Below are 129428 nucleotides of genomic sequence, written 5' to 3' on the forward strand. Positions count from 1 at the left end.
AGAAACCCCTTTTGCAATTATGTTAGCACAGCTAAAAACTGTTGTGCTGATTTAAAGAAACAATAAAACTGGCCTTCTTTAGACTAGCTGAGTATCTGGAGCATCAGCATTTGTGGGTTCGATTACAGGCTCAAAATAGCCAGAAACAAAGAACTTTGTTCTGAAACTCGTCAGTCTATTCTTGTTCTGAGAAATGAAGGCTATTCCATGCAACAAATTGCCAAGACACTGAAGATCTCGTACAACGCTGTGTTCTTCTCCCTTCACAGAACAGCACAAACTGGCTCTAACCAGAACAGAAAGAGGAGTGGGAGGCCCCGGTGCACAACTGAGCAATAGGACAAGTACATTAGAGTGTCTAGTTTGAGAAACAGACGTCCTCAACTGGCAGCTTCATTAAATAGTACCCGCAAAACACAAGTCTCAACGTCAACAGTGAAGATGTGACTCCGGGATGCTGGCCTTCTAGGCAGAGTTGCAAAGAAAAAGCCATATCTCAGACTGGCCAATAAAAAGAAAAGATTAAGATTAAGAACACAGACACTGGACAGAGGAAGATTGGAAAAAAGTGTTATGGACAGACAAATCTAAGTTTGAGGTGTTCGGATCACAAAGATGAACATTCGTGAGACGCAGACAAAATGAAAAGATGCTGGAGGAGTGCATGACACCATCTGTCAAGCATGGTGAAGGCAATGTGATGGTCTGGGGGTGCTTTGGTGGTGGTAAAGTGGGAGATTTATACAGGGTAAAAGGGATCTTGAAGAAGGAAGGCTATCACTCCATTTTGCAACGCCATGCCATACACTGTGGACGGCGCTAAATAAGAGCCAATGTCCTCCTACAACAGGACAAAGAGCCAGAGCACAACTCCAAACTATGCAAGAACTATTTAGGGAAGAAGCAGTCAGCTGGTATTCTGTCTATAATGGAGTGGCCAGCACAGACACCGGATCTCAACCCTATTGAGCTGTTGTGGGAGCAGCTTCACCGTATGGTACGTAAGAAGTTCCCATCATGCCAATCTAACTTGTGGGAGGTGCTTCAGGAAGCATGGGGTGAAATCTCTTCAGATTACCTCAACAAATTGACAACTAGAATGCCAAAGGTTTGCAAGGCTGTAATTGCTGCAAATGGAGGATTCTTTGACGAAAGCAAAGTTTGAAGGACACAATTATTATTTAAATAAAAAAGTATTATTTATAACCTTGTCAACATCTTGACTATATTTCTTATTCATTTTGTAACTCATTTCATGTACGTTTTCATGGAAAACAAGGACATTTCTAAATGACCCCAAACTTTTGAACGTTGGGTGTTAGGTTGTTCGCCAGGTCTCCAGAAAAGGATTGATCTATGAATAAAGATAAATTACACTCGTCTTAGATTCAATCTCTTTGTCTGCACAGTTTACCTTTATCTTGTCAGCCCTAAGCAATCCACGTTTTGTTCCAAACAAAATCGATTCAGTTTTTCACAAATGTAGAGACAATTTGTTGTCAGTGAACCAATCTCTAACAAAATGCAATTCCTTCCTCAGTGTCTCCTTTATGTAAGCCATATCCTTCCCTGATACCAGTAAGGCTGAGTCATCAGCATAAAGCAGGAGTTTGCAATTTACTGTATCTGGAATATCATTGACGTATATAACAAATAAGAGAGGCCCTAAAATGTAACCCTGTGGTACTCCACAGGATATTTCTTTGGCCTTTGACAGAACATCACCAACATTACATACGTGTGTTCTGTTGGTCAGATAAGACCTAAACCAATTCACCGCTACATTATTTAGACCCATGCATTTCAGATTCATCAGGAGAAGCTTTCTGCAAGTCTAACATCACCATACCTGTATAGTTCCCCTTTTCACTTCCCTGCTTGATGTGGTCAAAAAGGTGGATAAGGCAAGTATCAAGTATGGAATGAGCTGTTCTAAAGTCAGATTGGAGTTAATAAAGAAGTTTGTGCTCGAGAAGGTATCCCTCAAGTTGATTAAAAACGAATCTCTCAACAACTTAAGGTGCTGAGAATCAACACAGACCTGTAGTTTCCTACATTTGTTTTACTGCTCTTCTTGTGGAGCAGAACCACCCGGGCTGTTTTGAGATCATTGGTGAATTTACAACTACTAATAGAAAGGTTTACAATATGAGTTATTATTTTAGCAGTGACACAAGCACTATCCTTTATGTGTCACAGTCGTGTGTATAGGTGGCAGGGAAGTCAGGCGCAGGAGAATCAAAACTTGGTGGAATGGAGTTTAATAACTTAAAACACATAACTCCAAAACCATGAAATACAATGAAACAAAGTGGGTACGAGGACCCGTCGCGCACCAAAACACGAAAACTGAACATAAAACAATCTCTGACAAAGACATGAGGGGGAAACAGAGGGTTAAATACACAACAGGTAATGAATGGGATTGAAACCAGGTGTGTAGGAAGACAAGACAAAACCAATGGAAAATTAAAAATGGATTAATGATGGCTAGAAGACCGGTGACGTCGACCGCCGAGCACCGCCCGAACAAGGAGTGGCTTCGACTTCGGTAGAAGTCGTGACATTATGACTCTTGCAGAAAGGTTATCCAACCCAGTTGCTTTGTTTGTGTTCATTACGCATAGTAGATTGGAAACTTTGTCCTGTGTTACCACGTACAGCTCAAACAAATCATTTGTGATATATTTGCTATGGTAAAAGTTGTTCATGAAAGACTGCCAATAGTGTCCACAGCAGGTTGGTAACTTCTTAACCAGAGATGAGGCTATAGTGGTAAAAAGAATTGCAACCTTTGCCTGATCATAGCATAAAACATCATCAATATCCAGGGCAATATTACAAGATTTTGCCTTATGGGAAATATTTGAGCCAATGTCCTTTTAACATTTCCCACAGTTTACGAGGCTGATGTAAATTGCTATTAACATCGTCTATGTAATGTTGGGATTTGGCCTTATCCATTTTGTATCTTGCCTGGTTTCTACAGTTAATATAACCATCATAATCTTGTTGTAGATTTGTCCTTTCAAATTTGTCCAAGTAGCGATTCCTTTTCCTGATGAGATCTAAGATTTCGGAAGTGATGCATTTTCCTTGATTCTAATTTGTTTTATCGGAGCCAGAGAGTCGAGTGCAGACTGAAGCATCTCTTTAAAAAGATACCAAGCTTGATCAACATCATCACAGTTTAGTACATAAGACCAATTGATAACGCAATTTATATGCTTAAAAGGTAATGATTAAATAATTCCACCCTGAAACATAACTATTAGTGATTATTAGTTTATGTAGCATGTATAATGAATGTAAAGTACTAAATGTAAGTCCAATAAGGTTCGGTAGAGACATGTGAGGGAGAGAAATGTGTGTGTGTGTGACTAAGAAGATACCGAGAACAATTAAACTGTGTATGACTTGAACTGGCTAGAACTCTGAGAAACTTACGATAGGACAGGGAGTCCTTTCAAGGTTCCTCTAATCTCGGGGGAATGGAACTGCCGGCTTGGTAGTGATAAACAGTGGTGATAACCATGGGGAAGGATACATTCTACCTACTGTTCGTGTGTATGTATGTGCGTAGGACATCTACTTTTTGTGTGGAGGTATGTGCGTAAGTAGGGAGTGAGTTATAAAATGGCATGTCTTTGTATTGTGGACTTTAGAACGTTCTCGTGAATAACCTGTACGAACCTTTTGCATAAGCTGAGTCTTTGCCTAATTATTATTAAACCCAGGGTCTTACAAACCTCGGGAATTGGTCAAAGCCAATTGATTGTTAGTTATTATCATTGGGATTGAAAATTCTCGTGACGCCAATCCAAATGTTCAAGTACCTCTACAAAACATTCCATTGTGTATTGTTGTCAAGACCGTCGTATAAATAATTGGACCAAGGCGCAGCGTGAGTAGAGTTCCACATTTTAATAGTGAAACTTCCAAAACAACAAAGATATAACGATCGTGAACCACGTAGCGCACATAGGCACTCATACAAAACAATATCCCACATAGCAGGTGGGAAAAAGGACACACTAAGTATGCTCCCCAATTAGAGGTAATGATTATCAGCTGCCTCTAATTGGGAACCATACACACCAACATAGAAATATAATACCTAGAAACCCCCCTAGTCACGCCCTGACCTAAAACACCATAGGGTGTGACAATTGTTTAATAGACCGTACCTTCATGTAGTTACTACCTGGCTCAAGTAGAATTTTTGATTTCTTAAAAGTACAGTACAGTAGGTCACCAATATTTAAGACACATGCCTGGCAGACGTTCTCTTGGTCTGATACAATACTCAAATCCAAAGTTGATTTACTGTCAATATACACCCGGGTTGGCTCAACAATCAGTTGTTTCAGTCCAAATAACTGTTTAAAAGTTATACAGGGCATTTACTAGTGTACTTTTCTTGGGTGGTAACTGCACATTTGTATTAAAATTGCCAAGCAGAATACATTCCCTGTCAGCAAATTTGATTCTAGTAAATCATAGAAATTATTCTGTTTAGGAGGCAGATAGTAAACACCAACAAGTATAGGACAACATTAAGGAAGGAGTATATCTACCCATGCAACCTCAAGTCCATCCACTTTCAGTTCTGAACGAGTGTTAAAATGCACGTCATTCCTAGTAAAAACACACACGCCGGCACCGTTTTGGTTTCGGTCAATTCTATGAATGTTATATCCCGGTAGGTCAACCTCATTGTCCTCAATTGACCCATTGAGCCATGTCTAGGTCACAGCAACTACTGTAACCCGAGTGTTAGAAGCGAGGAGTTTAAATTCCTCTAAATTTGTCAGCAGGCTCCATGCGTTCACATGGATGAAGTGAAGTCCTCTCCGATTGAAACAGTCAAACATGTCATTTCCCGTGCCCACTGCTGATACGTCGACTATCTCATCTAGATTGCTCTCATCGACCCTGCGTGTCCAGCAGCCCAATGTTTGGTACTGTGTTTAAACGGAGTACATTGCAAACTTCACAGCTTCATCATATGATAAGGGTTGGATATCTCCACACTTTGTGAACAAAGCAAAATCACAAATATCGCAAAACCAGAAACATAAGCATTTCGCTGCACCTGTGATAACATCTTCAATTCTGTTTGTGCCGGCCAATAAACTGTGATTTCATAAAAACTGTGTCCGGATAGTAAAGCATCTTTGACAGCAGCTACTGGAATGACAGATCGCACCCACTCAGCCACTGAAGGAGGTTCCTCCCATTAACGCTTCACTTTAAAGGCCAACAACACTTATTTCCCCCGCTGTAATACATCTGTGCCACAAGCTCAACTCCCCCTTGGGACAATGTAGTATAAACTTACTTAACATGGCTCAATATTTCCAAAGCCACCCACACAAGCCGTGTGTGGCGTTAGTGTACCCCAGGTAGGGAAATGGAGCTAGGAGCTCTGAATCAGTACAGCTCTATTTACAACCCCTTGAAAACAAACTTTCAAAACCTAATTCCCTTTTGCTCATGCATTACTGTAGAGGTAATGAAAGCCTGGCCTTATGCAGAGGCTTGAATGGATGAGACAGAGGCCTGAGAGCGTGTGCGGTACAAAACAAACAGTTAGCTCTAGCTGCTCTAGCCTTCCTTCCCCCGGCGCGGCCAGGTTTTACGAGGGGACGCAGATTGGAGAAATGTGCTGGTTTGTTGTGAGCGAAATTCGGCCCTATGGATTTAGACTGTTGGAAAACCACAGTCGGACAGAAAACAAGTTTGTCTGGCGAGGGCATGTGTTTGGACAACACTGCATGTTGATTTATCTGCTGCCCAGAATGTGTAATCGAATGTCTAATGGACTCACTGTTCATTTGTGAATTAACACATTCTTACATTTACATCACTGACGCTGGACATATGCTTTCAATTTTAGCTAGTACGAATATATTATTTTTGTTTTTTGGGCAGTGGGGTGGGAATTTTTGTCATCTTGACAAGGATTATATTCTATATCCAGTATCCAGTCCACCAAAGGCCAACGCAAAGCAGCTTAACTCCTACCCTTGGCCCTCTGTTAGGGTATGTTGACAGGGTATGAGAAATCAGTCTAACTTTTAAAAACAGTATTACCAGTCTTGCAATATACTTGTATTTGAATCATGCTGAAAGACCCAATTAGCTTAATGGCAAAACGACAAGACCTATAAAACTACCTGAAACAGAAGGGAAGCAATTGCGCAAGAGAAGGTATTACAGGGTGCTGCAAAGTATGAGGGAAAGTTATCCTTCACATCGATGTTACTGGATTTAGTGGAGCTTGAAGTAAATAGCACAAAGAGGATAAAATGGAATGTACTTGTTAACAAATACGGGAGATTCTAATCTAGGAGGATGATTCATATACAACCTGAAATTAGCTGGATGATTTCACTGTTTGAATCATCTCATGTGCTCTATAAAAGCATACAGTACAGTACACCCAGGCCAACCATGCCTCTATAGACAGACTAACTGTAGCCATAGTACAGTCAGACAGTCAAATCCACGGAACTCCACAGAACTCTGAAACTCCCTGGAATTCCGGAAATTGTCACGTCAGATAACAGACCAAAGTTTGACTCATGATCTTACAAAATGTTTAAGAAGTAGCGACAAGAGATAAACTTTAAGCACCTAAAGCAAATTCTAGCACCACTGCACAATCTTTAACCATTGGACTGATATCAAGATTTTTATCCATTTTGTTGAACATGTCTCCCCTTCCCTTTCTTTAACTGCCATTTATCAACCCTGTCTGTCTAAAACTGTTGACTTGATTTAACATGGCACATAACTTATGAAGAACTAATTTTGTCTGTCTGTCTTTATTAAAGTTGAATGAAGTCTACAGTAACCCAAGGATGGAAATATGACCTCATGGCCTGGTTTAAAAAGCAATGAAGTCATTGTTCACCACAATGGGGATTTTTTCTTAGTTTGAATAATCTGACAAAAATAGTTACCGCATGTTTTCCATGCACCACTCCACTCTTTGAGCACTGCAGTGTCTTTGCCTTTTGATCAGAGACTGAATTATAGCCTGCATGAGTAACCAGGTGAGGGACATCTCTGGTCAAGTGTTAAGTAAGGTACTGACAATTCCTCTGTAATCCAATCAAATCAAAGTTTATTGGACACGTACACAGATGTCACCCGCTCGGGAATAAATCAAGTCTTATTGGATTGAATTTGAAAAAAAGTTCAAACTTGATTAGCTAGAGATATCACTCATCAATCAATGACACTAGGCATACATGAAAAACATGCAGGGGCATCATTTATATAAATATATCCTAAAATGTGCAATGTGCAAAAATTTGCGTTTTATACCATTTTTACTTAACGTGAGAATGTGCTCAACTCCCAGCAAACTTTAGACCATGCGTAGACACATCTGCTAGTGGTTGAAATATTGTATTGCAAGCTGGCAAGGAAGTATTTTGTGCAAATGGGGCATATGGTAGCTTTTTACCATATGCCCCATTTGCACAAAATACTTCCTTGCCAGCTTGCAATATTCATAAAAAACTAAAACAGGAAAAATATTAAGAAGAATGCAGCCATTTGACATTAGTGAGCATCTAAAATAATTTGACACAGGAATCTTTTTCCTATTGATTTTTATAACCATTGCAGAATAAATTATTTACCTTTTCTGGCCGTGATGGGTTCATATTCCCGAAGTACCCATACAACAAATGAATATGCGCATCACTCATTTAATTGGATCTAATAGACTAGTAAATAGATAGGCTATATGTATTTCAAGTTTTGCAATCCCACAGGCAGTGTGGTTTATAATAAACAGTCAAATTTAACTTTTATCCTTTACATTGAATTATGTCTATGTGTAGTGCCTTCGGAAAGTATTCAGACCCCCTTGACTTTTTCCACATTTTGTTACGTTACAGCCTTGTCTAAAATTGATTAAATAGTTTTTTTCCCCTCACCCATCTACACACAATACCCCATAATGACAAATTAAAAAGAGGTTTTTAGAAATTTTTGCAAATGTATTACAAATAAAAAATGGAAATATCACATTTAAATACATTTTCAGACCCTTTACTCAGTACTTTGTTGAAGCACCTTTGGCAGCGACCACAGCATCAAGTCTTATTGGGTATGACACTAGAAGCTTGGCACACCTGTATTTGGGGAGTTTCTCCCATTCTTCTCTGCAGATCCTCTCAAGCTCTGTCAGGTTGGATGGGGTGCGTTGATGCACAGCTATTTTCAGGTCTATACTGAGATGTTCGATCGGATTCAAGTCCGGGCTCTGGCTGGGCCTCTCAAGGACATTCAGGGACTTGTTGGAAGGTGAACCTTCGCCCCAGTTTGAGGACCTGAGCGCTCTGGAGAAGGTTTTCAACAAGGCTCTCTCTGTACTTTGCTCCATTCATCTTTTCCTTCATCCTTACTAGTCTCCCAGTCCCTGGAGCTGAAAAACATCCCCACAGCATGATGCTGCCAACACCATGCTTCACCGTAAGGAATGGTGCCAGGTTTCCTCTAGACATGACGCTTGGCATTCAGGCCAAAGACTTCAAACTTCGTTTCATCAGACCAGAGAATCTTGTTTCCCATGGTCAGAGTCTTTAGGTGCCTTTTGGCAAACTCCAAGAGGGCTGTCATGTGCCTTTTACTGAGGAGTGGCTTCCATCTGGCAACTACCATAAAGGCCTGATTGGTGGAGTGCTGCAGAGATGGTTGCCCTTCTGGAAGTTTCTCCCATCTCCACAGAGGAACTCTCGTGCTCTGTCAGAGTGACCATCAAGCTCCCTGATCAAGGCCCTTCTCCCCCGATTGCTCAGTTTGGCCGGGCGGCCAGCTCTAGGAAGAGCCTCGATGGTTTCAAACTTCTTCCATTTAAGACTGATGGAGGCCACTGTGTTCTTGGGGACCTTCAATGCAGTTGAAATATTTTGGTACCCTTCCCCAGATCTGTGCCTCGACACAATCCTGTCTCGGAGCTCTACGGATAATTCCTTCTACCTCATGGCTTGGTTTTTGCTCTGACATGCACTGTCAACTGTGAGACCTCATATAGGCAGGTGTGTGCCTTTCCAAATCATGTCCAATCAATTGAATTTACCACAGGTGGACTCAAATCAAGTTGTAGAAACATCTCAAGGAAGATCAATGAAAACAGGATGCACCTGATCTCAATTTCGTGTTTCATGGCCAAGGGTCTGAATACTTACTGTATGTAAATAAGGTATTTCTGTTTAAAAATGTTCATACATGTGCTAAAAAAAAAAATATTTAAGTGTTTTCGCTTCAACATTATGGGGTATTGTGTGTAGATTGATCAGGATTTATTTTTATTTAATCAATTTTAAAATAATAATGTAATTTAACAAAATGTGGAAATATATCATGGGGTCTGAATACTTTCTGAAGGCACTTAGTGCCACTGTAAGTACTGTAAATGTAAGTACTCTAAATCCAAGATGGTGTAGCAATCGCACGTCTGTTTTGTTTGTCTTGTCCCGTACCGTGTATATATTGTTTTCTTCGTATATATTTTGTATATATTTTTTATCTCAATTTCCATCTATGGACTGAACATACTCTCCTGCAACCCACCTCACCCAAAGTGATTTGGATCTGCTATGTTTTATACTTTATAACCAAAACCCCCACCAGAAGCTAGTCAGCTAACTAGCTACTAGCTAGTAGTCAGTTAGCCACTGCTAGCGATTATCGCCGTTAACTCGGACATCAGCCAGCCTCAGCCCGGTCAATTCCTGCCAGTCTACACAGCGTGATATCAACCCAGAGCATATTGGACTGCTTTTTCTCTATCACATCTCCGGATTCCTACAGCAAGCTCTGAACCTTTACACAGGATCGTCGCAGCTAGCTAGCTGCTATCCGAGTGGCTACTCCTGGCTAACGTCTCTGTCCCGAAGCAAGCACCAGTTAGCCTCGAGCTAGGCCCATATCCTGGCTATCCGAAGAGATCCATCAGACAATTCCTGGGCATCAATACCTCTTTTGCCAATTGGCCTGGACCCTTTGCTGCCGACACGGAGCCCCACCGATCCATCACGACTGGTCTGCCGACATAACCGTCCGGGGGTTTCAACAGGCTCTTCCGTTGCGACGTTCCCCTGAGGCCCATCTGCTAGCCTGCTAGCCCCGGCCTGCTAGCTGTCTGAATCGCCGTGTCTCCAGCTCGCCTAGCTACTCACTGGACCCTATGGTCACACGTGCCTCTCCCTAATGTCAATATGCCTTGTCTATTGCTGTTTTGGTTAGTGACTTTTGTCTTATTTCACTGTAGAGTCTCCAGCCCTGCTCAATACGCCTTAGCCCTTTTGTTCCACCCCCCACACATGCGGTGACCTTACCTGGCTTAAATGGTGCCTTCAGAGGCAAAACCTCACTCATCGTCACTCAATGCCTAGGTTTACCTCCACTGTACTCACATCCTACCATACCCTTGTCTGTACATTATGCCTTGAATCTATATTCTCGTTCTATCCGAACGCACTAGACGACCAGTTCTTATAGCCTTTAGCCGTACCCTTATCCTACTCCTCCTCTGTTCCTCTGGTGATGTAGAGGTTAACCCAGGCCCTGCAGCCCCCAGCATCACTCCCATTCCCCAGGCGCTCTCATTTGTTGACTTCTGTAACCGTAAAAGCCTTGGTTTCATCCATGTTAACATTAGAAGCCTCCTCCCTAAGTTTGTTTTATTCACTGCTTTAGCACACTCCGCCAACCCGGATGTCCTAGCCGTGTCTGAATCCTGGCTTAGGAAGGCCACAAAAAATCCTGAAATTTCCATCCATAACTATAACATTTTCAGACAAGATAGAACTGCCAAAGGGGGCGGAGTTGCATACTATCAAGGTCTGTGCCCAAACAATTCGAGCTTCTACTTTTAAAAATCCACCTTTCCAGAAACAAGTCTCTCACCGTTGTCGCTTGTTATAGACCCCGTTCAGCCCCCAGCTGTGCCCTGGACACCATATGTGAATTGATCGCCCCCCATCTATCTTCAGAGTTCGTACTTTTAAATGACTTAAACTGGGACATGCTTAACACCCCGGCCATCCTACAATCTAAGCTAGATGCCCTCAATCTCACATAAATTATCAAGGAACCTACCAGGTATAACCCTAAATCCGTAACCATGGGCACCCTCTTAGATTTCATCCTGACAAACTTGCCCTCTAAATACACCTCTGCTATCTTCAACCAGGATCTCAGCGATCACTGCCTCATTGCCTGCGTGTGTAATAGAGGTTGACCGATTAATCGGAATGGCCGATTAATTAGGTCCGATTTCAAGTTTTCATAACAATCGGTAATCTGCATTTTTGGACACCGAATGTGGCCGATTACATTGCACTCCACGAGGAGCCTGCGTGGCAGGCTGACTACTTGTTACGCGAGTGCAGCAAGAAGCCAAGGTAAGTTGCTAGCTAGCATTAAACTTATCTTATAAAAAACAATCAATCTTAACATATGCACTAGTTAACGACACATGGTTGATGATATTACTAGTTTATCTAGCTTGTGCTGCGTTGCATATAATCCATGCGGTGCATGTTAATTAACTTCTTATGGCTGCATCCCGCTACCGGGATCGATATGACAACAGCCAGTGAAAGTGCAGAGCGCCAAATAATTAAAATTCCTCAAACATACATGTCTCTTATATCATTTTAAAGGTAATATTGTTGTTAATCCCACCAAAGTGTCCGATTTCAAATATGCTTTTCAGCGAAAGCCCTACAAACGATTATGTTAGGTCACCACCAAACCACAATAAGCACAGCCATTTTTCCAGCGAAAGATAGCTTTCACAAAAAGCAGAAATAGAGATAAAATGAATCACTAACCTTTGATTATCTTCATCAGATGACACTCATAGGACTTCATGTTACACAATACATGCATGTTCTGTTTGATAAAGTTCATATTTATAACAAAAAATCTGAGTTTACATTGGCGCATTACATTCACTAGTTCCAAAAACATCAAGTGATTTTGCATAGCCACATCGTTTCAACAGAAATACTCATCATAAATGTAGATGATAATACAAGTTATACACATGGAATTATAGATATACCTCTCCTTAATGCAACCGCTGTGTCAGATTTCAAAAAAACTTTACGGAAAAAGCAAATCATGCAATAATCTGAGACGGAGCTCAGAACAATAGCCAAATTAGCCGCCATGTTGGAGTCAACAGAAACCAGAAAATACATGATAAATGTTTCCTTACCTTTGATGAACTTCATCAGAATGCAGTTCTAGGAATCCCAGGTCCACAATAAATGCTTGATTTGTTCGATAATGTCCGGTATTTATGTCCAATTAGCTACTTTGGTTAGAGCGTTTGGTAAACAATTCCAAAGTCACAAAGCGCGTCCACTATAATGTGACGAAATGTCCAAAAGTTCCGTAACATTCAGTAGAAACATGTCAAACGATGTACTGAATCAATCTTTAGAATGTTGTTAACATAAATCTTGAATAACGTTCCAACCGGAGAATTAGATTGACTTCAGATGAGCGGTGGAACGGAGGTCCTCCTCATGTGAACGCGCATGTGAAAGCATGGTCAGCTCGTGGCAGTGGTGACTAATTCCTGTCTCCTTCGGCCCCCCTTCACATTAGAGTCATCAGACAAAGTTCTATTGACTGTTGACATCTAGTGGAAGCCGTAGGAAGTGAAAACTCATCAATATTTCACTGTAATTTCAATGAGAGCTTGGTTGAAAATCTGCCACCTCAGAAAAAATTCAAACAGGAAGTGGAACTTCTCAGGTTTTTGCCTGCCATATGAGTTCTGTTATACTCACAGACATAATTCAAACAGTTTTAGAAACTTCAGAGTGTTTTCTATCCAATACGAATAATAATATGCATATATTAGCAACTGGGACTGAGGAGCAGGCAGTTTACTATGGGCACCTCTGTGCACCTTTCATCCAAGCTACTCAATACTGCCCCTGCAGCCATAATTTCTCATCGAATCACAGCCTACTTCGCCAAACGGGTGATGATTTAACTAGCGCATTCGCAAAAAAAGCACTGTCGTTGCACCAATGTGTACCTAACCATAAACATCAATGCCTTTCTTTAAAATCAATACACAAGTACATATTTTTTAAACCTGCATATTTAGTTAATATTGCCTGCTGACATGAATTTCTTTTAACTAGGGAAATTGTGTCACTTCTCTTGCGTTCCATGCAAGCAGTCAGGGTATATGCAGCAGTTTGGGCCGCCTGGCTCTTTGCGAACTGTGTAAAGACCATTTATTCCTAACAAAGACCGTAATTAATTTGCCAGAATTGTACATACAGTGGGGGGAACAAGTATTTGATACACTGACGATTTTGCAGGTTTTCCTACTTACAAAGCATGTAGAGGTCTGTAATTTTTATCATAGGTACACTTCAACTGTGAGAGACGGAATCTAAAACAAAAATCCAAAAAATCACATTGTATGATTTTTAAGTAATTAATTTGCATTTTATTGCATGACATAAGTATTTGATCACCTACCAACCACCTACCTACCAACCAATTCTGGCTCTCACAGACCTGTTAGTTTTTCTTTAAGAAGCCCTCCTGTTCTCCACTCATTACCTGTATTAACTGCACCTGTTTGAACTCGTTACCTGTATAAAAGACACCTGTCCACACACTCAATCAAACAGACTCCAACCTCTCCGCAATGGCCAAGACCAGAGAGCTGTGTAAGGACATCAGGGATAAAATTGTAGACCTGCACAAGGCTGGGATGGGCTACAGGACAATAGGCATGCAGCTTGGTGAGAAGGCAACAACTGTTGACGCAATTGGGTATGGTTCTCAATCAGGGACAGCTGTCTATCGTTGTCTCTGATTGGGAATCATACTTAGGCAGCCCGTTTTTCCACCTTAGTTGTGGGTAGTTGTCTGTGTTAGTGGACTGTATAGCCCTAGTCAGCTTCACGTTCGTTTTTGTTGATTCTTGTTTTTGTTGGCGACATTTAAAAATAAAGGGAAATGTACGCTCACCACGCTGTACCTTGGTCCGGTCATTTCCACCCTGACGACGCTCTTGACAGAACTACCCACCACAAACGGATCAAGCAGCGTGGTAAGGAGGACTGGACATGGGAGGACATCCTGAATGGGAAAGGATCCTGGACGTGGGAGGAGATCCTGGCGGGAAAGGATCGCCTAACCTGGGAGCAGGTGGAAGTAGCGAGGAAAGCGGAGGCAGCGAGGAAAAGAGCCCAGGATTACACAGGGTCACGGCTGGCACGAAAGACCGGGGGGGCACACAGGGAGTGTGGCAGAGTCAGGATTCAGACCTGAGCCAACTCCCCGTGCTTACCGTAAGGAGCGTGGTACTGGTCAGGCATCGTGTTATGCGGTGGAGCGCACGGTGTCTCCAGTGTGCGTTCACAACCCGGTGCGCTACATTCCAGCTCCCCGCATCGGCCGGGGTAGAGTGGGCATCCAGCCAGGACGGATGGTGCCGGCTCAGCACCATCACTGGAGGCTTCTTGCCATGAATCATCACTGGAGGCTTCTTGCCATGGATCATCACTGGAGGCTTCGTGCCATGGATTATCACTGGAGGCTCCTTGCCATGGATTATCACTGGAGGCTTCGTGCCATGGATTATCACTGGAGGCTTCGTGCCATGGATTATCGCTGGAGGCTTCGTGCCATTGATCATCACTGGAGTGGAGAGACACACAGGAGGTCTGGCTCTGGGAGAAGGCACAGGACTCACCAGGCTGGGGAGACATGCAGGAGGGTTAATGCTTAGCACAGGCACAGAACTCACCAGGCTGGGGAGACATGCAGGAGGCCTTGTCCTTGGCCGAGGCACCGGATGCACTGGACCGTGGAGGCGCAGTGGCGGTCTCGAGCGCAGAGCTAGCACCACTCGTCCTGGCTGGATCCCCCCTGTAGCCCGGCAAGTGCGGGGGAGTTGGAATAGGCCGCACTGGGCTGTGCTGTTGAACTGGGGACACCGTGCGTAGGGCTGGTGCAGTATACCCCGGGCCGAGGAGACGCACAGGAGACCAGATGAGCTGAGCCGGCATCATCCTTCCTGGCTCGATGCCCACTCTAGCCCAGCCGATTCGAGGAGCTGCGATGTAACGCACCGGGCTATTCGTGCGCACTGGGGACACCGTGCGCTTCACCGCATAACACGGTGCCTGCCCAGTCACTCTCTCGCCACGGTAAGCACGGGGAGTTGGCTCAGGTCTCCCACCTGAGTCCGCCAATCTCCCCGTGTGCCCCCCCCCCCAAAATAAATTCTGGGGCTGCCTCTCGTGCACTTTACCTCACGCCAATTCCTCATAGCGTCTCCGCTCCGCTTTTGCTGCCTCCAACTCCTCATAGTGTCGCCGCTCCGCTCTAGCTGCCTCCAGCTCCTTTTTCGGACGGCGATACTCTCCCGGCTGTGCCCATGATCCTTTGCCGTCCAAAATGTCCTCCCATGTCCAGGAGTCCATGTTCCCACGCTGCTTGGTCCTTTGTTGGTGGGTGGTTCTGTAACGCTTGTCGTCTGGAGGAGAAGAAGAGGACCAAGGTGCAGCGTGGTAAGTGTTCATATTCTTTAATTAAATATGCAACACTAAACAAAAAACAACAAACACGACAAACGTACAGTCCTGAAAGGTGAAACAAACACTAAATCGGAAACAACCACCCACCAACACAGGTGGGAACAGGCTACCTAAATATGATTCTCAATCAGAGACAATGATAGACAGCTGCCTCTGATTGAGAACCATATCAGGCCAAACACACAGAAATACAACACAAGGACAAGATAGAACACCAGACATAGAATGCCCACCCAAACTCACGCCCATACCAACCAAAACAGAGACATAAAAAGGATCTCTAAGGTCAGGACGTGACACCTTGAGAATTAGGGATACTGCTCAATGCAAGCAGTTTTTCGGTCTACGGTGTTCACAGATCGATTTAAGTGCAAATGTCGGTTGGAACCAGTAACAGAATTACGCAGGTCTCCTAAACAGAGAACTTTATATCTAAAAAGTTTTAGATGTGGGAATAGATTCCGTTGAACCGCATTTATCTCAAGACCTTGGGGCTATAAGGTTCTATCTGGGCAAAGCATAGTTCTGAGATATTGAATTTGACATCCCATATCGCTGTAACGTAGACGCTGGGAGTCGGGAAGCAAGTGCAGGTGGTGAGTTTAATAATAAACTACACAATACAAGAAACAAGAGTAGAGTACAGACATGAAACATCAATACTGCCTGGGGAATAAACCTAAGTGAGTGCCAAATATAGGGGAGGTAATGAGTGAGGAAATGTAGTCCAGGTGTGCCTCATAATGAGGAGCAGATGCGCGTAATGATGGTTGCCAGGACCGGTGGTTAGTAAACCGGCGAAGTCGAACGCTGGAGAGGGGGACCAGGTGTAGACGTGACAGTAGCCCCCCGATGCGTAGCTCCAGCCGCAGGATGGCGCCAGCCAGAGAGACTGCCCCGAGGGTGAGGAGCGGGCCAGTCCGGGCAGCGAAGGTGGAAATCACAGATGATGTTAGAATCCAGAATGTCCTCCACCGGAACCCAACGCCACTCCTCAGGAACGTACCCCTCCCAATGTACCAGGTACTGGAGCTGACCCCCACGACGTCGGAAGTCCTGGAGGGATCTGACGGCATAGGCTGGACCTCCCTCGACATCCAAGGGGGGCACGGGAAGGAGCCTCCCTGGTGGAGCATACCGGGGGGATTTTGTCCGGGCACATACTGAGCATGAGTGATATAGCATGACACGTCCAGGGCCAAGGTGGGCCACCAGTATTTCTCAGAGATAGAGTGAATAGTGCGAGTGATACCTGTGTGTTCAGTGGTGAGGGATGTGTGCGCCCAGATCAAAAGTCTATCCCTTATCCTCGTGGGAACGTAGATGTGCTCAGAAGGACATGTAGTGGGTCCGTGCTCCCTCCAAGCGCGGGCCTATTCTGAATAGTGTACAGAGCGCCGGCTCATTCCATCCACTGGATGCTGCTACAGTCCGGAAGGTGAGCGCGTCCATCATATTTATGCGGGAGGGACAAACAGGCATCGCTGACCTGGGCAGACTGCTTTATGGACTGGTGTACTGGCTCACTGGGTCGACTGGTGGCAGAGTATCCTCCGCTCGGTGAAGGCAACGCCTCTCGGGTATTTGAGACATTGCAGACTGCGAGGAACCTCTTCCATAGCCTTCCCCAGTTGCGCTAGCAGGTCGTGGTGTTGACGAAGTAGGTTTCCCTGTTCGTCGACCATCTGGGAGATATCCTGATTTCCTGCTGCTCTATTTGTTGAGGAAGTATTCTGTAACCTAGACGCTGGGAGTCGGGAAGCAAGTACAGGTGGTGAGTTTAATATCAAACAAAACATGGAGCAATACAAGAAACAAGAGTGGTGTATGTATATAAAACAACATCAATACTGCCTGGGGAATAAACCTACGTGAGTGCCAGATATAGGGGAGGTGATGAGTCCTCACTCAATGGAGTCCAGGTGTGCCTCATAATGAGGAGCAGGTGCGCGTAATGATTGAAGCCAGGTGCACGTAATGATGGTTGCCAGGACTGGTGGTTAGTAAACCGGTGACGTCGAACGCAGGAGAGGGGGAGCAGGAGTAGACGTGACAATCTCAGAACTGTTGTTTAGTGAATTCTTCATTGATAACCAATTAAGGTCCTCACCGTAAAGGTACCTAAAGTTCAGAGTATCCAAATCCTAAGACATTTGTACATTTTTTAGGGGGGGTTCAAATCGCAGATAGAACCTTATGGCTCTGAAATATCAATCTGGGTTTAGCCATAAGGTTTATCTGGCACAGAATGTTAAAATTATACATTTTTCAATAGAAAAGTACAGACATTTAATGATTAAATTAAGAGAATACCCTTCATTCTTTTTAATAACATCATCAAATATATTAATTCATCACAGATTTGTTAAAGCGATAGTTCCGATAAATGACAAATATACTATATCCCATGGATAGCTAGCAACATTGCTAAAGCTTAGCTCTGGATGAGTAAACTGATATTTTTCTGCACTGCACCACTGCTGTTTGTTTTTCCCATAAAGAGCTTACGTTATGGCCATTCTTCTGAAAATGTGCTGAATAAAGATCTGAGGGATTGAAAAAGAGGACCAGAACCCATGATATGAATAATCAAGGACTTGGGATAAGGTTCTATTGCATAATGTATAGTTTTGACATAATTAATATTTTTCAAGTCCCAGATCTCAGAATTGTTTTGTGATGTCTTCCTCTTTCATGACTCAATAAGTACATCACCTTAAATACAATAATTTTTTTATTAACAACCCAGCATTGTGTGATTGGATTGCAGACAGAACCTTATAGCACCAAGTTAAAATGTGTATGCGTAGATAGTACTTTCAGATAAAAAAAAATTCTCAGAAATTGACTTTTTCAAAAATCTGACATACAGTGAGCTCCAAAAGTATTGGGACAGTGAAATTATACAATGACTATGAGGTTTAAGTGCAGGCTGTCAGCTTTTATTTGAGGGTATTTTCATCCATATCAGTTGAACATTTAGAAATAACTGCACTTTTTGTACATAGTCCCCCCATTTTAGGGTAGCAAAAGTATTGGGACAAATTCACTTATATGTGTATTAACGTTTAGTATTTGGTCCCATATTCCTAGCACGCAATGATTACATCAAGCTTGTGACTACAAACTTGTTGGATGCATTTGCTGTTTGTTTTGGTTGATTATTTTGTGCCCAATATAAATTAATGGTAAATAATGCATTTCTATGGGACTATGTACAAAAAGTTAATGTAATATCTAAACTGTTCACCTGATATGGATGAAAATACCCTCAAATGAAAGCTGACAATCTGCACTTTAACCCCATAATCATTGTATCATTTCAAATCCAAAGTGCTGGAATACAGAGCCAAAACAACAACAACTGTGTCACTGTCCCAATACTTTTGAAGCCACTATATGTTTCACCTAAATGTCAGATAGAATCTTATAGTCACAAGGTCACAATCTATTGCTCAAGATGGATAAGTTATACGGTACCTGAGGAGAAGTTATTTTAGGATCATAATGAGGAAATTATCTTTAAAAGACTGGAGGGCTTGTTGTCTTGAGAAGGAGAACCTTTGTTTGTTATGGGGAAGGTTCTGTCGTGAACTGCTCTCAAGTGTTGTGCTCATCCGGTCTTCCACTTCTCTTTCATAATAACCACCCCCAAGTATTGGGACTGTCACGTTCTGACCTTATTTTCCTTTGTTTTGTCTTTAGTTAGTATGGTCAGGGCGTGAGTTGGGGTGGGCAGTTCTATGTTGTCTGTTTCTATGTGGGGTTTCTAGTTTGGCCTGATATGGTTCTCAATCAGAGGCAGGTGTTTTGTGTTGTTTCTGATTGGGAACCATATTTAGGTAGTCTGTTTTGTATTGTGGGTTGTGGGTTATTGTCTATGTCTATGTGTAAGTTGCCTGTGTCTGCACTTTTCTTATATAGCTTCACGTTCGTTCGTTTTGTTGTTTTTGTAAGTTTGTTTAGTGTTCTTCGTCTTCGTTATAATAAATAGAGAAGATGTATTCAAACCACGCTGCGCTTTGGTCCGATCCTTACTCCTCCTCAGACGAGGAGGATTACGACGAACGTGACAGAGACCTGCCCTGTAGTTAACACAAAATGTGTCAACAGTATATCAAAGCAAAATATTGCCATAGCAACCTCAAATGAGTTACAGCAATATGTATCATATTTATGCTGCCTTTAATATGGCCAAGATCTCCATAAACTAGTGTACAGAATATCTTTTTTTTGCACTGTTTGATTTCTATAATGAGCAGAAGCTTATTGGCCCCTACCCTCCCGTTATTCTCACGTCAGCCCTAATGAGTGTTGTTATTCCTACAAAGGAATTAACAATGAGCTGCACTTTAGCACATGGAAAATGTAGGCTTAAGTTATCAATCAGACAAGTCACTGGTCTAGTAGAGTTCCTGAATCAAGCAGTGGGTTATTAAATCCTTGGTTAAGTACTTTATAACTAGAATACAATACATTTTCTGAACGAAGTAGTCTAGTGAGCGGTGAAAACTGATGCGTTTGGGAGAGAGCTCTGCCAGACAGAACCCTGGTGCCCCGGTCTGTGAGGCTTAGAGCGGGTGGCCTTTCCCTTTCCCCCCTGGCACTGCATGTTAAAACTATACAGAGTCTCCCTCTCCCTGCCTTCCCTTCAGCATCTGTCTCTGTCGGCCAAATGCTGCCTGCCTCGCATGTCCCAGGGTAGGCTGGGGGCTTCATCCCAAACGGCACCTTATTCCCTATATCGTGCACTACATTTAACCAGGACCCATAGGGCTTTATTAAAAAGTAGTGCACTATATAGGGATTACGGTGCCATTTGGGATGCAAACCTGGAGGCTGGAAGGACAAGGCCGCTCAACTCAACAGGGCCTGTATGTGCATTGAAAGTCGTCCATTTAAAATAACCTATGGATAAATAAATACAGAGCTCTAAGTTCACTGTACAGTAATTGGTCAGGAAGCCCATTAGAGGCAAAACTAATTTACAGTAAATGGATCAGCGTGGAGCTGCTGAAGTACACTTGGCTCCCTCTGTGCATTATAACGATTGGAAATTTCAAGTAAAGTCCTGGAGGTTTTTCAATGTGCAAATATTTATTGCGATGTCTCGCAGACGCTGTTTCCTTTTTCTTTGGGAAAGAAAATATGCACTGTTTGAGTGTGTGACTACAGGTTTAGCCAAATAAAGCATTTTACAAATAGAAATATTACAGAAAGTGGTTAGGAATTATGTCATTTTTGATCATACGATCGGTTCTATTATGTTAGTTTTAGTGGGCAGTGAGGTCAGGTTTGAAACTGAGGTTTTATTAATGCAGCCATTTTTATCTCAATATCAAATCATTTCTGGGTAACAATTAAGTACCTTACTGTAATTAACCTCACTGTTTTAACTGAAAATGGTCAAAAAGAAACAAAAATAGCAATTTCTCAAGCTTGGGGAGGGGTAAACTGAAAACTAACTGTTATTGGCAGAGATGTTTGAAACTCTCTTTCTTATTGGTCTATTAACTCATTTGCAGCATGGTGATGTCACCAGGCAGGCCAAAACTCCAGCCCACCAAAAGAGGCTGACATTTTGGCCGGGCTTTTCAAACAGCTCTTACACTAAAATGGCATTATCTCCATTCTTATTTACAATGACGGCCTACTCCGGCCAAACCCGGACAACACTGGGCCAATTGTGCGCCGCCCTATGGGACTCCCAATCACGGTTGGATGTAATACAGCCTGGATTCGAACCAGACACCTCTTGGACTGAGATGCAGTGCCTTAGACCGCTGCGGAACTCGAGAGCCCACAAAAAGGGAGCCTGATAGAGCGGTTTACCCTGACGACCACACACACATACAGACAGTCAAATACTGTGGTTAGGCCTGCCAAGCTTGTTGACCAACTGGCTTAGCGTGTGGTTACATGCTGTACGCAGAGCAGTCATTACCGTATTGAATCTGCTCTTCACATAAGCAAACAAACAAGCTCAATCAGTCATTAACGTGTCAAGCTAGAGGTGTGTGTGAGTGTGTGTGTGTGCGTGTGTGTGTGGTTGTTGGAGTAAACCTCTCTATTAGAATGCCCTTTTGAGTTTTAAGTCCTCAGTAAAACATCAGGAAGGATCTGTGAATTTACTTGAGTCTGTTTTTCTTTTTCTTTCTTTTAACAAATGGTCTCCGTACGCAAAAAGATTGCAGTTAGAGTGCAGTATACACTGTAGTTATTCTGCAAATACTGTGTACAAAATACCACAGTCGACTGCAGTTACTGCACTTCTACTGTAGTTTGAAAACTGCAATATTTTTTTGTAAGGGTTAAGAGTGACTCAATAGTCACCACTTGATATATCAGAAACATCTATATCCGAGGGTATAACATATTTGTTAGCCATAATGTAATGTATGTGTAGCAGTACTAGTGGTTTTAATAATATACTGTAACTGTACAGCAGTAGTAGTAGTGGCAGCAGGTGGTTCAAAACGCAGCCAACGCCATGGCAACACCACAAGCCACAGAACATAAAACAGCACGATAAGTTTTTATGCTGCGCGTAAACTGCCACCACCAGAACCAACACAGCAACCACACGCATGCACGCATGCACACACACACACACACACACACACACACACACACACACACACACACACACACACACACACACACACACACACACACACACACACACACACACACACACACACACAACCACCTCCTCAACCCCCCCATGCCCCCCCCCCCCCCTACCCACCCTTGTCCCTCAGACAATACTGCAGAGCTATCTTTTCTTGGGCACAGGGATGGAGAGAGGGTCTAACTGTGTCTGACTCTGAGCTGTGCTGTGTGTTGTTTGGCAGCGTGGCTGAAGTTTATGGTAATGTTTTGGGTGATTGGTCAGTCGGGTGCAGTGGGGTGGCGGGTGGCAGGCCAGGCTAGGGCAGCCATTGGTGGTGGCAGCGTGGTGACTGTGTGGGGTTTCAGGCTGTGTCCAGCTGGCCTGGGTCCATTCTCTGAGGTCAGGGAAGTGAGATGAGGCAGGCTGCAGGCAGTTAGACCTTGGGCTGCTTGTGGTCAGGGTGGGGGGCAAGAGGGGGCGAGACTGAGGACTGAGCCCCCCTCAACTGTAGACCAGAGCACAGGGCCACTGCAGAGAGGGTACACCCACACACATAGGCACAGATTGCACAAACAAATGCAAGCACACACACAATATGCACACACACACACACACACACACACACAACCATACACCCCCGATGCTCTCCCCTCATAGCCAACATCTGACAAGACAGATACATGCCACAGTGACCATCTCATGATGCTCGGACTCTGGATTTATCACACAGGCATGCAGACACAAATGCAAACTATTTAAAAAGAGGAGGGTTACCGGCTAAGGGAAACTCCTTCCCTGACTTTCAATACAAAGTTCTCTCTGTAAATTCATACTAATAAAATATAATATTTACTGTAACTGTTTATTTTTAGTATTGCGTACATATTACATTTGAAGTTGCCACCCCATGTTATGATGTTTTTCTCCAGTCATTATCATTCCCACCCATCCAGTCCCATTGTCCCTCAGGTTGCCTGCCTGGCAGTCATATAAGTAAGAGAGGAAATAAGGCATAGAGAAAGGTGACAACAGATGTTCCTCCTAGTTCACCTCCCAGCACCACATGGAGTCTAACAATATGACCGGCTTGAGTTTCACCCCTCAAAAATAATATGCTGTGAGGGGCAGTGACTGCTACCAACTGCGAACCCTGTGGTCTAGCCCTGGCATGTTTGGTCTGGCTCTTCTGAATATCATGTTGAGTGCCATTGAAGACCTAGCTAGGATTGATATGTTCTACACTGTAACCCTACATAGTGCACTACTTTTGACCAGGGACCATTCATTAGGTACAGACCACACCACAAGGGGTGAGCGTGATGCTCAAGGTAGGTAGAGGCGTGGTTGTCTGTAAGACGCTGAAGAGATGGTGCTCTTGGTGTAGGGATGTGGTTGTCTGTAGGAAGATGAAGAGCGGGTGTTCTTGGTGTGGGGGTGAAGTTGTCCGTAGGACGTTGAACAGCGGGTGTTCTGGGTGGAGTGGTGTGGTTGTCTAAAGTGCTGGAAGAGCAGGCTGCTCTTGATGTTGGAGTGGCATAGTGATTCAGGTCGCAGAGGAGTGGTCCTGGATGAGTGACGGGATTAGGTGGGGATCTGGACTCTGGGAGTTTGGTGAAGAAGTTCTGTTTAGCACTTCTTAGGGATAGGCGTCCGGTGAAACTGGAGGGCGCGCAATTCAAATAAATAATCATAAAAATTATGGATTTTAAACATTTAGGTACATATAAGTGTCTATATTGGCTGAAAGCTTAAATTCTTGTTTATCTAACTGCACTGTGCGATTTACAGTAGCTATTACAGCGAAAACGTGCCATGCGATTGTTTGAGGACGGCTCCCCACGTCAAAATTCACATTCACAAATAACCATTAAATATTCACTTACTATTTGAAAATCTTCCTCTGATTTGTCATCCAAAGGGTCCCAGCTATAACATGTAGTGTTTGGACACACCTGCTCATTCCAGGGTTTTTCTTTATTTTTACTATTTTCTACATTTTACATTTCTACATAGAATAATAGTGAAGACATCAAAACTGTGAAACAACACATGGAATCGTGTAATAACCAAATAAGTGTTAAACAAATCAAAATATATTATACAGTTGAAGTCGGAAGTTTACATACACCTTAGCCAAATACATTTAAACTCAGTTTTTCACAATTCGTGACATTTAATCCTCGTAGAAATTCACTGTCTTAGGTCAGTTAGGGTCACCACTTTATTTTAAGAATGTGAAATGTCAGAATAATAGTATTGAGATTTGTTTGCTAAGCATAGCCACCTCATTTCTGTAATCCTCCGCTAGCAAACAATTGCCGCATTGGAACTCCGGATTGTCAATATTGTCCCGGACAAGAGCGTAATAAACACAGATTCTACAGTGCTGGAAACATTTGTTATTTTGGAATTTGCTCAAATTTGGCCCTAAATAAATGTTTTTACATTTAAAAAGCAGTGCATTGAGTTACAGGGATACTACACTTTTATTGGAAGGGACGGAAACACAAAATGATCTACATCAGAATGTTTGAATAGCATTTTCACCATAAACAACACAAAAGTCACTGTAACATACAGCTATTAATGCTCCGAATGTTTAAGTAGGTCTACTCCCTCTTGTACTTGACTTGGGCAGGAGCTCACCGGAGTTGAGTCCCGTTCCCCTCAAATGTTCTACTGCTTGAGCCCCTGCACCTCTTATAGAATATTACCTCAAAAGTTAACAAACGCCATATCCTAAAAACAGGACGGGTCAAAATAAAATGGACAATATTGAATTGACATTTAGGCTACACACAACTGCTGAGCAGGAATTTCACCCCATGGCCTAAATTGTCATGATCAGTGGTTTCAAGTTTGTGTCTGTCCATTTTTGATGAGCTGATCATAGTGAAAAAATTAAATACTTCTGTATTTCCCAGCTGGGTTAACATATTGATTCTCATTGCAAATAGCCTTTGGTAGCTGATACTCAAATTGATAGCCAAATAGATTAGTCACAGGAATCAGGACTAATAAAGCTAACACAAAGTCCTGTTTTACAAACGCTAGGCCTACCAGACGGATGGGCATTCATAAAATTCCATTGCAGATTGGCACTGTAGGCTACACCCTAGTAAGCACGGCCCAATGCTTTTTTTGATCCTGTCCGGACCAGGCGTCTATTTTTGGTGCGGTCCACAGGCCTTGATTTCCCAGTCGACGGATGTTGAATTTTGGTTCAGTCCGGAACAAATCTGAACCAATCACAGACGTCTATGTTTTGTTCAGATTTGGTCCGGTTTGGACAGGCCTTGATTTGGTCCAAACTTAGACATCTATAAATTACGTATTTTTCAACTTTAATTCCGATCTGAAAATGAACCTGATTTAAATGTCAGGAAAATATGTATTTTAGACTTCTTTTCAGCGTCCTTTGCTTACCGGGGGTATAGAGCCCCACAGCGGAGGTGTCATAATACCCATAAAACCTAGCAGTCAAACAGGGAATGGTTCCATTCATTTTTCCACCATTCAATTTTTCCATAGGGAATTTTAGAAAAACTTCAAATAAGGGCTGTGTTTTTTGTGTAAATGTAAATGTGTCTCAGACAACGTGACTTTTATCGACATATTCGGCTATATTTACTCTCACATTAAAAAATAATAATTAGCATCAAAGTAGACATCATGCAAGACTACAAAGTCCTGCAAGCTCTTGCATGTCATCTCTAACTGACACCTTTGCTTACAGTTATTGTGCATGTTTTAAATTGACACGACAGTTCACAGAAAATGTAAAATGGCGCCAACGGATAGGGCTGCCGTGCTTCCAGCTCTTAGGAAACTCTGCAGTATTTTGTTTTTTAGTATTTATTTCTTACATTATTACATACAGCCAGTGGCGACGCGTCATTTTGAGCCCCACATTTTTTGCAAAAACAATAAATGTATATATACACTACAGTTCAAAAGTTTGGGGTCAATTAGAAATGTCCTTGTTTTTGAAAGAAAAGCACATTTTTTGTCCATTAATATAACGTAAAATTGATCAGAAATACAGTGTAGACATTGTTAATGTTGTAAATAACTATTGTAGCTGAAAATGGCAGATTTCTTTATGGAATATCCACATAGGTGTACAGAGGCCCATTATCAGCCACCATCACTCCTGTGTTCCAATGGCACGTTGTGTTAGCTAATCCAAGTGTATCATTTTAAAAGGCTAATTGATCATTACAAAATTATTTTGCAATTATGTTAGTACAGCTGAAAACTGTTGGTCTGATTAAAGAAGCAATTAAACTGGCCTTCTTTAGACTTGCTGAGTATCTGGAGCGTCAGTATTTGTGGGTTCAATTACAGCCTCAAAATGGCCAGAAACAAATTACTTTCTTCTGAAACTTGTCAGTCTATTCTTGTTAGGCTATTCCATGCAAGAAATTGCCAAGAAACTGAAGATCTCGTACAACGCTGTGTACTACTTCCTTCACAGAACTACGCAAACTCGCTCTACCAGAATAGAAAGAGGAGTGGGAGGCCCGGTGCACAACTGAGCAAGAGGACAAGTTATTCAAGTGTTTAGTTTGAGAAACAGACGCCTCAAATCCTCAACTGGCAGCTTCATTGAATAGTACTTGCAAAACACCAGTCTCAACGTCAACAGTGAAGAGGCGACTCCGGGATGCTGGCCTTCTAGACAGAGTTGCAAAGAAAAAGCCATATCTCAGACTGGCCAATAAAAAGAAAAGATTAAGATGGGCAAAATAACACAGACACTGGACAGAGGAGATCTGCCTTGAAGGCCAGCATCCTGAAGTCGCCTCTTCAATGTTGACGTTGAGGCTGGTGTTTTGCGGGTACTATTTAATAAAGCTGCCAGTTGAGGACCTGTGAGGCGTCTGTTTCTCAACAATAGACATAGACAGTGTGCTTAAAATAATAACACACAAATTATTGTATTTTTCTTGTCTATATTGAATACATAATTTATACATTCACAGTGTAGGTTTGAAAAAGTATGTGAACCCCTGGGCTAATGACTTCTCCAAAAGCTAATTGGACTCAGGAATCAGCTAACCTGGAGCCCAATCAATGAGAAAATATTGGAGATGTTGGTTAGAGCTGCCCTGCCCTATAAAAAAACTCACAAAATTTGAGTTTGCTATTCACAAGAAGCATTGCCTGATGTGAACCATGCCTCAAACAAAAGAGATCTCAGAAGACCTAAGATTAAGAATTTTTGACTTGCATAAAGCTGGAAATGGTTACAAAAATATCTCTAAATGCCTTGATGTTCATCAGTCCACGTTAAGACAAATTGTATATAAATGGAGAAAGTTCAGCACCGTTGCTGTCTCCCTAGGATTGGCCGTCCTGCAAAGATGACTGCAAGAGCACAGCACAGAATGCTCAATGAGGTTAAGAAGAATTCTAGAGTGTCAGCTAAAGACTTACGGAAATCTCTGTTACATGCTAACATCTCTGTTGACGAGTCTACGATACGTAAAACACTAAACAAGAATGGTGTTCATGGGAGGACACCACGGTAGAAGTCACTGCTGTCCAAAAAAAACATTGCTGCATGTCTGAAGTTGGGGCACTCTGTTCACAACGTTGACATCAGCATACCGCTTGCCCACACAACGCCATTCATGTGGTCTGCGGTTGTGAGGCCGTTTGGACCTACTGCCAAATTCTTTAAAATGACATAGCAGGTGGCTTATGACAGAGAAATTAATATTAAATTCTCTGGCAGCAGCTCTGGTAGACATTCCTGCAGTCAGCATGCCAATTGCACGCTCCCTCAAAACTTGAAACATCTGTGGCAATGTGTCGTGTGACAAAACTGCACATTTTAGAGTGCCCTTTTATTGTTCCCAGCACAAGGTGCACCTGTGTAATGATCATGCTGTTTAATCAGCTTATTGATATGCCACACCTGTCAGGTGGATGGATTACCTTGGAAAAGGAGAAATGCTCCCTAACAGGGATGTAATCAAATTTATACATTACATTTATTTTTTTTAATGAGCTTTTTGTGCATCTGGAAAATTTCTGGGATCTTTTACTTCAGTCATACTTTTGACCAGAGCCCTATGGGTAAAATGGGAAATAGGGGGTATTTGGGATGCACCCTATGTCAATTAGAAAAAAGAGGTCAATCACATCAAACCACCCAGTAAGTATGCATACAGCATTCTCACTGTGAATGAATACAAATTGATTTCCCCAGCAAGGCCAGTATTATTTGTTCTGCCTGCCACTAAACATTGGGCGATTTATCATCCAAACATCCCGGGCCAGGGCGAGGGGTTTTGTGTATAGGTACTCTTGGACCTCAGGACTAGTGGGTTTGATGCCCGGCCAGGGGCAATATGGCCGCTTTGCCAGGAGCCCAAGCTGTTAACGCTTGTCTGAGAGTTACCGTAAATCCTTCTTCCTCTACCACTAAGAAGCTCAGAAAGCTACAGCCCTGCTAATCGCCACCCTGAGGTCCTTTACAGGTAGCCCAGCCACTGAGAATTACTTACAGAACGAATTATGATCTCCCTACTCCATGTGTAACAGGGAGCATTGCAATGACACGCAGAGCTCTCAGCGGATTGTTTTCTTGTTATCCATAGGTGAAACAAGGAGCAGCAACTTTGCCTCATGGAATGATGAGAAGAAAAAAAAATATTCAAAAGCTTCTCTCTTCTTAGTTAATCAACAACCTGATCAACTCTATGCGAAGGAGATGTGTTGCGCTGCATGAGGCAAATGGGGGTCACCCCAGATACTGACTGGTTTTCTGATCCACACCCCTACCTTTTTTTTAAAAGGAATCTGTGACCAACAGATGCAAATCTGTTTTCCCAGTCATGTGAAATCCATAGAGTAGGGCCTAATGAATTTATTTAAATTGACAGATTTCCTTATAGGATCTATAATCTAGTAAAATCTTAGACATTTTTGCCTGTTGCGTTTATATTTTTGTTCAGTATAAATGTCATCGAAAATGTCATCTACGTAATCCCCAAAAGTAAGAATTTATCCTGAGGACAATAAACAATAACTACTAATACTGCATATAAAATCTCAGCTTTTGTCACGCCCTGACCTTAGAGAGCTTTTTCTGTCTCTATTTTGGGTTTGGTCAGGGTGTGATTTGGGTGGGAATTCTATGTTCTATTTTCTATGTTTTTGTATTTCTTTGTTTTGGCCGGGTATGGTTCTCAATCAGGGACAGCTGTCTATCGTTGTCTCTGATTGGGAACCATACTTAGGTAGCCCTTTTCCCTCCTTTCTGTGTGGGAAGTTGACTTGTGTTTGTGGCACTTAGCCCTCGTGAGCTTCACGGTTGTTTTTGTTATTTATTGTTTTGTTGGCGTCATTTTCTATAATAAAAGGATAATGTACGCTGACCACGCTGCACCTTGGTCCACTTCTTTTGACGGCCGTGACAGCTTTCTGGTAAATAATATTGTTATAAATTGCTGAGGTGTAGTAACTTTTGAGGACATAAGCTCAAGTACACAATATGAACATGATCAAAATGTGAAAATATGAAATATTTTATGATGTATTTCCTTTACAACAAAGCTGTATGAATAAGGCTTAAAATGACTTATATGCTTTCTAAATATAGCATATGGACATCTCACTATATATATTTTGTTTAAAATCTATTAATTATTCGTGATTAATGGGTATAAATCGATCTCTGAATGTGCTACTGTGATGAAACCACTCTCCCCTGCTGCGCTACAGTGTAGAGATTGCAGGCAAGTGCTTTGTCAGTGGCTGCGATGTACAGTTCAGCCAGGAGTTGATGGACAGTCAGAAGAGCGAATTAAATAGTAGGAGGGACATCCCAGCTCAAGTGGTTTCAGACTTCACATCCTACGTCACACGGGCTCAGAAATACGAATGTGTCTGTGCGAACCAGGGCTACCGCTCAATGCAAGCCATTTCGGTCTACGGTGTCCACAGATCAATTTATACCTGAAAATGTCGGTCGAAACTGAATACCAGAACCACTCAGTTCCCCAAAACAGGGGACCTTACATCTAAGAGGTTTAAAAAAAAGCATATACAGGTAACTGTGAAAAAGTAACAATTTTTCATAAAATTATACCGTTTTCTTAGCTAGCTAAGTTGTTTACCTGTTCCTAGGCAGTTGCTAGGGACATTCCTAAAAGAAGCTAGCTAGCTAACAAGGAGTGTCTAGTTGGCAGAAGAGAAGAAGGGACAAAGAAGGGACAAAGTGGGACAAAATAAGGACAGAAGAAAAGGGAAAGGGGACATTAAGGTGAAGCAGTCCTCTAAAGACACAAAAGACAATAATACAAGAAACAACACTTCTATTGCCTCTCCCTCTACGATACGCACTTCCGGTTTGGTTTGGAGCGAGTAGTTGCATTCCGCTTTGCTCCACAGGTAGTATTACAGGTAGTATTACATTTCATTTCATTACAGTACAACAGTTTGATTTGTTTGATCTTAGCTGGCTACATAGCCGTCTTTGTATCCAAGATAATTGTGTAGTCTAGAGTAATTGTCGAGGTTACCTAGCCAGTTAGAGGTTACCTAGCCAGCTACACTTTCAAACAAAGTCAACAACGCAGCCACTGCTAGCTAGCCTATTTCACCAGCCAGCAGTACTATATCATTTTAGTCAATAAGATTTTTTGCAACGTAAGCTTAACTTTCTGAACATTCGAGACGTGTAGTCCACTTGTCATTCCAATCTCCTTTGCATTAGCGTAGCCTCTTCTGTAGCCTGTCAACTATGTGTCTGTCTATCCCTGTTCTCTCCTCTCTGCACAGACCATACAAACGCTTCACACCGCGTGGCCGCTGCTACTCTAACCTGGTGGTCCCAGCGCGCACGACCCACGTGGAGTTCCAGGTCTCAGGCAGCCTCTGGAACTGCCGATCTGCGGCCAACAAGGCAGAGTTCATCTCAGCCTATGCTTCCCTCCAGTCCCTCGACTTCTTGGCACTGACGGAAACATGGATTACCACTGATAACACTGCTACTCCTACTGCTCTCTCCTCGTCTGCCCACGTGTTCTCGCACACCCCGAGAGCTTCTGGTCAACGGGGTGGTGGCACTGGGATCCTCATCTCTCCCAAGTGGACATTCTCTCTTTCTCCCCTGACCCATCTGTCTATCGCCTCCTTTGAATTCCATGCTGTCACAGTTACCAGCCCTTTCAAGCTTAACATCCTTATCATTTATCGCCCTCCAGGTTCCCTTGGAGAGTTCATCAATGAGCTTGACGCCCTGATAAGTTCCTTTCCTGAGGATGGCTCACCTCTCACAGTTCTGGGTGACTTTAACCTCCCCACGTCTACCTTTGACTCATTCCTCTCTGCCTCCTTCTTTCCACTCCTCTCCTCTTTTGACCTCACCCTCTCACCTTCCCCCCCTACTCACAAGGCAGGCAATACGCTTGACCTCATCTTTACTAGATGCTGTTCTTCCACTAATCTCATTGCAACTCCCCTCCAAGTCTCTGACCACTACCTTGTATCCTTTTCCCTCTCGCTCTCATCCAACACTTCCCACACTGCCCCTACTCGGATGGTATCGCGCCGTCCCAACCTTCGCTCTCTCTCCCCCGCTACTCTCTCCTCTTCCATCCTATCATCTCTTCCCTCTGCTCAAACCTTCTCCAACCTATCTCCTGATTCTGCCTCCTCAACCCTCCTCTCCTCCCTTTCTGCATCCTTTGACTCTCTATGTCCCCTATCCTCCAGGCCGGCTCGGTCCTCCCCTCCTGCTCCGTGGCTCGACGACTCATTGCGAGCTCACAGAACAGGGCTCCGGGCAGCCGAGCGGAAATGGAGGAAAACTCGCCTCCCTGCGGACCTGGCATCCTTTCACTCCCTCCTCTCTACATTCTCCTCTTCTGTCTCTGCTGCTAAAGCCAATTTCTACCACTCTAAATTCCAAGCATCTGCCTCTAACCCTAGGAAGCTCTTTGCCACCTTCTCCTCCCTCCTGAATCCTCCTCCCCCTCCTCCCCCCTCCTCCCTCTCTGCTGATGACTTCGTCAACCATTTTGAAAAGAAGGTCGACGACATCCGATCCTCGTTTGCTAAGTCAAACGACACCGCTGGTTCTGCTCACACTGCCCTACCCTGTGCTTTGACCTCTTTCTCCCCTCTCTCTCCAGATGAAATCTCGCGTCTTGTGACGGCCGGCCGCCCAACAACCTGCCCGCTTGACCCTATCCCCTCCTCTCTTCTCCAGACCATTTCCGGAGACCTTCTCCCTTACCTCACCTCGCTCATCAACTCATCCTTGACCGCTGGCTACGTCCCTTCCGTCTTCAAGAGAGCGAGAGTTGCACCCCTTCTGAAAAAACCTACACTCGATCCCTCCGATGTCAACAACTACAGACCAGTATCCCTTCTTTCTTTTCTCTCCAAAACTCTTGAACGTGCCGTCCTTGGCCAGCTCTCCTGCTATCTCTCTCAGAATGACCTTCTTGATCCAAATCAGTCAGGTTTCAAGACTAGTCATTCAACTGAGACTGCTCTTCTCTGTGTCACGGAGGCGCTCCGCACTGCTAAAGCTAACTCTCTCTCCTCTGCTCTCATCCTTCTAGACCTATCGGCTGCCTTTGATACTGTGAACCATCAGATCCTCCTCTCCACCCTCTCCGAGCTGGGCATCTCCGGCGCGGCCCACGCTTGGATTGCGTCCTACCTGACAGGTCGCTCCTACCAGGTGGCGTGGCGAGAATCTGTCTCCGCACCACGTGCTCTCACCACTGGTGTCCCCCAGGGCTCTGTTCTAGGCCCTCTCCTATTCTCGCTATACACCAAGTCACTTGGCTCTGTCATATCCTCACATGGTCTCTCCTATCATTGCTATGCAGACGACACACAATTAATCTTCTCCTTTCCCCCCTCTGATAACCAGGTGGTGAATCGCATCTCTGCATGTCTGGCAGACATATCAGTGTGGATGACGGATCACCACCTCAAGCTGAACCTCGGCAAGACGGAGCTGCTCTTCCTCCCGGGGAAGGACTGCCCGTTCCATGATCTCGCCATCACGGTTGACAACTCCATTGTGTCCTCCTCCCAGTGCTAAGAACCTTGGCGTGATCCTGGACAACACCCTGTCGTTCTCAACTAACATCAAGGCGGTGACCCGTTCCTGTAGGTTCATGCTCTACAACATTCGCAGAGTACGACCCTGCCTCACGCAGGAAGCGGCGCAGGTCCTAATCCAGGCACTTGTCATCTCCCGTCTGGATTACTGCAACTCGCTGTTGGCTGGGCTCCCTGCCTGTGCCATTAAACCCCTACAACTCATCCAGAACGCCGCAGCCCGTCTGGTGTTCAACTTTCCCAAGTTCTCTCACGTCACCCCGCTCCTCCGCTCTCTCCACTGGCTTCCAGTTGAAGCTCGCATCCGCTACAAGACCATGGTGCTTGCCTACGGAGCTGTGAGGGGAACGGCACCTCCGTACCTTCAGGCTCTGATCAGGCCCTACACCCAAACAAGGGCACTGCGTTCATCCACCTCTGGCCTGCTCGCCTCCCTACCTCTGAGGAAGTACAGTTCCCGCTCAGCCCAGTCAAAACTGTTCGCTGCTCTGGCACCCCAATGGTGGAACAAACTCCCTCACGACGCCAGGTCAGCGGAGTCAATCACCACCTTCCGGAGACACCTGAAACCCCACCTCTTTAAGGAATACCTAGGATAGGATAAAGTAATCCTTCTAACCCCCCCCCCTTAAAAGAGTTAGATGCACTATTGTAAAGTGGTTGTTCCACTGGATATCATAAGGTGAATGCACCAATTTGTAAGTCGCTCTGGATAAGAGCGTCTGCTAAATGACTTAAATGTAAATGTAAATGTAATGTTCCGTGTATGAAACATGAATGCTTTCAATTCATCTCTAGAGTGTGAATGATATATATATATATATATATATATATACACACTGCTCTAAAAAATAAAGGGAACACTTAAACAACACAATGTAACTCCAAGTCAATCACACTTCTGTGAAATCAAACTGTCCACTTAGGAAGCAACACTGATTGACAATAAATTTCACATGCTGTTGTGCAAATGGAATAGACAACAGGTGGAAATTATAGGCAATTAGCAAGACACCCCTAATAAAGGAGTGGTTCTGCAGGTGGTGAGCGTCGATAAGAGCGTCTGCTAAATGACTTAAATGTAAATGTAAATGTAACTGCCAAATAAAGGAAACACTTGAGTAAATGAGGGATACAAAGTATATTGAAAGCATGTGCTTCCACACAGGTGTGGGTCCATGTAAATGTAAATGTAACTGCCAAATAAAGGAAACACTTGAGTAAATGAGGGATACAAAGTATATTGAAAGCATGTGCTTCCACACAGGTGTGGGTCCATCCTGAGTTAATTTCTTAGGGTCATGTATAAAAATGCCCAGTTGTCCATTATTTAGGCTACCATGGCTAGAAGAAGAGATCTCAGTGACTTTGAAAGAGCGGTCTCAAGGGAGCATAGGGGGTTTAAAGTGTGTGTGTGTGTGTGTGTGTGTGTGTGTGTGTGTGTCGCAGCCAACATTTGAACACTTGTGGGAGATTCTGGAGCGACGCCTGAGACAGCATTTTCCACCACCATCAAAACACCAAATGATGGAATTTCTTGTGGAAGAATTCCAGATACTTGTAGAATCTATTCCAAGGCGCATTGAAGCTATTCTGGCACCTCGTGGTGGCCCAGCGCCCCATTAAGACACTTGTTGGTGTTAACTTTATTTTGGCAGTTAGCTGTACATATCTTGAAGCTGTCTTGAATTGGATTGAAGACTAGCCATGTAACCAATGACTATTTAAGGGGCATGCCACTCAGAAATCCTGTCTCAGTTCTAGTAGCTGCTTTGATCAATCAATTGATCGCTATTTGATTCCTCTCCCTTGCAAGTGCTTCTGATTTGCCGCTCATGTACCCAAGTGTTTTCTTTGGCAGTGTCACGACTTCCGCCGAAGTCGGCCCTTCTCCTTGTCCGGGTGGTGTTCGGCGGTCGACGTCACCAGCTTTCTAGTCACCACCGATCCATGTTTCAGTTTCGTTTTGTTTTGTCTGTATTACACACACCTGGTTTCAATTCCCCTATCATGTTCCCTATTTAACCCTCTGGCATTCATTTCTGTTCTGTCCGTGATTGTTTGTGTCGTTAGTGGTTGTTGTATGTGCTAGTGTGTTTGTATTATTCCTATTTTGGAATTTTGCTTGATTTTTGAGTAAACTCCGTTATGTTGCTCAAAACCTGTGTCCTGCGCCTGACTCCGCTACATATCTGCACACAATCGCTGACAGAATCACGGACCATTCAAATGGAGTCAGCAGGTGCAGGAAGCCCTTATCTCCAAGTAGAGGAGCGCGTCCAGCAGCAAGCGACCATGTTACACAGTCTAGGGACAGCCATGGATCGCGTGCTGCAAACAATGGACAGATGGGAGAGAGGAGGTCTTCCTGTTAATCCTACCCCATCACCTCCGCCCGCACCTCAACCTACACCGATGTCCATCCTTCCATCGTCAGGACCCAGTGGGATTCGGCTCTCGCTCCCAGGAGCGTATGACGGAACAGCTGCCGGGTGCCAGGGGCTCCTACTACAGCTGGAGCTCTACCTGGCAGCTGTTCAGCCGTCCCCTTCGGGACGCGAGAGAGTGGGCGCCCTCATCTCCTGCCTGACTGGTAAAGCCCTGGAGTGGGCCAACGCCATCTGGGGAAGGGAAGGCCCGACTCTGGATGACTATGAGGACTTCTCTCGCCGCTTCCGGACAGTTTTTGATCATCCACCTGAAGGGAGAGCGGCGGGAGAGCGATTGTTCCATCTGAGACAGGGGATGAGGAGCGCTCAAGAGTTCGCACTGGACTTCAGAACTCTGGCAGCTGGTGCGGGATGGAATGAGCGGGCCCTGATCGATCACTACAGGTGTAGTTTACGAGAGGACGTTCGTAGGGAGCTCGGGGTCCGCCCGTTCCATTTCCCAGCACCTTGGATCCAACACCGATGGAGTTGGGAGGGGCTACTATGAGGGGGACCGGAGGGGGGACCATTCCCTGCACCAACTGTGGCCGCAGAGGGCACACTGCTGGTCGGTGCTGGGGTGGTTCTCCAGGAAGTCGAGGTAGCAGGCGGAGCACTGGTAGGTCATCCCAGGTGAGTAGGCACACAACTCACCCAGAGCCCCCTGTTGCACACATGTGGTTACCTATAGAATTTCCTGAGTTTTCCCCGCATCCCCAGCATAAGGCGCTAGTAGATTCAGGCGCAGCTGGGAACTTTATTGACCGCTCCTTGGCACATAGATTAGGGATCCCTATTGTTCCTGTTGATGTTCCTTTCCCTGTACATGCCTTAGATAGTCGTCCTTTGGGGTCGGGGCTTATTGGGGAGGTCACAGCGCCCATTGCTATGAGAACGCAGGGGGGTCACGAGGAGAGAGTTAGTCTCTTCCTGATCGACTCTCCTGCGTTTCCTGTTGTGTTGGGTCTTCCCTGGTCTTCCCTGGGAGGTGTGTAATTTTTCCTTAGGTGCCACTACAGTGGAAAGTCCAAACCAGGTTTCCACCATGCACATTCCCCCCGAATATGCCGATTTGGCACTCGCCTTCTGTAAAAAGAAGGCGACTCAATTACCACCCCATCGACCGGGGGATTGTGCGATAGATCTCTTGGTAGAAGCTGCACTTCCCAGGAGTCACGTGTATCCTCTGTCACAGGAGGAGACGGTGGCTATGGAGACATATGTCACCAAATCTCTGGGACAGGGATACATTCAGCCTTCCATCTCACCTGTCTCCTCAAGTTTTTTTTTTGTGAAGAAGGTTGGAGGTTTGCGCCCGTGTATTGCTTATCGAGGTTTAAATAAGATCACGGTAAAATACAGTTACCCGCTACCACTCATAGCCAGTATGACCGAGTCATTACACGGGGCGCGCTTCTTCACAAAATTGGACCTCAGGAGCGCTTACAACCTGGTGCGTATCAAGGCGGGAGATGAGTGGAAGACAGCATTTAGCACCACTTCTGGGCATTATGAGGCATGTCATGCCGTACGGGTTCATGAATGCTCCATCAGTCTTCCAATCCTTTGTAGATTAGATTTTCAGGGACCTGCACGGGCAGGGTGTAGTGGTGTATATAGATGACATTCTAATATACTCCGCTACACGCGCCGAGCATGTGTCCCTGGTACGCAGGGTGCTTGGTCGACTGTTGGAACATGACCTGTACTTCAAGGCTGAGAAATGTCTGTTCTTCCAACAGTCCGTCTCCTTCCTAGGGTACCGCTTTTCAGCGTCAGGGGTAGAGATGGAGAATGACCGCATTTCAGCTGTGCGTAATTGGCCCGACTCCAACCACGGTAAAGGAGGTGCAGCGGTTTTTAGGGTTTGCCAACTACTACCGGAATCTCCGGGGTTTTGGTCAGGTAGCGGCTCCCATTACCTCACTGCTGAAGGGGGGACCGGTGCGACTGCAGTGGACAGCTGGGGCGGACAGGGCTTTTGGTCACCTGAAGGCTCTGTTTACCCCGGCTCCCGTGCTGGCTCATCCTGATCCCTCGTTAGCGTTCATAGTTGAGGTGGACGCGTCCGAGGCAGGGATAGGGGCTGTGCTGTCTCAGCGCTCGGGTACGCCACTAAAGCTCCGCCCCTGTGCATTCTTTTCGAAGAAGCTCAGCCCGGCGGAGCGAAACTATGATGTGGGGAACCGGGAGTTGTTGGCTGTTGTCATGGCTCTGAAAGCGTGGAGACATTGGCTTGAGGGGGCTAGACACCCTGAACTCATTTGGACTGACCACCGCAATCTGGAGTACATCCGGGCGGCGAGGAGAATGAACCCTCGCCAGGCAAGGTGGGCCATGTTTTTCACCCGTTTTGTTTTCACCCTTTCCTACAAACCAGGTTCCCAGAACGTTAAGGCAGACGCACTGTCCCGGCTGTATGATACAGAGGAGCGGTCCACAGATCCCACTCCCATAATTCCAGCTTCTCGCCTGGTGGCACCGGTGGTATGGGAGGTGGACGCGGACATCGAGCGGGCGTCACGTGCAGAGCCCACTCCACCTGAGTGTCCAGCTGGGCGTCTGTACGTTCCGTTTGATGTCCACGATCGTTTGATCTGTTGGGCTCACACGTCACCCTCCTCTGGTCATCCTGGCATCGGTCGGACGGTGCTCTGCCTTGCTGGGAAGTACTGGTGGCCCACTTTAGCTAAGGACGTGAGGGTTTATGTTTCCTCCTGTTCGGTATGCGCACAGTGCAAGGCACCTAGACATCTGCCCAGAGGGAAATGACAACCCCTTCCCGTTCCACAGCGACCGTGGTCACACCTATCGGTGGATTTCGTGACGGATCTTCCCCCGTCGCGGGGTAACACCACGATCCTGGTCGTTGTGGATCGGTTTTCTAAGTCCTGCCGTCTCCTTCCTTTGCCCGGTCTCCTTACGGCTCTACAAACTGCGGAGGCCCTGTTCACCCACGTATTCCGGCACTACGGGGTGCCTGAGGATATAGTTTCTGATCGGGGTCCCCAATTCACGTCTAGAGTCTGGAGGGTGTTTATGGAACGCCTGGGGGTCTCGGTCAGCCTTACCTCAGGTTTCCACCCCGAGAGTAACGGGCAGGTGGAAAGAGTCAACCAGGATGTGGGTAGGTTTCTGCGGTCCTATTGCCAGGACAGGCCGGGGGAGTGGGCGATTTACATCCCCTGGGCGGAGATGGCCTAAAACTCCCTCCGCCACTCCTCTACCAACCTATCACCTTTTCAGTGTGTGCTGGGTTATCAGCCGGTCCTGGCACCATGGCATCAGAGCCAGATTGAGGCTCCTGCGGTGGATGAATGGTTTCGGCACTCAGAGGAGACATGGAACGCTGCCCATGTGTGGCTACAACGGGCCATCAGGAGACAAAAGGCGAGTGCCGACCGCCACCGCAGTGAGGCCCCGGTGTATGCACCGGGGGATCGGGTCTGGCTCTCGACCCGAAACCTGCCCCTTCACCTGCCCTGTCGGAGGCTGGGTCCGCGGTTTGTGGGGCCATTCAAAGTCGTGAGGAGACTGAACGAGGTTTGTTATAGGTTACAACTCCCCCCTGATTATCACATTAACCCCTCGTTCCATGTGTCTCTCCTCAGGCCGGTGGTGGCTGATCCACTCCAGCAGTCTGAGGTGCGGGAGGTTCCTCCGCCCCCTCTGGACATCGAGGGGGTCCCGGCGTATACCGTACGAGCCATCATGGACTCAAGGCGTCGGGCGAGAGGCCTTCAGTACCTCGTGGAGTGGGAGGGGTACGGCCCGGAGGAGAGATGCTGGGTACCGGTGGAGGACATTCTAGATCCTTCAATGCTACAGGAGTTTCACCGTCTCCACCCGGATCGCCCTGCACCTCGCCCTCCGGGTCGTGGCCGGTGTCGGCGCGCTGCTGGAGCCGCGCGTCAAGGGGGGGGTACTGTCACGACTTCCGCCGAAGTCGGCCCTTCTCCTTGTTCGGGTGGTGTTCGGCGGTCGACGTCACCGGCTTTCTAGTCACCACCGATCCATGTTTCAGTTTTGTCTGTATTACACACACCTGGTTTCAATTCCCCTATCATGTTCCCTATTTAACCCTCTGGCATTCATTTCTGTTCTGTCCGTGATTGTTTGTGTCGTTAGTGGTTGTTGTATGTGCTAGTGTGTTTGTATTATTCCTATTTTGGAATTTTGCTTGATTTTTGAGTAAACTCCGTTGTGTTGCTCAAAACCTGTGTCCTGCGCCTGACTCCGCTACATATCTGCACACAATCGCTGACAGGCAGACTCATACCATGGTCTTTATAGCATTCCTGGGTACAAACATTTTGTCAATTAGGCCTGTCCTCTTGTTTGTTTGACTTATTTACTTTGACATAAAGACTTTTGAATAACATGTTAGCCCTCCATGTTTAATGTAGGCTAGTTCTATTTTACTGTTAGAAATACAAATCTTTGATGCACAAGTTACAGCATGTTATAGACCAATGATGGTATCAGAGGATCTGGCTACTCTGGTTTTGCTTTGAGATATCATTTGAATGTGACATGTACAGTGCATTTGGAAAGTATTCAGACCCCTTCCCTTTGTTTATTTTTATTTTTATTTTTTTTTACATCACAGCCTTATTGTAAAATGGATTCAATCAAAACATTCCTCATCAATCTACACACAATAGCCCATTATTACAAAGTGAAAACAGTTATTTACATAAGTATTCGGACCCTTTGCTATGAGATTTGAAATTGAACTCAGATGCAAACCGTTTACATTGATCATCCTTGAGATGTTTCTACAACTTGATTGGAGTCCACCTGTGGTACATTCAATTGATTGGACGTGATTTGAAAGGCACACACCTGTCGATATAAGGTCCCACAGTTGACAGTGCATGTCAGATCAAAAACCAAGACATGAGGTCGAAGGAATTGTCCGTAGAGCCCAGAGACAGAATTGTGTCGAGGCACAGATCTGGGGAAGGGTACCAAAAAATGTCTGCAGCATTGAAGGTCCCCAGGAACACAGTGGCCTCCATCATTCTAAAATGGAAGAAGTTTTGAACCACCAAGAGTCTTCTTAGAGCTGGCCACCTGTCCAAACTGAGCAATCGGGGGAGAAGGGCCTTGTTCAGGGAGGTGACCAAGAACCCGATGGTCACTCTGACAGAGCTCCAGAGTTCCTCTGTGGAGATGGGAGAACCTTTCAGAAGGACAACCATCTCTGCAGCACTCCACCAATCAAACCTTTATGGTAGAGTGGCCAGACGGAAGCCGCTCCTCAGTAAAAGGCACATAACAGCCCTCTTGGAGTTTGCCAAAGACACCTACAGGACACTCAGACCATGAGAAACAAGATTCTCTGGCCTTTCCGTTCACCTTCGCACCCCTGGGCCAGACTACAATCAATCATGGGACCTACTGAAGAGATGAGTCTTCAGTAAAGACTTAAAGGTCGAGACTGAGTCTGCGTCTCTCACATGGATAGGCAGACCATTCCATAAAAATGGAGCTCTATAGGAGAAAGCCCTGCCTCCAGCTATTTGCTTAGAAATTCTAGCGACAATAAGGAGTCCGGCGTCTTGTGACCGTAGCATGCGTGTAGGTATGAATGGCAGGACCAAATCGGAGAGATAGGTAGCCCATGTAATGCTTTGTAGGTTAGCAGTAAAACCTATAGCGTGTAGATTGATGAGGGGGGAAAAGCAATGTAATACATTTTAGAATAAGGCATTAACGTAACAAAATGTGGAAAAAGTCAGGGGGTCTGAATACTTTCCGAATACTTTAAAAAAAAGTTTTTAATGTAACCTTTATTTAACTAGGCAAGTCAGTTAAGAACACATTCTTATTTACAATGACGGCCTAGGAACAGTGTGTTAACTGCCTTGTTCTGGGGCAGAATGACAGATCTTTACCTTGTCAGCTCGGGGATTCAATCTAGCAACCTTTCGGTTATTGGCCCAACGGTTTAACCACTAGGCTACCTGCCGCCCCTCTTAGTGCCAGCATCAATTTGTGGTGGTAAATAGACGGCTACGAAAAATATAGATGAAAACTCTCTTGGCAGATAGTGTGGTCTACAGTTTATCATGAGGTACTCTACCTCAGGTGAGCAATACCTTGAGACCTCCTTAATTTTAGACATTGCAGACCAGCTGTTATTGACAAATAGACACACAACCCCACACTTCGTCTTAACAGATGTATCTGTTCTGTCCTGCCGATGCACAGAAAACCCAGCCAACTGTCTATTATCCATGTCATCGCTAAGCCACGACTCGGTGAAACATAAGATATTACAGTTTTTAACGTCTCGTTGGTAGGATAGTCTCCAGCGGAGACCATGCAGTTTATTTTCCAGTGATTGCACGTTGGCCAATAGAAAGGATGGTAGAGGCGGGTTACCCAATTGACAACGAATTCTCACAAGGCACTCCGATCTCCGCCCACTGTATTTCCATCTTTTCTTCACGTGAATGACAGGGATTTGGGCCTGGTCTCGGAGAAGCAGTAAATCCTTTGCGTCGGACTCGTTATAAAAAAAATCTTCCTCGAGTTCGAGGTGAGTAATCGCTGTTCTGATATCCAGAAGCTCTTTTCGGTCATAAGAGATGGTAGCAGCAACGTTATGTACAAAATAAGTTACAAACAATGTGAAAAAACACACAAAATAGCACAGATGGTTAGGAACCCGTAAAACTGCAGCCATTATCACAATTAGCCAATTTTCCTTGAATTGGATATCAAAGCCTGCAGTTTGGGCAGTAGAGTAGATAGGAGAGCCAAGGTCCAACACTGCTCCCACCAGGAGTTCTCAGCCCAGCAGGGTCCCGGGATCAGACCCTACATCAAGGTCTGTCATTGCATGCTGCCTGTACCTCGCCCACAGGCCTTAGGGACAGGTAATGGGGCCGGGGGAGAGACTGAGGGGTGGAGGTCTGGACTCTGGAGGAGATGGAAAGACAACACATCAAAGCTGTGTGTAACTAACTGCCCTAACTGCACAGTGAGTCCTTTCGCTCGCTGCCACACCATCCTACGACTGCAGGACAGCAGTGTTTACTTAACAGTCGGTGCACAAGAGAAAGATGTACATCACAAATAATACCCTATCCCTCCGGCTGCGTTTACACAGGCAGCCTAATTCTGATATTTTTCACAGGTCAGCTATGAAAAAGATCTGATGTGATTGGTCAAAAGACCAATTTAGTGGGAAAAAATATCTGCCTGTGTAAACACAACCTAAGCAGTGCACAATTTATTTATATTTTTATGACTGGATGTGTATTTTTTTGTTGGGGAGGGGGGTACAATATTTAAATTCATATAAATTAATATTCCGTCCCTTTTTCAGGACCCTGTTTTTCAAAGATAATTCATAAAAATCTAAATAACTTCACAGATCTTCATTGTAAAGGGTTTAAACACTGTTTCCCATGCTTGTTCAATGAACCATATTGTTATGAGAATTTTGTTATCAATGTTCATAAACTTCAATTAATCTACTCAGTCTGCAACCCAGAGTTTGTAAGATTCTGGTTGCATGAAGCAGACAAGAGTCCCAACTTACAAAAATCAAAGTGTTTATTCACGAGAACGTTCTGACGTCCAAATACAAAAACATCCATTTTATACTGGCTCCTTACGCACATACCTTCACACACAAACAGTAGGTATCCTACGCACATACATACACGTTCAAATCTTAAGCTACGCCTTGCTCAGACAGTCAGTGTTTTTCCATTACACAGATACATTGTTTAATCTGCAACATGTTTCATAATTTTCTGCAAGCCTAACAGTTTCTCCCCTCCACGGGTGGAGACAGAATGTCCTGTAAGGAACACAGTAGTCCAGCTTGTCTGTCGATAGCTCCTCTTATCATTTGTTTCACACTTGCACCCTGCTTACATACTAAAACAAGAACAAAGGGTCCTTGTTCTAATTTTGACTAAAACTACACACATCATCAGATTATAGTTTTATGATTCTAATCAATTTCATACAATTATATGGTTTCAGAGTGGAATTATTGAATCATTATCTTTCAACATATAAATTATTTTATCACATATACAATTAATAAACATGCACCCGTGGAACGGTCGTTAACACTAACAGCTAACAGACGGTAGGCAATTCAGGCCAAAGTTATGAAAACTTAGGACACTAAAGAGGCCTTTCTACTAACTCTGAAAAACACCAAAAGAAAGATGCACAGGGTCCCTGCTCATCTGTGTGAACGTGCCTTAGGCATGCTGCAAGGAGGCTTGAGGACTGTAGATGTGGCCAGGGCAATAAATTGCAATGTCCGTGCTGTGAGACGCCTAAGACAGCGCTACAGGGAGACAGGACGGACAGCTGATCATCCTCGCAGTGGCAGACCACGTGTAACAACACCTGCACAGGATCGGTACATCCGAACATCACACCTGCGGGACAGGTACAGGATGGCAAAACCAACTGCCCGAGTTACACCAGGAACGCACAATCCCTCCATCAGTGCTCAGACTGTCCGCAATAGGCTGAGAGAGGCTGGACTGAGGGCATGTAGGCCTGTTGTAAGGCAGGTCCTCACCAGACATCACCGGCAACAATGTCGCCTATGGGCACAAACCCACCGCCGTTGGACCAGACAGGACTGGCAAAAAGTGCTCTTCACTGACGAGTCGCGGTTTTGTCTCACCAGGGGTGATGGTCGGATTCGCGTTTATCGTCGAAGGAATGAGCGTTACACCGAGGCCTGTACTCTGGAGCGGGATCGATTTGGAGGTGGAGGGTCCGTCATGGTCTGAGGCGGTGTGTCACAGCATCATCAGACTGAGCTTGTTGTCATTGCAGGCAATCTCAACGCTGTTCGTTACAGGGAAGACATCCTCCTCCCTCATGTGGTACCCTTCCTGCAGGCTCATCCTGACATGACACTCCAGCATGACAATGCCACCAGCCATACTGCACGTTCTGTGCGTGATTTCCTGCAAGACAGGAATGTCAGTGTTCTGCCATGACCAGCGACGAGCCCAGATCTCAATCCCATTGAGCACGTCTGGGACCTGTTGGATCGGAGGATGAGGGAGAGGGCCATTCCCCCCAAAAATGTTCGGGAACTTGCAGGTGCCTTGGTGGAAGAGTGAGGTAACATCTCACAGCAAGAACTGCCAAATCTGGTGCAGTCCATGAGGAGGAGATGCACTGCAGTACTTAATGCAGCTGGTGGCCACACCAGATACTGACTGTTACTTTTGATTTTGACCCCCCCCTTTGTTCAGGGACACATTATTCCATTTCTGTTAGTCACATGTCTGTGGAACTTGTTCAGTTTATTTCTCAGACGTTGAATCTTGTTATGTTCGTACAAATATTTACACATGTTAAGTTTGCAGTTGACAGGAAGAGGACGTTTCTTTTTTTTGCTGAGTTTATATATTCAATTATTTATTCCACTGTACCTGTGAGCTGCCGCTCGTAAGAAGAAACATCACAAAAGGTACATAACTACAAGGTATTGATCACTGTATCATATTTTAAAGTTGAAGTAATAATGAATGAAATATATACAGGAGAATAAAACAAAAAATAAGAGGGCCTTCACCCTACCCCACCCAGCCAACATGTCCCCACCCCCATTCCCGGAAACCATGTTTTCCCCCCCTTCCCACCCCCCTAGCAACTAGGGTTGCTTGTTAGTCACCCCCCCCCCACTACTTTTGACCAGAGCCATATGGGTTTCCCTATGTTCCCTGAACTACATAGGGAATGGGGTGCCATCTAGGACGGACCCAAAAAAGGGAAGACCACCAGCAGTCGCCACCCGCCGGGCACTGAGCAGGAACTGGGGCTCATCTTTGTTGAACATGGCTCTGGTACCTGCTTCCTAGTCACCTCCGACTGAGCAGCCTGGACTCCCGGAGACTATATTTAGCAACAAACTGAAAAACAAAACCCCTTCATTCTTAAAAAGTGTTCTGCTTAGGTTTCTATTGAGACGGGCTGGGGGGGTTAGACTAGAGGAGGTGAGGTGAGACGTTGTGGGACTCTGCACTCTGGTGCTTGAGTGGTGATTTGATTTGCACACGGTGGTGGACTGGTGATGGTGTAGATGTTTTTTCTCACAGCATTCACCTGTAAATACATGTTTATACTGCAGACAGTTGCCCTCTGGTGCAGCTCCTCTCCTAAGCATAGTTATATCAGCCCTGATGGGATATTTAAAATTGAATTGAGTACATAATCTGATGGTCAGCCAGAACAATGAAGAAAGACAACTCAAGACAGTGGTGGGTTTCTTCTTGGACAACACGTCTCGTCTTCTAGACATCTTGTCTAACGTCAGATTTAAAGTACATCTTGTAAGGTGTTTAAAATAACACATATCCTTGGGGAGCATAGTCAGAAATACTGGCAGGCTGGCAGAGAGAGACAGGGGTTGGCTCGTCATAGAACCACTGAGCTCTTCAACCAAGACCACAGACAAAACCTGGTTTTAAAAAGGGTGCGGACAGTTACCAGTGCGGTCTTTTCTGCATAAGTGACTTTTCACAAAGACATAGATGTCGTATTATGCCATCGGTGTTGATGAAATGGCAACTGAATACACATGCTATAGGGTGATTGTAGCACAGTGGCTCTGTTCATTGAATTGTGAGGATACAATAAGTGACCAAAAATGCACAAAAAAACTGCGCTATCGGGAAATAACCTCACACCTCTGGGGGCGGCAGTTCCAAAAGAGGTCATGCCTAGTGTTAAATGTTCTTGTTTCTCCCCAATACGCCTGACTATATATTCATGCCTCTCTTTCCATGTTTGATTCAGAGGGTGGAAAGACTCACAGTAAGAGCACCGATGTGATTGGGGATGAGGGAGTCTGGCCTGGGAGCTTGTTCAAATCCAAGGTGAGTAGGTAGCCTACCTACGTACACTACCTCATGGGTGATGACTGGTGTGTTCTCTTCACTCACTGACATTAGTCTAAGTGCAGTGGTGTCAGTTAACTCGCCACTGGCACCAGGAGCACCAGGACTACTCAATGCCAGAAGTAGCGAGCTGTCCTTGAATTCTTAACAAGCAAGACATAGAGAAACAAACCCTTTATTCAGCAGAGGAGAGCGTAGAAAAAAAACGGATAACTTAGCAAGGTTACCACAAAGTGTACGTTAAATCCCACATAGGAAAAGGGAGGGATAAAAGAGATGGAGAGAGATGGAGGAGATGGAGGGTGGGGGAGCGCGAAGTGAACTTCCAATTCCATTCCAAAAGTGGATAAAAAACAGTTGGGATGTTGCTGACTGTCATTTTTTCTTGCGTTCAAAATACAGGCCGGGATATAAAACAAAGCCATGGTTGTCATGCTAAAGGATCCTGCTGCTGAAGAGGTGTCAAATTATTGTACCTCAGCTGGATACGTGGGTGTTGGAAGCCAGGGGGTGAGGACGGTGCCAAACCCAGTAGACTTTGGCACATCTGTCCCCTCACCGCTGGCACGGATCAACCCCGCTCGCTGTGAGGCTTCAGATCATCGATAGGCCTCTGGCAGATTGGCAACCATACACACTACTACAAGAAACCATGCAAACCATGCAATAATATGACTGCCACTGACTCCCAACACTTAACCTATCACGAGGAGAGTCATTGGATTGAAAAAAAACAAGTAAACATGACAACAACACTTGTCAATTCCTGTTTGTAGGCCTATCTCCACCCAATCCCGTTATAACTGACACCAACACTGACCTACACCTCTTCTGTGGTACAAAGAGGTCAGCGCTAAACTAGAGAGGGGCACGTCCAAACAGTATAGAGATGGAACGAAACGTTTTTATGATTACATAAATAAAATAATAGCGAGGCAAAGTGCTAGGCTGTTTTACCAGAGCGTGTGTGTTTGCCTGCTTTTGCACATTGCTTGAGCTTGAGACAGCTCTGAACTGAATGAAAGCTAATGGCTAGACTGGAGCTGTTCTGAGGAATACCTGTGAGTAAGCGAGCATTGTCTTAGTAGGGCCTACATTTGTATGAAGTACATTGTCAAAGTACATTGCACTAAGTACATTTAAAGTGTGTGATTAAAAAACTGGCAAGACCATTGATGACCTTGTGAGTGTAAACCCAGCAAAAAACAGACTATGCTCTTTATTTCACAATATGCTCAATTACAATTTGTTGTTCTGCTGAAAAAACAGTAATATGATAATTCTTCCATCTTTGCTCGAGTCAAAAGCAACTGTTTCTTTCTGTAGTTCAACTTCCCATTACCAGAACACCAATACCGGACGATTTGTCTTTTTATTTATATACACTGCTCAAAAAAATAAAGGGAACACTAAAATAACACATCCTATATCTGAATGAATGTAATAGTCTTATTAAATACTTTTTTCTTTACATAGTTGAATGTGATGACAACAAAATCACACAAAATTTATCAATGGAAATCAAATTTATCAACCCATGGAGGTCTGGATTTGGAGTCACACTCAAAATTAAAGTGGAAAACCACACTACAGGCTAATCCAACTTTGATGTAATGTCCTTAAAACAAGTCAAAATGAGGCTCAGTAGTGTGTGTGGCCTCCACGTGCCTGTATGACCTCCCTACAATGCCTGGGCATGCTCCTGATGAGGTGGCGGATGGTCTCCTGAGGGATCTCCTCCCAGACCTGGACTAAAGCATCCGCCAACTACTGGACAGTCTGTGGTGCAACGTGGCGTTGGTGGATGGAGCGAGACATGATGTCCCAGATGTGCTCAATTGGATTCAGGTCTGGGGAACGGGCGGGCCAGTCCATAGCATCAATGCCTTCCTCTTGCAGGAACTGCTGACACACTCCAGCCACATGAGGTCAAGCATTGTCTTGCATTAGGAGGAACCCAGGGCCAACCGCACCAGCATATGGTCTCACAAGGGGTCTGAGGATCTCATCTCGGTACCTAATGGCAATCAGGCTACCTCTGGCGAGCACATGGAGGGCTGTGCGGCCCCCCAAAAAAATGCCACCCCACACCATGACTGACCCACCGCCAAACCGGTCATGCTGGAGGATGTTGCAGGCAGCAGAACGTTCTCCACGGCGTCTCCAGACTCTGTCACGTCTGTCACGTGCTCAGTGTGAACCTGCTTTCATCTGTGAAGAGCACAGGGCACCAGTGGCGAATTTGCCAATCTTGGTGTTCTCTGGCAAATGCCAAACGTCCTGCACGGTGTTGGGCTGTAAGCACAACCCCCACCTGTGGACGTCGGGCCCTCATACCACCCTCATGGAGTCTGTTTCTGACCGTTTGAGCAGACACATGCACATTTGTGGCCTGCTGGAAGTCATTTTGCAGGGCTCTGGCAGTGCTCCTCCTGATCCTCCTTGCACAAAGGCGGAGGTAGCGGTCCTGCTGCTGGGTTGTTGCCCTCCTACGGCCTCCTCCACGTCTCCTGATGTACTGGCCTGTCTCCTGGTAGCGCCTCCATGCTCTGGACACTACGCTGACAGACACAGCAAACCTTCTTGCCACAGCTCGCATTGATGTGCCATCCTGGATGAGCTGCACTACCTGAGCCACTTGTGTGGGTTGTAGACTCCGTCTCATGCTACCACTAGAGTGAAAGCACCGCCAGCATTCAAAAGTGACCAAAACATCAGCCAGGAAGCATAGGAACTGAGAAGTGGTCTGTGGTCACCACCTGCAGAACCACTCCTTTATTAGGGGTGTCTTGCTAATTGCCTATAATTTCCACCTGTTGTCTATTCCATTTGCACAACAGCATGTGAAATTTATTGTCAATCAGTGTTGCTTCCTAAGTGGACAGTTTGATTTCACAGAAGTGTGATTGACTTGGAGTTACATTGTGTTGTTTAAGTGTTCCCTTTATTTTTTAGAGCAGTGTGTATATATATATATATATATATATATATCATTCACACTCTAGAGATGAATTGAAAGCATTCATGTTTCATACACGGAACATTACATTTACATTTACATTTAAGTCATTTAGCAGACGCTCTTATCCAGAGCGACTTACAAATTGGTGCATTCACCTTATGATATCCAGTGGAACAACCACTTTACAATAGTGCATCTAACTCTTTTAAGGGGGGGGGGGGGGGTTAGAAGGATTACTTTATCCTATCCTAGGTATTCCTTAAAGAGGTGGGGTTTCAGGTGTCTCCGGAAGGTGGTGATTGACTCTGCTGACCTGGCGTCGTGAGGGAGTTTGTTCCACCATTGGGGTGCCAGAGCAGCGAACAGTTTTGACTGGGCTGAGCGGGAACTGTACTTCCTCAGAGGTAGGGAGGCGAGCAGGCCAGAGGTGGATGAACGCAGTGCCCTTGTTTGGGTGTAGGGCCTGATCAGAGCCTGAAGGTACGGAGGTGCCGTTCCCCTCACAGCTCCGTAGGCAAGCACCATGGTCTTGTAACGGATGCGAGCTTCAACTGGAAGCCAGTGGAGAGAGCGGAGGAGCGGGGTGACGTGAGAGAACTTGGGAAAGTTGAACACCAGACGGGCTGCGGCGTTCTGGATGAGTTGTAGGGGTTTAATGGCACAGGCAGGGAGCCCAGCCAACAGCGAGTTGCAGTAATCCAGACGGGAGATGACAAGTGCCTGGATTAGGACCTGCGCCGCTTCCTGCGTGAGGCAGGGTCGTACTCTGCGAATGTTGTAGAGCATGAACCTACAGGAACGGGTCACCGCCTTGATGTTAGTTGAGAACGACAGGGTGTTGTCCAGGATCACGCCAAGGTTCTTAGCACTCTGGGAGGAAGACACAATGGAGTTGTCAACCGTGATGGCGAGATCATGGAACGGGCAGTCCTTCCCCGGGAGGAAGAGCAGCTCCGTCTTGCCGAGGTTCAGCTTGAGGTGGTGATCCGTCATCCACACTGATATGTCTGCCAGACATGCAGAGATGCGATTCACCACCTGGTTATCAGAGGGGGGAAAGGAGAAGATTAATTGTGTGTCGTCTGCATAGCAATGATAGGAGAGACCATGTGAGGATATGACAGAGCCAAGTGACTTGGTGTATAGCGAGAATAGGAGAGGGCCTAGAACAGAGCCCTGGGGGACACCAGTGGTGAGAGCACGTAGTGCGGAGACAGATTCTCGCCACGCCACCTGGTAGGAGCGACCTGTCAGGTAGGACGCAATCCAAGCGTGGGCCGCGCCGGAGATGCCCAGCTCGGAGAGGGTGGAGAGGAGGATCTGATGGTTCACAGTATCAAAGGCAGCCGATAGGTCTAGAAGGATGAGAGCAGAGGAGAGAGAGTTAGCTTTAGCAGTGCGGAGCGCCTCCGTGACACAGAGAAGAGCAGTCTCAGTTGAATGACTAGTCTTGAAACCTGACTGATTTGGATCAAGAAGGTCATTCTGAGAGAGATAGCAGGAGAGCTGGCCAAGGACGGCACGTTCAAGAGTTTTGGAGAGAAAAGAAAGAAGGGATACTGGTCTGTAGTTGTTGACATCGGAGGGATCGAGTGTAGGTTTTTTCAGAAGGGGTGCAACTCTCGCTCTCTTGAAGACGGAAGGGACGTAGCCAGCGGTCAAGGATGAGTTGATGAGCGAGGTGAGGTAAGGGAGAAGGTCTCCGGAAATGGTCTGGAGAAGAGAGGAGGGGATAGGGTCAAGCGGGCAGGTTGTTGGGCGGCCGGCCGTCACAAGACGCGAGATTTCATCTGGAGAGAGAGGGGAGAAAGAGGTCAAAGCACAGGGTAGGGCAGTGTGAGCAGAACCAGCGGTGTCGTTTGACTTAGCAAACGAGGATCGGATGTCGTCGACCTTCTTTTCAAAATGGTTGACGAAGTCATCAGCAGAGAGGGAGGAGGGGGGAGGAGGGGGAGGAGGATTCAGGAGGGAGGAGAAGGTGGCAAAGAGCTTCCTAGGGTTAGAGGCAGATGCTTGGAATTTAGAGTGGTAGAAATTGGCTTTAGCAGCAGAGACAGAAGAGGAGAATGTAGAGAGGAGGGAGTGAAAGGATGCCAGGTCCGCAGGGAGGCGAGTTTTCCTCCATTTCCGCTCGGCTGCCCGGAGCCCTGTTCTGTGAGCTCGCAATGAGTCGTCGAGCCACGGAGCAGGAGGGGAGGACCGAGCCGGCCTGGAGGATAGGGGACATAGAGAGTCAAAGGATGCAGAAAGGGAGGAGAGGAGGGTTGAGGAGGCAGAATCAGGAGATAGGTTGGAGAAGGTTTGAGCAGAGGGAAGAGATGATAGGATGGAAGAGGAGAGAGTAGCGGGGGAGAGAGAGCGAAGGTTGGGACGGCGCGATACCATCCGAGTAGGGGCAGTGTGGGAAGTGTTGGATGAGAGCGAGAGGGAAAAGGATACAAGGTAGTGGTCAGAGACTTGGAGGGGAGTTGCAATGAGATTAGTGGAAGAACAGCATCTAGTAAAGATGAGGTCAAGCGTATTGCCTGCCTTGTGAGTAGGGGGGGAAGGTGAGAGGGTGAGGTCAAAAGAGGAGAGGAGTGGAAAGAAGGAGGCAGAGAGGAATGAGTCAAAGGTAGACGTGGGGAGGTTAAAGTCACCCAGAACTGTGAGAGGTGAGCCATCCTCAGGAAAGGAACTTATCAGGGCGTCAAGCTCATTGATGAACTCTCCAAGGGAACCTGGAGGGCGATAAATGATAAGGATGTTAAGCTTGAAAGGGCTGGTAACTGTGACAGCATGGAATTCAAAGGAGGCGATAGACAGATGGGTCAGGGGAGAAAGAGAGAATGTCCACTTGGGAGAGATGAGGATCCCAGTGCCACCACCCCGCTGACCAGAAGCTCTCGGGGTGTGCGAGAACACGTGGGCAGACGAGGAGAGAGCAGTAGGAGTAGCAGTGTTATCAGTGGTAATCCATGTTTCCGTCAGTGCCAAGAAGTCGAGGGACTGGAGGGAAGCATAGGCTGAGATGAACTCTGCCTTGTTGGCCGCAGATCGGCAGTTCCAGAGGCTGCCTGAGACCTGGAACTCCACGTGGGTCGTGCGCGCTGGGACCACCAGGTTAGAGTAGCAGCGGCCACGCGGTGTGAAGCGTTTGTATGGTCTGTGCAGAGAGGAGAGAACAGGGATAGACAGACACATAGTTGACAGGCTACAGAAGAGGCTACGCTAATGCAAAGGAGATTGGAATGACAAGTGGACTACACGTCTCGAATGTTCAGAAAGTTAAGCTTACGTTGCAAAAAATCTTATTGACTAAAATGATATAGTACTGCTGGCTGGTGAAATAGGCTAGCTAGCAGTGGCTGCGTTGTTGACTTTGTTTGAAAGTGTAGCTGGCTAGGTAACCTCTAACTGGCTAGGTAACCTCGACAATTACTCTAGACTACACAATTATCTTGGATACAAAGACGGCTATGTAGCCAGCTAAGATCAAACAAATCAAACTGTTGTACTGTAATGAAATGAAATGTAATACTACCTGTAATACTACCTGTGGAGCAAAGCGGAATGCAACTACTCGCTCCAAACCAAACCGGGAGTGCGTATCGTAGAGGGAGAGGCAATAGAAGTGTTGTTTCTTGTATTATTGTCTTTTGTGTCTTTAGAGGACTGCTTCACCTTAATGTCCCCTTTCCCTTTTCTTCTGTCCTTATTTTGTCCCACTTTGTCCCTTCTTTGTCCCTTCTTCTCTTCTGCCAACTAGACACTCCTTGTTAGCTAGCTAGCTTCTTTCAGGAATGTCCCTAGCAACTGCCTAGCAACAGGTAAACAACTTAGCTAGCTAAGAAAACGGTATAATTTTATGAAAAATTGTTACTTTTTCAAAAGCCTTTCTTCTTTGTTTGCTGCTTGTTTGGTCTCCTATTCAGTTTGCAGTTTTCTTTTGATTTTTTTTTCGATGTACTTTACTCTAAAAAAACATTTAAATTTCAATATTTGTAGGAGCTCATCTTTTCAGCTGCTGCTGCTTAATTTGGAACTCCGGAACATTGGAAAAATACTTTTCAACACTGACTTCCATTTCAATGCGAGACCTTTATTATTTATTTAATTTAAATGTTTGGAATAAAGGAACATTCTTTTTAGGTAGCGATGTCTGATTTGCTCTGTAACATTCAAGCCTCTGTTACAAAGTGCTTACTATTTCTTGTCTATGCAAACAACTATGGGTGGGCACCCATAGTTTAAACTGACCGCCCAAATAATTCTTATCATTTTAAAACACATGAAGAATATTGAGAATCAATGCTTGGCTTGTGATCCATGAACTGCTTTGAAATTGCGAAATACATTATTGACATGCTATTCCTTAGGATCATTAACGTGTGAATAAAGGAAAATAATGATCAAAATCTTCATTTTTGAAAATCATTTTCTGTCTTTGACATCACCTCTCCACCTACATGTAGGCAAATGACCCCAATCACACCAAACAAGTCTCTTATTGTGAGCTATTGTAGATCCATTCTCCATCCACTCATCGTCCACTCTCCACTCTCCAATTCATGGCTTAATTGTCAAATTGATGTTGGTCAGCAATATTACTTTACGTTTGTTCAACGAAGGTTAAACAGGTTCAACTATGTTTGTCTAAATTACCCTTGACCATTTTAGTGCTATGTCGATTACGAATATGACGTTAAATTGAAATAACATTTACAATGCTTAGAATCTCCATTGAAATAGCTTTATAGCCCAGGACAGGAAACAGTCATTTAGCAGACACTCTTATCCAGAGCGAATTTCAGGAGCAACATCTTTTTAAATCGTTTTCTGTCTTTGATTTCACCTCTCCATCTACACATAGGCAAAGGTCCCCATTCAGACAAGACAAGTCTCTTATTGTCAGCTGTTGTTGATCCACTCGCCATCCACTCTTCATGGCCTGATAAAACAATTGAGGCTCAAGCTCGGACAGGAATTACAGTGAAATGCTAAAGCATTGAGGTGTTGGCATGTCCCTCGATCTGGCCCTATGTGACTGTTAGTGCTGTTGAAGGTTTCTGCTGGTTGATTTATTAGGTAAAGTTAACAGTACAGTGAGGCTCCAGACTCCAGAACGACAGGCGTCCTGCCCTGGTAGACAGGCTGCCGGCCCGGCAGACCTGGGTTCAAATACTAGTTGAAATCTTTGAGTGTTTGCTGTTGCCTGCTTGCAGTGCCAGATGGGCGGGGTTTACCGTTTTGACACTATTCTATTGGTTCCATTGTGCCAGGAAAGCTCAATCAAGCATCGATAAAGTATTTGAAAGTATTTCAAATAGTATTTGAACCCAGGGCTGCTGCTCCGGTGAAGGGCTGCTGTGCCAGGCCAATGAGCTCAGTGTCCAGACATCCAGGATGGAGAAAGGATGGAGAAAGGGAAACGGACAGAGCCAAAGGGCATGCCAGTGCCACCTGCACATCACAGCACAGGAGTCTTTTGAGAAAAGTCTCTGGCTCTTTGGTTCTTTGGCTTTTCCAGGCATCGCCGGGGCTGGGTGGTTGGTTGGGTAACGGTGTTCTTTCAACCATGCAAGGCGGGCTGGTGGGCAGCACAGGGAAACTGAGCAGAAGCAGATCTGCTTGCCCTGCCGGACTGAGGTTCCTGGGCCAAGTTAAGCACGGAAATATTTATTTCCTGTTCATTCAAGTCTGGCAGTCACCTGTAAAGTTACCCTCTCTCTGTTCATCCTGATCCTGAGTTACCGGCCAGGCAGGTGGCCACTCGGTTTAACCGTGTCAGTCAGCCAAAGAACTAGGCTACGTATGGTCAACTGGGTTCGTGACTAGGTTAAACCATGTAGGTCAGCAGTATTACTTTACGTTTGTTCAATGAAGGTTTAACAGGTTCAACTATATTTGTCTGAATGACCCTTGACCATTTTAATGCTATGTTGCTTACAAATATGACGTTTCATTTCAATAAAATGTACAATGCTCAGAGTCTCCATTGAAATAGCTTCATAGCCCAGGACTAGGCATAATACACTACATGACCAAAAGTATACGGACACCTGCTCGTCGAATAGCTCATTCCAATATCATGGGCATTAATATGGAGTTGGTCCCACCTTTGCTGTGTTCCAGTAGATGTTGGAACACTGGTAGTTGCAACCGAGGACAGACGATTTTTACATGCTACGCACTTCAGCGGTCCCATTCTGTGGCCTACCACTTTGTGGCTGAGCCGTTGTTGCTTCTAGACGTTTCCACTTCACAATAACAGCACTTACAGTTGACCAGGGCAACTCTAGCTGGACAGAAATTTGACGAACTGACTTGTTGGAAAGGTGGCATCCTATGAAGGTGCCATGTTGAAAGTCACTGAGCTCTTCAGTAAGGCCATTCTACTACCAATGTTTGTCTATGGAGATTGCATGGCTGGGTGCTCGATTTTATACACCTGTCAGCAACGGGTGTGGCTGAAATAGCCGAGTCCACTGATTTGAAGGGGTGGCCACATACTTTTGTATACAGTGCGTTCGAAAAGTACTTTAAAATAAATAACTGAAATACCTTGTTTACATAATTATTCAGACCCTTTGCTATGAGACTTGAAACTCTGCTCGGGTGCATCCTGTTTCCATTGATAATTTTTTGTTAACCAGGCAAGTCAGTTAGTTAACCAGGCAAGTCAGTTATTTTACAATGACGGACTACCCCGACAAAACCCTCCCCTAACCCAGACAACGCTGGGCCAATTGTGCGCCGCCCTATGGGACTCCCAATCACAGCCGGTTGTGATACAGACTGGGATCGAAACAGGGTATGTGGTGACGCTTCTAGCACTGAGATGCAAAGCCTTACACCGCTGTGCCACACGGGAGTCCCAAGTTGTTTCTACAACTTGATTGGAGGTCACCTGTGGTAAATGCAATTGATTGGACATGATTTGGAAAGGCACACACCTGTCTATATAAGGTCCCACCGTTGACAGTGCATGTCAGAGCAAAAATCAAGCCATGAGGTCGAAGGAAGTGTCCTTAGAGCTCCAGGACAGGATTGTGTCGAGACACAGATTTTGGGTAGTCGCTCAATTTGTAAGTCGCTCTGGATAAGAGCGTCTGCTAAATGACTTAAATGTAAATGTAAATGGGTAGGGTACCAAAAAAATCTGTAGCATTGAAGGTCCCCAAATGGAAGAAGTTTGGAACCACATAGAATCTTCCCAGAACTGGCCAACCGGCCAAATTGAGCAATCGGGGGAGAAGTGCCTTGGTCAGGGAGGTGACAGAGTTCCAGAGTTCCTCTGTGGAGATGGGAGAACCTTCCAGAAGGACAACTATCTCTGCAGCACTCCACCAATCAGACCTTTATGGTAGAGTGGCCAGATGGAAGCCACTCCTCAGTAAAATGCACATGACGGCCAGCTTGGAGTTTGCCAAAAGGCACCTAAAGCACTCAGACCATGAGAAACAAGATTCTTGGGTCTGATGAAACCAAGATGCTGTGGAGATGTTTTTCAGTGGCATGGATTGGGAGACTAGTCAGGAACGAGGGAAAGTTGAACGGATCAAAGTACAGAGATCCTTGATGAAAACCTGTTCCAGAGAGCTCAGGACCTCAGACTGGGGCGAAGGTTCACCTTCCAACAGGACAACGAACCTAAGCACACAGCCAAGACAACGCAGCAGTGGCTTTGGGATACAGCCAGAGCCCGGACTTGAACCCATCGAACATCTCTGGAGAGACCTTAAAATAGCAGTGAAGCGACGCTCCCCATCTAACCTGACAGAACTTGAGAGGATCTGCAGAGAAGAATGGGAGGAACTCCACAAATACAGGTGTGCCAAGCTTGTAGCATCATACCCAAGAAGACTCGAGGCTGTACTCGCTGCTAAAGGTGATTCAACAAAGTACTGAGTAAAGGGTCTGAATACATATGTAAATGTGGTATTTCAGTTTTTTATTTTTTATACATTTGCAAAAAATTATAAAAAACAGTTTTTGCTTCATCATTATGGGGTATCTTGTGTAGATTGATGAGGAAAAAAAAGATTTAATCCGTTTTAGAATAAGGCTGTAACGTAACAAAATCTGAATACTTTCCGAATGCACTGTATATAGTATATGTGTCCAGGAACAGTTACATTTTAGAAGACACTATTATCCAGAGCAATTTATAGGAGCAAGTCCCTTTCTCAAGGGCACATCAACAGATTTTTCACCTAGTTTGCTCGGGGATTCGAACCAGCTACCATTTCTGTTCCTGGCCTTTTGCTCTTAACCGCTAGGCTACCTGTCACCCTCGACAATAGGGCCCATAGAATTTCATCGAGAGCTCTTTAGCTATGGATACTATATCAGCTGTTGCCTAAACAAGGAATCGTTCACTTTGCAGGGTGGTTTTGTTGGCCGGTGAAAACCTTCCCTTAACTGTGCTGCAGGTGTAGAGTTGCTGAGGGACGCTGGGAGGGTGAACGCCCTAAGGTTGTCTCAGAGAGCCAGGTCTGTGCTGGGGGACACAGGATGGATTTCTGCTTGGGCAGGGCTGCTGGGCTGGTGATTGTGTTTGGCGTGCAGCATAGTAGCTCTCCTGGCATGGGCTCTGCTTAGCTATGCACATAAGGCCCATGATCTCTTAAATTACAGCAAGTAGGATAAAAGATCTACGGGGTTGAAAGTTCTAACTCCAGTACTAACATCTACTGGGATGTTGGTTGTGATTCAGAGGTAGTTTCAGGGCCCATATTTAAAAAGTGTCTCTGAGTGTGTGCTGATCTAGGATCAGATCCCCTCTGTCCATGAAATCTTATTGATTTATGATCTTAAAGGCAAAACTGATCCAATGTCAGCACTTTGAGACTTGTGAATATGTCCCTAGATCTTGAATATGTACAGTATTAAGGTTGTGTTGACCTTAGTATTAATTAGATATGACTCTATTACATATTGAGTACATGTTGGGTCAACATTAAGTTTTCCTCTAAATTACCTAAAATGCCATGAGTCGTCAGCGGCCTCGACAGGGATTTTAAAAACATATTTGTCATTCATTTTGAAGCGTGACTGTTCACCTAACATTTGTCTGAACTGAAGCAGCCCAGGCAGTACGCACGGACATGGCTGTGCTTTCTGTGTTCGACAGCCAAACAAAATGGAAAAAACTCCAATAATAATAATGCAAATATATGGAGTACTTAGTTGTTATGGCACCAGTACGTGGAGAGCCAAATGGGCATCAACAGAGGGGCCAAGAGAGGGAGTCTCAGTTTCTCCTGCAGAGAGAAATGTCCACAACTAAGTGTTTTTGTCAACAGACAAAAATATACTGTGTGAGCAGACTGAGCTGCAGCACTACTGGATGGATGGACGGCTGGCTGACTGTTCATAGGCCAGGACACACAAATCTCCTCTTCAGCTCCTGTGAAACACAGAGCGCCTAGCACCCGCATCCTACCCTCCTTACATCCCTCCACCTCTACCTCCATTTGTCCCTCCCTCTGGAACAGGAAACGACAGAGGGGCTGATCTGAATTAGTTTGGCAGTTATGAATAACATCCTCAGTGGATTAAGGAGATTGTTGTTGTAGGTTTGTGCAGGGGGCAGTGAAACTGTCCCACCAACCAACCACCCAATGGTTCTGATTCAGTTATTGTATAATGGCACACACACACACACACACACACTTTGACTGTGTATCCAGCGTCACGGAGCTGTTGGAACTTTTTGAACCCACCCAGGCAGGATTAAGATCACACAAGGGGCCTATTTAATCAAACCCGGGAACTGGGAGCTTTGGGATGCTGAAAAACGTGTTTGAAGTAAGGTTAGTAGATTACCTGTTGGTTACACACATAATTAATTAACATTGTCTAAAGAATGTGGACTCACACAATGTAATTCTGTTCACCTGTAAACTCAATTCCTCATGCAATCTACCTGGCTGTCTCCATGCATTGAACATATAAAACTGCTTTCATCATCAAGTATAAAACCATTGAAATCTCACATCTTCAATCAATTTCACCAGTATTTATTTAGTTGTGTCAGTGGAATTTGATCAGACACATTCACTGGTTGGTAAAAGGTTGACTTTTCCTACACTCCTCCCGCGGCGGCAGTTGGCTCGATTGGGATTCAGAAATGTTTCAAATCCAAGATAAACTGGGAGTCTTGTGTTAAATGTTTTTCCAAATGATAAAAAAATCTATTTTTAGAGGAACTTTCGGATCTTTGAGTTGGGATTTCAGACCTCTGTGACCTCTACCAAGTCCCCACCCATCACGCTGTTTCATTCTTGATTATAGAGTGTGTTACATTCTTGACTTTCTGAGTATGTGAATCTTATCTGGGCTATCTACAAAAGACTACACAAGTCATATTATAAGGCTTATAATAATGTTATGCCTCTCTTTGACTGACTCCAAATGGCTTTTAGCCAGGACCATTATAAGACGATAACAGCAGGTTATAAGGGGGTCATAAAATCCCATGACAAGTCTTATGTATATACATAATGCATTATATCTACAGGTTTTAAGTGGAATGTTATATTTAGGCCACGGAGAGCCTAAACATCTCTTGTAGTTTGGTGCCAAACAAGTTCATTGACAAGGCTAAAAGATGACAATCAAATGCTCTGCAGGCTCAGATTAAGGTCTTTGTGTCTGAAAGCTGCCTGGAACATTATAATATTACATTTGTTTTGATCTAAGTGTGCAGAGACTCTTCAACAATTTAATCGGGTTATGACATGTCTACTGAATTCTGTAGCTCAGTTGGTAGGGCATGGATAGTGGGTTCGATTCTTGGGACCACCCGTACGTAAAATGTATGCATGCATGACTGTAAGTTGCTTTGGCTAAAAGCATCTGTCTAATGTCATATATTTAAGTGTTAAGGCCCGAGAAGCAAGTGTTTTGAGGATATATTGGCACGGGTGTTGTTAGACCCAAGACAAAGTCAAGGCAACCATGCCAATGTATCCTCCTAACACCGGCTTCAAGGGCATTATCACTTTTATACAACTGGTTACCAAGAGTATTAAAATAATGATTTACATACAGTATTTTCATTAACTTAATTTTTATCAATTTATTCACAGTATTTCATCCTTCCACAAGATATAGTCCCAACACAAATCTAGGGTTACTATCCAAGCCGGCTGGTCGTTCATTCTATCAGTTCGGTCGCCAGAGACACGACCCCGTCGTTAAGTCTTTTTGTTCTGTATCTATGGACACGACCCAGTCGTTCGTTCGAAATGTTCTATTGCCATACTGGCTGGCAACGTTCTTATCCCTTGCTTGCTAGCTAGCCAACTACGGCTAACTTACAGTAACGTCAAACAGTGCAGCCAGAATAACAACAAAGTAGCTGCATTTGCATTTGTTGAAGCTGTTTTCTAGAGACATTTATTTGGATGCATCCATAACAATGAGCTAATGATGCACGATTTCACCTGGCATAGAAAATGTGCTCTCTCGTCTGGACACTGTTATTCAGAGGAGTTGGCCAACAACACAGCTACAGTAACACAATCACTTCAAGCTGAAGGTGTAAAGACCGCAAACTAGCTGCACTTCATTTGGTTTTTACCTGTTTTTTGTTATTGACATTTATTTGTATATATCCATAGAAATTATGCTCATTCATGATTTAGACTGGCTGAGAAAAGCTGCCTGCCTGTCTGTCATCCCAACTCCCGACCCCTACACGTTCATTGAATTTCAATACTGAAACAATGTTGCAAATGTCAGAGAGACAGGCAGCAAGGTTTATGCAAATCTCCGCTATTGAAAACCAATTGCTAGTCTAAAAGAAATGGGAGATAATGTCTAGATGCTTTTTACACTGGAGATCAAGTTGATAAATTGTCTGGCTGGGCTGATGAAACAGTGGATTGCGCAGTGAGATGGAAGAGAATAAATAGGGATTTCAACATCATAGCTTTAGCCGGTGGTAACTTGTGGAATAGACACCGGCTGGAATGCGATTTTAACCAATCAACATCCAGGATTAGACTCACCTGTTGTATAATATATTATATATTACAGTGTATATATTATTGACTCTATATAGAGGCCTAGTTCTGTAAGTTTCCAAAAGTTAACACCATTGCAAAATCTTTATCTAGCCATGAGAGGTTATAAACATTGATCCAAAAATATATATATTATTAGCTATTCACACAGTTTCTGCATAGTACTGTAGGCCTAGTATTTCATTTTTACATTAACTCATTTTGAAACATGTGATCGTTGATAATTGCAGTCTCCGCTTTGATCATCTTTCAGAGGGCACGACTGTTATGCTTGAGGCACTTACTATGATTCTTGGCCCGCCACATATTTTCTGTGTAAATGACATACAAAGAAAGCTTAAGAGGTGTTTCTCAAGGGCTCAAAAAAATGTACGCTTACACTCCATTGGCAAGTCGGCTATGGAAAACCTGAACTATAAACTTCAAGCACTGTATTCTGTGTGGTTTGAGGCTGAGGGCTGAGGGCTGAGGTGGGCAGGGGATCCATTGCTTGGTTTCTACTGCAGCGGCATCCCAGAAAGGCAAGGTTGCATCCCAGAAAGGCAAGGATGCATCCCAAATGGCACCCTATTCCCTGTATAGTGTGCACTACTTTTGACCATAGCCCATTTGGGACACAGCCCCGGTCTAGTTGAAGGTCAGGTAGTAGGAGGCAACAATCTGGCACCTCAAACCACTATCACTGTGGCAACATATAGGGCCCTCACCACCACAGAGTTTAAAAGCCTGTCATGCCCCAAGGACCAGCCAGACAGTGGTCAGAAACATATTTTTATGACACCCCTCCTCGCTCTCTCTCTCTCTTGTTCAATCTCTCTCTCTCTCTCTAAAGAAATGGCTGCATACATTCTGCCTGGAAATGCAGCAGCCAGCAGGTCAAATTGGTCATGGACATTTCCGTGCGAGATAATGTCTGAAAGAACAGCTTGTACATAATGTTAATAATATTCCAATGTACGCCCGTGTCAAACAATGTTTGAAATGTTTAATGTAACACTGTTTATAGTAACAGCTTTCCTTTGTCGCTTATGGTCTGTGAAATGTGAAGTGCGCTCCACGAATACGTGGATAACACTGCCATCTTCAGATGGGGGTGCAGTTTCATCAATGTTATGAAATTGAAAATGTACATTGGAAATGTAATTAGAAAGAACTTTTAACTATGCCAATATCCATCTGGGCAGAAATCCAGAAAATCCGGGCAGAATTCAACATATTTTGACTGTCGATTACGCCTACGGATGTTGCAAGCTCCACAGGGCTCTTTCTTTGTGGCGGGGGTGCGTTTGTTTTTTTCAAGACTGACCAATCACCATCTAGTTTCTTGAGGTCTAACGTCCAATACCTCTCCTCTTTGTTGCCTGACATACGATCGCGGACTATGCCGCGGACAGACAGCAAAAAAAAGGGTCCGGGTTTTAGCTAATACCGTTCTTTAAATGGTTTGAATCTCTATTTACTTGTTCAGTTTCAATATACCATCACAGTGCAGCTGTATTTTAACAAAACAATCTCAGCCGGGACACGCGATGGAGAGTGAATATTTCTAAGATAAAAAAATAAGTACGTAAAGTTGAACCGGATAGCTAGCTCATGATAGCTGAATAATCGTTGCTGGGCACCAGTCTTTTTGTTTACCGACACTTCCAACTCTGCACGTTCCCTTGTTGTTACGACCGAGCTTGCTAACTGCTCAATTTAAGCATTACCTAGCTAAATTACACCCGCCTACTGTTTTCAGCTACGAGAAAGGAAACGGGCATGGGCGAATTTCTCGAAAATCCGTCAGTTCTCACGAAGGATAAACTCAAAAGTGAGCTCACGGCCAACAGTGTGCCGCTTCCCATCTCTGAGCAGAAGAAACATGTATATGTTCAATTGTACTTGAAGAACTTGACCGTTCTGAACCAGAAAAGTCCACTTACAGACATGTTCTCCAGTGATGAAGAACTACCTACCTCTATAGTCTCCAACAAGAGTCTTTCTGGAAGAGTAAGTTATGAATATGTTATTATTGGTCATTACAGTGCTATGAATTGATTTTGTAATGCATGAAATTACTAGGTACCTGTGTTAAATGATTGTTGCCTTTCCATTAGCCCATTAATCTGACCGAGAGCAACCTTTCCATATAACGTTAATATTATTCATTTAAATATCCCCTTCCTGTTTCTTTCCCTCTTAAAACGTCTTAAGGATCTGACCCTTTTTTTCAATTTTCGCCTAAAATGACATACCCAAATCTAACTGCCTGTAGCTCAGGACCTGAAGCAAGGATATGCATATTTTTGATACCATTAGAAAGGAAACACTTTGAGGTTTGTGGAAATGTGAAATTAATGTAGGAGAATATAACACATTAGATCATATTTGAAATGCAAGAGAAAGGCCATAATGTATTATTCCAGCCCAGGCGCAATTTAGATTTTGGGCACTAGATGGCAGCAGTGTATGTGCAAAGTTTTAGACTGATCCAATGAACCATTGTATATCTGTTCAAAATGTTGTATCAAGACTGCCCAAATGTGCCTAATTGGTTTATTAATACATTTTCAAGTTCATAATTGTGCACTCTCCTCAAACAATAGCACGGTATTATATCACTGTAATAGCTACTGTAAATTGGACACTGCAGTTAGATTAACAAGAATTTAAGCATTCTGCCCATATCAGATATGTCTATGTCCTGGGATTTTCTTTGTTACTTACAACAAATGCTAATCACATTAGCCCACGTTAGCTCAACTGTCCCGCGGGGACACCGGTCCCATAGAGGCCTCTTAAACCATATTCACACGGGACCTGTATTACTAGAGAACGTTGGTTATTATGTAATTATTACTCCAGAATGTCTTTTATTCCAGAGGACCTTAAGGACAGGATTAGTTTTTTCCCAAACTGTCCCCTGGAATTCTTAATTTTAACAAAATATATAAATTCACAGTTATGATGGAAGCCTACAGGGATTTATTCTAGGCATGAAGATATTTCAACATGTACGGCTGATAGTGCCACACTGATAAGTCGAGCTTGGTTTCTAAAACATACCAAACCATCTTTGGTATAGTGTCATAATAATCGATCCGCAGTACGTCCTAAATGCCTCCCAGCCTTTGGATGTGAGCTAAACAATGCATTTGAGATGCGTTTTTAAGGCCATGGATGAGAAAGTTAACTTATAATTTCCAAATGTTTAGATCGGTTGTGCTGCTGCTTTGCGATGTATTAACAGCAAGGGCTGTTAATTTGGCAATATTCAATTCATACACACGAAACGTACACAAAAGCATTCACTGTGAAAGTCGATACATTTAGGCCATTCATATATAGCCTATAGGCAGCACTTCTTTCGATTTATCGAAGCAGTTGTTTTCTTGCTCAAACTGCGAGTAACACCTGTCAAACACAGACATTTCTCCCATAAAATAGGGATGGCGATTCGCACGGGACTAGTATTTTCAGAGGACCTTGGACTTTGCCAAAAAACACTAGGTTATTCTGGCTGGAATTATTACTCTCCTGCCATGTAAAAATGACTGAGATGGCAGATTCGGGCAGGACTAAAATTACAGATGTGGTGTTTTGTGCTCGTGCACATAATTACATTACCCGACCTCCCCCAGTAAAACTAATCCCGTCTGAATAGGGCTTTACTCATTGGTTCTCTAATGTCTGTGTTCTTTCTAGATAATCTTAGTTAAAACAGAGATAGGCTAGTCTTCGGTCTCTAGATAAGCTTTTTACCCAGGTCTATGAATTGACACCCATAATCCATCCATCCACAGAAATCCACCAGGAAGACTGACAAGCCTCGGTCAGAAGAAGTGGAAGTGACAGACCTTACAGATGCAGGCTTAAACTATGAGCTGTTGAAGCATGGCGTCAATGTTGGACCCATAGTTAGTGAGTCTTCCTTATGTTTTACTCAGGGTGTGTCTTAAAATGGCTTCCTCTCCTTTCCTCGCTCCGCTACTTCATCTGCATTGATCTGAGAAGATACGCTTTCACCTCTTCAGTTCTTGTACATCTGTGCAGATGATGGAAATGAGACCAGGAGAGGAAGCCACTTTAGACTATTGAGAGGCATCAACAGACTCAAACAGTCAGTGAGAGATCCTTGACTAATTGTACCCCCTTCACTTCTAACTTGTTTCCCCTTGTCTTCAGGCTGCACTCGCATTCTTTATGAGAAGAAGCTTCAGAAGCTACTGGATAGACCTGCCGCTGAGGCTACCCCTAGCCTATCTGAGACTGCCACAGTTACCGCTGCAGCAGTCAAGGCAGACTGCAACCGGAACGGCAACACACTCTCTGACCAGTACAGTGACAAGGACGAAGGTGAGATGAGATATTAGTTACAACTGCACAAGAACATGCACCATTAATTAAGCAGCACACTTATTCGGCGCATGTGACTAATAGATTTAGATTCAGGGTTGGTTTCAATTTCAGGAAGTAGGCCTAAACTGAAAAGCAATGAGGAAATTGGAATTTCAGATTTGAAATGGAATGGATCCTTTTTACTTTGATATTTGACTGTCAGTTTAGATGCCTTGATTCTCGCTGACTTGTGTTCGCTTTGCCTCTGTCAGACGAGATTACGGCTGCTCCTGAACCAGAGCCAGCTCCTGTTGTGGAGAAGCCTGTGATGAGCAGAGGGAAGACTCCTGTCACCATCAGGACCAGCAGCAGACGGAGCAACAAGGTAAGCCTTTAAGTTCAAGTTTATTTAAATAAATACAATGCAAAATCACACTCACCAGATCCCTCACGTTAAAACAGCGTTCGTCTTCAACAGCAAGACAGTTCAGCACATATGTAAGTAATCTTATCTTGCACCTATAAACCTCAACCTCTCAATCATCTATTGTCATTGTCAATGTTCACAGGTGGTGGATGAGAGTCTAGCAACTGGTGACCAGACCCCTAAGAAGACGGGGAAGAATGTTGAGGAGATTCTCGCTAATGAGATCCTTTCACCCATAGGCATCAGGTAAGACCTTTTTAGGCCCTATCACTAGTATGTGGAAGCTTTCACTTTTGGTAAAACTAAGACAGATCCCATCTCCTGATCTTTTTTTTTATGTGTATGGCTCCAAGAACACAGGGGCACTTACCAGTAACATCTTTCCAGCAGTTGTTAAACATGACTTGTCAGAAATGACTTTGTCACATCATCCTCTAATCCTCCTCTCTCCCCAGCGCCACCTGCAGGAGATCGATCCGTGGTGCGGCTGGCCGACCGGTGAAACCCAGCAACTATTGGCTGAACGAGTCTCTCCTGGGGCGCTCCATCTACACAGAGTCTCACTCTGAGTGCAGCTCCCTGGGCTCAGAACCGGCCAGGCCAGGATTCCTCTCTGTCCTACTAAAGCTCATGGTGCTCATCACTGTAGCCGGTTCCATCTACTTCGTCATCCAGCACCTTGATGCAGATCAGGTCCAGTCCGTCAAGGGTTTGATAAACGACGCCAAGGGTCACCTGTGTAGCACGGTTGATAAGGTGGTAGATACCGTGGTCGATAATGTGATTGTGCCGCTGGGCATCATGGCCAGCAGCAGCCAAATTGCAGGAGCTGAGGGTGGAGGCAAGTAAGCAATGCACCTACTCCACCCTGCTCTCTTTTATTATAATTTTTCCCACTTTTTTACCAGGCTGTCCAATTGAGGTCAAAAGACCTGGCCATGCCCTGTTTTGCCATCGACCCCCCACCCCCCCTTCATCTGGTCACCAACCCAATCTTCATCTATTTATACATGGTTGCCTATCTTGGAGGGCTGACTGACATTTAATCTGGGCTGGTAGACTGTCTCACCCTGTCCCCTCCTTGTTCACTTCTCCTCGCCCCCGCTAAGGAGAGAAAGGAGGGGCATTCAACCTAACCAACACCAGCTTCCTGGAAAACAAACCAACACTGTCTTGTCATGACAGTCTGAATAGACTCATTTTTATTAAGTTGTTTTTAATCATAGTGTGAAGTGCATTTTGTGTATTCTTTGTGTGTATTTTTCATTTGTGTGTCGATAGATCTCCCATGTGATATGGTGAGGACAGGTCACATGCATGGTTGTAGTTTTTGAGGACATGGTTGTAGTTTTCGGGGTGTCTGTTGTGCCAGGCACATTGTTAGAACATGCATAGTGCCCGGGTTTAGGTCAATTCCATTTAAATTCCAGTCAATTCAGAAAGTAAACAAAATTCAAATTCCAAAGGTTCCACATAAAAAGCTTTGAAGAGAATGGGAATTGGAGTGTACTTCCTGAATTGAAATGGAATTGACCCCAAACCTGCTACTAATTACAGAAATATCTACAATTATTTACAAGTATTTCTGTTTGGATTTTGGATATACACTGTAGTATTAATAATAGAGATAGGTAGAATAATGATTTTAAACTATGATTTGAATGGTGCTAAGGTCTATTCTAATTTGCTCTAAGTTAATTGGATCACTGCTGCGAGGAGTCATAATACTGTCCAATAGTGTTAAATAAGGTTTTGTCACTGAATGAGGAGAAGCACTTTTTCATGCTATAAATTATGAGTTTGATTGCTAAAACTATTAGTTGTTTTTAAACTGCTCGTGTAGAGCCCTCAGTACATTGAAAAGCTGTTGGGAAGATTAACTGCAGTAAGTAAGCCTGGTCCCAGATCTGTTTGTGCTATCTCGCCAACTCTCTTGGTCATTGTCAGGAGGAGTTGGCAAGACGGCCAAATCAGATTTGGGACCAGTCTAGCGGTAAGTGGTCTGGTAGTTGAATGGCTCATCATAGTACCAGAGTTGAAGTGTGATGACTACATCCCAGTTTGTGTTTAATCTTTAGTGCTTTGTTGCTCTGAAGATTCAAGATCCTTCAGTCCTATCTAAAGGGCATGGTCACCGTAGCAAAACGTTTTGAAACAGGAAAACACAAATGGGTATTCCTTATTGGACAAATATTCCCTGATTCTGTGTTTTTTCCTGTGTGGTGCCGAATGAACACGACCTAGGACCGGCTGTCTTTATATTTAGTGCATCCACACAGCCCTTCCTAATGGTTCCATACATACTACTACGGATCTTGGAAGAATTATATTTTGGCAAAAGAAAGTTGAGCAAGTAAAATGGCTCATGATACTATTCTAATTTGAATGAGTCAAAAACTCAAATAGAGTTTGCCTCTTGTGCACTTCATCTTGATAGCAGAGGTAATACTAATGGGGACAATAATTACCTGAGGAGACTACTAGTAAAAGTGTTAGCCACTTAACTTATGTTGACCATTTACTGACTTTTACTTGTCAAGAAGTTGACATGTTCGTCCACACTGTTTGGGGGGGGAAACGGTTATTTATTTATTTCTGTATTTTTCTAATGTGAATTGTGAACTTTTTTATTCTTTTATTGTAGAGAAATAAAGTACCATAGGTGAAAGTAGGATGTCACATTTTTTTTAAAGTGCTATCCTAAATCTGAACCTCTTTGTTTACTTGTTACACAAGTGAATATATTAAAGATTCAATGTTTTTGACTTTGATCAGGCAGCTAGCTTCCCAAGCAAGGATGAAGTATATGGTGGGGTTAAGGTTTTTTATCTGTTTTTATTTCTAATAGATAATACCATTAAATAAATGCGGTAAGTCAATTCTCTCCCCATGGTTTTCTTTTATGAGGAGATTCCATACTCTTGGTCGTCTGAGAAAAGAAGACAGCTACTGTACTAATGATATCTGTTGATGACGATTATCAGAACCCTTCTCTCAACATGAAGACTTGTGTTGGCTCTCTGAAGTAATGCCTAGGATTTAGTTCAGCTGGTTAACAGTCTTGTGGTGCGCACTGTGCAGACACCCACAGTCGAACCCCGTTGGTCACATGCATAAAAACATCTCCGAATGCTCGTCTGAGAACAATTCAACAGAATCTGAAGACATGCAATGCATAGTGAGATGAGCATCCAACTGAAAGGTGAAAGAAGAGTATGCCAAAGGGATGTCACACTCGCTCTTAACTTCGACTTTGAACAAGCCAGCTAGTTACGCTGGCAACAACAGCCAGGCACTGATTACAATTTTCATAAGAAAGGTATGCTTACTTCGATGGGCGAGGGAGAGAACTTATAATATTCTTCACCATCTGGACGTCACAGTGACTAGCGTTATTATCTTTTTAATTTAGGTTTTGTACACCAGCTTCAAACAGCTAAAACAATATGGTTGGTTATGGAAATTATATTTCACAGCGGTTTAGATGGTGTATACTAGCTTATTTTGTTATATAAACTGCAATTAGTCAACCTATTAGCTAACTCGGCTACACATGCCTCTCTCTAATGTCAATATGCCTTGTCTTCTGCTGTTTCGGTTAGTTGTTGTTTTATCTCACTGTAGAGCCCCTAGTCCAGCTCAACATGCCTTAGATAGCTATTTTGTCACACACCCCACACATAGGGAAACCTCACCTGGCTTACTTAGCTGGTGGCTCCAGAGATGCAAGCTCTATCATCGTCACTCAATGCCTAGGTTTACCCCCACTGTACTCACACCCTACCATACCCTTGTCTGTACATTATGCCCTGAATCTATTCTACCACTCCCAGAAATCTGCCCCCTTTATTCTCTGTTCCCAACGCACTAGACGACCAGTTCGTATAGCCTTTAGCCGTACCCTTATCCTACTCCTCCTCTGTTCCTCTGGTGATGTAGAGGTTAACCCAGGCCCTGTAGCCCCCAGCATCACACCTATTCCACAGGCACTCTCATTTGTTGACTTTTGTAACCGTAAAAGCCTTGGTTTCATGCATGTTAACATCAGAAGCCTCCTCCCTAAATTTGTTTTATTCACTGCTTTAGCACACTCCGCCAACCCGGATGTCCTAGCTGTGTCTGAATCCTGGCTTAGGAAGCCACCAAAAATTCAGAAATTTCCATCCCCAACTACAACATTTTCTGTCAAGATAGAACTGCCAAAGGGGGCTGAGTTGCAATCTACTGCAGAGATAGCCTGCAGAGTTCTGTCATGCTATACAGGTCTGTGCCCAAACAATTCAAGCTTCTACTTTTTAAAATCCACCTTTCCAGAAATAAGTCTCTCACTGTTGCCGCTTGTTATAGACCCCCTTTAGCCCCCAGCTGTGCCCTGGACACCATATGTGAATTGATTGTCCCCCATCTATCTTCAGAGTTCATATTGTTAGGTGACCTAAACTGGAATATGTTTAGCACCTCGGCCGTCCTACAATCGAAGCTAGATGCCCTTAATCTCACACAAATTATCAAGGAACCTACCAGGTACAATCCTAAATCTGTAAACATGGGTACCCTCATAGATATCATCCTGACCAACTTGCCCTCTAAATACACCTCTGCTGTCTTCAACCACAATCTCTGCGATCATTGCCTGCGTCCGTAATGGGCCCGCGGTCAAACGACCACCCCTCATCACTGTCAAGCGCTCCCTAAAACACTTCAGCAAGCAGGCCTTTCTAATCGACATGGCCCGGGTATCCTGGAAGGATATTGACCTCATCCCGTCAGTATGGAATCAGGTTGTTGTTTAAAAGGGCTTTCCTCACCATCTTAAATAAGCATGCCCCTTTCAAAAAATTTAGAACTAAGAACAGATACAGCCCTTGGTTCACTCCAGACTTGACTGCCCTTGACCAGCACAAAAACATCCTGTGGCGTACTGCATTGGCATCGAATAGCCCCCGCGATATGCAACTTTTCAGGGAAGTCAGGAACCAATCTAAACAGTCTGTTAGGGAGCTAAGGCTAGCTTTTTCGAACAGAAATTTGCATCCTGTAGCACTAATTCCAAAAAGTTCTGGGACACTGTAAAGTCCATGGAGAATAAGAGCATCTCCTCCCAGCTGCCTACGTGACTGAGGCTAGGAAATACTTCCACCACCGATAAATCCACTATAATCGAGAATTTCAATTAGCATTTTTCTATGGCTGGTCATGCTTTCCACCTGGCTACCTGGGCAACAGCTCTGGACCCCCGAAGCAGCTTGCCCAAGCACCCCCCCCCCCCCCCCCTGCTTCTCCTTCACCCAAATCCAGATAGCTGATGTTCTGAAAAAGCCGCAAAATCTGGACTCCTACAAATCAGCTGGGCTAGACAATCTGGACCCTCTCTTTCTAAAATGATCCGCCGAAATTGTTGCAACCCCTATTACTAGCCTGTTCAACCTCTCTCGTATCGTCTGAGATCCCCAAAGATTGGAAAGTTGCTGCGGTCATCCCCCTCTTCAACGTGGGAGACACTAGACCCAAACTGTTACAGACCTATATCCATCCTGCCCTGCCTTTCTCAAGTCTTTGAAAGCCAAGTTAACAAACAGATCACTGACCATTTCGAATCCCACCGTACCTTCTCCACTATGCAATCTGCTTTCCGAGCGGGTCATGGGTGCACCTCAGCCACTCAAGGTCCTAAACGAAATCGTAACCGCCTTCGATGAAAGACAGTACTGTGCAGCCGTTTTCATCGACCTTGCCAAGGCTTTCAACTCTGTCAATCACCACATTCTTATCAGTAGACTCAATAGCCTTGGTTTTCAAATGACTGCCTCGCCTGGTTCACCAACTACTTCTCAGATAGAGTTCTGTGTGTCAAATCGGAGCATCTGTTGTCCGGACCTCTAGCAGTCTCTATGGGGGTGCCATAGGGTTCAATTCTCGGGCCTACTCTTCTCTCTGTATATATCAATGATGTCGCTCTTGCTGCTGGTAATTCTCTGATCCTCCTCTACGCAGACGACACTATTCTGTATACATCTGTCCCTTCCTCGGACACTGTGTAAACAAACCTCCAAACGAGCTTCAATGCCATACAACACTCCTTCCGTGGCCTCCAACTGCTCTTAAATGCTAGTAAAACTAAATGCATGCTCTTCAACCAATTGCTGCCCGCACCTGCCCTCCCGCCTAGCATCACTACTTTGGACGATTCTGACTTAAAATATGTGGACAACTACAAATACCTAGGTGTCTGGTTAGACTGTAAACTCTCATTCCAGACTCACATTAAGCATCTCCAATCCAAAATGAAATCTAGAGTCGGCTTCCTACTTCACAACAAAGCCTCCTTCACTCATGCTGTCAAACATACCCTCGTAAAACTGACTATCCTACCGATCCTTAACTTCAGCGATGTCATTTACAAAATAGCCTCCAAAACTCTACTCAGCAAATTGGATGTAGTCTATCACAGTGTCATCCGTTTTGTCACCAAAGCCCCATATACTACACACCACTGCGACCTGTATGCTCTCGTTGGCTAGCCCTCGCTACATATTCGTCACCAAACCCACTGGCTCTAGATTACTAGGTTAAGCCCTGCCTTCTCAGCTCACTGGTCTCCATAGCAACACCCACCCGTAGCACGGGCTCCATCAGGTATATTTCACTGGTCATCCCCAAAGCCAACACCTGCTTTGGCCTCCTTTCCTTCCAGTTCTCTGCTGCCAATGACTGGAACACATTGCAAAAATCACTGAAGCTGGAGACTTATATCTCCCTCACTAGCTGTCAGAGCAGCTTACAGATCACTGTACCTGCACACAGCCCATCTGTAAATAGCACACCCAACTACCTCATCCCCATATTGTTATATTTTTTTTTTTGCTCTTTTGCACCCCAGCATCTCTTCTTGCACATCATCATCTGCCCATCTATCACTCCAGTGTTAATGCTAAATTGTAATTATTTCGCCACTATTGTCACGGTTCTCTAAAGTAGAACCCAGAAGCAGACCAGGACAAGGAGAGTAAGACGAAGGTGAGTATTTATTTACAAGTTTAAATGTAGTGATAGAAAAATCCAAGTAGCGGAGCGGGCAGCGGAGGTGAGTTGATGGAATTGAGTAAGCAGATCCAAGGAAGTAACTGAAGTCACCGACGACCAGGTAGGGATGGGATGAGTGTTCCGGGTGAATGACTGTAGACAGAAAAAACGGAGGTAAGTTCAAGGCAAGCAAGACGTACAAAACAACAAAACAAACTCTATCAAACTGGAGGCTGAAACGCTGGCACAACATACTGTTCATGGCTAACGATCCGGCAGGGAATGGATGTCAGGTCAGCGCTTATGAAGTGGAAGGGTGATGATCAGGACCAGGTGTGCAGATAGCTGATGGGATACAGGTGCAGGTACTCAGAGATCCTCCAACTAGCTACGTCGCCCGGCAACCAGACAGGGTGCGTTCCAGGACACCGGAAAAAACACTCCAGGACAGAACACAGGCAAAAACAGACTCAGGAAGCGGGATTCGTGACAACTATGGCCTATTTATTGCCTTACCTCCCTAACGTTATTACATTTGCACACACTGTACATAGATTTTTCTATTGTGTTTTTGACTGTACATTTGTTTATCCCATGTGTAACTCTGTGTTGTTTTTGTCGCACTACTTTGCTTTATCTTGGCCAGGTCGCAGTTGTAAATGAGAACTTCTTCTCAACTGGCCTACCTGGTTAAATAAAGGTGACATAAAATGTAAATAAAATTAGCGTTTTAGCAACAAGGAAATGGCAGAGCAATATCTGCCGAGTGCAACTTTAGATTTCTATCTCGCAATATGTAACGCTTCAGCGATACAGATTGAATGGAGCCCTTATTTATTTAGAGTGTGATAGTAGCCCACAATAAATTAATTATAATATTGGTACCATGATTGGTTGGTACCATGATACATGCCGCGTTCAAAACAACTGGGAACTAGAAAAAATATAAGATCAAATCATGACGTCAGTGATCTTCAGGTTGAAAAGTCTGAACTCTAGAGAGAAGCCGAGTTCCCGACTTGGATGACTGTTCAAATCGATTTTTCCCAAATGGGAGCCCGTTTTTTCGGAGTTCCCAGTTGTTTTGGACGCTGCAACAGTCTACTAAATCAATGGGGAGAGGGGAGCATGCATGGCAAGCCGGCAGCACATTGCTTGCCCAGCACTGCTGTCCCGCAGTACGCACTGCACATTTTTTTTAAATCTTACCTAGATACCTCTTACAATTAGAATTCTCTTACTTTAACCTAAAAAAGTATTGAAACAAGTCAGAATATTTTTTAAACAATACAAACTGCATTTTCTGGGTAAGGTAAATCAACCCAAAACAAGCAAATGCACTTTCTTGGTCAGGGGGATCAACTCGAAAACATGACATTTCAACTTCATTATCTTAATACAATACAGGTAACATTTACATTGTTTGCAGTGTGGCAAAAGTAGCTAGCATTAGCTAGTGTAGCCAATATGCGTGACAGCTAAAGGACCTTGATTGTGGTGATTTTCACAAAGACTGAATGATTCTTCTTGGATGAGGTTTAACGGCAGTTGGCATCCAATAAATGTTGCATTAAAATCAAATCAAATTGTATTTGTCACATGCACCGAATGCAACAGGCCTTACAGTGGAATGCTTACTTACAAGCCCTTTTTAACCAACAATGCAGTTTTAAGAAAAATACCTAAAGAAAAATAAGAAATAAAAGTAACAAATAATTAAAGAGCAGCAGTAAAATAACAATAGTGAGGCTATATACAGGGGGGTACCGGTTAGTCAAAGTAATTGATGTAATATATACATGTAGGTAGTTATTAAAGTGACTTATGCATTGTTAATAACAGAGCGTAACAGCAGCGTAAAAGAGGGGGGGGGCAATGCAAATAGTCTGGGTAGCCATTTGATTAGATGTTCAGTAGTCTTATGGCTTGGGGGTAGAAGCTGTTTAGAAGCCTCTTGGACCTAGACTTGGCGCTCCGGTACCGCTTGCCGTGCAGTAGCAAAGAGAACAGTCTATAACCAGGGTGACTGGAGTCTTTGACAATTTTTAGGGCCTTCCTCTGACACCGCCTGGTATAGAGGTCCTGGATGGCAGCAAGCTTGGCCCCAGTGATGTACTGGGCCGTACGCACTACCCTCTGTAGTGCCTTGCGGTCAGAGGCTGAGCAGTTGCCATACCGGGCAGTGATGTAACCAGTCAGGATGCTCTCGATGGTGCAGCTGTAGAACCTTTTGAGGATCTGAGGACCCATGCCAAATCTTTTCCGTCTCCTGAGGGGGAATAGGTTTTGTCGTGCCCTCTTCACGACTGTCTTGGTGTGCTTGGACCATGTTAGGTTGTTGGTGATGTGGACACCAAGGAACTTAAAGCTCTCAACCTGCTCAACTACAGCCACATTGATGAGAATGGGGGCGTCCTCGGTCCTCCTTTCCTGTAGTCCACTATCATCTCCTTAGTCTTGATCACGTTGAGGGAAAGGTTGTTGTCCTGGCACCACACGGCCAGGTCTCTGACCTCCTCCGTATATGCTGTCTCGTCGTTGTTGGTGAGCAGGCCTACCACTATTGTGTCGTCTGCAAATTGAATGAGTTGTGCATGGCCGTGCAGTCATGAGTGAACAGGGAGTACATGAGGGGACTGAGCACGCACCCCTGAGGGGCCCCAGTGTTGAGGATCAGTGTGGCAGATGTGTTGTTACCTACCCTTAACACCTGGGGGTGTCAATGTCATCGTAACAATCCCGGAACAAATTCCAGTCTGTGCTAGCAAAACAGTCCTGTAGCTTAGCATCTGCTTCCTCTGACCACTTTTTTATTGACCGAGTCACTGGTGCTGTAAGCAGGAATCAGGAGGATAGAAATATAGTCAGATTTGCCAAAAGGAGGGAGAGCGCCACCTATTAGACTAGAGTACAACTCCCATATACTTTGCTTGAAAAACAAATTACCCTACCATCTTTCACTACAATCACAAAACATGTTTTCCATATTCAACGGGTGTTGAGCGTTCGTAAATCCATCAATTATTCTGCGCTCTGGCACACTCAGACGAGAGTGCTCTGAAATCGGATTAGATATCCAGAATTAACAATATCCATTGAAACGCACATCTATACCACTTAGCTAAGAATGATGTGAATAATCAAGTCAATAAACATTGGGTAGTTAGTTAGATAGCAGATAGTTAATATATGACACTAGCTAACATACCGGCACATACTGCTGTAATGCTATGCGGTTCGTAAGGATAGCGTAGCTAACAAATTGTCAACCAATATAACTTCTTTTGAAAAGTCATGACTTTATTACATTGCTCAAAATGTTCTTAACATTTGTCATAATAAGTTAAAGCAATGAATTTGTATCCACTCTAGTCAGACTTCGGCTGCATATTTTCCGCCATTTTCTTCTAATCTGAAAACGGTGTGATGCCACGCCCATTTTCTGAAGAATTGCATTATGGGCCCTAAATGCACAGAAATAGTGTACACTGCCTGTATACTTCGTATTTTTACAAATTTATACGACATCCAGGAACTTTTGGCATACTAACTATCCATACTATGACCAATAAGCATACTATATATTCAAATCACGTCACAAATAGCACAGTTAGTATGAGTATTCGAATACAGCTTGTATCTGGGTTAAATGAGCAGTGTATCAAGAAGCAGTGCAGCTTGGCAGTGTCATGTTTTGGAGGACGCATGTCTCTTGACCTTTGCCTCTCCCGAGTCCATACGGGAGTTGCAGCGATGGGACAAGACTGTAATTACCAATTGGGGAGAAAAAGAGGTAAAAATTACAACAATATATATTTTTTAAAGAATTTGGATAAAAGCATCTGCTAAATGGCATATATTATTATTATTTTAGCCATGACCAAAAATTACATAGGTCTGGATCGCCTGACAAAAACCAAACACAGCATTTCTACAGTAAGAACCTTACACCAACGATCAAGCATGGTGATGGTAGTGTGAAGATTTGGGGATGTTTTATTGCCTCAGGACCTGGACAACTTGCCTTAATAGAAGGAACCATGAATTATGCTCTGTATCAGAGAATTCTACAGGAGAATTTCAGGCCATACGTCTGTGAGCTGAAGCTGGGTCATGCAGCAAAACAATGATCCAAAACACACAATCAAGTATACATAAAATGGCTAAAAAGCAACACATTTTAAGCTTTGGAATGGCCTAGTCAAAGTCCAGAACTAATCCCAATTGAGATGTTGTGGCAGGACTTGAAACAATCAGTTCATGCTTGAAAACCCACAAATGACACTGCATGGAAGAGTGGGCCAAAATTCCTCCACAGCGATGTGAGAGACTGATCAACAACCACAGAAAAGCGTTTGGTTGGAGTCATTGGAGCTAAAGGTGGCACAACCAGTTATTGAGTGTAACAGGGCAATTACTTTTTCATACAGGGGAATTGCATAACTTTGTTGATGAAATAAATGAAATAAGTATGTAATTGTTGGGTTATTTGTTCACTCAGGTTCCTTTTATCTAATATAAGGTTTTGGTTGAAGATCTGCTAACATTCAGTATAAAAAAATATGCGAAAGTAGAGAATATTTGAAAGGAGGCAAATACTTTTTCACAGCAATGTAGCTGTTCTGATGTCCAGAAGCTCTTTTTGGTCGAAACGATGGTGGAAACATTATGTACAAAAAAAGTTCAGATCAGTGTAACCGATGTGAAATGGTTAGCGGGGTGCGCGCTAATAGCGTTTCAATCGGTGACGTCACTCGCTCTGAGACCTTGAAGTAGTTGTTCCCCTTGCTCTGCAAGGGCCGCGGCTTTTGTGGAGTGATGGGTAACGATGCTCCCAGGGTGGCTGTTGTCCATGTGTGCAGAGGGTCCCTGATTCGAGCCCAGGTAGGGGCGAGGAGAGGGACGGAAGCTATACTGTTACATTGAAGCTGTTGACCCTGATCACTGGTTGCTACGGAAAAGGAGGAGGTCAAAAGGGGGGTGAGTGTAAACGATGTGAGATGGTTGTGGCCGTTGTCTGTGTGTGCAGGGGGTCCCTGGTTGTCTATGTGTGCAGAGTGCCCCCCCCCCCCCCCCCCCCCACACACACACAAAATAGCACAATTGGTCAGGAGCCCGTAAAACTGTGCAATTCACTCCAGCGCCATTCTTTAAAGATTCTGCTGCAGCAAGAAAGGATCAAGCCTTAGTGGATTTTTTTTTTTACATCAATCTTGTGCAAAGCATCTAGCATCTCACAAGTAGAAAGTTGTTGAAATGAAAACAAAGATTCACTAGAAGTTGACAGAACTTCCATCGAGCCAACTGAAGGCTGGGAGAGGGGCAGGCAGTCAACTGGCTGAACATGGTCAATTAAACCACAATTTATTTCAGATAAAAAGCCTGCCAAGATAAAATGCTTATTAAAATCATCACTTATCTAATTTTTCTCAGTAGTGATGCCAGAGTCTGACGCAACTTGCTTAGGCAGGGAAGAAGAGACATTTCCACACTTCAGTGCATTAACTGTTTTCCAAAATGTAGACAGATCACCAGCAGAGTCTGAGACACTGTAGAACTTAGCTAGCAGCTAGATTTAGTTTTCTTGACTGAGGAACTGCATCTATTTCTCAATTGCTGTCACGACTTCCGCCGAAGTTGACTCCCCTGCCTGTTCGGGCGGTGCTCGGCGGTCCTACTAGCCGCCACCGATCCCTTTTTCGTTTGTCTGTTTGTTTTGTCTTATTAGTTGCACCTGTTTTTTGTTTCGTAATGAGCTTCCCTATAATTAGGAGTTTGACCCGCCCTTGTTTTGTGCGGGATTGTTTTTTGTTACGTGTGTGTATTTTGGGTGTTTGGCAAGTGTTTCTCTCTACGCCCTGGATGTTCGGGCTTATTCAGTTTTTGTTAAGAATAAATATAAGGAATATTTTTTCCCAAGCGGCTCTCTCTCTCTGCGTCTGGTTCTTTCGCCAACCTAGTCCCGCGTGACAGAATCCCGCACCAAAACAAAATGGAACCAGCAGGAGCAGCCGCGTCTCCTCTCCCATCGATGGAGGAAAGGGTCCTCCATCACACCAGTGTTCTCCACAGAATTGGGTCGGCTATGGACCAAATGATCCCACCTCATCTCCAGCACCCCCTCCTCCAACACCTCCTGTTCCTGTTTCAGCATCCGGCTCCGGGGCTCTTCGGCTGGCGCTCCCACGGGAGTATGATGGAACGGCGGCTGGGTGTCAGGGGTTTCTTCTCCAGCTGGAGCTTTACCTGGCGACCGTTCGTCCTACTCCCTCCGGAGAGGAGAGCGTGAGCGCCCTCGTCTCCTGTTTGACTGGACGAGCTCTTGAATGGGCCAACGCAGTGTGGAATGGCCCAGACTCGGCGAGGGATCATTACCCTGAGTTCACCCGCCGATTCCGAGCTGTGTTTGACCACCCACCAGAGGGTCGTGCGGCGGGTGAACGGCTGTTCCACCTGCGTCAGGAGACGAGGAGCGTACAGGACTTTGCCCTGGAGTTCAGGACCTTGGCTGCAGGAGCAGGGTGGAACGACAGGGCCTTAATAGACCATTTCCGATGTAGCCTTAGGGAGGACGTCCGCAGGGAGCTAGCGTGTCGGGACACCACACTCACGCTGGCCGAACTTATTGACATGGCCATCCGTCTCGACAACCTGCTGGCTGCCCGCGGACGTTCGGAACAGGTCCTGTCGTTTCCACCTCCCAGCCCTCCTGCTCCTATCCCTATGGAGTTAGGGGGGGCAGCGTCAAGGGGAACCGGAGGAGGAGTGTCCTCCTGCACCAGTTGTGGTCGGCGAGGGCACACGGCCGACCGGTGCTGGAGGAACTCTTCTGGGAGTCGGGAGGGCAGGCGGAACACTACTCGATCACCCCAGGTGAGTCAGCACCAGACTTACCCAGAGCTTCCTGTTAGTCATATGTATGTGTTAACCTATTTCCCCGGGTTTTCTCCCTCTCTACAGCATAAGGCGCTAGTCGATTCAGGCGCAGCTGGGAATTTCATTGATCGGAGGCTCGCATTAAGGCTAGGGATTCCCCTTGTGTCGTTAGACCTACCTTTCCCCGTGCACTCCTTAGATAGCCGACCATTAGGGTCAGGAATGGTCAGGGAGGCCACGGTACCACTGGACATGGTAACACAGGGTAGTCATAAGGAGCAGATTAGTCTGTTCCTTATCGACTCACCTGCGTTTCCAGTGGTATTGGGAATTCCCTGGCTAGCTCAGCACAACCCGGTGATTTCCTGTAAACAGGGGGCTCTTAAGGGGTGGTCAGAGGAGTGTTCAGGCAGGTGTTTAGGAGTTGCCGTTGGTGCGACTACGGTGGAGAGTCCAGACCAGGTTTCCACCGTGCGCATTCCCTCTGAATATGCCGATTTGGCTATCGCCTTCAGTAAAAGGAAGGCGACCCAATTACCACCCCATCGACGAGGGGACTGCGCGATAAACCTCCTGGAGAACGCTGCACCTCCTAGGAGTCACGTGTATCCTTTGTCCCAGGAGGAGACAGCGGCTATGGAGACATATGTCACTGAATCACTGGGACAGGGATACATTCGGCCCTCCGCATCACCTGTCTCCTCAAGCTTCTTTTTTGTGAAGAAGAAGGATGGCGGTTTACGCCCGTGCATTGATTATCGAGGTCTAAATTCCATCACAGTGGGGTTTAGTTACCCACTACCTCTCATCGCTACGGCGGTGGAATCATTTCACGGGCACGCTTCTTCACAAAATTGGACCTGAGGAGTGCGTATAATCTGGTGCGTATCCGGGGAGGAGATGAGTGGAAAACCGCATTTAGTACTACATCTGGCCATTATGAGTACCGCGTCATGCCATATGGGTTGAAAAATGCTCCAGCTGTCTTTCAATCCTTCGTAGATGAGATTCTCCGAGACCTGCTCGGGCAGGGAGTGGTAGTGTACATTGATGACATCTTGATCTACTCTGCCACCCGCGCGGCGCATGTGTCTCTGGTGCGTAAGGTACTTGGGCGACTGCTGGAGCATGACCTGTATTGCAAGGCGGAGAAATGTGAGTTCTTCAAACAGGCCGTTTCCTTCCTGGGTTATCGTATTTCCACCTACGGGGTGGTGATGGAGGATGACCGCGTTACAGCCGTGCGTAATTGGCCGACTCCGACCACGGTGAAAGAGGTGCAGCGGTTTTTAGGGTTTGCCAATTACTACCGGAGGTTTATCCGGGGTTTTGGTCAGGTGGCTGCTCCCATTACCTCACTGCTGAAGGGAGTTAAGTTGAATGAAACGGACACCTCACAAGTCTTCAACTGGCAGCTACAATAAATAGTACCCTCAAAACACCAGTCTCAACGACAACAGTGAAGATGCGACTCCGGGATGCTGGCCTTCTAGCCAGAGTTCCTCTGTCCAGTGTCTGTGTCCTTTTGCCCATCTTAATCTTTTCTTTTTATTGGCCAGTCTGAGATATGGCTTTTTCTTTGCAACTCTGTCTAGAAGGCCAGCATCCCGGAGTCGCCTCTTCACTGTTGACGTTGAAACTGGTGTTTTGAGGGTACTATTTATTGTAGCTGCCAGTTGAAGACTTGTGAGGTGTCCGTTTCATTCAACTTAATTTGATCAGGTTCAGAACTTTTTTTCTTACCTGCTTAAGTCCTTCAAGTCCCAGAACTAAGTTTGATATACTTAATGTAATCAGTTACAGAACTAATATTGTAAGTTTAATTTGCTGAATTTACTCAGTATCGTAATTGATAGTCTGTTTTATCTACAAATGTTTTTACTCAGTTACTTATGGTACTCAGGTTAGTAAAATGTATTTAAATTGGGTTCCTACTACTCAAATATATACTCACAACTATACTTAAAAGCTGATGCAAATAGTTACCTCAATATACTTGGGATAACTTACAAAAAATAATTATTTCTATACAAGGGAATATGCTAAAAGAAACAACAGTGTTAAACGTCAAACTTCAACACCTTTTTTTGAATAAGATAGCTAGGTGTAGTTAGCTAGCTACGTATTGTTCGTTCCACTCTGCCTGGCTAGCTTGCCTAGCAGGCAAACATTAAATTGCAGGGGCACCATGTGTTCAGTTTTACTGTAATGTTTGCTGACGATGCTTTTTTTGGTAAGTTAGGTAACTAATATTTTACATAGCTAATTCGGTTAATATAAAACGTACACAAAAATGACGAAAGCTAGAAACAGCGCTGAGGCGAGTAAATGCACTGCTAACTTACTAGCTAACGTAAACTCACCCCATTCCGTACAAATGTGCGCAACCGCAACATTCAAATGAGGCTACAAAGAAAACTAATGGGACTGTAGCGACTGTGTTGACTTCAAAATCGGGGACGTGAACTAGGTTTCTATTCAAGCGTTGATCAACATGGTAATGGCTCTATAGTATTGGAGAAAAGTTGAAAAAACGGACCCTCCGTTACATCGTGACGTGTCATGTCGTAACGTACAGCATGCATTAAGCAACTATTTCTGTCTTACAATCTCTCTTCACCAGGTGTAGCACTTCTCTCATTGTTTAAAAACAAGAAATGGACAGTGACGGGGGTAAGGGGGGATACCTAGTCATTTTTTGCTCATCGTTGCATGCGATCATCATTCTCAAAGCCGCTGTTTAAACAATGCTGCTAAGACAAAATACAATTTGCTCTTAACGACTTTCCTATACAAATTAAATCGCTCACCTGCTCCACAGAAAGCTGTTCTATCCGCACTGATTGGTTTAGCAATTTAATGTCAAGCTAAATATACACTGTAAAAAATTATCCACGGTCTTAGTAAATATTGCAAAAGCAAATCAATGATTTTTACTTAAAATAATAGGTTCCTGGTTTTACTTACATTTTTGAATATAGTACTTAATTTATGTGTTGAAAAAGACTGGCATTTGCAAATAAAAATCCAAGGTAATATGCTGCTAAATTTGAACAAATATTTCTAAGTAACAACCAACAACTTAAAAATATGATATTCAAATTATCATTATTATGTTGGACTGACATGCTACATATTGTTCTGAACGTCAATTGTGCTTGGATCAGACGTCTTTCTTCTCTGGAATGGCCATGCGGCAGGTAAGGACCAAATTATAACTTGGAATGTAACGTAAACTCACCCCATTCCATACAAATGTGCGCAACCGCAACATTCAAATGAGGCTACAAAAGAAAACTAATGGGACTGTGTTGACTTCAAAATCGGGGACGTGAACTAGGTTTCTATTCAAGCGTTGATCAACATGGTAATGGCTCTATACTATTGGAGAAAAGTTGAAAAAACGGACCCTCCGTTACATCGTGACGTGTCATGTCGGTACAGCACGCATAAAGCAACTATTTCTGTCTTACAATCTCTCTCCACCAGGTGTACCAGGTGTACCGGTATCTGGTGTGAACACCATTTGCCCAATGCAGCGTGACACATCTCCTTCACATAGAGTTAATCAGGCTGTTGATTGTGGTCTGTGGAATGTTGTCCCACTCCTCTTCAATGGCTATGCGAAGTTGCTGGATATTGGTGGGAACTGGAACACGCTGCCGTACACGTCGATCCAGAGCATCCCATGTTTCATGAGCTGAAATAAAAGATCCCAGAAATGTTACAAACGCACATAAATCTTATTTCTCCAACATTTTCCCACAAATTTGTATACATTCCTGTTAGTGAGCATTCCTCCTTTGCCAAGAGAATCCATCCACCTGACAGGTGTGGCATATCAAGAAGCTGATTAAACAGAAAAGGGCACTCTAAAATGTGTAGTTTTATCACACAACACAATGCCACAGATGTCTCAAGTTGAGGGAGAGTGCAACTGTCATGCTGACTGCAAGAATATCCACCAGAGCTGTTTCCAGATAATTTAATGTTTATTTCTCTACCATAAGCCGCTTCCAACGTCATTTTGTCAGTACGTACACACTGCCTCAAAACCGCAGACCACGTGTAACCACACTTCAATCACCACTGGAACATTGGAGAAGTGTGCTCTTCACGGATTAATCATGTTTTCAACTGCACCGGACAGATGGCAGACTTGTGGGTGAGCGGTTTGCTGATGTCAATGTTGTGAACTGAGTGCCCCAATGTGGCGGTGGGGTTATGGTATGGGCATACATAAGCTACGGACAACTAATACAATTCTATTTTATCGATCACAATTTGAATGCACAGAGATACCGTACTGAGGCCCATTGTGATGCCATTCATCCGCCGCCATCACCTCATGTTTCAGCACGATAATGCATGGCCCCATTTCGCATGGATCTGTACACGATTCCTGGAAGCTGAAAATATCCCAGTTCTTCCACAGCCTGCATACTCACCAGCCATGTCACCCATGAAGCATGTTTGGGTAGCTCTGGATTGACGTGTACGACCGCACGTTCCAGTTCCCACCATTATCCAGCAACTACACACAGCCATTGAAGGGGAGTGGGACAACATCCCACACGCCACAATCGACAGCCTGATTGACTCTAAAGAAGATGAGGCTGTGTCGTGCGAAGATGTGTCGTGCTGCATGAGGGAAATGGTGGTCACACCAGATACTGACTGGGTTTCTGATCCACGCCCCTACTTTTTTTTAAGGTGTCTGTGATCAACAGATGCATATGTATTCCCAGTCATGTGAAATCCATAGATTAGGGCCTACTGGAAATATTTCAATAGACTGATTTCCTTATATGAACTGTAACTCAGTAAAATCTAAGAAATTGTTGCATATTGTGTTGATATTTTTGTTCAGTTTAGTTGCATTGATGGTGTGCCAGGCTACCTACACCTTGCTGTGTGATTATGAAACTCGGTTCGAAATCAGGGAAATAAGACCTGTGCAATGTTGTACACTTTCTTTACTTCATAAAGAGCCTAACCTGAGGTATGTAGCTCAAATCGTTCACAATCTATTAATATTTGAAGGTCTGAATGTCTGGCAAATATCGAATCTCAATCCAACTTTACCATGGTTATCTACCAAAGGAGCAAAATGTAACTGCGGGGGAGAGCATGAAACGTAATCTTTGGAGTGGCTGATTAGGGTGAAAGAGAATGAGGTTGCTCAAATCAGGGCAGTTGAGAGAATCTCCTATAGAGGCTGTCAAAAGGGTAGAAACATCGAGTAGCTTTGAAGGTTCGGGAACAATAGGATCCATAAATTCTTCATGTTATTAAGAAAGTGGACATTGTATCATTTATAGCAATAAATTGAAAGCAAAGTCACAAAAGATCAACATAATTGTTTCTGCAGTTGAACTCTTTCTGGGTTTATTTACTCCATGAAGCACTATTTCCTGCGTTCCCACCTTTTCAGGCACCAGAACCTGAGCAGGGTATTTTCGTTTTAAAATTAATGAGTGGGAATGTATGTTTTTGGAAATCTATTTTTTTGTAGTGTATGGTGATTGATGTTAAATGTCCCTTCCCCGTATGGAATTTACTTATTTTTTTTGTTATCCCCTTCTTCCAGTTGGTAGCGACACTACACCTTTTGATTGTAGTTCGCCATAAACCCCAAAGAAGAATGAAGCTGGCTTCATCTCCATCAATTTCTTTGTTTTAATCTACCCAATTGGTGTCTACTTTTATTTTGTTATTTTTTATCTGTCGGCCTATGAGGCAATTCAACTTTTAGCTGTGAATGTGTAGCCTACCAGATTAAATTAATCAATAAAACTCATATCTTTCTATCTCAGCTGACTATTGTCAGTCAAGTAAGTACCTTCACAACCTCTACGATTCGCCGATGATAAAGGAGGCTGCGCCATTTTGCGACTGAAAGCCTGCCCGTGAGGAAAATGCGTAGCTAACTTCTTGCGAATTTATACTTTGCGTGTAGTAACATTTGTTTTGGTTGGATACATTGCTAAAACAAGAATATTGGTTTAGAGAACAAGGAGAAGCTAGCAAATGTTGGCTAACTAGTTTAGCTACGTTCCAGGGTTAGCTAGTTGGATTGCTAGACAAACGCATGCATTTCGTTTTGTTTCAGCCACTGTCATTGGTTTAACGTTAGCTAGCTAACCACGTTGTCTTTATTTATGCCCCACAGCCACACGTACTGAACAATGTACCCCAACTCGTTGACACACTTGGCGCGGGCGAACCCCTTCAGCGCCCCGCTGTTCACGCTACAAAAAGTCGAGGAACCATCACAAAGCCTTGTTGCGGAACATGGACTTAGCAAACGCACGCTGGCCGCCGCTGCAGTTGCGGGTAAGCCGAGTGGTGCATGCTAGAAATGCTACCTAGCAGGGTAAGTTAGGCTTTAACCACCTAACGTAAGTTAGATAATATTACATAATGTAGGCCTACTATAAGGCTGTACTGAATGTGTAGCTTAATTCAGCATAAAGGGGACAGCCTTAGAAATACTAGCTATTTTCTATAGCTTCCTATTCAAATTCTCAAGATTTTTCTGCAGACTTGTAACTTAGCTAGATAGTAATCATTTGCACTGCCAAAGTTACTGGCCTAAAACACGTTGTCCTTGCGGTGTCCTCTGCAGGGCCCCTGCTGAAAACGAAGTAGTGTCTAAAATGGGTTTGCGCAGAGGCCAAAAGCAAACCAAAAATGGCTTCGAGCACTGTATGCTGCCAGATATACAGATAAGCTAACATTTATTGGTGTGTAATCACCAGTGACTTCAGTTAGCAATATACGAAGGTAATCACTGATAAGCAGAGTGATAAGACAGTTCACTTCGCGTTCGTTCATAAAACCCATCACACACTGGACGAACGTTAGTGGTTGGCAACATTTGTAACTCAATTAAGGTCAGCATTCTAGCTAACGTTATGCCCCTGGCAAAGGTAGTTAATCACCAAGTAAATGCTGCAACAGCCTAGGAGTTCTTAGTTACAAAAAAGTTGACTAACACATAGGGGCCTAATGTCATGGTTGAAATAAGGCTGAGTATAGGGGCTGCACTGTGTGTTATGCCTTACCATGTGAGTTTGGAAGTCTCCCAATTACTAAAGGTCTCAAATTATTGACTCAAATCAAATCAAATTTTATTAGTCACATACACATGGTTAGCAGATGTTAATGCGAGTGTAGCGAAATGCTTGTGCTTCTAGTTCCGACAATGCAGTAATAACCAACAAGTAATCTAACCTAACAATTCCACAACTACTACCTTACACACACACACAAGTGTAAAGGGATAAAGAATATGTACATAAAGATATATGAATGAGTGGTGGTACAGAACGGCATGGCAGATGCAGTAGATGGTATAGAGTACGGTATATACATATGAGATGAGTACTGTAGGGTATGTAAACATAAAGTGGCATAGTTTAAAGTGGCTAGTGGTACATGTATTACATAAAGATGGCAAGATGCAGTAGATGATATAGAGTACAGTATATACATATGAGATGGGTAATGTAGGGTATGTAAACATTATATTAAGTGGCATTGTTTAAAGTGGCTAGTGGTACATTTTTACATAATTTCCATCAATTCCCATTTTTAAAGTGGCTGGAGTTGAGTCAGTATGTTGGCAGCGGCCGCTAAATGTTAGTGGTGGCTGTTTAACAGTCTGATGGCCTTGAGATAGAAGCTGTTTTTCAGTCTCTCGGTCCCTGCTTTGATGCACCTGTACTGACCTCGCCTTCTGGATGATAGCGGGGTGAACAGGCAGTGGCTTGGGTGGTTGTTGTCCTTGATGATCTTTATGGCCTTCCTGTGACATCGGGTGGTGTAGGTGTCCTGGAGGGCAGGTAGTTTGCCCCTGGTGATGCGTTCTGCAGACCTCACTACCCTCTGGAGAGCCTTACGGTTGTGGGCGGAGCAGTTGCCGTACCAGGCGGTGATACAGCCCGACAGGATGCTCTCGATTGTGCATCTGTAGAAGTTTGTGAGTGCTTTATGTGACAAGCCAAATTTCTTCAGCCTCCTGAGGTTGAAGAGGCGCTGCTGCGCCTTCTTCACAACGCTGTCTGTGTGGGTGGACCAATTCAGTTTGTCCGTGATGTGTACACCGAGGAACTTAAAACTTTCCACCTTCTCCACTACTGACCCGTCGATGTGGATAGGGGGGTGCTCCCTCTGCTGTTTCCTGAAGTCCACAATCATCTCCTTTGTTTTGTTGACGTTGAGTGTGAGGTTATTTTCCTGACACCACACTCCGAGGGCCCTCACCTCCTCCCTGTAGGCCGTCTCGTCGTTGTTGGTAATCAAGCCTACCACTGTAGTGTCATCCGCAAACTTGATGATTGAGTTGGAGGCGTGCATGGCCACGCAGTCGTGGGTGAACAGGGAGTACAGGAGAGGGCTCAGAACGCACCCTTGTGGGGCCCCAGTGTTGAGGATCAGCGGGGTGGAGATGTTGTTACCTACCCTCACCACCTGGGGGCGGCCCGTCAGGAAGTCCAGGACCCAGTTGCACAGGGCGGGGTCGAGACCCAGGGTCTCGAGCTTGATGACGAGTTTGGAGGGTACTATGGTGTTAAATGCTGAGCTGTAATCGATGAACAGCATTCTCACATGGGTATTCCTCTTGTCCAGATGGGTTAGGGCAGTGTGCAGTGTGGTTGCGATTGCGTCGTCTGTGGACCTATTGGGTCGGTAAGCAAATTGGAGTGGGTCTAGGGTGTCCGGTAGGGTGGAGGTGATATGGTCCTTGACTAGTCTCTCAAAGCACTTCATGATGACGGAAGTGAGTGCTACGGGGCGGTAGTCGTTTAGCTCAGTTACCTTAGCTTTCTTGGGAACAGGAACAATGGTGGCCCTCTTGAAGCATGTGGGAACAGCAGACTGGGATAAGGATTGATTGAATATGTCCGTAAACACACCAGCCAGCTGGTCTGCGCATGCTCTGAGGACGCGGCTGGGAATGCCGTCTGGGCCTGCAGCCTTGCGAGGGTTAACACGTTTAAATGTTTTACTCACCTCGGCTGCAGTGAAGGAGAGCCCGCAGGTTTTGGTAGGGGGCCGTGTCAGTGGCACTGTATTGTCCTCAAAGCGGGCAAAAAAGTTGTTTAGCCTGTCTGGGAGCAAGACATCCTGGTCCGCGACGGGGCTGGTTTTCTTTTTGTAATCCGTGATTGACTGTAGACCCTGCCACATACCTCTTGTGTCTGAGCTGTTGAATTGCGACTCGATTTTGTCTCTGTACTGGGACTTAGCCTGTTTGATTGCCTTGCGGAGAGAATAGCTACACTGTTTGTATTCGGTCATGCTTCCGGTCACCTTGCCCTGGTTAAAAGCAGTGGTTCGCGCTTTCAGTTTCACGCGAATGCTGCCGTCAATCCACGGTTTCTGGTTTGGGAATGTTTTAATCGTTGCTGTGGGTACGACATCGTCAATGCACTTCCTAATGAACTCGCTCACCGAATCAGCATATTCGTCAATATTGTTGTTGGACGCGATGCGGAACATATTCCAATCCGCGTGATCGAAGCAGTCTTGAAGCGTGGATTCAGATTGGTCGGACCAGCGTTGAACAGACCTGAGCGCGGGAGCTTGTTGTTTGAGTTTCTGTTTGTAGGCTGGAATCAACAAAATAGAGTCGTGGTCAGCTTTTCCGAAAGGGGGGCGGGGGAGGGCCTTATATGCGTCGCGGAAATTAGTATAACAATGATCTAGGGTTTTCCCAGCCCTGGTAGCACAATCGATATGCTGATAGAATTTAGGGAGTTTTGTTTTTAGATTAGCCTTGTTAAAATCCCCAGCTACGATGAATGCAGCCTCAGGGTGTGTGGTTTCCAGTTTACAAAGAGTCAGATAAAGTTCTTGGTGTAGGCCTGTGCTTATTTTACAGCGGCTACCATATACTGACTCAGTTAGTGATTAATGTGTGGTGTTTGTAATGAAACTTGACACGCTCAAATAGATAAGGCAGATAGGCTACCATTTTACAACCAGTTTATTTACTATTGTCAGAAGTCTGATTTACAGTTCACTTGAGTCCATGTTGCTAAACGGCATCTTAACGCAGTCATGAAGGTGATTTCGCTCTGTATCCATGTGATTTATCCGCTTAAATAGAATGTGAGGCGCCAGTGAAAGGCCCAGTCATACTAATACATACTAATCGTACTATTTGTGACGTAAATTGAGTATATAGTATTGTAATGAAACAGCAGGGAGCAGGTCTCGAACCCTCGACCTTCTAGCCCGAAGTCCGGCGCGCTATCGACTGTGCCGCAAAAGCATGCTCATGCGGCAGAGTCGATTTCCGCGCTTATAAACCCAGAGTCGTTACAGTATGCTTATTGGATATAGTTCATATGTCTAAAGTTCCCGGATGTCGTACTACATTCACAAAATACGAAGAATACAAACAGTGGACACATTCTGTGCTTTTAGGGCCCATAGTGCAATTCTTCACAAAATGGGTGTGGCTTCACATCGTTTTCAGATTTGAAGTAAATAGCAGAAAATATGTAGCCAAAGTCCAACGAGCAGATAAAAATTAATTGCGTTAACTAATTATGACAAATGTTGAGCAATGTAATAAAGAAATTACTTTTCAAATAAGTTACCTTACACGTTATGTTGGCTATCAATTTGTTAGCTACGCTATCCTTACGGACCACAGCATATCATTACAGCAGTATGTACTGGTATGTTAGCTAGCTACCTAACGTTAGTTGGCCACTAATACATCAAGCTTGCTAGTATATTAACTATATGCTATCTATCTAACTACCCAAAGTTTATTGACTTGATTATTCCCGTCATTCTTAGCTAAGCGGTATAGTCGTTGTGTTCTCAATGGACATTCGGGTGCATTCGTAAATTCTCTCTGGCTGTCTACTCTGATTTCAGAGCACTTTCGTCTGAGTGTACCAGAGCGCAGAATAACTGATGAATTTACAAACATGCAACACACGTTGAATGTGGCCGTTGTCAGTAAACGTCTGCAAAAAAGCGTATTTAAATCCGTTCTTTTACAGTATACTAAAATGAACTTATAGTATGTAGTATATACACATTAAGTATGTAGTATACGGTATGTTAGTATGGGTATTCGAACACCGCTATGGTCTTCACTCTGAGTTGAACGGAACGTTTATGATTTACATTTACATTTTACATTTTAGTCATTTAGCAGACGCTCTTATCCAGAGCGACTTACAGTAGAGTGCATACATTATATTACATTTTTTACATACTGAGACAAGGATATCCCTACTGGCCAAGAGCAGACGCTCTTATCCAGAGCGACTTACAGTAGAGTGCATACATTTTATTACATTTTTTACATACTTTTACATATCCCTACCGGCCAAACCCTCCCTACCGGCCAAACCCTCCCTAACCCGGACGACGCTATGCCAATTGTGCGTCGCCCCACGGATCTCCCGGTTGCGGCCGGCTGCGACAGAGCCTGGGCGCGAACCCAGAGACTCTGGTGGGTATTGTGTGTAGACTGATGAGGAAAAACATTTATTAAATCAATTTTCGAATAAGGCTGTAACGTAACAAAATGTGGAAAAAGTGAAGGGGTTTGAATACTTTATGAATGCACTATATACTATTTTAAAAGTCATTCCAGTATCCCCCCTCTGTTAAAAGCCATTCCAGTATCCCCCCTCCTCTGTTAAAAGCCATTCCAGTATCCCCCCTCCTCTGTTAAAAGCCATTCCAGTATCCCCCCTCCTCTGTTAAAAGCCATTCCAGTATCCCCCCTCCTCTGTTAAAAGCCATTCCAGTATCCCCCCTCCTCTGTAACACATTCTTGTTGGACTCCATCCTCTTACCAAATCAAACACGAAAACAGTTTTTATTTCTATGTTACTAAAATGCAATACAAGACTAGCGCACATTAATGGAGAGGTCTTTGAGAGCCAAACACAATGGCTTCTCCCCACTGAATCTGTTCCATTCACTTCTCTGTTTCTATCCTGTCTGTCTCTCATCCTCTCTTTCTACCCTGTCTGTCTCTCCATCTTCTGTTTCTACCCTGTCTGTCTCTCATCCTCTCTTTCTACCCTGTCTGTCTCCATCCCTTTCTCTTTCTCTCTCTCTCTTTCTACCATGTCTGTCTCTCCATCCCTTTTTCTTTCTCTCTCTCTCTTTACCTTGTCTCACTTCATCCTCTCTCTCTCTTTCTACCCTGTCTGTCTCTCCATCTCTTTCTCTCTCTCTCTTTCTACCCTGTCTGTCTCTCATCCTCTCTTTCTACCCTGTCTGTCTCCCCATCCCTTTCTTTTTCTCTCTCTCTCTTTCTACCCTGTGTCTCTCATCCTCTCTTTCTACCCTGTGTCTCTCTCCATCTTCTTTCCTACTCTATGATGTCAGGTCTATGCATCAACTACCCTACTAAAGAGTAGGCCTACTATTACAGTGCACACATTTTTGTTCCCTCTTACATCTGTGAAAGAACCCCAATTCTTTATTTTCCTCAGAGGGAGACAGTTGTGAGTTTGGCTCCTCACATTATTTAATTATGTGTGGCATCGGTGGGATCCTGAGCTGTGGTACCACACACACAGCTTTGGTGCCCCTTGACCTCGTCAAGTGCAGGTTGCAGGTCTGTTGGCCCGCCAGGGGTTGCATGGCATGGAATGGATATTGTGCTGTGGATTTCACCAAGACGACATCATCCAAAATAACTGACTTTCACCAAGACTAAGATCTCACAAATAACGGTTTGCAGGAATGGTTTGAGTTACAACTAGTTTGCTGAAATAAATGTAACCCATTATCATTAGGCCTATTTAATTTGCATGTTTGAGCTGGAGACTGTTTAGGTCCTTTGCTCCACTAGGGGCTATAATAAATAAGTCAAAGGGGGTTAAGTGAGCTGTGAACCAGCTTAAAACATTAACAGGAGAGAGTGAAGTCTGAGCCTTTCTTAACAGAACTTGAAGGTGCCTTTTATTAATACAATGAATGTCCTTTAATCTATGACCTCAGACTGTTCGTGCCCTTTCTCTGTGCCCAATCAGCAATTTGATACTGTACCCACATTCATTCAACGGCAGTGACCTTTAGTTTAGCAACAACAGCAGTCAATTTCCAAGCTAGGACAGGACATCCTCCTTATTAAAAACCAGCCTGGAGTTAACTTTCCCTGCAAGTAGGGTAGATCTTTCTAAATGAATGTTGGTGTCCTGGGCCTGTATTCATAAAGTTTCTCAGAGTAGGATTCCTGATCTAGGATCATGCCCCACGTCCCCCCTCCATGTAATCTTGTATATTATGATCTCAAAGCCAAAACGTATCCTAGATCAGCACTCCTAGGGGGAGGGCTTTATGAATGCAGGCCCTGGTATGAGTACAGGAATAAATCGGACATATTATGTATTTTTTTTATTTTTTTTATTTCACCTTTATTTAACCAGGTAGGCTAGTTGAGAACAAGTTCTCATTTGCAACTGCGACCTGGCCAAGATAAAGCATAGCAGTGTGAACAGACAACACAGAGTTACACATGGAGTAAACAATAAACAAGTCAATAACATGGTAGGAAAAAAAGAGAATCTATATACAATGTGTGCAAAAGGCATGAGGTAGGCAATAAATCGAATAATTACAATTTAGCAGATTAACACTGGAGTGATAAATCATCAGATGATCATGTGCAAGAAGAGATACTGGTGTGCAAAAGAGCAGAAAAGTAAATAAATAAAAGCAGTATGGGGGGTGAGGTAGGTAAATTGGGTGGGTAGTTTACAGATGGACTATGTACAGCTGCAGCGATCGGTTAGCTGCTCGGATAGCAGATTTTTAAAGTTGTTGAGGGAGATAAAAGTCTCCAACTTCAGAGATTTTTGCAATTCGTTCCAGTCGCAGGCAGCAGAGAACTGGAAGGAAAGGCGTCCAAATGAGGTTTTGGCTTTAGGGATGATCAGTGAGATACACCTGCTGGAGCGCGTTCTGCGGGTGGGTGTAGCCATCGTGACCAGTGAACTGAGATAAGGCGGCACTTTACCTAGCATAGCCTTGTAGATGACCTGGAGCCAGTGGGTCTGACGACGAACATGTAGCGAGGGCCAGCCGACTAGGGCATACAGGTCGCAGTGGTGGGTCGTATAAGGTGCTTTAGTAACAAAACGAATGGCACTGTGATAAACTGCATCCAGTTTGCTGAGTAGAGTATTGGAAGCTATTTTGTAGATGACATCGCCGAAGTCGAGGATCGGTAGGATAGTCAGTTTTACTAGGGTAAGTTTGGCGGCGTGAGTGAAGGAGGCTTTGTTGCGGAATAGAAAGCCGATTCTTGATTTGATTTTGGATTGGAGATGTTTGATATGAGTCTGGAAGGAGAGTTTGCAGTCTAGCCAGACACCTAGGTACTTATAGATGTCCACATATTCTAGGTCGGAACCGTCCAGGGTGGTGATGGTAGTCGGGCGTGCGGGTGCAGGCAGCGAACGGTTGAAAAGCATGCATTTGGTTTTACTAGCGTTTAAGAGCAGTTGGAGGCCACGGAAGGAGTGTTGTATGGCATTGAAGCTCGTTTGGAAGCTCGTATTGAAGCTCGTATTCATGCCTTGTTTTTGATATTACTCACTATCACCTTACAATTAACATGAATTCGTATGTTAATAGCACTCAGAAGTTTCGGGCAGAGATCCACCGCTACAGTTCTTCACCATGTTTTCTATCTGTTGATCCAGACCGGGCCACCAGAAGTGGCTCCTTGCGAGCAGCTTCATTTTGACAATTCCAACATGACCTTCAATGTAGTTGCTGCAAAACCTGATGTTGGCATTTCTGGGGTATCATGACTCTCATTCCCCACATCAAACATCCTTGGTACGTTGTAATTGTTTCTCCGCTGGAAATACGGAGTCAGCTCCTTTCTGCCAGTAGCTGGCCATCCTGACATGGTGTAGGTGTATACTTTTGACAAGGTCACATCTTTCCTTGTCTCCTGTTTGATAACTGTGCTTGTGACCGGTAGTGCCTCAAGCTGAGCGGTATGGAAAATGTCCACTGCATCCACACTCCTTTGTCTTTCTCTTGTACACGGCAGTCTGGATAATCCATCTGCATTTGTGTGGAGGGACGACGGCTTAAACTCAATGTCATACATATGACTGGCAAGGAACAAGGCGTATCGCTGTGACCTGGCTACTGTCATTGCCAGAATGCCTTTCTTTGGACTGAAAATGGAAAGCAACGGCTGGTGATCCGTAACCAGTGTGAAACACTTGCCATATAGGTATGCGTGGAATTTCTTGACGCCCCACACTAGCGCCAGTGCTTCTTTGTCGAATTGTGAGTAGTTTTTCTCTGCATCATTCAATGTTCGTGATGCAAATGCAACTAACTGGCCTCTCTGACCCATCTTTCATTGTGTGTGAAAGGATGGCCCCTAAGCCATAAAGAGACGCATCACAAGCCAACTTCACTGGCAGTTCAGGGTCATAATGCATCAGTACCTGTTCAGATGTGACGAGCCGTTTTGTGTGTGTGTGTATATATATATATATACTGTGATTGAAGAAGAATTGTTCAGAGATTAAGTTATTAAAGATGTAAGAGCTCCCAAGTGGCGCAGCGGTCTAAGGCACTGCATCTCAGTGTTAGAGGTGTCACTACAGACCCTGGTTCGATTCCAGCATGTATCACAACTGGGCGGGATTGGGAATCCCATAGGGCGGCGCACAATTGGCCCAGCGTCGTTAGGGTTTGGCCCGGGATAGGCCGTCATTGTAAATAAGAATTTTGTTTTTAACTGACTTGCCTAGTTTAATAAAAAAGGAATATATATATATATATATATATATATATATATATATATATATATATATATATATTTTTTTTTATAAAAAAAAAAAAACTAATTTAGACACCAGAGCATTCAAATCCTCATTTGACCCACCAGTTCAGAATCGCTGGCCTAGAAAACATACTTGACCAAACAGTCTGTCACTTGTTTGCAAGCCTTGGCAGGATTGCTAATGTTGTGGTGTGAGAAATTCCTAGCATGGCTCCCTTTGTTATCTAAGTGCATGGTGTGTTGTCTGTTTGTATTGTGTTCTGTCTGCTCTAGATTCTGATATTAGCTGCGAGTTTGGCTCTATGAAATACTATGCCTTGTGCGGCTTCGGTGGCATCCTCAGCTGTGGGATTACACACACGGCAGTCGTACCCCTCGACCTGGTCAAGTGCCGTCTGCAGGTCTGTATCTTAGCTAATGTCTCTGAGCTGTAATGAGTGTACTGGACTGGAATAATGTATATATTGCGGAGTTGGGGTTAATTCCATTTCTATTCGGGAAGTAAAACTGAAATTCCATTGTAGATTTACCTAATTGAAAAGCAAAAGACATTTGAATTTCAATTTACTTCCTGAATTGTAATGTAATTTGCCCCAACCCTTGTAAAGTGATAAAACATTGAGTGGTATAGCTGGCCCTGTAGTGTTGTGTATTTCTGTAGTATTTAGTACATTTTCTTTACAAGGACCTCCAAGTATTATTTCCCCCCTCAAAACCACTACTACTAGTTCACAACCATTAACCATTCTGTTTTTAATGTGTTGTCTAGGTGGACCCAGACAAGTACAAGAGCATCTTCAAGGGCTTCTCCATCACCATAAAGGAGGATGGCATGCGGGGGCTGGCTAAGGGCTGGGCTCCTACTTTCATCGGCTACTCCATGCAGGGTCTCTGCAAGTTTGGCTTCTATGAAATGTTCAAGATCACCTACAGCGACTTTATCGGAGAGGTAAGTCGTTACTAAGTAATTGATGACGATGAAAATAATGATAATGGTTTATTTTGTTTCATTTGCACTATGGTGTAGCCACAGAAAAAAACACCCGTTCGAACTTCTCATGGGGTTAGATTCAGGATGTTTGTCCGGGGCCACACAAAAATATGTTGCGGGTATTCGCGGACCGGATTTGTGAAACACTGCTTTACACTATATAAGTACAAATTGGATGGTGTTAAGATTGGAGGGGTTGAGTGGAGTTGAAGGGTGGGACTAAAAACAAGGGGACTAATGTAAAATATACTGTCTGTAAAATGTATATACAGTGGGGAGAACAAGTATTTGATACACTGCTGATTTTGCAGGTTTTCCTACTTACAAAGCATGTAGAGGTCTGTAATTTTTATCATAGGTACACTTCAACTGTGAGAGACGGAATCTAAAACAAAAATCCAGAAAATCCCATTGTATGATTTTTAAGTAATTAATTTGCATTTTATTGCATGACATAAGTATTTGATACATCAGAAAAGCAGAACTTAATATTTGATACAGAAACCTTTGTTTGCAATTACAGAGATCATACGTTTCCTGTAGTTCTTGACCATGTTTGCACACACTGCAGCAGGGATTTTGGCCCACTCCTCCATCCAGATCCTTCAGGTTTCGGGGCTGTCGCTGGGCGATACGGACTTTCAGCTCCCTCCAAAGATTTTCTATTGGGTTCAGGTCTGGAGACTGGCTAGGCCACTCCAGGACCTTGAGATGCTTCTTACGGAGCCACTCCTTAGTTCCCCTGGCTGTGTGTTTCGGGTCGTTGTCATGCTGGAAGACCCAGCCACGACCCATCTTCAATGCTCTTACTGAGGGAAGGAGGTTGTTGGCCAAGATCTCGCGATACATGGCCCCATCCATCCTCCCCTCAATACGGTGCAGTCGTCCTGTCCCCTTTGCAGAAAAGCATCCCCAAAGAATGATGTTTCCACCTCCATGCTTCACGGTTGGGATGGTGTTCTTGGAGTTGTACTCATCCTTCTTCTTCCTCCAAACACGGCGAGTGGAGTTTAGACCAAAAAGCTCAATTTCTGTCTCATCAGACCACATGACCTTCTCCCATTCCTCCTCTGGATCATCCAGATGGTCATTGGCAAACTTCAGACGGGCCTGGAAACGCGCTGGCTTGAGCAGGGGGACCTTGCGTGCGCTGCAGGATTTTAATCCATGACGGTGTAGTGTGTTACTAATGGTTTTCTTTGAGACTGTGGTCCCAGCTCTCTTCAGGTCATTGACCAGGTCCTGCCGTGTAGTTCTGGGCTGATCCCTCACCTTCCTCATGATCATTGATGCCCCACGAGGTGAGATCTTGCATGGAGCCCCAGACCGAGGGTGATTGACCATCATCTTGAACTTCTTCCATTTTCTAATAATTGCGCCAACAGTTGTTGCCTATTGTCCTGTAGCCCATCCCAGCCTTGTGCAGGTCTACAATTTTAGCCCTGATGTCCTTACACAGCTCTCTGGTCTTGGCCATTGTGGAGAGGTTGGAGTCTGTTTGATTGAGTGTGTGGACAGGTGTCTTATACAGGTAACGAGTTCAAACAGGTGCAGTTAATACAGGTAATGAGTGGAGAACAGGAGGGCTTCTTAAAGAAAAACTAACAGGTCTGTGAGAGCCGGAAATCTTACTGGTTGGTAGGTGATCAAATACTTATGTCATGCAATAAAATGCAAATTAATTACTTAAAAATCATACAATGTGATTTTCTGGATTTTTGTTTTAGATTCCGTCTCTCACAGTTGAAGTGTACCTATGATAAAAATTACAGACCTCTACATGCTTTGTAAGTAGGAAAACCTGCCGATTTTGCAGGTTATCAAATACTTGTTCTCCCCACTGTAGGTTCAGAACTTTTGTGAAACTTTTGTTAGAAATATATGGCAAATAGAAGATAACAATAACTGTTGTAAAATACATTGTGTCCGTAAAATGTATATAGTATGTACATTGCATTCGGAATGTATTCAGACCCCTTCCCCTTATCCAAATTTTGTTGCGTTACAGCCTTATTCTAAAATGGATTCAATACACACAATACCCCAATAATGACCAAGTGAAAACACACTTTTAGATTTTTTTTGCAAATGGATAATTTAAAAAACATGGTTCTCAGACATTGAGCTCAGGTGCACCCTGTTTCCATTGATCATCCTTGATGTTTTTATAACTTGATTGGAGTCCGCCTGTGGTACATTTCAATTGATTGGACATGCTTTGGAAAGGCACACGCCTGTCTATAATAAGGTCCCACAGTTGACAGTGCATGTCAGAGCCAAAACCAAGCCATGAGGTCGAAGGAATTGTCCGTAGAGCTCCGAGACAGGATTGTGTTGAGACACAGATCTGGGGAAGGGTACCAAAAAATGTCTGCAGCATTGAAGGTCCCCAAGAACACAGTGGTCTCCATTATTCTTAAATGGAAGAAGTTTGGAACTACCAAAACTCTTCCTTGAGCAGTCTAAAAAACCTGATGGAGGTCTGTCAGAGTGACCAGAGTTCCTCTGTGGAGATGGAAGAACATTCCAGAAGGACAGCCATCTCTACAGCACTCCACCAATCAGGCCTTTATGGTAGAGTGACCAGACGGAAGCCACTCCTCATTAAAAGGCACATGACAGCCCGCTTGGAGTTTGCCAAAGGCACCTAAATGACTCTCAGACCATTAAAAACAGGATTCTCTTGTCTGATGAAACCAAGATTGAATGCCAAGCGTCCCTTCTGGAGGAAATCTGGCACCATCCCTACAGTGAAGCGTGGTGGCAGCATCGTGCTGTGGGGATGTTTTTCAGCCGCAGGGACTGGGAGACTAGTCAGGATCGAGGAGAAATATGAACGGAGCTCCAAAGTACAGAGATACTTGATGAGAACCTGCTCAAGACCTCAGACTGGGGGCGATGGTTCACCTTCCAACAGGACAATGACCCTGAGCACACAGCCAAGACAACGCAGGAGTGGCTTCGGGACAAGTCTCTGAATGTCCTTGAGTGGTCCAGCCAAAGCACGGATTTGAACCCAATCGAACATCTCTGGAGAGACCTGAAAATAGCAGTGCAGTGACACTCCCCATCCAACCTGACAGAACTTGAGAGGATCTGCAGAGAAAAATGGGAGAAACTCCCCAAATACAGGTATGCCAAGTTTGTAGCATCATACCCAAGAAGACTCGGAGCTGCCAAAGTTGTTTCAACAAAGTACTGAATAAAGGGTATGAATATTTATGTAAATGTCATATTTCCGTCATTTTTTTTTGTTCGAAAAATGTCAACCTGTTTTTGCTTTGTCATTATAGGGTTTTGTGTGTAGATAGATGGGGGGGGGGGGGAGAAATGTAATTAGTTTTAGAATATGGCTGTAACGAAATGTGGAAAAAGTCAAGGGGTCTGAATACTTTCCGAATGCAGTGTATAAGCTGGAAGTAGAAGCCTGTGTGTTTTAGTTCACTCCAATTAGAGGAAGGGTTAGGATGAAATAATAAAGGAAAATAAATGTAAAAAATATTTTATTTTACAAAACAGTATGGGGGATTGGAAACGATGCAGACGATTTAAATTGTAGCTTCCATATTAATTCTGATCTGCCACGTAATTGTTTTATAATAACTGCTCTGCCAATGTGTAGTACCCACTTGGGTGATGCCCTGACATCTGCTTGCACCAGAAATCCCACCACACATCTGTAATTGTCAGAGTAGTAGTTCTCATCACTACGGGCCTCTGCTATCTCCGCAATCCTCTCGCTGTTGAAGTCGATGTTACCATTCAAACCAAAACAGTTCCCAGTTCCAGCTAATTAATTAATACTGAAATAAGGTTTTTATCAGTGGAACAGAAAGGCTCCATCTCAATTAGTTTTCCCGTGATTCATCTCATCCTATCCTTGACCCCAACTGTATCAGACCTTTTAATAATACGCTTTGAAAAGGAGGCGAGGAGAGAGAATGCAAGGCAATCAAGTAAAGATGGATTGAGAAAGAACTGAAGAATAGTTGTTCATCTCCTCCCATTTTGACAACTCATTATGATTTACATTGGGATGGGGATGTAGGATGTACACTTACACTCCTAACCTCCCAGTCTGCCTTCCCCAGGAAAACACCTATCTGTGGAGGACCTCTCTCTACCTGGCTGCATCTGCCAGTGCTGAGTTCTTTGCTGACATCGCCCTGGCCCCTATGGAGGCGTGTAAAGTACGTATCCAGACCTGCCCCGGCTACGCCAGCAACCTCAGACAGTGTGCCCCCAAGATGTTCGCAGAGGAGGGCCTCTGGGCGTGAGTATCCCAACTAAATCAGCCGGTCACATTTCACTACCTCCTGCTTAGCCGTAACCCTTTGATGTTGGTCTGGATTTGTATAATCAGTGAAGTACTATACTGAACAAAAATATAAATGCAACATGCAACAATTTTCTAAGATTTCACTGAGTTACAGTTCATATAAGGAAATCAATCAGATTAAATAAATTACGGCCTAATCTATGGATTTCACATGACTGGGCAGGGGCTGAACCATAGGCCCACCCACTTAGGAGCCAGGCTCAGCCAATCAGAATGGGTTTTTCACCACAAACGGGCATTATTACAGACCGAAACACTCCTCGGTTTCATCACCTGTCTGGGTGACTGGTCGCCGATGATCCCGCAGGTGAAGAAGCTGGATCTGGAGGTCCTGGGCTGGTGTGGTTACACATGGTCTGTGGTTGTGAGGCCTATTGGACGTACTACAAAATTCTCTAAAACGATGTTGGAGGCTGCTTAATATAGTTCCAAATTAGGGTTTATTCTGGTGTGGGAAATGTCAATAAAACCAACAAGTCACTAATTTGCTCCACCTCTTCCTCTGTCCCCTCTAGTTTCTACAAGGGTGTGGTACCTCTGTGGATGAGGCAGATCCCCTACACCATGATGAAGTTTGCCTGCTTTGAGAGGACCGTAGAGCTGCTGTACAAACATGTGGTCCCCAAGCCCCGTGCTGAATGCTCCAAGTCTGAACAGCTGGTCGTCACCTTCGTGGCTGGATATATCGGTGAGTCCACAATGCTGGATAGAAGTTTATTGAAATTGGTAGATGAATAGGTATGTTAATAACCTCTAACGAGTCACCCTCCCGGATCCGGGATCCTCCTCATCAAAAAAGCTGACTAGCATAGCCTAGCCTAACGCGACAGGGATATCCTATAATATAATTTCATGAAATCACAAGTCCAATACAGCAAATGAAAGATAAACATCTTGTGAATCCAGCCATCATTTCCGATTTTTAAAATGTTTTACAGTGGGCCTCCCGGGTGGCGCAGTGGTCTAGGGCACTGTGCCACCAGAGTCTCTGGGTTCGCGCCCAGGCTCTGTCGCAGCCGGCCGCGACCGGGGGGTCCATGGGGCGACGCACAATTGGCCTAGCGTCGTCCGGGTTAGGGAGGGTTTGGCCGGTAGGGATATCCTTGTCTCATCGCGCTCCAGCGACTCCTGTGGCGGGCCGGGCGCAGTGCGCGCTAACCAAGGGGGGCGGGTGCACGGTGTTTCCTCCGACACATTGGTGCGGCTGGCTTCCGGGTTGGAGGCGCGCTGTGTTAAGAAGCAGTGCGGCTTGGTTGGGTTGTGCTTCGGAGGACGCATGACTTTCGACCTTTGTCTCTCCCGAGCCCGTACGGGAGTTGTAGCGATGAGACAAGATAGTAATTACTAGCGATTGGATACCACGAAAATTGGGGAGAAAAGGGGGTAAAATTAAAAATATATATATATATATATATATATCTATATATATATATGTTTTACAGTGAAAACACAATATATATTTATATTAGCTCACCACAATAGCCAAACACACAACGCCATTTATTCACCGCCAAAATAGCTTTCACAAAACCCACAAATAGAGAAAATTAATCACTAAACTTTGAACAACTTCATCAGATGACAGTCTTATAACATCATGTTAAACAATACATTTATGTTTTGTTCGAAAATGTGCATATTTAGAGCTACAAATCGTGGTTTTACATTGTGAATACGTAGCCACAATGCACCAAATTGTCCGGAGATATTTTGGACAGTCACCTAATCTAACCAAAGAACTCATCATAAACTTAACTAAAAAATACATGTTGTACAGCAAATGAAAGATATACACTGGTTCTTAATGCAACCGCTGTGTTAGATTTTTTAAAATAACTTTAGTACAGCATGCAATATTGTGAGACAGCGCCCTACAATTCTCCGCCTTGTTGGAGCCAACATAAAACACAAAAATACGAAATAACATCATAAATATTCTCTTACCTTTGTTGATCTTCCATCAGAATGTTGTGCAAGGAGTCCTAGTTCCAGAATAAATCGTTGTTTTGTTTTAGAATGTCCATTTCTTCTGTCGAATTAGCAACTTTGGCTAGCCATGTGGAGGGCACATGTCCAAGAAATCTTTGCGTACTGAACGAAAAATTCCAAAAGTCACAATAAACGTTGAATAAACTGGTCAAACTCGGTTGAAAAATCCTACTTTATGATGTTTTTCTCATATGTATCCAATAAAATCAGAGCCGGAGCATTTCGTCGTGTAAACCAAACGCATTTCAGAAGACAATGTGGGGTTTCCTGGTGCGCAGTTGCATACTGTCAATAGAGCGGACCTGTCACTCCAAAAGCTCTCATTCGGTCTCAGATCAAGCTAGACACCCCATTCAACATTCTACTGCCTGTTGACATCTAGTGGAAGGCGTATGAAGTGCATACAGATCCATAAATATAAGCCAGTTGAATAGGCAGGCCCTGACACAGAGCCCCATTTTCAGAATTTTCCCTTCCTGTTTGGAAGTTTGCTGCCAAATGAGTTCTGTTTTACTCACAGATATAATTCAAACAGTTTTAGACACTTCAGAGTGTTTTCTATCCAATAGTAATAATAATATGCATATTGTATGATCTAGAACAGCGTACGAGGCTGTTTAATTTGGGCACGATTTTTTCCCAAAGTGAAAACAGCGCCCCCCCTATTAAGAAGTTAACTGACTTGCCTAGTTAAATAAAGGTGTACATTTAAAAAAAAAAAAAAAAAAAAAAAATTAAGTCTCAATCTGGAGTTCCAATGCGTTAATTGTTTGCTAGTGGAGGATTACAGGATAAGGTGGCTATCCTTGGCAAGCAAATCTCAATTATGTGCAAATTTATTGGGATAACGCAAATTGGAACTTACTCGTTCTCAACTCCTGTGGCTGGACGCCGCTCGGGCCTGATGGATGTTTCCCCGGCTAGTCATCTGGCACTATCCGAATGGACTTTGCTACCTGGAACTTGCCTGCCAAGGAAGTAATTTCCATTTGCTTCTCCTCCTCCATCTTGTAGTGGAGTACATGTAGAACAGCAAGAGGATTGTTCCAATCAGTGCTGGTCCCATGTCACAAGTCGTGGAAACCGAAGGCAGCGGCATGCTGCTAAGAGGACTGATGTATCTGTGATTCGGAGCAGATTGACATAAGGAATAACTTTGCCGCACTGGTGCCTGAACTACCTGGCCTTTCATCGCTGGGACTGCTGTGCTGACTCCAGCAGTGGCTTCGTAGTCGAGTTTTGCTCCTTTCCCTCTCTCTGGATTTGACGGTGCACTGCCTGCTGTGGTAATTCTGAACCTATTGCCGGGAGCAGCGAGCGTGCGCTATCCTGCTTCTCCTGGGTCTGTGAAAGGTTCAACGAATTGTGTGAGGGGTGGGAATGGGCGGATTTCTCCATCCCCTTCTCCAGCTGTTGTATTGGGTAGTTCAATGGTAAGAAACGTCTCAGTCCCTGGAGCAAAAATGTCCTGCTATCCACGAGTACAGGACATGAATAAGCTGCTCTCAAACATTTTAAACCTGCATCAGGAAATTTTGGCTATCATAGTTCGTGGGATTCAATTACACTATGAAGGGCAGCTCACAACAGCTGAAGATGGATTTTAAATAACTAATTGGGTCTCTGCTTGATACCAACAAATGCCCCATATCTGGCCCTGTGCCATCCCTAAATTTTGGCATTGACCATTTCAGCAGATTTTTTGCCCCCCGTAACTGGCTATGAGACTTGCAGCTCTGTGGGTGTAAAATGTATTGACAATTTTGATACCTTCTTGAAACACTGGTTTTATAAGGAGGATGGAATTCACAAGTCATTTGGGGTCCTGGATCCTTTCACAGCCTTATAAGGCTGCAATGAGACAATGACTTATCAATGACCCCAGCTCAGTTAATCCCTACCATTGTGTCACTGAGTTGTCATTATACTTTAGCAAATGTACATTATCCCAGAGGTGTTGGAAGACCCAATGTAAGTAACCTAATTTATGTCCCTCTAATTGCCCTGAATGCCTCTGCAGATCCTACAGCTATTGTATGCAGTAATCGTGCCTATGAACCAGAGTTATGCTGTTAGCACTGAGGTGGTGTGCCGTAGTAGGAAGTCAACTGTGCAGCTCACCCTGCACTAACATAAATTATGAGCATGTCTACTTCTGTTAAGCTTCCCAGTAAAGCAACGAAAACAATCAAGCATCCCAGGAAAGTGCTAAAAATAGCCCACGTTAACATATGTAGCTTATTAAGAAACAAGGTTCATGAAATCAATAATTTGCTAGTAACAGATTGTCAGAATATGAATGCAATCTCTGAAACTCAGATGCCTTTTGATACAGTGGTAGCAATACATGTTTTAATCATCTACAGAAAAGACAGAAATGCCAAAGGTGGAGGGGTTGCCATTTTATATTAAGAATGACATTCCTGTAAAGCTTAAAAGATCTCATGTTAAATACTGTTGGAGTAATATGGCTACAGTTTCATCTACATCACCTAAAGCCCATTCTGGTGGGAAACTGCTATTGACCAACAAGTGCTAACAGGCAGTATCTGGATAATTGGTGAAATGCTTGATAATGTATGTGATCAACGGAGGTATATTTTATGGGTGTTTTTCAACATTGACTGGCTTTCATCAAGCTGCCCACTCAAGAAAAAGCTTCAAACTGTAACTAGTGCCTGCAACCTGGTTCACGTTATCAGTCAACCTACCAGGGTAGTTAAAAACAGCACAGGAATGAAATCATCAACATGTATTGATCGCATCTTTACTAATGCTGCAGAAATTGGCTTTAAAACAGTGTCCAAATCTATTGGACGTAGTGATTACAATCTAGGAAAACCAAAGTTCCAATGGCTTGGCCTAATATAGTGTGAGGTTCTACAATAAATGTTGTAGTGATTCCTATGTTATTGATGTAAAGAATATTTGTTGATGTGTAATGTTGCCAGTTATGTTTAAAAAAAATCTTCTATTGGCATGAGTATCAAATTTAAGCATGACATGCCAGCAACAAATGCTGCCACTACACATCCAAGTATAACTTATCAAATTATGAAAGTTGAGCATTGTAATTTCAATTCCGTAAAGTGTGTGTGGAAGAAGTGAAAATTGTCTATCAACAATGACAAGCCACCGAAGTCTGACAACTTGGCTGGAAAATTACTGAGGATAATAGTAGGCCTGGAGGGAAGCAAAAGTAATTCCGCTAACCAAGAATAGTAAAGCCTTCTCTTACTGGCTCAAATAGCCAACCAATCAGCCTGTTACCAACCCTTAGTAAAATTGTTTGACCAGATACTATTTTACTGTAAACAAATTGACAACAGACTTTCAGCATGCTTATTAGCAAGGACATTTAACAAGCACGGCACTTATACAAATTACTGATTGGCTGAGAGAAATTGATGATAAAACGATTGTGGGAGCTGTTTTGTTATGCTTCAGTGTGGCTTTAGATCGATAATTCCTCCGACCTCATGGCTTGGTTTTTGTTCTGACATGCACTGTCAACGTTGGAAACTTTTTATATAGATCGGTGTGTGTGTGTACACCTTACCAAATCATGTCCAATCAATTGAATTTACCACAGGTGGACACCAATGAAGTTGTAGAAACATCTCAAGGATGTAAACAGGATGAACCTGAGCTCAATTTTGAGTCTCATAGCAAAGGGTCTGAATATTTCTATTTTGTGTTTTTAATACATTTGCACACAAATAACCTGTTTTCGCTTCGTCGTTATGGGGTGTGTGTAGATTGAGACGTTTTATTTAATCAATTTTAGAATACGGCTGTAACTTAGCAAAATATGGAAGAAGTCAAGGGGTCTGAATACTTTCCCGAATGCATTGTAGGTGGATGTACTGCATTTAAAATCCTTGAGGATATGGTAATAAAAAAATTCAGGCCACGTTAAATCGGTTAGCAGGCCATATTTGGCTGTATGTTTGAGACTGCTGCCCTAGTCAAAATCAAGATTTTCTATGTTGTCTTGATCACATCCCTGGTGTTTGTTCTCTCCCCTTCAGCCGGTGTGTTCTGTGCCATTGTGTCTCACCCTGCGGACTCTGTGGTGTCTGTACTGAACAAGGAGAGTGGCAGCAGCGCCATCGGAGTACTCAAGAAGCTCGGACCCAAGGGTGAGTACTGGATTCTTTCCAGAAGTTCTACAGACAAAGGCGGGCTATCCTATTGCCCATTCTAGACTGTTTTTAGAATGGCAATTCTCAACTGGTGGGTTGTGACCCAAATGGCGGTTTTGAATGGGTGTCTGATTTTAAATATAATGGAAAAAATACTCATCTGAATATAAATGACTAAAACCAGGTAGAACGTTTTTAGAAATGATAATGAACCTAACTTTTTGAATAATTTAATCCCTGAACAATTTTTCTTCAATCCCAGTATTTTTAATATGGAGCTATTAGCGCTGTTTAGTTGATTTTGTGGTCTCAAACTAGTAAGCTTATTAACATTCTTAATCAATAATATGGGCAAAATTGAATTATTGACAATGAAAAAGGTGGGAATGTTTTTCCTTTGTCATATTGTTGTCACATTTACTATCATGGCATAAAAATACATAAATCCAGATTGTGTTATGGCCTTTTTTCGCAACGCAAATATTGGGTTGCGACTGAGAGAACCTGGTTGAATTTGGGTCCTGAGGCACAACCAGTTAAGAACCACTGGTTTAGAATGTAGATTGATGGTGTTAACTTCACAGTAAATACACTGAGGTTTCCAACACACTCCTTAGATCTCTCTCTGAGGGCTGATTGCAGCTCCAGCCCAGATACCCCCAGCAGCTTTCTGGCTGGACAGTTGGAGGTGCTTGAGTCATTGGCATGTGCGAACAGTCTACCTACTCCCCAGCCCATTACCTGCACTGGCAGCCTTGCTGGAATACTACCAGTGCAGACAGGCTGGGGAGCAGACATGCAATACCTATTAACACCTGTCTCAGAGTAACCATCATTAGTTGTTGACCTTTCATATTTTTAAATGGTGTAATGGGATATTAAAATATCAATTTGATCGGAGTTTAAACAGTTTGCCTTTTAATTCTCTTGCTCTTTCATCCCTCCGTTTGTCCTTCCTTCTCAGGTGTGTGGAAGGGTCTGGTGGCCCGTATCATCATGATCGGTACCCTGACCGCCCTGCAGTGGTTCATCTACGACTCTGTGAAGGTCTACTTCCGCCTGCCCCGTCCCCCTCCCCCAGAGATGCCCGAGTCCCTCAAGAAGAAGCTGGGCCTCACCGAGTAACGAAACAAATATCGGCTTTATCAACAAATAGCAATTCAAAATGGCGGCCTTATCAACAGCCATATAAGATGTAAGACAGCGGCCTTATCAAACGCATCCTTCAGTTAACAACCGCCTAGCACACGGCTCTCTCTACCTGCTATAGTCATAGCTGTCCTGCCTGTAGCCCACCTACCCTGGGCTGGGCTACTGATCAGCAGGCTTGGGGTTGATTCAATTTTAAGTTCTTGTCAGTTCTAGAAGTAAATTCTAATTTTAAATGCACATTTTCTTAATTGAATGCAAGGTAATTGGAATTTCAGTTTACTTCCTGAATTGGTTGAATAGAAATTTAATTATCCCCAGCCCAACTGGTCATTGGTAATGACACATTAGGCATACTTAAAGATAAGAGGGAAGATGGTTCCCCCCTGTGGGGGTATAGAGGAAAGACTACGACATGAATGCAATCAGGTTTTAACACCCCACCATAGTTGGTTAATGTTCTAATAAATGTGGAAACAACAGTGTTTTGTCTTGTTTTTCAAGGATTGTGGCTGATAAGGAAGGTAATGTTTTGATTTCACTTTAGATGCCCCTTTAGAGACTGACCATTGCCAGTAGTTGTGATTTTAGTTATCTGTTTTAAATATGGGGCTGTGATAACTTTCAACAGTCAGATTTTTTGCGCCGTCAAATAAAACTACATATTTATAGGGTTGGGTGGTATCTAGATTTTCATCCGGTTTGTGTACCATACCGGGGTATACAGTATTACCAGAAGTGCGCACAAGGGGTTCCATTTTTAATTGCACAAAACAACTTTGACAACTGGGATCTTGATCCAGGAGGGGATTGAATCCTTCAGAAAGATGAGTCCCTAGACAAATCCGTTGACTCCTTCTGCACTTATTGTAAAAGGCTTGACAGGTGAAAACTGGTGGAAGTTCTTCATTGGGGTGGGTTTTCAGATCAGTACAGATAAAGAGGTAAGGACAGCATTTTGGTATTCGAAAGAGTGTCTCATGGTGAAGTACTCAAACAGCTGACATGTCAGGTCACCCATTACAGAGGCAGTACACTTCCTGTGGGGGATGGAAGTTTAGGGCTTAGAGTTGATTACCTACACTCAGGAGGCAGCAGGCAGACAAGGAGAAAGGACTTGGAGACAGAAGACGACACGCCAAGGGTAAGACTTGATGTAAATATACTTTCATTTAGATTTTGGAGCAAGTGAAAGAGCAGTGGTGACCAGTGTCTGATTTTGGGGTGTCAAGTATGCGAAGCATGCACTATTAACCTATGATGGTGTGCAATACCCGTCTGTACATGGGCTACCTGAGCCTATATGATGCACTGCTGCAATTTCAATCAGCCTATTGACCCTGGATATTTAGGCTATTAGTTGATTAATCGTGGTATCCTGATTAAGGCCTCGTGATGTCATTGATTGGCAAGAAAAAGGCTAATACAGAAGGACCGGTAAAAAGCAACAGGAACATGTATTTTTAAGTGTGAACACAGTACACAGGGTGTTATGTGAGGTGTAACTAACTTAAGTCTACTTAATTGCAGTGGTGGAAAAAGTACCCAATTGTCATACTTGAGTAAAAGTAAAGATACCTTTTAATAGAACATTTCTCAAGTAAAAGTGAAATTCACCCAGTAATTTACTACTTGAGTAAAAGTATTTGGTTTTAAATATACTTATATATCAAAAGTAAATGTAATTTCTAAAATATTGAAAAAGTATAAATCATTTAAAATTCCCTATGTTAAACCAGAAGGCACCATTTTCTTGTTTTTTAAATTTACAGATAGCCAGTGGCACACAAACACTTAGACATAATTTACAAACTAAGCATTTGTGTTTAGTGAGTGCCACATCAGAGGCAAAAGGGATGACCAGGGATGTTCTCTTGATAAGTGCATGAATTTGACCATTTTCCTGACCTGCTAGTAACAAGTACTTTTGTGTGTCAGGGAAAATGTATGGAGTAAAAAGTACGTAATTTTCTTTAGGAATGTAGTGAAGTAAAAGTTGTCAAATACAGATTCTGCAAAAAACTACTTAAGTAAAAGTATTTAAGTACTATCTAAGTACTTTACCGCACTGCTTAATTGTCGCATCTATCTCTGGCGACAGCTTCCGCTTTAAATCCAGCCTGGGACAAGGCCGTCACGTACTGACGAGCAACCAGAATCCCACGCAGTGCATTCTCTGAGACGGCAATTTTTTTCAAGGAAAAGGGATGTTACTGAAGATGTTTTCCTTCAAATTAGTTTTGAATGTCATGTTATGGACGATTAGTGTATCGTGCTTTATAAAATTGTGGTGATTATTAATAGACTAAAGCCTATTTATTATAAACCCAGATGAAATCGGCTGAGATACTGAAATATTTGTGTTAAGCCTAAATAAAATTCGCATCGCATTCTAGAATTTTCTTGACTGTCCAAACAAAAATACTTTTAAGATTGTGTATAAAGTTTATGATTCAAATATGTACTCGCGCCTCGTCATATTCTTTGGATATCTATTTAAAGTTATGCGTCTCTGCCAATGTATTTTATCTACGATGTCGTCTACCCTCGGCCATATTGTCTATTTAGCAGATTGAGCTATAATGGAATGACTGTCTGTCTACTTTGAGAAAGTGGGACTGTTTTGAAATTGAATGTGTTGGCGACGTGCCATGCCCAAGAGATTATGGATTGCGCAAATTTAACGGTGGTCGTCCCATCTCATTCATCTGACTATTGTATTGGCCTGCCTTGTATCATCTTTACGGCATGGACAATTATATTTGTTTTTCTAGTAATCCAAAATATTATAATTGAAACAATGCATTGTTCATGGCCTACACGGATGACCTTGCCAAACGGATAAGGATCAAGCGAATTATAGCTCAATGTATTTATGCACGCCGTGGCTGGAGGACGATGTCATTCAACATTCACTTGATGATTGACCATTTTGCGGCACTACCCTGTACTTTATTCTTTCCACCTTGACTTCACCATTATGGGCATTTGAGGAATAAAACTGTATTTCAACCATTGACCCATAATGTCTTTGCATGACTTAAAAAACAAGTTACTCCTAACTCATTGGCCATATTGCTGCAGCTATCATCCCGAGAAAGAATTATGTTGGTAACACTGCCTAGGAATTAAAACCCTCTTTATAACACATTATGCGCTATGCATATATCCCAGTTTGTTTAGCACTGCCCAAATACTGGATACATATCGTCTATAGTCATCAGATAAGCAGGACAAGTGCACCAGATGGAGCCTGTGACATTACAGGATTACAGGATAACTCCTTTAACAGTCTGCAGTCAAATTTGGCATCCGATTAGCAGAGCCTTCACCAGGCCGTTGGAGCACAGGGAGGAGAGGAAGAGCCGCAGCAAACTACAGTAGAACTCTGTGCCGTCACTGTGGCGCTTTTTGTAGTGCACCCTCGTTTTGGGCCTGTGTCACATGCACTGATTGTAGTGCCGCAGCTCACCTATCTGATTCCTCCCACCTGCCCTGTCTGGATTTGGATACAGCCGTTGTGTGAGGTGTTGTGGATGCAGGGGGAAGGCACCGTAGCTCTCGTCTAGTCTGACATGTTGATTACATGGTGGTATTTATACCTCGCAGCTCGGAGCATCGTCAAACAAAGCAAGTATTTGTTGTCTTATACCTGGGGAAGTTCAGGGTGTCCTGCTAGTATCAGCTCTGCTCGGTTATAAGGGTTGCGGCTCAGATGTTGATGTGTGTGTAAGAAATGGGTGTAGGAGGTGAAAGCCACATACGACTACGAGCTGTAGAATCAAATGTACAAAACCGTCATCTGTAATCTCCGTGCAGTGCTGCCAGCCTGCCGTTTTAAAGCAACGCAGGCTGTTTTTTTATGAATGCATTACTTATTTAGTGAAACCTAAATTCACCCTACCAAGGTCGACCAACGTGTTTGGCCAGCTTGGTTGATAGGGTTTATAATGTATGCCATTTATCCAAAGCGACTTACATCCTAGCATACATACATTTTTTTAACGTATGCTTGGTACCAGGAATCGAACCTACTATCCTGGCGTTGCAAGAGTCACGATCTACCAACGAAGCTACAGAGGGAAAGGAAACAGATGACCATTTGTTGTATGTCTTTGGACGTGTGAAAGACCACTTCTGTTTCTCCACCTCACTTTCCCCTTTCTCTCTTCATAGCGTTGAACATGGCCTCTATCCTTCAGAAGCTCATCACACCCCTGTTCAGTGGGACCCCTGAGCCCGCCAGGAACAAGGTGACCGTGGTGGGGGTCGGCCAGGTGGGCATGGCCTGTGCTGTCAGTATCCTGCTCAGGGTAAGACCAGACCTGCTGTGTTTATACTCCTGTCAGATTACTACCCCTACTTTACCCCCTAGTGCTACAGTATTATAGTGTTTAGTCTATTGCACTGACACTGGATTACCCTTTGCCCCGAGACATGGCTGTAGACTCCTTAGATACCATAGGAGTCTACTGTCATGTCTCAGGGCAAGCTTACTCTCTGCCTACTGATCTTCTCTCAATATTACACGTCCATCCATTCCCTCCTCATTACAGTGTTATTATAATGTTCAATACTTTATTGCTAAACTATAAAACAGGCTTTTAGACATGCAGAATATGTGTAATTGACTATCATTGCTTAGACTGATATTAGCTCAGAAGGGATTATAAATGTGTTTATAATCTGGTATAAAGAGAGTATTATTCCTAGGCAGTGTTACCAACATAATTCTTTCTCGGGATGATAGCTTGCAGCAATGTGGCCAATGAGTTAGGAGTAACTTATTTTTGAAGTCATGCAAAGACATTATGGGTCAATGGTTTGAAATATAGTTTTATTCCTCAAATGCCCATCATGGTGAAGTCAAGGTGGAAAGAATAACTGCACAGTCATTGTACATTCATCACATCTTAACCCCCTTCTCTTTCTCTCTCTCTTCAGGAGCTGGCTGATGAGCTGGCCTTGGTGGATGTGATGGAGGACAAGTTGAAGGGAGAGATGATGGATCTGCAGCATGGCAGCCTCTTCCTCAAAACGCCCAAGATAGTCGCCAGCAAAGGTGAGAGTGTGTAGTGCAATTGGAAACCAGAAAACCAAGATGGACACCATCTGCGTGTCAAATGTCTGTGTGTTAAATTAAGTACTCTCACTGAGAGGGGAAGTGTATGAAAGGGAGATGGGAAAAGGGTGAAAAGGAAATGTATGAATGCACTATTCTGATATACAGTACTCATTGATTTGATATTCTTCCACGGTCAGACTACTCTGTGACGGCGAACTCTCGTATCGTCGTGGTAACAGCGGGCGTTCGTCAGCAGGAGGGAGAGAGCAGGTTGAACCTGGTTCAGAGGAACGTCAACATCTTCAAACACATCATCCCTCAGATCATAAAACACTCCCCCAAGTGCATCATCATCGTGGTCTCCAACCCAGGTACACTCACATATGCATACTGTATATACCAGTGGAGGCTGGTAGGAGGAGCTATAGGAGGACGGGCTCATTGTAATGGCTGGAATGGAATTAATGGAACGGTATCAAACATATGGGAACCATGTTTGACTCCATTCCAGCCATTACTATGAGCCCGTCCTCCTATAGCTCCTCCCACCAGCATTCACTGGTACATACACACCTAAATAAACACACACCAAGTACACTCTCACACACAGACACCATAGACTGAGCCATTAATTTAGATATATAAATATATGGCTCTGCAGACACTCACACCTACATATACTGTAGTACCTACACACACTTGAATGCAAACGCTTACACATCCCAGCTACACACACATAGATACACACTAACACAGATACAAACTCACACACCAGATACAGTAGTGTTCATCCAACAACTTGTTACGGAAGTCTAACCCCAGAAATCTCTCCCTGGCTGTAGTTGATGTGCTGACCTACGTGACCTGGAAGTTGAGCGGCCTCCCCAAGCACCGTGTCATCGGCAGCGGCACCAACCTGGACTCTGCCCGTTTCCGTTACCTGATGGCCGACAAACTGGGCATCCATGCTACCAGCTTCAACGGATGGATCCTGGGAGAACACGGAGACACCAGTGGTGAGTGTGTGTGTGCGTGCATACGTACAGTGCCAGTCAAAAGTTGACACACCTACTCATTCAAGGGATTTTCTTTATTTTTTACTATTTTCTACATTGTAGAATAATAGTGAAGACATCAAAACTAGGAAATCATGTAGAAATCAAAAAAAGTGTTAAACAAATCAAAATATATTTTAGATTCTTCAAAGTAGCCACCCTTTGCACACTCTTGGCATTCTCTCAACCAGTTTCAACTGGAATGCTTTTCCAACAGTCTTGGAGTTCCCACATATGCAGAGCACTTGTTGGCTACTTTTCCTTCACTCTGCAGTCCAACTCATCCCAAACCATCTCAATTGGGTTCAGGTTGGGTGATTGTGGAGGCCAGGTCATCTGATGCAGCACTCCATCACTCTCCTTCTTGGTCAAATAGCCCTTACACAGCCTGGAGGTGTGTTGGGTCATTGTCCTGTTAAAAAACAAATGACAGTCCCACTAAGTGCAAACCAGATGGAATGGCATATCACTGCAGAATGCTGTGGTAGCCATGCTGGTTAAGTGTGCCTTGAATTCTAAATAAATCACTGACAGTGTCACCAGCAAAGCACCCCCACACCATCACACCTCCTCCTCAATGCTTCACGGTGGGAACCACACATGCGGAGATCATCCGTTCACCTACTCAGCGTCTCACAAAGACACAGCATTTGGAACCAAAAATCTCAAATTTGGACTCATCAGACCAAAGGACAGATCTCCACTGGTCTAATGTCCGTTGCTCGTGTTTCTTGGCCAAGCAAGTCGCTTCTTATTATTGGTGTCCTTTAGTAGTGTTTTTTTGCAGCAATTCAACCATGAAGGCCTGATTTACGCAGTCTCCCCTGAACAGTTGATATTGAGATGTGTCTGTGAAGCATCTATTTGGGCTGCAATTTCTGAGGCTGGTAACTCTAATGAACTTATCCTCTGCAGCAGAGGTAACTCTGGGTCTTTCTTTTCCTGTGGCGGTCCTCATGAGAGCCAGTTTCATCATAGCGCTTGATGGTTTTTGCGACTGCACTTGAAGAAACTTGGCACTTTCCGGATTGACTGACCTTCATGTTTAAAGTAATGGACTGTCGTTTCTGTTTGCTTATTTGAGCTGTTCTTGCCATAATATGGACTTAGCCATATTTGGTAAAAGATCATCTTCTGTATACCACCCGACCTTGTCACAACACAACTGATTGGCTCAAACGCATTAAGGAAAGAAATTCTGCAAATTAATTGAAGACACATCTGTTAATTGAAATGCGTTCCAGGTGACCTCCTCATGAAGCTGATTGAGAGAATTCCAAGAGTGTGCTAAGCTCTCATCAAGGCAAAGGGGGGCTACTTTGAAGAATCTCAAATATAAAATATATAATATACATTTGTCCAATTTATTAACCATAAACACATACGTACGTACAGTACCAGTCAAAGGTTTGGACACCTACTCATTCCAAGGTTTTTCTTTATTTTTACTATTTTCTACATTGTAGAATAATAGTGAAGACATCAAAAGTATGAAATAACACATATGGAATCATGTAGTAACCAAAAAGTGTTAAAGAATACACACTCAGTGTGTATTCCATTCAAATGTGCTACTGAATTCTTAGACTATAGGTAGCAGCGACCCCAATCTTGAGGGTCACTGTGATAAAGGTGAGGGACAGATCTGTTAATCTGGACTGTCTGGACCCTACAGGTCCAATGCAGCTATTTTTATATCAATATCAAATCATTTCAATTAAGTACCTTACTGTAATTGTTTTTAATTAAAATGGTCCAAAATAGCTTCTTAGCAATAATTTTGCTAGGACTGTCTGGGAGTGGGAGGGGAGAACTAGCTGTTATGGACAGAGGTTTTTCAAACATCTCTTACACTAAAAGGGCATTATCATAATTTTCACTTTCACAGTATTATTACAACCTCAGTGTAGAAATATATATAAAACACAGGATCATGTTTTTTTGACTGTACTGGGCCTTTAAGGAGATAACAGGTAATAAGGTTAAGTGTGTGTGTTCCAGTCCCTGTGTGGAGCGGCACTAACGTAGCAGGTGTTAACCTGCAGACACTGAACCCTGACATCGGTACGGATGCTGACCAGGAGAACTGGAAGGAGACTCACAAACAGGTGGTTGACAGGTAATGTGCACTGCACCGTACCAACACAAACTATTACCTCTATTACTTTTGTTGTATAGACTCTTAGGGGGGGGGGGGGGGGGAATGGTGTCATCTAGAACCTACAAGGGTTCTTCGGCTGTCCCCATAGGACAATTCAAATCTATTTATAAAGCCCTTTTTACATCAGCAGATGTCACAAAGTGTTTTTACAGAAACCCAGCCTAAAACCCCAGAGAGCAAGCAATGCACAGTGGCTAGGACAAACTCCCTAGAAAGGCAGTAACCTAGCAACAATCCTATACAGGAACCAGAGGCTATGAAGGGTGGCCAGTCCTCTTCTGGCTGTGCCGGATGGAGATTATTAGAGTACATGGCCATTAAGGCCAGATTGTTCTTCAAGATGTTCATAGATGACCAGCAGGGTCAAATAATATTCACAGTGGTTGTAGAAGGTGCAACAGGTCAGCACCTCAAGAGTAAATGTCAGTTGGCTTTTCATAGCCGAGCATTCAGAGGTTCGAGACAGCAGGTGAGGGAGAGAGGGAGAATCGAAAACAGCAGGTCTGGGACAAGGTAGCAGATCCGGTAAACAGGTCAGGGTTCCATAGCCGCAGGAAGAACAATTGAAACTGGAGCAGCAGCACGACCAGGTGGACTGGGGACAGCCAGGAGTCATCAGGACATGGTTTCCCAAACTCGGTCCTGGGGACAACACGTTTTGGTTTTTGCCCTAGTACTACACAGCTGATTCAAATAATCAAAGCTTGATGATGAGTTCATTATTTGAATCAGCTGTGTAGTGTTAGGGCAAAAACCAAAACATGCACCCCTTGGGGTCCGCAGAACCAAGTTTGGGGAACGCTGCCATAGGAGAACCCTTTGAAGAACCCTTGTTTGTTCCAGGTAAAACCTTTTTGGCACCAAGTAGAACTGTTTTGGGTTCCATGTATAACCCTTTCCACAGAGGGTTCTACGTGGAATTTTACCTGGAACCCCCAAAAAATATCCTATGGGGACAGCCGATGAACCCTTTTGGAACCCTTTTTTCTAAGAGTATTTGAGTCATTCTCATACATGTAGTTTGGCTCTCTCACTGTAATGGAGTACTGGATATATTGAGCCCAAGGGCACAACTGCAGCCTGATCACTTCCACAAGATGTTTCCCTGCCAGCCCTGGGATTCAAACTGGCAACCGTCTGGTTACTGGCCCGCTTCTCAAACCTCAAGCCTACTAAAATAAAAAGTGTAATTGTGTGTTCCAGTGCCTATGAGGTGATCAAGTTGAAGGGCTATACTAACTGGGCCATTGGCCTGAGTGTAGCTGACCTCACCGAGAGCCTCATCAGGAACATGAACAGGATCCACCCTGTCTCCACCATGGTGAAGGTGAGAGACACACTCCATACACGTACTGCATGCACACGCACACTTGGCCTTCTCACACCACTGAAGGTGTGCGGTTATTCCCTGACAACGCACAGTCTGTTGTATGTAAATGCTTACACAACAGATATGTAACCGATAAACAAACAGGCATATAGACATATGCACACCTTTGCACAAAAGTCAAGATGATGCCGTTGCTCGACAGGGCATGTACGGGATCGATGACGAGGTGTACTTGAGCCTGCCGTGCGTGCTGAATGCTGGGGGCGTGGCCAGCGTGATCAACATGACCCTGACGGACGACGAGATCGGCCAAATTAAACAGAGCGCTGACACGCTGTGGGACATCCAGAAGGACCTGACTGACGTGTAGCGACACTAACAGAACACCAAGGGGCGCCACATTCCACTCAACCCCTAGGGTGTGTCCCAATAATATCTCCTTTCTCCTCTAGTGTGCATTCGTTCACTACTAACCAACAAATCTAAAATCAAGTGCACACTTTGGGAGAAAGGAGAGATAATTGGGACATAGCCCCCAACTCTCCTTATCACCTATTACTCAACATATGCCACTTAGCAGACGGACGCTTTTATTTAAAGCGACTTACAGTACAGTGATTGCATATAGTTCTAATATGTGTTTTTGATCCGTGTGGGAATTAAACCCACAGCTTTTGCATTGCTAGCCTCGCTCTTAAAGAGCAACTGCCCCTATAAAACAACTTCTCATTTATAAAACCGCCTATGTGGCAAATATACAACAAAGTGTAAATGGGATAATTTTTGGTCATAAAGTCAGTCTCATCCAAAATGTTGTGAGACTTGTGGTCGTGACTGCATCACAACGTAAATGAAGGTTGGGTTTGTTTCATTCCTGCCCACAGCTGGCAGCACTCAATTAATCATCAATTCGGGAGGTGAAGCTGCAAATGATCCAATCTTAATGCCTATGGTAAATTTGGGTTTACTTTGGATATCCATATTGGGCTAGTTAGGGACCATCAGTAAATTACACAATGTACATGGGCCAATATGTTAATTCCAATAGCTAAAAATGTCAATGACTTAAAAACCTCAAACTAATTATAATTTAAATAAATGTATATACAAATATTGAACGCATTTGATGAGAACTAAAAGGTGTTCAACGTGAAAATATTGTCTTTTACATTGTAATTTGTTGACAGTCCATAACTAGCCCCGGAGATAGGCTATCCAAAGAGAACCCAACTTTGCCATAGTCGCACACCAGCTGGCTGAAGCTAATTGGCTAAATAATTTGACTAACTCTTCCCACCTGCAAACACACACAAGACACCCACATCATACCAGACCCCGAAACCAACTCAAGTTTCAATTCAGTCATGGCTGCTAGCATTTCTAATGAACCAAATCTAAAACGAGAGATAATCAGGAAGTGCAGTTGCCCTTTAACAACTGAGCCACACGGTTAAATGACACCGGTTCCAAAAATACACTTTCACAGTGTCACTGCTGTTATCTTTCACACTTGTAATCTTCATAGCTTTCCTGGCATCTGGGTGTTTGGTCTCATTGTCAAGAGCATTAGGTGTTAGGGTTACTTTGCACGTGGCTGCTTAACAGGAAAAGGTGCAGATGGAAGCGTCTTTGTTTCCCTGAAAAAGCGCTGTATAAAAACCAGGAAAAGTGCTAGGCTATATAAAAACCATGTATCATTCAGATGTCAGCAAATGCTTCAGTCATTTCCCCATTTTTAAAGTGAAGGGTTATTAATCATGTTGGATGTGTGAAATAAAAGTGTTTATTGGTGTTGGAATGAATAAAGTCCTCAATCTTTGTTTTCAGAATGATTGAAACCGTTATTAATCAACAATTTATTTGGTTCAGATTTAGAAGCATCATTTCTGTATTTTCACGATAATTTCATACATCCATGTACAAACACAATATACTATGTACAGCAACAGTTTTTTTCCCATTCGTGCTCAGATTGAGCTCTAGGGTGTCAAACATTGCAGTATGTACTGGAGTCTCACAGTACTTGTCCTAACACACCATGGCGTGTGCCCTCAGTCTGACCAGTAGGAACGTGTCTGTCATGTCATCCCACATCAGTGTGATGGGGCAACCTCACAGTGAGGAGAATGTAAACATCGTGTGACCATGGTGGAGTGGGTCCGAATGGTGTTCAGAGTGGTGTTACTGCTGTTAATTATGGTGGCGTGACAGTCCTGTGTCACTAGAGTTACTGTAAGTAGCCCGAGGACAGGCATAGACATGTTTTTTTTCCTTCTAATCACCTGTCAGTGTTGACTTTGAAGGGAAACCCCTTTAAAAATGAGTCCAGCAGAAGACTCAAATATTTCTATATTACATGATTTCTCTTAATAATTGACATTTGCTGCAAGTTATGGAATATAATTTTATTCAATGAGCTCAAAAATAACAAATTGGTATTAGACGCATCAACAGAACATATAAAGACGCTCACATTAACAAATCATCGTTCCACATAGTTGGTTTTCCACATTGGTTGGTCTTGAAAATATAGATCTGAGTTTCCCTGACCGGAAAGAAAACAAATATGTTTGACAGAAGTTTTAGGAGAGCTGATGCAACAGGAGACCAATCTGTGTTTTCACTGCGGGTCCCTGAAGAGACAACACACACACACACACACACGACTCATATCGAGCAATATAATGTATAGAGACACATACAATCCACACATATTCAGCTCATTTGAAATTATGGGACAAATGTGCTATGGAGGAAGCTACAACGGAGAGAGAATCATGCTCATTGCTCACCTAATTGTAAAGCGTCCCCTTTTCTGCCCTCTGATATGAAACGATACTGTCCTCGCTCTAACAAATTGAGACCCATACATGGACTGTCCTTTTAAATATTTTGCTAAACCTTTCATACAACTGGTGGACCACTCTTTACACATAGTTATCAAAATCCCTTTAATATCTATAACTTTGGCAACAATAATGTAATTACGTGTAAGTAGCCTTGCACAAACGAGCCGGGACGGCTCATCTCCTGTTTCTGTAGCGCGAGGCAGCTTGACCCTGAAGAGGACGCCAGTCTATCGCAGGGCCTAACCAGCAATCTTTCTCGTTAATGCTGAGTGCCAAGCAGAGAGGCATTGGGTCCCACTTTTACAGTCTTTGGTATGACTTGGCAAAGGGGTCGAACTCCCAACCTTCCAATCGCAGGGCGGACACTCTAACCACAAGGCCACTACATACTAATTAAATATTCACATATGGAACAAATGCACACATAATTGTATTGCTTAACGATAAAGACAACCGTAGACGTTACACAACTTTATGCATAAAAAGAGAAAGATCTTTCTTACGCGCGCCTTTTAAGTACATTATCGCCCAATGAGTCCAGTTTCTCAGCTGAAACCAAGTACAGACAATAGATGTTATTGTAACTTCTATTCAATGCACTTTTAATCAACCCAAATTCTAGTTTTGAGCGGTCTGTAGGATGCGCGTAAAATGTGGTTACCTGGGGCGCGCTCCAAGGATGAGACATTAATGTAACCAAGAGTAGCGCGAGCAAAAGAGTCATTGAGGTCTGAAAACGAACAATAACATGTCGTCTTTATATCATTAAGTATTTTGAGGAAAATATTTTTATGCTACTGTAAAAGCACCATAGCAAACCAATATACATGCGTAAAAGGGTACCATGTTCCTACAAAATGAGAATTAGAATAATCATGCCATTGTTACTCTTTCAACCACCGGTAATTAATGAAAATAACATTCAATAATGCATTAAGCCTAGAAAAGTCTCTCCGATACAGTATATCAAAGCACATCATTATCCCTATATTTAGGCAAATAGTTTACTTACTTTAATTTCTATAGGATGTCTTCAGTTGCTCGCTACTAAATATGGTATTTGCATCTACAGTCGTGGCCAAATGTTTTGAGAATGACACAAATATTAATTTTCACAAAGTCTGCTGCCTCAGTTTGTATGATGGCAATTTGCATATACTCCAGAATGTTATGAAGAGTGATCCGATGAATTGCAATTAATTGCAAAGTCCCTCTTTGCCATGCAAATGAACTGAATCCCCCAAAAACATGTCCACTGCATTTCAGCCCTGCCACAAAAGGACCAGCTGACATCATGTCAGTGATTCTCTCATGAACTTCTTTGGGAACGGGGGCAGTATTGAGTAGCTTGGATGAATAAGGTGCCCTATGTAAACTACCTGTTACTCAGGCTCAGAAGCTAGGATATGCATATGCATGGTAATATTGGATAGAAAACACTCTAACGTTTCCAAAACTGTTAAAATAATGTATGTGAGTATAACAGAACTCGTATGGCAGGCGAAAACCTGAGAAAAATCTAACCAGGAAGTGGGAATTTCAAGTTTGTAGTTTAAGGGATTGTCTATCCAATATCCTGTGTCAGATTGCACTTCCTAAGGCTTCCAGTAGATGTCAACAGTCTTTAGAAGTTGTTTCAGGCTTCTATTGTGAAAGGGGAGAGAATAAGAGACTCACAGTAAGTGGCTCAGCTCAAAGACATAAGTTGTTTATCGCGCATTCCCGTGAAGCGTGCCGTTCGTTCTTTCCTTTGTAATGAAAACGGTATTGTCCGGTTGAAATATTATTTAATATTTATGATAAAAACACCCTAAAGATTGATTAGAAACATTTTTTGACATGTTTGTACGAACTTTAATGGAACTGTTTTTACTTTTCGTCTGGATGATGGGACCGCGCTTTGTGCATATGGAATACTGAACTAAACGCACAAACAATAAGGAGGTTTTTGGACATAAAGAGTAACTTTATCGAACAAAATTAACATTTATTGTGTAACTGGGAGTCCTGGAAGTACCATCCGATGAAGATCAAAGGTAAGTGATTCATTTTAATGCTATTTCTGACTTTTGTTGACTCCACAACTTGGAGGGGTAACTGTATGTAGAACAGAACTGTAGAACAGGGCTCCGGGCAGCCGAGCGGAAATGGAGGAAAACTCGCCTCCCTGCGGACCTGGCATCCTTTCACTCCCTCCTCTCTACATTCTCCTCTTCTGTCTCTGCTGCTAAAGCCAATTTCTACCACTCTAAATTCCAAGCATCTGCCTCTAACCCTAGGAAGCTCTTTGCCACCTTCTCCTCCCTCCTGAATCCTCCTCCCCCTCCTCCCCCCTCCTCCCTCTCTGCTGATGACTTCGTCAACCATTTTGAAAAGAAGGTCGACGACATCCGATCCTCGTTTGCTAAGTCAAACGACACCGCTGGTTCTGCTCACACTGCCCTACCCTGTGCTTTGACCTCTTTCTCCCCTCTCTCTCCAGATGAAATCTCGCGTCTTGTGACGGCCGGCCGCCCAACAACCTGCCCGCTTGACCCTATCCCCTCCTCTCTTCTCCAGACCATTTCCGGAGACCTTCTCCCTTACCTCACCTCGCTCATCAACTCATCCTTGACCGCTGGCTACGTCCCTTCCGTCTTCAAGAGAGCGAGAGTTGCACCCCTTCTGAAAAAACCTACACTCGATCCCTCCGATGTCAACAACTACAGACCAGTATCCCTTCTTTCTTTTCTCTCCAAAACTCTTGAACGTGCCGTCCTTGGCCAGCTCTCCTGCTATCTCTCTCAGAATGACCTTCTTGATCCAAATCAGTCAGGTTTCAAGACTAGTCATTCAACTGAGACTGCTCTTCTCTGTGTCACGGAGGCGCTCCGCACTGCTAAAGCTAACTCTCTCTCCTCTGCTCTCATCCTTCTAGACCTATCGGCTGCCTTTGATACTGTGAACCATCAGATCCTCCTCTCCACCCTCTCCGAGCTGGGCATCTCCGGCGCGGCCCACGCTTGGATTGCGTCCTACCTGACAGGTCGCTCCTACCAGGTGGCGTGGCGAGAATCTGTCTACGCACCACGTGCTCTCACCACTGGTGTCCCCCAGGGCTCTGTTCTAGGCCCTCTCCTATTCTCGCTATACACCAAGTCACTTGGCTCTGTCATATCCTCACATGGTCTCTCCTATCATTGCTATGCAGACGACACACAATTAATCTTCTCCTTTCCCCCCTCTGATAACCAGGTGGTGAATCGCATCTCTGCATGTCTGGCAGACATATCAGTGTGGATGACGGATCACCACCTCAAGCTGAACCTCGGCAAGACGGAGCTGCTCTTCCTCCCGGGGAAGGACTGCCCGTTCCATGATCTCGCCATCACGGTTGACAACTCCATTGTGTCCTCCTCCCAGACTGCTAAGAACCTTGGCGTGATCCTGGACAACACCCTGTCGTTCTCAACTAACATCAAGGCGGTGACCCGTTCCTGTAGGTTCATGCTCTACAACATTCGCAGAGTACGACCCTGCCTCACGCAGGAAGCGGCGCAGGTCCTAATCCAGGCACTTGTCATCTCCCGTCTGGATTACTGCAACTCGCTGTTGGCTGGGCTCCCTGCCTGTGCCATTAAACCCCTACAACTCATCCAGAACGCCGCAGCCCGTCTGGTGTTCAACTTTCCCAAGTTCTCTCACGTCACCCCGCTCCTCCGCTCTCTCCACTGGCTTCCAGTTGAAGCTCGCATCCGCTACAAGACCATGGTGCTTGCCTACGGAGCTGTGAGGGGAACGGCACCTCCGTACCTTCAGGCTCTGATCAGGCCCTACACCCAAACAAGGGCACTGCGTTCATCCACCTCTGGCCTGCTCGCCTCCCTACCTCTGAGGAAGTACAGTTCCCGCTCAGCCCAGTCAAAACTGTTCGCTGCTCTGGCACCCCAATGGTGGAACAAACTCCCTCACGACGCCAGGTCAGCGGAGTCAATCACCACCTTCCGGAGACACCTGAAACCCCACCTCTTTAAGGAATACCTAGGATAGGATAAAGTAATCCTTCTAACCCCCCCCCCCCCCCTTAAAAGAGTTAGATGCACTATTGTAAAGTGGTTGTTCCACTGGATATCATAAGGTGAATGCACCAATTTGTAAGTCGCTCTGGATAAGAGCGTCTGCTAAATGACTTAAATGTAAATGTAATGTAAAATGTATGTCTTGTTTTGCTAGCTGAGCGCTGTACTCAGATCATCGCATGGTATGCTTTCGCTGTAAAGCTTTTTTGAAATCTGACACAGTGTAACGGCTTTTGTCCTCTTCGTCTGAGGAGGAGTAGGAGATATCGGACCAATACGCAGCGTGGTAAGTGTCCATTATATTTTAATAAAACGGAACACAACAAATATACAAAAATAACAAAGTGAATGAATATGAAAACCGAAACAGTCCTGAAATGTAAAAACAAACACTAACACAGGAAACAGGAAACATAGAAAAACAACATAGAATGCCCACCCCAACTCACGCCCTGACCAACTAAAATAAAGACATCCTGACCAACTAAAATAAAGACATAAAAAAGGAACTAAGGTCAGAACGTGACACAGTGGGTGCATTAAGAAGAAGTTTATTTTTAAGCGTATGTATAACACTTGTATCTTTCATCAATGTTTATGATGAGTATTTCTGTAATTTGATTTGGCTCTCTGCAATTTCACCGGATGTTTTTGAGACAATGCATTACTGAACATAACGCGGCCAAATTAAACTAAGGTTTTTGGATATAAAGATGAACTTTATCGAACAAAACAAACATGTATTGTGTAACATGGAGTCCTGGGAGTGCAACCAGATGAAGATCATCAAGGGTTAGTGATTAATTTAATCGCTATTTCTGATTTTTGTGATTCCTCTCCTTGGCTGGAAAATGTCTGTATGGCTTTTTGTGGCTAGGCGCTGTCTAAACATAATCGCATGGTATGCTTTCGCCGTAAAGCCTTTTTGAAATCTGACACCTTGGCTGGATTAACAACAAGTTAAGCTTTATTTTGATGTTTTGCACTTGTGATTTCATGAAAGTTGAATATTTATAGTAATTTAATTTGACGCTCTGCCATTGCACCAGATGTTGGCCAGGTGGGACGCTAACGTCCCACCTCTCCCAGAGAGGTTAACACAGGTGTGAGTGTTGACGAGGACAAGGCTGGAGATCACTCTGTCATGCTGATTGAGTTCGAATAACAGACTGGAAGCTTCAAAAGGAGGGTGGTGCTTGGAATCATTGTTCTTCCTCTGTCAACCATGGTTACCTGCAAGGAAACACATGCCATCATCATTGCTTTGCACAAAAAGGGCTTCACAGGCAAGGATATTGCTGCCAGTAAGATTGCACCTAAATCAACCATTTATCGGATCATCAAGAACTTCAAGGAGAGCGGTTCAATTGTTGTGAAGAATGCTTCAGGGTGCCCAAGAAAGTCCAAGCGCCAGGACCGTCTCCTAAAGTTGATTCAGCTGTGGGATCGGGGCACCACCAGTAAAGAGCTTGCTCAGGAATGGCAGCAGGCAGGTGTGTGTGCATCTGCACGCACAGTGAGGCTAAGACTTTTGGAGGATGGCCTGGTGTCAAGAAGGGCAGAAAAGAAGCCACTTCTCTCCAGGAAAAACCTTAGGGACAGCCTAATATTCTGCAAAAGGTACAGGGGTTGGACTGCTGTGGACTGGGGTAAAATAATTTTCTCTGATGAATCGATTGTTTGGGGCATCCAGAAAAAAGCTTGTCTGGAGAAGACAAGGTGAGCGCTACCATCAGTCCTGTGTCATGCCAACAGTAAAACATCCTGAGACCATTCATGTGTGGGGTTGCTTCTCAGCCAAGGGAGTGGGCTCACTCACAACTTTCCCTAAGAACACAGACATGAATAAAGAATGGTACCAACACATCCTCCGAGAGCAACTTCTCCCAACCATCCAGGAACAGTTTGGTGATGAACAATGCCTTTTCCAGCATGATGGAGGAACCTTGCCATAAGGCAAAAGTGATAACTAAGTGGCTCGGGGAACAATAACATCGATATTTTGGGTCCATGGCCAGGAAACTCCCTTAATCCCATTGAGAACTTGTGGTCAATCCTCAAGAGGCGGGTGGACAAACAAAAACCCACAAATTCTGACAAACTCCAAGCATTGCTTATGCAAGAATGGGCTGCCATCAGTCAGGATGTGGCCCAGAAGTTCATTGACAGCATGCCAGGGCGGATTGCAAAGGTCTTGAAAAAGAAGGGTCAACACTGCAAATATTTACTCTTTGCATCAACTTAATGTAATTGTCAATAAAAGCCTTTGACACTTATGAAATGCTTGTAATTATACTTCAGTATTCCATAGTAACATCTGACAAAAATATCTAAAGACACTGAAGCAGCAAACTTTGTGGAAATTAAGATTTGTCATTCTCAAAACCTTTGGCCACGACTGTATAACAAGTCGATGGCTTCTTATTAACTGTCTTGACTGTCCCTGGTCCCCATTTAGTCATGAACTGGGTATTATATGGGGACATTCCTTCGCACCTCGTGCGTAACAGCGAGGTGCTGTTCAAACTGTCATCACTCCAGACACAAAGTTCATCCACAGGGTCGAAATATCTGATTCAGAGTTAAAAGTTTACAAATACGTTTTTTTCTCTTCCGGACCAACTCTTCCCTGCGTCATGGAAAGGCACTAAGATGTGACGTTTCGACCTCTCTGAACACACGAGTTTCATTACATAGAAAACATAGAGCATGTTACGAATTCCCTGAAGGTTGGTGACTGTTTTCAGCACCTCACTATAATGAGCTGCCCACTCCACTCCCTATCCCCCACAACCAGAGCCTTAGAGTTTAGGGGGTACCATAAACCTGCCTTGAAAACTCTTTAGCCCTGTTTTGTACCTGGTGCTAACATGGGTCCTTTGTCCTGATCTTGTCTACATTCGGATTGTGCCCACATTTCCATAAATATGTCAACACATGGTATTAAAATGTGTCTTATCCATCCACCGTGTCTGCATCGTGACCAGATTCTGGTCCTTTCCATTACGCAAATTATTTCACAGCTATTCTTTCGAAATAATATGTATTTATTGTAAGACATATTGATGTAATCAGTCAATGGTGCCACCTGTCAATAATTAGGGGGCGGAATAATGAGGATATAAATTCTTTCTCTGTGTAGATCAGTCTACACTACCAAGATATCCAGACATAATGTGTCTTAACTACCTCGGGAAAGGTGGGCAGGATGTTCTCATCACAATGTGTCCTTTGATTGTGTCCACATTTTTACACAGGAGTAGACAATCAGAATGTCGACAAGGTCAGGACAAATTATGCAAATTAGAACAAGGTACAAATGGGGCTACTGACCTGTGTGACCGTGCCCTGGTAGGTTGCTAGGGGATGTTACTAGGGGGACAGACATCTGCCGATCCTCTTGACTATACAGTTTACACAATCAATGCAGTCAAGCAGTGGCAGAGCAACATCAACAACTGGACTCACTCATATCTCTGGACTTGTGGGATGGTCTGCATGCCCAAAGTGAGTTGTGTGACATGTATATATTGTTCTTAATAGTTTGTGGTTGCATTATGCATGTTGCCTCTGTATAGCTTGTAACCTGTAAACGTTCAGAGATCAGATATTTATACAGTCCTTTATTACTGCTCTTGTGATAGGTACAGTATATTCATTGCCTTTAATTTCCTTCTACATAACCTTTGCCATTTTTCATCCCCATATACTTCGTCAATGTGTATAAATTAAGTTCCCTGTGTGTGTCAACTCTAGGTCAGCAAATACGTAGAGCCGGGTCGCTCTCTTTCACAGCATGTATAACCCGTGTTCACCTGATTACAGTGTGTTCTTCCTAATGATCCCGGGGGTGTATTCTAACCACTCTGTACACTGGTGCACGAGACCAGAAAATGTGACACTTCCTACTCGCTCGGTGTGAATGCCTGTTAGTTGACCCCGAAGACATCGTTAGTTTGACGAGGCAGACACGCTTCTGTTTGAGAATGTGTGGACCTAAGGGCGGTTGAACAATGTAGCCTATGTTTTGTCAGATTTTTCCCCCCACATTTAATTTCCTATTCGTATTTTCTCAGAATGAATACATTATTATTATACATTGGCATTGAGGCAGGTGGATGATTGTTTTCACAGGTTGTCTGTGTTCAATTTGCAAATCTTGACAATTCCTTGAATGTCCAATTTCAAATGACAGGTAACTGCCAAAATAAAGGAAACA

The 129428-nt window shown here is 44.1% G+C and overlaps 3 protein-coding genes and 1 non-coding gene across 9 annotated transcripts; all 4 read left to right on the top strand.

The window, feature by feature from the left end:
• The first annotated feature begins 62982 nt into the window (after positions 1-62982).
• LOC139540366 (lamina-associated polypeptide 2, isoforms beta/gamma-like) lies at positions 62983-69255 on the top strand. The gene is made up of 6 exons (XM_071344148.1): positions 62983-63616; positions 65410-65527; positions 65792-65962; positions 66217-66329; positions 66514-66617; positions 66827-69255. Exons 1-6 carry the CDS (start codon positions 63386-63388, stop codon positions 67218-67220), a joined length of 1131 nt encoding a protein of 376 aa, XP_071200249.1. The 5' UTR covers positions 62983-63385; the 3' UTR covers positions 67221-69255.
• Positions 69256-85797: 16542 nt separating this feature from the next.
• LOC139540367 (solute carrier family 25 member 3) lies at positions 85798-109173 on the top strand. Of its 5 annotated transcripts, none has more exons than XM_071344150.1 (8): positions 85798-86104; positions 86443-86606; positions 96352-96479; positions 96848-97027; positions 101161-101342; positions 101924-102096; positions 107429-107539; positions 108507-109173. In XM_071344150.1, the coding sequence occupies exons 2-8, from the start codon at positions 86459-86461 to the stop codon at positions 108665-108667; spliced, it is 1083 nt and encodes a 360-aa protein (XP_071200251.1). In that variant the 5' UTR covers positions 85798-86104; positions 86443-86458; the 3' UTR covers positions 108668-109173. The 5 variants fall into 5 exon arrangements, with proteins under 5 accessions (XP_071200251.1, XP_071200253.1, XP_071200250.1 ...); XM_071344152.1 differs by lacking the exon at positions 96352-96479 and adding an exon at positions 92753-92877 and having other exon boundaries at positions 86051-86179; XM_071344149.1 differs by having other exon boundaries at positions 86051-86179.
• LOC139540581 (small nucleolar RNA SNORA53) lies at positions 108146-108341 on the top strand. The gene has a single exon (XR_011668241.1). It is a non-coding gene; the product is annotated as a small nucleolar RNA SNORA53 (small nucleolar RNA).
• A 530-nt stretch (positions 109174-109703) lies between the features above and the next one.
• ldhbb (lactate dehydrogenase Bb) lies at positions 109704-120131 on the top strand. Of its 2 annotated transcripts, none has more exons than XM_071344155.1 (8): positions 109704-109835; positions 112868-113004; positions 113636-113753; positions 113954-114127; positions 114599-114772; positions 116813-116930; positions 118176-118299; positions 118505-120131. In XM_071344155.1, the coding sequence occupies exons 2-8, from the start codon at positions 112876-112878 to the stop codon at positions 118670-118672; spliced, it is 1005 nt and encodes a 334-aa protein (XP_071200256.1). In that variant the 5' UTR covers positions 109704-109835; positions 112868-112875; the 3' UTR covers positions 118673-120131. The 2 variants fall into 2 exon arrangements, with proteins under 2 accessions (XP_071200256.1, XP_071200255.1); XM_071344154.1 differs by lacking the exon at positions 109704-109835 and adding an exon at positions 112005-112321.
• Positions 120132-129428: the final 9297 nt, after the last annotated feature.

This window comes from Salvelinus alpinus, chromosome 15 (genome assembly GCF_045679555.1).
Source record: "Salvelinus alpinus chromosome 15, SLU_Salpinus.1, whole genome shotgun sequence".
In the NCBI taxonomy this organism is placed as follows: domain Eukaryota; kingdom Metazoa; phylum Chordata; class Actinopteri; order Salmoniformes; family Salmonidae; genus Salvelinus; species Salvelinus alpinus.

Excerpts from the sequence above, each read along its gene's own strand:
- LOC139540367 (XM_071344150.1), top strand. The coding sequence starts at position 86,459 with ATGTACCCCAACTCGTTGACACACTTGGCGCGGGCGAACCCCTTCAGC. Across the intron at positions 86,607-96,351 it reads GGCCGCCGCTGCAGTTGCGG|ATTCTGATATTAGCTGCGAG; the intron begins GTAAGCCGAGTG and ends TGTCTGCTCTAG. Across the intron at positions 102,097-107,428 it reads CTTCGTGGCTGGATATATCG|CCGGTGTGTTCTGTGCCATT; the intron begins GTGAGTCCACAA and ends TCTCCCCTTCAG.
- ldhbb (XM_071344154.1), top strand. The coding sequence starts at position 112,267 with ATGTTGATTACATGGTGGTATTTATACCTCGCAGCTCGGAGCATCGTC. Across the intron at positions 113,754-113,953 it reads CAAGATAGTCGCCAGCAAAG|ACTACTCTGTGACGGCGAAC; the intron begins GTGAGAGTGTGT and ends TTCCACGGTCAG. Across the intron at positions 114,773-116,812 it reads AGAACACGGAGACACCAGTG|TCCCTGTGTGGAGCGGCACT; the intron begins GTGAGTGTGTGT and ends TGTGTGTTCCAG.
- LOC139540366 (XM_071344148.1), top strand. The coding sequence starts at position 63,386 with ATGGGCGAATTTCTCGAAAATCCGTCAGTTCTCACGAAGGATAAACTC. Across the intron at positions 63,617-65,409 it reads ACAAGAGTCTTTCTGGAAGA|AAATCCACCAGGAAGACTGA; the intron begins GTAAGTTATGAA and ends ATCCATCCACAG. Across the intron at positions 66,618-66,826 it reads CTTTCACCCATAGGCATCAG|CGCCACCTGCAGGAGATCGA; the intron begins GTAAGACCTTTT and ends CTCTCTCCCCAG.